At 39.4% G+C, this 144,179-nt stretch overlaps 1 protein-coding gene across 1 annotated transcript; it reads left to right on the top strand.

Moving 5' to 3' along the window:
• Positions 1-16,667: 16,667 nt before the first annotated feature.
• On the top strand, positions 16,668-112,131 carry CA8 (carbonic anhydrase 8). Its single transcript, XM_044780191.2, has 9 exons — positions 16,668-17,238; positions 18,396-18,587; positions 31,980-32,104; positions 67,254-67,349; positions 74,544-74,606; positions 77,780-77,828; positions 79,216-79,328; positions 90,740-90,909; positions 111,112-112,131. Exons 1-8 carry the CDS (start codon positions 17,139-17,141, stop codon positions 90,872-90,874), a joined length of 873 nt encoding a protein of 290 aa, XP_044636126.1. The 5' UTR covers positions 16,668-17,138; the 3' UTR covers positions 90,875-90,909; positions 111,112-112,131.
• Positions 112,132-144,179: the final 32,048 nt, after the last annotated feature.

The raw sequence follows: 144,179 nt of genomic DNA on the forward strand, positions 1-144,179 counted from the left end.
TTATGTAAATTATATTTCAATATAACTGTTAAAAAGTCATTACAATACAAAATGAAAAATGATAAATGTTATAATAGCTGCTAACCATTTTCTAAGCACTGAGGGTGTGCTGGGCAGTATGCGAAACTCTTTAAATACTTTACCTCCATTATAACATATAAGGTAAATGTTGCTATTACATTTCACAGCTTTTTACAGTTGGGGAAACTGAGGCTTAGAAAGTTCAAGTGACCTGCCAAGGTTGCACAGCTGGCAAGTGGTGGAGCTGTAATTTAGTTCTAAATATTGCCAGGCTACAATGTACAGTGAGAGGAAGGGAGAAGGACATTACAAATTCTACTGTTACTGAACTCATGCTCTGATTATTAAATAATTATGCCATTACAATTCTGTGGACTTAACAGGCCACTTCCCTTGGTATGAAACGAGGGCCTAGACTTGGAAGAGGGGGGGCTCATCTGAGTCATAAAACGTTCCAGAAGTGGGCTGAGCTGAAACACAGATTCAGGCGTGGTGAGATCACATACCTTTCATTTACCCTACAGCAATGATAACAATACCCAAGAAATCAACACACACATGCATAATGGTAAGACCATTCTCTTCCTTCAACTCCTGGGAAAACAACACAGAGGGATTCGTAGCATCACATTCTACCTCTTGCAAAGTGATCTCTCCCATGGAGAGTAAGCATTTGTGATGAAGGGATGGGACGGGATGGGACTATAGCAAGTGGAAAAGGACCATGGGAGAAGGTTTCCCCTTGTGTTACAACAAGACAGGAGACTCAACGAGCACTGAAGCACCCAGTAATTCTGGTCTCTTCTTCCACGGAGGCAAAGGGGAAATCTTTCACCCTCACTTATTCTCTCCAGCCTCCCTTTTGCAACCTGTCCTTACTTTCAGGGCCCTAGGACATTTCTTTTAATGTGTTTAAAAACGTTGAAGGTACAAACAGGTAGGACAGGGTGAGAAATCTCAGTTTGCTGGGCTCGTCACCACCCACAGTTGCATGGGAATGTGGCCTCCCAGGGAGCTAAGATGGTACTACTCGCCCCCTGAGGGCCCTGAATTGATTTCTTTGAAAATTCCTATTAGTGGTTTTTAATTACAAAAGTAAGTCATCTTGTTTTTATAAATTTAATCCTCAATTTCACCTACCTGTTGATTTCAGAGCAATTTTCCCATTGTTTTACTTTGGGAAAAATCCAAGTAAACTTTAGGCACTTGGAAATATCTACCTATGAGACATCTAAAAGGGAAAACAGAATAAGCTCAGAGTAACTTTTAAATGATTCTAAAAAACAAGCGGAAGGAATCCTGCACATATCTTTCATAAGAGATAGGGAGTCACAGAAATGAGTAACATAAAAATCGTGACATGGGCCTAAAATTAGCATGGCCGGGTACTGAAGACTTTCTTTGCCGGCAAGTTAGCTGACGTCAGAGCAGACTTATGGGGAAGCTGGGAAGCTTGGACTCAGGGTTCCTCCCCTTCATGGGGTCCCTTTCAAGGCCCTTAAAGGGGCTGTAGCAATTTTATATTGCTAATTTTATATTATTTGAGGAGAGTACTTTATTGAAGTATAACATTACACAAAGAAGAGTGGACAATTTTGCACTATTCTTCCTGAAGAGGATACCCACTCTCAAATTGTCTAAGCGTCAGGCCCTACAACGCCCGCATCAGCCTCTGCTTGACCTTGCTTCTGGAGAGAAATCCTTTCCCTCCTTCCTGTCTCCCATCCCAACTGAGGAAGCAGATCCTTCTTACCGTAAGCCTCCCTGAGTTCTGAGTGGTTTTGGAGTCCAGTTTGCACTTTGATGAAGATATAAATGACATGACATTTCGGCTGGCATAATGTGCTCAGATTCTCAACATTAAATTTAAAAGGCATAAATGTAAGAAAAAATCTAGCATTTGAGTTATAGAATAAAAGGTACAGGATTTGGAAACTTGGCGAGAGTATCATCCATGAAGAAAAGAATTTGGTGTTTTGTTTCACCATAACCTCAATGTGTCAGTAGTGCTAACGAGATTATTAGAAAGCTCTAGAATTATGAGATGTGGAGCAAAGAAGGAGGAGTCCACTGTGCTCAGATCACATTTTGTCTGTCATACTTGGTTCCGGAACTCCTAGTTCAGGAGTGTTAAAGCACCATTTTCAAAAAGGTAAAAATCACAAAAATAAAATGAACATGTCAAATATTTTATTAACTCATTAATAAAAATCCACTTAAAACGAGATTTTGACTTACAGGGATTTATATTCACTGCTAGACAGAATTCATTTGCACTGTCACCAACAGGAATCATTTGCATTGCTATGGGCATACAACATTTGCATTGTTACTCATTTTCTGTAACTTAAACTCTGTCCTGACAGATTTGTACAATAGGAAACAAAGGGTTGCCCTTATTCTGTCCTTATTCTGTGTAGTTCTGGAAGTTAGAACTAGAATAAGAAAAAAAAAAAGAAAACAAAAACAAAATAGGAAGTTACAGCAAAGCGAATCTTAATTCAATGTATGAAAGATCTGTTCAGCAGTGAAAGTACTGATTTTTGGGTTGCTTAGCAGTGAAAATAGTCAAGCAGAAGTTATAAAATTTTCTATAGGAACTTTGTGGAACAAATTTTTACATTTTTAAGATGTTTGCTTGAGAGCAGTGTTATCCTATAGAAATATAATGCAACCCTATGTAATTTAAAATTTTCTTGTAGCCAGATTTTTTTAAAAAAAGAAACAGGTTAGGGGGCCGGCCCCGTGGCTGAGTGGTTAAGTTCGCGCGCCCTGCTTCAACTGCCCAGGGTTTCGCCGGTTTGGATTCTGGGCGCAGACATGGCACCGCTCATTAGGCCACGCTGAGGCAGCATCCTACATACCACAACTAGAAGGATCCACAACTAAAATATACAACTATGTATTTGGGGGATTAGGGGAGAAAACGCAGAAAAAAAAAATAAAAGAAGATTGGCAACAGTTGTTAGCTCAGGTGCCAGTCTTTAAAAAAAAAAGAAACAGGTTAAATTGATTTTTATAAACTACCTCATTTAACCTGATACATCCAAATTATTATTATTTCAACGTGTAATCAATATAAAAATATTAATGACATCTTTTATTTATTTATTTTTCTACTAAGTTTCTGAAATCCAGTGTGTATTTTACATTGACCAGCACGTCTCAGTTTGAACTATCCACATTTCAAATGCTCAATAGCAACATGTAGCTAATAATTCTCTTACTGGACAAAACAGGTCTAGGCCACTGGTTCTCAAACTTTAGCCTGGAGAATCTGTTAAAACACAATTGCTGGATATACAATGGAATACTACTCAGCCATAAAAAAGGACAAAGTTGTCCCATTCACAACAAAATGCATAGACCTTGAGAGTATTATGTTGAGTGAAATAAGCCAGACAGAGAAAGACGAACTCTGTATGACTCCACTCATAGGTGGTAGTTAACATATGGACAAAGAGAACTGATTGGTGGTTGCCAGGGGCAAGAGGGGTGGTGGGAGGGCACTAGGGGTGAAGTGGTGTACCTACAACATGACTAATTATAATGTACAACTGTAATTTCACAAAGATGTTAACTTTTATAAGCTTAATAAAAAAAAAAAAAAACAAAAAAACACAATTGCTGGGCTCCATGCCCCAGGTTTCTGATTCAGTGAGTCTAGAGTGGGGCCCAAGAATTTGCATGTCTAATAATGTGTCAGATAAAGCAGATACTGCTTTTCCAGGGACCCCACTTTAAAAACCACTGATTTAGATGAACGAACCTAAGATCTTTTCACATAAGGTGAGAAATGCTTTTCTTGACAGTGGGTATACATTTTAGACATTTGCCTTTTATTTTTGTGAGACGATGGTCTTTTGCAGTGAAATCGAAACTTTCTGGGTTGATTCCAAATGGTTCTGCCTTTGTCAGTCTTTATTGAGAGTTTCCTCTACTACATAATTATCTTATTCTTGAGCTCCTAAAGTTTTATTTGCATTTGACTTTCAACCAAGTACTTTTACAAATTTCACTGAGAATGCACAAACATTAATGTATACGAGTAAGTTAAAGGTAGAGTCAAAATTTCTTGTATTTTCTTAAAGGGCATTTTGTGATGGGACACAATTTCCCAATGTGTTAGACCTCAGAGGCATAAATATCCCTGTTTCTCTTTTATAACGTGTCCATTGGCTTCTGATCTCATGAATTTATCTAAATCTTTCTTGAAACTATGAATTTGCCAAACTATGTGATAATTTTTTGAAGTTCATTAATTGTATAAAGTAGACTTTCTTTTTATTTTTCCTAAAATTACATCTTTCCATCTCCAAGAGGAGTTTTCTTATTCCAAAACTTGGAGAACACATATCTAATTTACTGACACTATGTCACTTCTCAACTAGAAATGTGTCTAGATCTCTCCTTAGGAAGTTTAGTTAGAGTCTTACCCATTGGTGCTCATCCATTGGCTATATCCATTTATATCTATCAGGAATTCCTTTTTTAACGTATGCTATCAAAACCCACATTTCTTGCACAAGTTTTTTGGTTTGGCCCCTTAAAAATGATCAGTTAATACCAAAGCCTTTATGAAAAGAAAAAGAAGGGAGGGGGAATTGCATTTCAGTCTACTGGAAAAGGAGACAGGCCGGGTGAGTCTTGGTAGCCAAGAAGACAAAAGTTTCTTCTCAGTAGAACAAATTAACGCAGATCTTTATTTTCATGTAACCAAGAAACAAACGTTTTTCTCCTTCTTAGGAAGTTCTGGAATACAGCAGGGGCCATTTTCTCACAGTCATCACAAATGCACAAGGTTTTCATCAACTCCAAATATAAATCGGCTTGGATGTGCTTGCTGGTCAGTGACACCAGGTTCCCATCAGGTTTCTGTTATAGGAGGGAAGCTTATTCAAGCCCGGACAAGCCCCAAGAGGACAAGAACCAATGGATTAGAAACATACAATATAGACAGTTTTGAAATGTAGATTAAAATTTTATGAAGGTTTCCATGAAAAAGAATGAATTCGGATGTATTCTGGCTCAGAGATGCCGTGCAGGCACAGGATTTGGACCATCAAAGTGTGTAGCATGTGAAACAATATATTTCAGTTATTTTTGCTTGGAAGTGTTCTGAATCATTCTCAGCAGACCCAAGGTTTCCATTTTTAGAGTCAAACTTATTGAGTTCCCAAAACATTTGTTAAAGATTATTAAGAAAAGATTAAAATCTGGTCATGTGAATTAGTCAACAAGAATTTATTTTGAGTACCTCCTCTGAGCCTAACTCTTACTAGGCCTTGGGGATTCAAAGATGAATAAAGTGTAGCCACTGACAGCTTATGCTCAAGCGCTAGAATGACATGTAAGCAATGATTACGGCGCAAATGCCTCAAAAATGAGTTTGCCTGCTTTTGCAAACTGTGGGACTTGGGGAAGGCTTCATAGGGAAAAAGAATGTGAGCAGACTTTTGCAGGCAGTAAGGGACTAAAAGGGGCTAAAGAGGGGAGAACAGGATGATGAGAGACATGCTTTTCATTTGGGTAGAAGGAACAGCATAGGCAATACGTGAGGTTGGAAATACACGGCATGCCTGGGGACCAGAAAGTATCTTGTGTTGTAGGAGTTATAGCACAGGTTGATCCAATCCAGTTGAGATAGATCCTGTGTGGAGCACATGGAAGTTTTGAGAGCAGAGGACATTCAAGCTGGAGAGAATCTAGAGGGTGGGAGAACAGCAAGTAGCCAAATGCAGAATCCTGACACTCCTCTGTGTATAACAGTGTAAACTGTGTAAGACAGATGGTGAAACTACTAAAGTCGTTGCTGAAAGTGTTTGGATTTTCATTGTGTTATAAAAATCTAGGATACTGCCAACAATTATGAGGGAACTTTTACGAAGTCCCTACTAAGAGAATCCAAGAAAGTGTGTTGTCAGAGAGAAACTTGGAAACTCAGAGAGCATCAATTAGAAAAGAGAAGCTTGCTAGAGTTCTAGGTTGAGAATTTCTAGCTGAAGAGAAATGTTGAAAGAGTATGGAGAGTGGAAAGAATATTAAGTGTCAAAAAGACACCTGAAACTTGATTCTAGTCTTAGCTTTCCATCAACTAGGGATGTAAACTTGTGAGAATCACGTAACCTCTCTGAACTTTGCCTTTAAAATTTAAGGGATCTGCAAGATCTCTTCTGTTAGGAAAAGTTGTGAAAGACATTTGAAATCAGCAAAAGAGATTTCAATGGAAATCTGGGGTTGTCCTAGGGACCCTCCCAGGATAGTCTGATTCTTTGGGGCTGTAAGTCCTTGATTGTCTTTGACCGATCTATTTTGCAACTCTGTAGAGATAGAAAGGGTGCCTTAAAGTCATTAGTTTATAAATTTATTGAGCTGCTACTATAGGTTGGGAACCTACTAGGTCCTAGCAATGCAAAGATAGATAGCTGAGATAGGTTTTCAATCAGTTTCTAGCCTAGAAGAAGAGACACATACACTCACTGATATTGAATCTTCCTTTACCTGTGCTCCTATAAGCTCCCACATCCTGAAGTCTACCCATGAGTAGGGAATGGGTCAAAGAAGGAATGTGATGCAAAAAAGACACGGTGGATATGAAAAGAATCTTGATTATTTTGTAGTTAATAAGTTTTGTGTGGTTAGAGTTTTGAGTTAATCATAGAGAGTGAATCTAATGAGGTTAAATGGTAAGATTTCTCCAGCTTTTTAAGGGCCTTGTATTCTGTACTGAAGGAAATGAATCTTATATACTGTATGTGGCAGGAAGTCAGTAGGGACATTTAATAGGAAAGTGACAAGATGTTACCTTCACCGTTGATATGGAAGATGAGCAATAGAGGAAAGAGAGTGGGGGCAGCATTGTCCAGGTGAAAGCTGACAGATTTGTGAACTATGACGGTGGCTGTGAGGATGAAAAGGAAGGTACAGGTTGAGAGACATGTTTTAAAATGGGATTAACAAGATAGAATTAGAGAGGAATGGAGTTGTGACAAGGAAAGTAGTGCAGGTTGATCCCAAGCTTTCTACATCGGATGAATGGTCATTAATGTATAAATATGAATAAAGCAAAGTCCATGAATGTGGATGTATGTGTGTGTGGGTGTGTTTGTGTGGTTTGTTTCACAGTGAAGGTACACAAGTTGTCCTTTAGTTTTTGGGCAGAGCTTTTGTAAATCAGGCTTTCCCTGTTGATGGCTCTGTAGGAAACCTAAGAAGCTCCTCATCTCTGGGATCCTTTCCAATGGCTATACCGTGATTTGTAAAGCCTGTTTCTCAAGGTCATTACTTGAGGCATTCTGAGTGTGGGTACACCATTTTCAATATTGTAAGCTCCTTGATGGCAAAGACCAGGTTTATTCATCATGGTATCCCAAGCCTTTAGGACAGTATCTACCACAGAGTGCTTAATCAATAAATGTTTCCCGGATGAATGGATGGGTGTGTGAAAGAGGACGTTCAAGAGATCAAAGCTTAGGGAGAGCAGTACAGTTGCATACCGACAGACTGCCTGAAAGAATCTTAGGACTTGGTGTTTGTATTCTCATCGTGTCCTCAAGGGTAGTTCACAAGTGACTTGGGCTTTTGAAAGTGCATAAGAAGTAGGCCAGGAAGAGTGGAGAAAGTTCGCAACTCAAACAATCTTCTTGCTTTATTCCCATGACCTCAGTTCCTCTGGTGGACTTGCTGTTTACTTCCCTCATACCCAAAATGTAAATGTCATCCCCCTATCTATATGATCGTTGTTTAAAGATGCTTATGGATAACTAGTCCAGAATACATGTGGTTGTCTAAAACCAAACTATCCTGAAGTCAGATACCTAGAGTTGCCTGTTGATTACCAGCAGGTCCTATTTTTATTTATGGTCTCAAAGGGATACAGTGACGTTACTGGGATCCGCAATACATTTGAAATGCTTAAGTGATGGACTGTGGCCACATTGTTTTAAAAACTTTGAGCAGTCTCACAAATGTGCAAATCATAAAGACAATCCTGAATATAATAATCATAATGAGAAAAACATGGACGGTATTCAAACTAATAATGATAATAAGCAAATTAACTCAAATATAAAATGATCTAAGAAAATATGCAGGTCATATACACCAAACATCAGTTTTTAATAATTACAATAATAATCACATTATTTGAGTGCTTATTACGTGCCAGATACAGTTTTGCTGCCATGTCACACATGTTCCTAAAAACCACTGTGCCATGTATGTAAAACTGGCAATAACAATTAGAGGGTTTACGGGGAAAATGGTTTTAGGGGCACAACACTCAAAACCTTCATCAGTTACATGTTAAAAAAATCTAGTGAAATGGTAGCAGTTTTTTTTACACATGCTCAAAGGTTAAGAAATACATAAATGTTGAAATAATTGTGGCATTTTAACTTGGAAAAGACCTAACGTTTGCTTGGAAGTGAGTGTTAGAAAGATTGCAGCTTGTGAGTTACTGTGATGGGGTGGAAGGAGGGGTGGCTGAAATCTGAGGGACAGCTGTAACAGCCACGAGGGGGGCTCAGCTCCTAACACACGGGGAACTGAGGTCACTGGTGGCTGTTGGAGGTGTGTGCCTGTATGCCTTCTGTGTATTCCCGACGTGACTCAGTTCAACTGGGTGCAGTTTTCTTCATTTGTCTAGCATTTCTTACAGACAAAAGTGACATGAGCAAACAGGGAAGTCTTGTTATGCTCAAACTGTTCCCTAACATATCACCTGCATCGGAACAAATTTGCATTTTCAAAACAAATATTCTAGTAGAACTGACTGTTCTAGTTTAAGTGCTTCATCTCTATTAACTCATTTAATCTTTCCAACACCCTTTGGTTTGGTACTCTTATTGTCCTCGTTTTATGGATGAGGAAATACTTGGGTAGCGAGCAGACCATAAGAAAAGTAGAGCCAATAATTATGCATAGTCCGTGGAAACCTTCAGCTAATTGAGGCAAATGATCATGATCAAAACATTAAATGACATGCCTTTCAACATATTATATTATGCTAATGATAATAATACATTTAATAATATGTTTCCATCAGGCTTTAGAAGTGCACCACTTTAAATAATTCTTAATATCTGACAGTGTCTCACCTTACTCTGCCAGGCTGTAGTTTTAGTCCATTTTTCTGTTATCTCCCCTGTCAAGGTGGGGAAGACCAAGCTATAATGTGGTATGTTACTGCCCCTTAAATAATTAAGGCCCAGCTGAAACTGGTGCAGTCAGTCTTATTTGGTGCCCAGAATGTACCCAGCACCAAGCCAGCCTTCTCTTCCATCACTGATAATTACACTAAAAGTAATATTCAGTGACGCCTAATCAATGGGGTTCCAATCCCAATGTAAACATGCTGTGCTCCATTAGTATTAAAAATGTTTATTGCTTTGTGTATTTCATTAGTGTCCCTGGTTCCTCCTCATTACACAGATTCTTTAAGGAATAGAAATATTTAATATAAAACATCTTGAATGTTTTCTGTTTTTGAGGAGTAGCATTTTAGATTGCTAAACAGGCACTTAATGCGTATCCCATAGAGAGCTGGCTGCAAATGCGAATGGATGAATAACTAACGACGTTTCGAATGGGCTTTTTGGTACAACAGGGGCTAAAACCTGACTGAGGTGAGGGGTGGGCAAGGGTTGCAGAATGAGCACTGGCTGTAGAGCTGGTTGGATCTGGTTCTAATCTCAACTCCTCCATTTGTTAGCTGTGTGATCATGAGTAAAGTACTTAACTCTCTGAGTTTCAGCGGCTTCATCTATTAAAAAAGCCAAATCACATTACACACATAATAGTAAGAAGCTATTAGTAAATTACCAGACAATGAGAGAGGACTCTGCAGTCCATCAAGACATCAACTCCAGGGCTGGCCCCGTGGCGCAGTGGTTAAGTGCACACGTTCTGCTTCGGCAGCCCGGGGTTTGCTGGTTCGGATCCCCGGCGTGGACATGGCACCATGTGGCAAGCCATGCTGTGGTGGGTGTCCCACATATAAAGTAGAGGAAGATGGGCATGGATGTTAGCTCAGGGCCAGCCTTCCTTGGAAAAAAGAGGAGGATTGGCAGATGTTAGCTTAGGGTTAATCTTCCTCGGGGGGGAGGGTGGGGGAAAGACATCAATTCCTAGGTTGTTAGTCTGAGCGGGACAAGCCAGAGGTTGAAGAAAAGCTGTGGAATGGGAGCGGCATTCCACAAGGCATCAAAGCATAGAGAATGGGCCAAACAAAAAGGGGCCAGAAGGACAGAGAGGGTGGAGGTCAGAGCTGGAGCAAGCAGAGAGGGACTAAGCCATGGCTGCAGAATAGGACTGGTTTAGCAGCAAATCTCTTCAACGTGGGATTCCAGCCACCATTCCCTTTTCTACACCTAAGCAGAGTCTTAAAGTTATACAAAGAGTGTACAACACAAAGAGTGAACCTTAAGGTAAACTTTGGACTTTAGTTAATAACGTATTATTATAGGCTCATCAATTATGATAAATGTACCACACAAATGCAAGGTGTTCATAATAGGGGAAACTGGGCTGAGGTGGGGAGTATATGGCAATTGTCTGTACTTTCTGCTCAATTTTCTGCAACAAAAAACTGCTCAAAAAAAATGAAGTCTATTAATTGAAAAAGCGTTTCAATTGTCATATGTCTCTTTTTCCAACTTGATTTCCTTTACTCTTCCCTTTTAGACCCCTCTGAGCCCAGCTGTTAAGACTGGTCCAGCATATCTCCTGGTTTGCCTGGAGGCAGGGCATAATACGGCTGGAGTGTGCATTTGAGTTGGTGTTTGGTTCCTAACAGTGTTCCCTCAACTCACGTTCTCCTGCTGGTGGAGACAGAGCACATTTGCTGAGTTCACTGACTTTGAGGGCAGTAGGTTTGGTGGTTCAGAGCACAGGTTCTGGGGAGAGACAGACTTCAGCTCACTCACCACCTATGCGGCCATGGACAAGTCTGCTCCTTCATTGTCTCATCTGAAAATGGGATGATATAATTAAGGCTCTTATGAGAATGAAGGGAAACAATCTATGGGAAACGCTTGGCATAGTGTCTGGTACATAGCAAGCGCTTGTTTCAGTTGTCTATGCTGCATAATAAACCACTCCAAAGCTTAGTGGCTCAAAACGATTTCTGATTTCTGATGATTCTGTGGGCCAGGAGTTCAGGCAGGACTCAGATGTGCATTTTTTTGCTCTGCATACCATCAGCTGGGATCACTCACTTGGCTGCATTCAGCTGGTGGCCAAGTGTGGCTGGCAGGTCTGAGAGGGCTTTGCTCACTTACCCGTTCCTCTGTGCTCCCCTGGGTGTCCCCATGTGGCTACTTGGGCTTCCTCACAGCATGGCAGGCTCAGAGTAGTAGGCTTTACACGATGACGCATTTGGGAGAACAAAAGAGGAATTGGCCAGCCTTCTTATAAGCTAAGCCTGAAACTGGCACTGGGTCACTCTACCACTGTCTATCGGACAAAACAAGTCACAAAGTCAGCACTAATTCAAGGGGAGGGGAAGTAGCCGCCCCTCTCAAAAGGAAGAGCAACATGTGCCTACAAGAGGGCAGGAATTATGGCAGCCATCTTTGGAGAAAACCACAGTGCTCAAATTATTATTTTCCTGTGACTTGGTTTGCCATTCTGCATAACAGGCATTCCTGCATCTCCTACAGCCAACAGCATGTTGTAGAGAGGAGTGAGCTGTCCCAGCTGCTGTGGGAACTGAAGTATGGGTGTGGCCAAGGGGCCATTGCATCTTCTCTTAAGGTCAGAAAGGGCCAAATATATCTTTAGTATTGTTGTCTGTCAACAGCATGTGTTCATCTAAGCATATCATCTACTTTGTATTTTATTTCATGTGATTATTTTGAATGTTTCAAAAAAAATTAAAACAAATATAGACACAATTTAAATGCGTCATTTTGTACTTTATTCATGCCACAGAGAAAGAAAATAATCTTCATCAAAAGGTGAACCTACAGGAGCTTCTAGATTTGAGTTTTTGCTCTTTGTTTTTTGTCTTTGACTGGTATGTTCTTCTCACCTCCTTTCCTCCTCCCTTCTATGGGCAAAAGGGCACTTACACATCTTTCAAGACGCGCTCACATGTCACTTCCTTTATGAAGCCCCTATTAACACACCAGCCACCAAGTAAACTTGATCATTACCTTTTTTGTGGCCCCACTGCACCTTGAAAGCTTCTATCTTAGTAATCAGAATTTTATTGCACTAATTTATCGATAAAGGCTAATCAGATCACTGTATGGCTGGTGGCACAAAGAAACCAATTCTTAAGTGTCTACCATGTGCTACACGGGGGGATACAGACAGGAATACGATGAACCCTTGCTCTTGGAGAGCTCAGTGTCTATTGAATAAGAACAAAATCCATACTTAAAGCACAATCTTCATTTCAGGGCTAGAGATCAGCACAGGGATCATGGAAGTCTTTTAACCACTTGGGGTTTCATTTGGCAGAATACTAGGAAGGTTCCCTAGAGAAGGTAGATTTCTGAGTCATCAGTATAATGATCCCAAACATCACTTTAGCTGCTGTCATTTTGGTGCCGAAGTAGATGTAGGGACCCAGGCATAACTGGCATGATCTCAGAGAAGTGAAGAGAGCTACGCCCCATGTCTACTTAGAGGAGACAGGGATTTTCTATGGATAAGGGCTTTCTCACTGAGTGCTGGGGTTGTGAGGATCCTAGTCAGGGCCAGGACTTCCAAGAAATTTGCAAGGTGTTGATAAGGGCACTGTTTTAGATGGTTTAGTTTCCCTGTAGGCCAGAGAGGCACTTTTTACTTTGAAGAAAAAGGCATGCAAAAAAGCAGTTGAGCAAATGAAAATAACCCTTGAACTCGCCTTTACCTGAGGGCAACTGTAACAGTCAGCATTTGCTAGGTTATGCTGCTGTAACAAATGATCCCCAAATCTCAGTGGCTTATAAAACAGAGGTTTATTTCCCACTGACATGACATGTCGACTTCTGGTTGGCTATGGCTCTGATGTATGGGTCTTCTCCTTCATTCCAGAATCCAGACTGAAGGAATGGTGTCTTTCTTGGATTGTGCAATTTTGGGGCAGAGGGACAAAAATGATGGTGGAACCACATGATAACTCCTAAAACTTCTATTAGGAAGTGGTGCATGCATTCCTACTCTTATTTAATTGCTCAAAGTAGTGAGGTATAATCTCACAGAGGGGTGCAGCAAATGACAGCAACAATAATACGATCTGCCATAGCTACACTGAACTCTTAGACTAAAAGCTGATGGTTCTGACGACAAAAGACCAAGAAGGGGTCAAACAAATGTAGGTTTATAAATGCAACTTTAAACAGGCAAAATAAAAGATTAATCTGTTGAAGAAAGAGATATGAATGAAAGAATCAGAATTTCTTGCCTTATAAACAAAGACTGAAACCTTCAGAAATCAAAATGTATTTATTGAGGAAAATTTTGGTGTCTTTATGGACAAAACAAAAATCAGGCTAATAAACTAAACAACTAGAGAAGTGTCTTACTTTAGACATGAGCCCATTGAAACCACATTTTTTGAGTAATCTGGATAGGTTTTGGCAGGTCACAGAAGATGCTTCGAGGAGAAAATGGATCTGCAACGAGCACTTGCATTATTCAGCATCATTGCTCCTGCCTGGAACGCTATATGCTCACTCATTGTTCACCAAAATCCTGTTCTTCTTTTTTGGTTTGCCTCAAATGACATCTTTTCCAAGAAACATTCCTTGGTCATTCCTGTGTGTATGAATTGCATCTTCCTTGGATGTAATGGTACTTCCCTCTCTATTTAACATATTGCCTTTATTATAGTTAATATGATTTACTTTTCCTCCAAGAGAACTGTAAATTCCTTGTGGGCAGAAACAGTGTTTTATTCATTTTTGGGTCTCCCCCAACGTCTAGTGCAGAGCAGTATACATGAAGGAGCACAATTCACTGTTGAAGTTCAGAAATTTACACTCTGGTTAGAAGCCAGTTGACATACATATTTAGCTGTATCCTTGGCGTTCCCAGAGCACACAAGAAGAAGGTAATAATTGCTTATGAGTATTCCAGGGCCCAAACTCACCAATCCAACAAGAAAGCTTGGTAAGATAAGCAAAGGGTGAGAAAAGATTGGGAGGAGAGAGTTGGGTAGGTTCAGGTTGCTGTGAAGCAATCTTGATATCTCTTGGCCCTTTTGACATCGAGATTAGCTTGTCCCTTCTAGGTATTTCTGTTTATATTCTTTTAGTATCAAATAGTAATTAATTATAGAGGTCTTAGTTTTAATAAACTGTCCTACTGATGTGGTTTGACCTCAGTTATGCAAACACGAAAAGTGAGTAATAAAAGGTTAATTTAAGGAATCAAATATGACATTAGGTTGAAATGCATTAAAATTATATAGAGGGATATGTGGAGTACTTATGTTTATAATATAGAGCATGAATATTTTTAGATTCTCTGATATTAGATTTAGATGTGCTTGCTCTATTTTGTAAATCAAAGAATTGGCCTATATCTTTGATCTGTGTGTTTAGGTTTTATGGCGACAGATACTTTATAACAACTAGAAATAGAAGTTCCATCTTTAGTGATAATATAGTACAGGGACTTGAGAAGAGAAGGTCTTAAGGTGCTGTTAATTAGCAGAAATCTGAAGCACACAGTCTCAAAGCAATTAAGGCCGTTAATTGAATATCTGGATGCACAGTGGAATGGCTCATATGTTGCTGGACAGGCTATGCTAGGCTTGCGGAGAAGAGTTATACTGTATACATGACGTTGAAAAATTCAGAAAGAACAAATATGCGTAAACATGGTTGTCTAGTGGTTAACTGCATTTACAAATGGTGATATATTGTTGGCTATACACAAAATTGTCTGTTAGCTGAAAAATTCAATATTAACAATTCAACCTTTCAGCCTAGCTGCTGTAAATATGACACACCATTTATTCAAGGAAAACTGAGTTTTTTGCCATGGTGATTTTGCTGTCCTCTGGTTTGGTAAACATCTCTATAATTCATGCGCTACTTTCAATGCAATCAGTGGTCACACAATGGCTATGGTATGGCATTTCTGTACATCTGGGGGCACAGGGAAATGAACATTGCTAATGAGCTTGGGGTGGCAAAATGATTTTATTGTGGCATCTTCCATGGGATCCATTAGCTACAGTATGGGATTAATGCGTGAACATACTTCTAAAAACAAAGTTTAATAAAAATTTCGATTGTGAGAAAGTTTTCAAGAAAGAAAAAAGAAATGAAATGTTCCTTTTAGAATAACTTCAGGGGAAAGTGGTTAATATTTTGGGTAGTATTTATTATTTTTAATAGCTATAGCTTTGGGGTAGCCTTCTGCTTCCGGCAAGCCCAGGCTTACTAATGTGCAGAGGAGAGAGACAATCCACCAAAAACACCCAGAAGGCAGTGCATGAAGAATGAATTTCGTCCCTCTCACACTGGGGTTCAATCTTCTGAATGGTGGACTTTCTGGTCTCTGTGTTAAGGAGAGAGAGAAATTACACAAATTACATGAAATCCACAGGTTAGCCTCAAATCTCAAGTTGACCAATAGTTTTCACTTATTTTGCTAAACGTTCCAGAAAGTGGTAGATGGATTGATTTGATTTTTTTCCCTCTTTCAGTCCTGATTCACCTTCTGGAGAAATTTCTAACAGCCTGTGAAGCGGCTTTTTTAAAAAGTGGAGGGCTGAGCCGGTAGTGAAGGCTGGGAGCACAGAATCTAAAAGTCCCGGAGCTGACCCCCATCTCCACCCTTACGTGAGCAATTAAGCATCCATAAGGACGGTATGATTTAGGAACCGGCTACTCAAACTGCCAACAGACATTTTGGTCCATGCACAGATCATATAAAAGCAAATTTTACTTAAGGTCCAAATCTGAGCTTATTATGCACACACACCTTCTAAAAATGTGGAATTAACCTGCTTAGGGGTTATTGGTTAAAGCTTTTAAAAGGCGTTGGAACAGGCGGCTGAAGTCATTAACACTGGATTGGGAAGCGTGTTTAAGAGGTAATAATACGACCGCTTTGGATCAGGAAAGTTCCTGTTTGTTATGCAATGTGTGCATTTCATTATTTACACGGATTTCAATAGTCGATTGGGAGCTGTTTACACAGCAAGCTGCGCCTGCAGGAGAACCGCAGAGTCTGAAACTAAAACCAAACACTCTTTCTTTACTGCCTTTCATAACTCCTGCCTTTGAAAGAATATTTTTTCAAGGGAAAATTTTTCCTAAACTATACTCACTTCTCTAGATTAAAACAATTTTTTTTCTTAAATGTTTTTAGGAACTACAAATTTCTTGGAAATTTCTCCGTACTCGTTTCCACTGTGCTCTAAGGACGAATTAAGCAGCAAATAGAACTGAGTCATAAAGATTAGGAGCGGGGAAACTTTTTATCTTGTTAGGGAGTCTCCCATCCCTCTCTTTTCTCCTGCCCAAGACAATCCATCTCTCTCCTCCCGAGCCCCTCTCTTTCTTTTTGGTATTTCCTCGAGTAAGGATGAAAAGAAATAAGAGTAGAAAGGCCGTGGCCTGGACCCTGCGCACAGGGGTCCTGAGGTGACCTTAGGTGACTCGCGAGGTTCCCGACGCGAGGCGCGCGCGGCCCAGCGGGGCAGCCAGGGTGGGAGGGTGAGACGGCGAGTCGCCCCATCAGGCAGAGCTGGGGGATTTCTGCTGTTTGTGTGGTTTCGGCGGGTGCCCCAGTGCCTTTTCCTGCAGCCCAAGCTCTGGCCCCCGGGCCACCGAGCGAAGGGGGCGGGTCTTGCGGTGCCAGACACGCCCCGGCCGGGTTTATAATCCGCCGGGCTCGGGTTCCCGGAGCTGCGGCTCCTCGCGCCCCGCGCCCGCCGTCCGCCTCCCGCCCGCTCGCCCTCGCACGCGCGCCCACACTCACACGCGCGCGTTCAAACTCACACTCGCGCGCTCGCAGCCCCTCGCGCTCACAAGCGCACTGTCACGCGCACCCACTCTCACTCCGACGCGCTCACCCTCGCACACGCGCGCTCACACTCCACTCCAGCCCGCTTGACCTGCAGAGGCGCAGGCACCGTCGGCCAGTCAGCCGAGGGGACCCACGGCCTTCCCATGGCTGACCTGAGCTTCATCGAAGATTCCGTCGCCTTCCCGGAGAAGGAGGAGGATGAGGAAGAAGAGGAAGAGGGTGTGGAGTGGGGCTACGAAGAAGGTAACTCGCCGCGCGAGTGTCGCGGTGTCCCGGGTCCCGGGACGGCGCGTCGGGATGCTGCGCGCTGCCTGTGTCCCGTCTGCGCCCCACTGCCCTCGCGCGCTCCGAGCACCCCCGCGTCCCCTCTTCCCCACGTGGGGCTCTGTCGCTTTGCCCGTCCCCTGGCCGGGTTCAGGGCAGAAGGCGCTGCAGGGAGAACGGGCGTGCCCGCCGCCTGCGATCGCGTTGGGGAGCCTGGCCTTCCTGCCGGGCCGCAGTTGGCACCTGCCGCCTTCCGCAGGGCCAGCCTTAGAGCTGCGGCTGCGACACTCCTGTCTTCTGAGCCGCTAAGAAGAGCAGCGTTACATTTTACTCAACACTCTAGTGAAACTGTTAGTTTCTTGCTTGCAGTGAGGACCTTGGGGGGAGAAAGTATTTCTGCTCTACTCTTTTCCTGAAGGATACTAACAAGGCTCACCTTCAAAACGTGTCCTAAATTTCAGGCTGAAGCGGGGAGCTTGGCGGGAAGAGGGTTGACTTTTTAAAAAGTTGAATTTCCTAAGTTTAACCCTGAGGAGGTAAGTCTCCTGATAGAGCTGACCACTGTTGCTGAGGTTGACAACATATATTGAAAAAAAATGTATAATTTTAATTATAAAACTATGGAGGACTATGTATGTCTGAATATATAGGTATGTGTATGTCCATATGCACACTTTGCTGTATTTGCATTTCTGATAAGAAGTGTTTATTCACTAGCATCGGATTTATGGTTTTTGCCTCTCACCAAGCATGTTGAGAGTTACAAGTATTTTCCAAGTACGGCACATAATTGAACTAAGGAGCAGAGGAAATTTTTGTGGTATTTTTTTTTTTCTAATCACTTAAAGATGACCTAAATTTCCTAGCGTCATAAATTATTACATCTATGTGGACAAATACAAATGGAATATTTTGTTAGTCTGAGATTTTGTTTGTGGTATTGAGTAATATTAGATCACTGAAAATATGAATGCAAAAATTCACACATGTTTACCATACTTCATCTGTATAGAGACAGTAGTCATAACTCCCTTAATAATGTCAAAGGTCGTAACAGTGTTTAGTTGTTACTTGTTAAATTTCATTATAACTTATTTTTTTTAACCTGTTGTAAATTTGCTTCATTTTGTCCTTAGGTGTCGAGTGGGGCTTGGTGTTTCCTGATGCTAACGGGGAATACCAGTCTCCCATTAACCTAAACTCAAGAGAAGCTAGATATGACCCCTCTCTGCTGGATGTCCGCCTCTCACCCAATTATGTGGTCTGCCGAGACTGTGAAGTCACCAATGATGGACACACCATTCAGGTTATCCTGAAGTCAAAATCAGGTATTTTAGAAGATGCTTTTGCGGGTTCTTGCAAAAGAAGTCATCTTGGAGCTAGTGAACTCTTGTTTAGCTTGTATGACCTTAAAGGTAGCAATGGCATAGCTCTATTGGCAGGATACCTTTATATATTATAAAATACATTTTTTGGAATTATTTTCTGAAACGTTTTTGAAAGGATAAAAAGATGAAACTATGAAGATGTCAGTTCGGTTGTTCTATGTTGTATGATGTATCTGGAACAATCTCAGTTGGTCAACTTACGCTTTGTGGAATTTGAGAAAAGGTATACGCAGGTGGACCAATGCGCATTTTGTCCTAAATTGTTGATGAGCTTAAATCATTTAAATAATCATAATTCTCTGTTTTACTGCATTGTAAAACTAAAGATTAGAATTTATTGAGATAATCTGGCATTCAAGATAGACTTTTCAAATTAATTTTCTCTACTCTGTTAATCTCACAAGGAGAATTTTAATATCAATCAAAACATTCTCTAAATTCAGCAAAAGACTTAAATGGTGAGCAAAACTCTTGCTTTTGTTTACTTTTAAACTCCTCTCCTCCCCTCTGAACCTATTTGAGATGGATCTCAAAGGTTTTGTGGAAAAAGTGTTGGGTAATTATCAAGGAAATTGGTTTTTGGCTTAAATGTGTGGGAGAGGAAAGCAGAATTTAAAAAATTAGCATTAATATCATGCTTTCCATAGTGAATAATAGCTGTATTTCCCTCTTGGAAAGAATTCAAAATTAGAGTATGTTGAAATATTAGGAAGTGCTTAATAATTAGAGACTGCTCAAATTAATTCTGAATTGATAAGTTTGATAATTAAAACCATAAACTCTTGAGGTATATTATTAGGCAGAGCAGGTATTGATGACCAACTATGGATTTTTTATTCATTGTGAGTGTTCTTGAGCATTGATTTAGAATCTATGAGCTAGTCCTAGATTCATGTGGTCTTCCCTGCTGTTCTAATTTAAAGTATGGGCATCACCCCAAACAGATTCTGGATTTTATATGTACTTAGTCAAAGGGTCAGCTTCAAGTATACATTTGAACTTAAATTGGAATTTTTGCGGGGGGTTATCTATGATGGGACATTATGTACTGTTTTTTAAATATGTAGTAAAATTCTTGGATGCTGACTTCTGGCATATAAGAAACGTGTGTATTGGTATGTTGACATGCTTTTGTACTTCTGGAAATAGAATATTTGTATATCTATAAAACACAAATGCGTTTCACATCAGGCACCGTGGTGAGTGAGTGTTGGTTGTATACAAATGGATAAGACGGTTCTTGAGAATTCATAGTTTCGTGAAAGCACAATCCTTTAAAGTGTTAGTGTGAATATGATATGGTAAGTGTTAAAAGTATTATGGGAGCACACAGGAAGGACTGAGTACAAATCCTGTCAGTTAAGACAGTGTGTGTCCATTCCTGCTCTAAGATCATACTTAATTGATCAAATTGAATTTAACATTTTCTTCTGGTATCTTCTCAAACGTTTGCAATTTTCCTTCACCTCCTACCTCACCCCAAAATAGAGATCGTCAAGCAATGTCTCTACTCTCTAACCACAAGGTGTCTTTCTTCCTCACATAGCTTTTTTTTTGCTCTTGGCTTCTCTTCCATCCTCCACCCCTGAGCATGGGAGATGAGCTGTCTCTCTTTCTGTTGAGGCCTAATTTGGCTACACATGGCCCAGACCCCTTGCCCCTGCCTCCTTGGAGACCTTGCTCCTTCAGACGCCCTGTCTCCTTTCTGCTACTAAATCATTTCTTCTTTGTTGTTTCTTCCCTTTTGATGTTTCTCCAAACTTAAAAATATGTAATAAAAAGTCCCGACCTGGTGGTGTAGTGGTTAAGTTTGCATGCTTCACTTTGGTGGCCCAGGGTTCGCAGGTTCGGATCCTGGGCGTGGACCTATGCACCTCTCATAAAGCCATGCTGTGTGGCAGCGTCTCACGTACACAACAGAGAAAGATTGGCACAGATGTTAGCTCAGGGACAATCTTCCTAACAAAAGAAAAGTACCATATCTGGACCAGTTTATTTTTTTTCTAGGATATTTAAGCTTCTCAAAGGAATAGTCTGCAAGCTCTGAACACCCTGTCATTCATTTATTTAATTCAAGTTTTATCTTTAGCAAAACAGAACATAAACATACTTTAATCACTTGACTAGTACTGTATTTCTCTGTGCCTCTGGTTAGCCCCCAAGCTGTCCCCACCTGGAGCTTTTTGCCCAGATAACAGTCTCTTCCAACTCTTAGCTATTTCTTCTGCTGTCACCTCCATACTTCTTAGTAACGTGTTTGTACTGTCGTGCTTTGATATTTAAGGTAGCTAGGAATTCCCTACTATGGAATATGAGGCTAGTTCTCTTATTGCCCTCTCCCATCCTGGTTTTGTTCCCTTAATGTCCCTGTGTACTTAAATTGTAATTTTTTTTTTTTGAGGAAGATTGACCCTCAGCTAACTACCGCCAGTCCTCCTGTTTTTGCTGGGTAGACTGGCCCTGAGCTAACATCCGTGCCCATCTTCCTCTACTTTATATGTGGGATGCCCACCACAGCATGATGTGCCAAGCAGTGCCATGTCCGCACCCGGGATCCAAACCAGCGAACCCTGGGCCTCCGAGAAGCGGAACGTGCGAACTTAACCACTGGGCCACCTGGCCGGCCCACTTTTTTTTTTTTAATTGTACTTTTTATTTAAATTAATACTCAGTGTTTTTATTGTTATGACAGTGTAACTGTTGTTTGTGGCTGAGATTGTATTCTATTTCCTTCACTGAATAATGTGTTTTTTTTTCCTGGAGTTAATTTTTTATTTAGTTTTTTTATTTATCTTTCATGATTTCATTTCAAAACTCGGATGGATGGCAAATCTTCTCCCAGGGCATTCAACACGTGGGTTGTCCTTCCTTCTCTCTTGGCCATCCTTGTCCTTCCCTCCCGCCCTTGGAGGCATCTCTTCGTTTCTTCTCGCCCTGGTCTCGACCACTTGTTCTCCATCCTTACTGTGTAGCCATCACCTGCAGCTCCTTGGACCTTGAGCCTAGGAAGTCCCTTTGCTTGTCTCCTGTGTCCAGTTCCCTGTTTCCTGGATGCTGTGACATCCTTTTGTGGGGTTCCCTCATTTCAGGGAGTTTTTTGGTTTATTCCCTCCTACAGTTCATCTTGCACTAACTTCTTGAGAAGAAGGGCACGTGATGGTACCTGTTTAGATACCTTGTGTGTCTGCAGGTGTCTTTAGTACTCTTCATACTTGTTTGCTGTTTGCCTGGGCAGAGCAGTCCAGGCTGGAAGTGTTCTCCCTCAGATATTTGGTGGCATCGCTACGTTACCTCCTGGCTTCCAGGGTTGTGGTTGAACGATTTAGCAAACAAATCTCATGACATCCTGCTTTTCAACCTCCTTCCCTCCCTTTTCGACATCATGTGGCTGTTTTCTTTTTCCCTCTCTGGAAACTTTTCTAATTTCCTCTTTATTCCCATCGCTTTGATGGGAATATTTTGCAACCACATGCCTTGCTGTGGGTCTTTTTGCACTCTGTGCTGGGTACTCTGTTGGCCCTTTCAATTAGGATAATTGTGTCTTTTGTTTCTTAGAAATTTTCTTATATTATTTTATAGATAAGTTTTCTGTTTTTCCTTTTTTTAAAGATTGGCACCTGAGCTAACAACTGTTTCCAATCTTTTTTTTTTTTCTGCTTTTTCTCCCCAAACTCCCCAGTATATAGTTGTATATTTTAATTGTGGGTCCCTCTAGTTGTGGCACATGGGACGCCACCTCAGCGTGGCCTGACAAGTGGTACCATGTCCGCTCCTAGAATCTGAACCAGCAAAACCCTGGGCCACCGAAGCGGAGGGCATGAACTTAACCACTCAGCTACAGGGCCGGCCCCATGGTTTTCTTTTTTTCTTTTTCCAGTGATTCTTGTTTTCTCTTTGTCTTTTTCCTCTACTTTCTGTAAATTTCCTCAACTTATATCTTTCAGACTTTCTATTGAACTTTTAACTTCTGCTGTTATATTTTTCATTTGTAAAAAATTTTGCTTATTCTATGAATTTAAAAAATTTTGTAAAATACAGCATCCACTCTTTATTTCATGAATGCACAAATGCACACTCTCTCCTTGTTCTTTTCTATACTGCTTTTTTCTCTTCCCTGCATGGCTCTGTTTATTCTGGGTTCCTCCTCCTGTTTGTTTTGGCCTCTCTCTTTTATGGTGGAGGTTCTCCTCCTATGTCGAGTGATCTTTGGCTCTTTGTTTATATTTAAGAATGGCTCTAAAAAGAGAATTAGAAGCTCTGCACATGGGCAGGGGTTGAGGTCTGGTGAACTTCACAGTCATAGGATCAGGCACCGACCTGGCCACGTAGCTGGAGGAGGCGTTGTAGGTTTTGTCAGTTTGTCTGGAGGAGGGGGCGTGGTGGCTCACACCTGGCTGTCAGCAGCTGGTTGTTGACCACCGGCAAGGGAGTATAACCAGACTGGTGCATTTGTTACAGTGGAGCAACCTGTAGTGACATGCCATTGTCACCTAAAGTCCATCGTTTACATTAGGGTTCTCTCTTGGTGTTGTACATTCTGTGAGTTTGAACGAATATATAATGACGTCTCTCCCGTCATAGTGTCACACAGAGTAGTTTCACTGCCCTAAAAATCCTCTGTGCTCGCTGTTCATCCCTTCCTGTCTGCCAATCCCTGATCTTTTTACCGTCTCCGTAGTTTTGCCTTTTCCAGAATGTTATATATTTATGGCATTTATATAATATAGTATCTTTATCAAGATTTATATAATATCTTTAAAGATTGGCTTCTTTCACTTAGTAATATGTGTTTAAGTTCCCTTGGATGCTGTCCTTTTAAATAGAAATATTCACAGAATAAGCACACTTTTGTTTAAAGCTCACTTCATACGCACCGCTCCACAGGAACCTGAGGCCTCACAGAGGCTGTCAGTGGCTTGGGCTACTTGGTTGTTTTTTCTTCTTTTTTTTGCTTTGTTTATGTTAAAAAATAATGAAGAATTTCTGAAAAGAGTTACAACAATTGTAGCATGATTCAAATGCTTGCTGTTATTAAATTAAAACTTCTAACGGAATCCTAATGATATAGTTTCTATATATATTCTCATCTCGATATATTGCCTTAATTTATTTTTTATTTTTCCTTTTCCTTCTTCCCCTCAAAGCCCCCCAGTACATAGTTGTATATTCTAGTTGTAGGTCCTTCCGGTTGTGTCATGTGGGACGCTGCCTCAGCCTGGCCTGACAAGCGGTGCCATGTCTGCGCCCAGGATGCAAACTGGTGAAACCCTGGGCCACTGAAGTGGAGCACGTGAACTTAACCACTCGGCTGTGGGGCCAGCCCAATATATTGCCTTAATTTAAATTTGAGAGATGTCATGAGCATGAGCCGTCTATCCCCCATCCCTCTGTTGAAAGTCCCCAAACCAAGGTCATTACGAGCTTCTCATCCTACAATCAAATGGGCACTTTAAAATTCTTAAAATACTTTAATTCTGCCACATTTGCAATGGAAACTCTCTGTCCTGTTGGTCTCAGTGACACATCACCTTTTGATGTTTCTTCTTAATTTCGACTGTCTTTTCTCTGCCATTCTCCGTTATCCTTAAAAAAGTGGGATTTCTCAAAGTTTCCTCCTCAACCCTCTTCTCTTGTACTACATGCACCCGGTAAGCATTGCACCCGTACAGACTACATGCTACTTTGTTCAATGTTCTGTTTTCCAGTAAGAGGAGGAGCAGATGAGTTTTCCAGTAAGCGAATGAGTTTTGGAAAGGACTGGAGTCAGAGACTCACTGAGCGGAATGGGCCCCTGGCTGGCCCCGTCCAGCCTGCTGCCTCAGACCCTCTGGCAATTGGCTGGGCAGCCTCAGCTTGAACAGCTCAGGAGAGAACGTTCATTCCTCTTTGAGGAAATCCTTTTTGCTTTTGAGTAATTCCAAAGATCAAACGTTCTGTGATCTCCCTCATTGTTTCTGTTTTGGGATTCTGGACCAAGACAGTACAAATAAAATTGTACTTTCACATGGCATCTTTTAAAATATCGACCTCCATCAACTTATCATGCAGTTGCCATTTTTCCTTTCAGACATATTTAGTTCCTTCGACTGTTCCTCATATGATAGTCCTTCATTCATCAATATTTATTGATCATTTACAATGGGAATTACAAACTCATTTGTCTCTGAGAGCCAGGTGGGTACTATAGATGTGCGCAGGCAGGAGAGCAAACTTGTAAATAGCTACTGACCCTCTGCTTTATCTGAAGTGTTGGGAGGCAATAGGGACTGGTGGGGGCTGGGAAATCAGCCAACTGCCTAGTTTGCCAGATGTTTAATGTGTCAGGAGAAGCTGGAGATTGGATGTGTGAACCAAACACACATTCACTGGTTTTATCTGGCCTGCAAGGTCAGTTGGCAGTCTTTATTTTACCTTACGCAAGGTGTTACACACTTTGGATCAGGTAAATATACATCAGACCCAAAGCCTGCCCTCAGTGATAGGTTGTGAAAGATAGGTATACAGGCAGAGGTTATTTTTGGTTGAAATTATTAGGGAAGCATTTGTGGAGGAAGTAGCCTTTGCAGTTAATGTTGAAGTGTGAATAGCATTTGGATTGGGAAGATTGGGATGTGTGGGAAGAGAGGGCAGTATGCGAAAAAGACATGGATATGGGAAAGTCTAGAGAGTGTATGAGGAAAAGAAAATCGTTCAGTATATCTGGAAGAAAAGATTGATTCATGTTAAATGAGGTTAATAGAGAATATAATGGAGAGGCCATGTTGGAGCAAATTCATGAAGGATCCTGAGCCATGTCTAAAGGGTATGACCTTTTTTTTCCTATAGGATAAAGTCATAATTAGCATGTTGCTTTAGGAAAATTAACCTGGCCATACTGAATAAGATGGGATCTGGGAGAGACTGGGAGCCAGTTTGAAGGTTATTGAAAGAGGTTCAGTTAACCAAGACTCCAGCTGTTAAGTTGACAGTGGGGGGAAAGAGAGAGACGACACAAGAGGGATTTCTGAGATGCCATCTGAGGAACTTCAGTGATCGATTATGTGGAAAAGGAGGAAGGAGGGAATCATCTGAGGGATGGGCTGGTGTGGAGCCCCTGTGACTGGATCACATTTTGGATCCTGTTACCCTTCCTTGACCTCTGCTCTGAGCATATTTCAAGGTGGCAGAGGGCAAACTAAAGAGGACTTGAGCCAAGCATCACGTTCCAGGTGTGGCCTGACCAGACTGTCGGTTCTGTTATGTCCTTGAGTATGGAGAAGTTTATTAAGGCTGCCACATAAGTCATTTCATTTCTCTGTAGGACACATGAATCACTGTACCACAGGAATCTTAACATTTTAGTTCACACAGGCAAATTAAAATCGAATATACTTACAGTGGTATAAAGAGTAACTGAAGTATGAAAATATAACTATAGATTTCTAGCCTGAATGGTTTGATACTTAAGTTGTGAAAAAATGTGAGACTGCCCAAGCTTGTGCAGTAGAATGTCATTCCATCTGGTGACAAGCAGTGTGTTACAGGTAATGACATTTTTAATGGACCATCGGTATGGGAGAAATTGCTAATCAGGATAAGTCATTTGTGCCCTTCACTGTAACTTATTATGGAAATCTTAGTTAGAAAATTTTACTCTGGGTCTTTTATAATTCTCAATATTAAATTTAGGGTAGATTATTATTATTACGATTCATACTTTGTTTTTCAAAAGCATGACAATTTTTTATAGTACTTCTTAGCAACCTTGCTGATTTAGAGATGAAATTGTCAAAATGTTTTAAAATTATTTTCACTTAAGAAGAGGCTCTATATTGTTTATTTGTATGAAATGTTACGGTAGAATTTCTGGAGTATTATAATAGTTATTATTTTTTAAAGTCAGTTAGATCTTCACTACTCAGTTAAATATGGTGGGGTTTTTTTGTTTGTTTTTCTCCCAAAAGCCCCAGTACATAGTTGTACATCCTGGATGTAGGTCTGTCTAGTTCTTCTATGTGGGATGCCACCACAGCATGGCTTGACAAGTGGCGTGGAGGTCCATGCCCAGGATGCGAACCGGCTAACCCCAGGCTGCTGAAGCCCAGTGTGCGAACTTAACCACTGCACCACTGGGCCAGCCCCCAAATTCCTGTATTATCATATTTATTATTAGCTAACTTTAGGGGAGTTGAATTACCTGGACAGTTACCTTAATGTGCTTCACTTTGGTTATACAGACCCAGTTCACTGGCCTCCTCTCCGTACTGTTGGTGTTGTCTCTGACCTTAAGAGCGGATGATATTTGTTCTTTAATATGAAATAAAGCTGTAGGTTAACAGCTAAGACAGTAAAAAATAGTGATTTTTGCTTTTAAGACTTCAAATGTTAGAAAAGAACTAATTAATACTATTTTGGGAATGTTTTATGGACACATTTGGGATTCCTTAAAAGTTAAACAGGTTATAAAATCTTTAAACCTGTTGAGAATGAACTCTTTGGGCCTTTGGAGTCTCTGGCGGGTACGCATGAGGGCCCATTGGCCTTAATCTCCTTCCACATTGGAAATGTGGCTCTAGCAGGCTCTGTCTGTCTTCTGGCCTCTCTGTCTCTGCCTGGGCTATGATAGCAGCTTTCTAACCAGTTAGGCTTGCCCTTTGCTGGTCTACCGTCCATGCATATGTGGGAATAATATTTTATTTTATTTATTTATTTATTTTTTTTAAAGATTGGCACCTGAACTAACAACTGTTGCCAATCTTCTTTTTTTTTTTTTCTGCTTTATCTTCCCAAACCCTCTGTACATAGTTGTATATCTTAGCTACAGGTCCTTCTAGCTGTGGGACGTGGGACGCTGCCTCAATGTGGCCTGACAGCGGTGCCAGTCCCTGCCCAGGATCCGAACCCTGGGCTGCTGCAGCGGAGCGCGCAAACTTAACCACTCGGCCACGGAGCCAGCCCCGGGAATGATATTTTAAAATGCAAAAGTATCAGTCCCCTACTTAAAAGCTGTGATTCCCTCCATGATAAACTCTAGCCCCTAACCATAGGGTGCAGGTCCCTCCTGATGCTTACATGTCGAAGGCTGCCATTGGTCACCTCCAGCTTTATTCTCTTGGAACACGCTCAGGCTGTTTCATATCTCTGAGCCTTTCTTAGCCTCTTCTCTTTGCTTGGAAAGTACTTTCTCTCTTCTTCTCTTAGCTTAGTCTTCAGGATTCTGCTTAGCTGTCATCTTCTCCAGAAGTCTTCCCTGACTTTCTGATGGCCTCTTTGTTTTGGCTTGACCCTAGCTGGATGCCTTCCTGGTGCCTCGTGCACTTTTCTCTTACTGCTGCTGATGCAAACTGTTAAGTTTGGTTCCTTAAGGCCTGAGAATGTCTTGCCAGCGTTGAAACAATATGTCCTTCTTTTTATATACTCAGTGTTCAGCACAGGGCTGGGCATGGAGTCCTTCTCAAAACGTGTGTGTTGAACTCAAATGAAAAGAGAGGGAATAAGCTTTGATCAACAGCCTTTGGACTATCTGGCAAATTTGTTTTCCGCAAAGGGTTATAGCAGCTTAAATAGATTTAGGCAAATGTGTATATATCACGTCTTCATGGGGTTCTCAAATTTTGCAGCAGCTTCTGCAAGGAGCTCTTTTGATGTCTCGTAAATGTAATGGCCATGCCTATTAAAGAACATTAAAGAAAACGGAGGCAGTAGCAATGGCATCAGTTTATTCTATATTCTTTCTACAAGTTTGTTTTTCTAAGGAAATGCAGCATGTCATCGGCAAGAGTTTCATTGTAATGTTATTGAACATAATGACCTCACAACTAATAAACCTGCCATACAGTGACAAAATATCACTCAGCAAAATTTGATATTCATAAATGTATGAAAAGTGTACCCCTTTTGGTATGATTGGTTTCCTTATTTAAAAAAAAGGGAGAATAGTGCCTTAAGAGGATGTTGCCATATGGGCAAAACAGAGCTACTATTTATCTTTAGTCTATAAATGCAATCATTCTTGGGGGATGAACAGGTAATGCTTTTCCCTGGCACTTCATAAAATTCTGAATTTGGCATTTTGTCATGTTTTATGGCTTTGTACAGCCGTGTGATTTTAGTGTGGTTTAACTTTGAATTGTTCATCTGCAGCAGAAATGAAAGGTACCCAGAGTCTAATTCCTGGCTGAAGGCTGCTCCTTTGTCACCTGTCCCTGGGGACCAGGCCTGGGCAAAATGCTTCCCTTCTTTGTCCTCATTTTGAGCCTAATAGGATGTAAGATACACGACGTTCTTGTTTCATTATAATTGTATTGAACATAATGATATCACAGCTAACAAACCTGCCACATAATGACCAAATATCACTCAGCAAAAATTTGGTCTTCATAAATGTATGAATTTACATTTCATCCTTAAAGAATGTGAGATCCACGAGACCAGGGAATTTTGTCTGTTTTGTCAAAATCAGTGTATCTTGAGCACATAATACAGTGCTTGGTACTATGTAGGTGATCAAAAAGCATTTGTTGAAAGGAAGAGTAAATGGACCCCTGTGGGCCTTTCAGTCAAACACAGGTCTGTGCAGTTTGAGTTTCCAGGGCATTTAAAACATAGGCTCAGTCCTCCAGTTTTAAACTAACGGCTTCATTTCTGTTATCATCTTAATTTCTGTTATCGTGCCCAAGAAATAATGGGCATAGATCAGGTGGGGGGGTGTATTTTTGAATTATGGCTCTCTTTTTGGTCCCCTGAAATCACTGTCAGTATCAGTTGCTGTATCCATTATCGTAAGAAAGTACCAGTGGACCGGTCGGTATCAGTTTCAGAAAGACTGTGTGTGTGAGTGTGTTCTGAGTGTATGTGATGAAGAGGTTTTGGGGAAAGATTTTTTAAAATCTTTTTTCCCATTTCACATGTGCTTGGTTTCGCAATGCTTCTTTCTTTTCCCTTAGCAATGTGGAGCTAAGCCTCCTCCGAGACAATTTTTTGCCTTCTTTTAAAAGTAGAGTGTTCCAGAACCTCGGGTCAGGTCATGCTGCACATGTGAGGGATGTGTTTTCTGGTTCTGATGATGCAGGCTGAGTGCGGGACGAGACTTCCAAGAAGCTTTTTCCTCTTTTTGGTTTGGGAGGTGGGTCCACAGTGGGTAGACTCAGGCTTCCTTCCTGCTTTTTCTTAAGACTGAGTTTGGACAGTGGAGGGAAAGGAGCCCGCTTGAGGTTATTCAGAAACTGTGGTACTCTGGTTGGAATAAAAACATTTCATACCTTCTGCTTTCCACAGCACGGATGGTTATTGAAGGAGATGCAATGAGCCTGCCCTGCAGCTCTGGATATCTGTAAACCTTTTTGACTGATTAAAAAAATTTTTTTTGCTTGTCTCCGGAAAGAGGATGAGATGTATACTCAAAGAGGACTGCAGTTGAGAAAGCTAGGCTTCAAGAACTCACTGCTTTTTGGTTCGTGCTCACAGATACTGGAATTTGGGTTTCCCCATCCCTGTCTCGCCCTGGGATGTGGGTCAGAAGTTTCGAGTCCAGGCTGCTGGAGCTTGCTCGCTGCATGACGAGGGCAGGTCACACGTAGCCCGTCTCAGTCACTCTTCTCCCCTGTCCCTGTGGATGATAATGCTGACCCCTCAAATTTGGTGTGAGACTTAAGCCCAAGCAGGAGGATGAACATTAAGATGGTGTGAGGTAGTATTATCCTAGGGGCCATGTGTCTCGTTCCCTTTGCCCCCTTGATGGGAGGTTTATGCGCTTGAAAAACTAAAATTGGTTTTTACTATTGGCGTTCTTTTTCTTCTTTGTTTGAGCTGGTAGAAAGCTTAGAACCAAATTTATAGGGCACTTTTAGCAAGGACTTCATGACCTTCATTTTGTGTGAGAGTCATTTCTCCATCTATTTTCTTCCTCTCTCTTTGTTTTGCCTTTGCTCTTATTTCTAATTGATGCTGACTGGCTGTATTATATGTGCCTTTTGTAAGCAGCCTTAAATTCTTTTTGGAAAAAGTTATTAGGTGGAGAACCAACCAAACAAATAAATATTGCTGCATCAGGTCCTTTTCTTCTCCTTTGAGTCCTAGAATAAGGATGAACAACAAAACTTTTCCTTAAGAGAGAGGCTTGGATGCTGTTTCTTCCTCCACAGTGGCACCCAAGTGTCTTTCAAAGAGGCCACTTCTGGGGCGTGGAGGTGAATTTTTTCAGTTCCATGACTAAAAATAACCTGTAATTCTTAGCTGATACTATTTAGAATTAGCAAATTTTTTTTTTTTTTTTTTTTTTTGGTGAGGAAGATTGGCCCTGAGTTAACGTCTGTTGCCAGACTTCCTCCTTTTGCCTGAGGAAGATGGTCCCTGAGCTAATATATGTGCCAGTCTTCCTCTATTTTTTATGTGGGATGCCACCACAGCAGGCTTGACAAGTGGTGTGTAGGTTTGCACCTGGGATCTGAACCCACAAACCCATGTTGCTGAAGTGGAGCATGCAAAGTTAACTGCTACACCACCAGGCTGGCCCCTAGAATTAACAATTTTTACAGGAAAAATGCAAACAAGCTTTGTGTTGAAGTTAGTTAATTGTAATAGACTTTATTTTAGGTTTTTACATATAATATCAGGGAGTGTTTAACTAAAGAAAGTATTTTATTGCTTCCAGACAGGTTCTCATACAGATGTACTTTTTATCATCCTTTAAAGTGCCCTTGTCTGGGACATAAAATAAAAGTTCTGGGTCATATCTAGAAATGATAAAGACAAAACCCTGTAGAACTAATGTTAATATTTCAAGGATTGTTAATATTTTATCACAGTTTTCTTTTGTTTGCATTGTATGTGACACTGAATGGTAAATTGCCTTTTAAGTGGGATTTCATTGTTGAAAAATCAGAGTGGCTTAATAATAATTCTCTTCATGGATAATTTTGTTAGCTTACACCTCTTCTTTAAATTGTAGGCCTGGTAGTTCAAATGGATGATCTGTAAACTAGGTTTAATTTACTGATAGGTCTGCAGTGAATTATTGGTCAGTCTGAGGCTCAGACCATATTCTGCATTTGTATTCCTTGTGTACTCCTATACCTGCAACACACAAGACGTTAACATGTACATATCATTACCACGTATTTCAGAGTTTTTGAACTTCTACTGTATCTGAATGGCCAGTACAAGAATTTCAGCTACACTGGAGGTAGTGTCAGTCCATGTCACAGTTGTGCTATATTTTTCATTTGGGTACATGAATTTAATTTGTAGAGCTCATGAGAGCTTTTTGGCAAAAAAACGTCCCCAGCGTTTATAATGCTGTACTGATGATTGTGTTTGAGATGTAATTAAATAGAATTTATTTTCTTTTTTCAGTTCTATTGGGAGGTCCATTGCCTCAAGGGCACGAATTTGAACTGTATGAAGTTAGATTTCACTGGGGAAGAGAAAACCAGCGTGGTTCTGAGCACACGGTTAATTTCAAAGCTTTTCCCATGGAGGTAAGAATAAGAGAGCATCTCATGAAAACTCTGGTTTTTCATATAAAGTATTCAGTGGTTTACTGAAAATGGTTTAGTTTAAAAGTAGATGCATTATCAATTTATATTAAAATAAAAAAGTGCTTAATGAAATGTGAGCTTGGGGCAGCAAATGAAGCCTCCTGTCCATGTTACTGGGCTTGGAGGAATGCACGTGGGCTATTGGCCATGAAGGTAATCTATGCTATTAAGTTTCATCCTAGTGTCATTAGTCTTGTAAATATGCTGCCTCTTCAAATTCAGTAGGTCACTTTTTTTAGATGCTATGAATAGAAGATAAACTGAAAACAAGTAACTTTTCAGAAAACCTCAACGGTAATTAAAAGTCTAGTTTAGCTCTGATTAAAATTGGTAGGCTGCTTTTATTTACCCCAAGCAGTTAGAAAGAGCGTCCTTCTTTTGTCTGATGAATTCCCTCGCCGGTTATCTTCTTAGTCAACTTCTGCTCTTTCTTCAATGTCCAGTTGAAGTGTCATTTCCTCTATGGGACTTTTTCTCCCTCTTTTGTGCTCCCAGTGTACTTGTTAGATTGCTGTCGTGCCACTGATCTCATGGATTGTAACCTTAGTGTCTAAAGTGTCTTTCTCCCTGATTGTGGGCTCCCGTTATGGACTGAAGTGTTTGTGTCCCCCCCAAATTCATATATTGAAACTCTGCCCCTCAATGTGGTGGTATCAGAAGGTGGGGCCTTTGGGAGGTAATTAAGATTAGATGAGGTCATGAGGGTGGAGCCCTCAGGAAAGGAATTAGTGGTCTTAGAAGAGTCCAGAGAGAGCTTGCTTCTCTGCTCTCTGCCATGTGAAGAGCAAGGAGAAGACAGCCATCCACAGTCAGGGAGTGGGCTCTCCCTAGACCCCAGATCTGCCGGCATCTTGGTCATGGACTTCCCAGCCTCCAGAACTGTGAGAACGAAGTGTTTGTTGTTTAAGCTCCTGTCTATGGTAATTTGTTATAGCAGCCCAAGCTAAACCACGTCCTGAAGACAGACTCCCTCTTATTCTCCTTTTCACTCACATCCTCTAGTCCGCTGCTAGGTACATCAGACAAACAATCCACGGCGGGGAGATTGAGACGTCCCTGTTGGCCTGGTCTTGTTTGTATTTCCTTCCCTGATAATCTGCAGTTCTCTGCAGGAAGTAGCCTGCAGCGGCATGTAGTGCTATATTTTTGGGGCTGCTGGAATGCCTGTCTTCTTTCCTTGCGTTCCCAATTGCACGTATAGTTAATGAAGTATGGAATTGCTCATGGTCAGATTCCACATGCAGGCCTGTCTCAGTGCCTGGAAAGCACTACTGTATAATTTATATGAATGATGTATGTACCTTAGAAAATGATGGTAGAGAAAGTATTTCTCAACATAGAATTTTTAAAAAAGTCCCTCTGGAAGTTCAGATATCCCTTTCTTTGAAAAAGACTCAAGTCTTCAAAGAGAAATATTAGATGTTTTAAGGATGGAGGGAAAAAAACCAAGTTGTGGTATGTTGAAGAGTATGGGAGGTGAGTGCTAGCGAGGACAGTGAGAGAAGACAGCTTCTTTCACGCCATGATGGGGAAGGTTGTTTTCAAACGTTTCAAATGTTTCCAGGGGCTTTTTTCTCAATGTCTACAGACTTCCTCTCACTTTTATGCCCTTAAAACAATTCTGCCCTGTCGCCACTACTGCCTTATCTTCACCCAGCCTGAGAAGGAAAAGTTCACACCAGAATGTATCAAAGAGGAGAGAGGACACAAAACAATCTCGAACAATTAAACCCAATGGGTGGTGGAGGGCAAAGTGAGGGGCAGGGGAAAGCACCCCTGGGCTGTCAGGGTCTCCGCCCTGCCCTCTTCTTTGGGTTTGAAAGGCCATTTCATCATTTCATGTCACCCAGCCCTCAAAGGCGTACTCTAATGATCAAAAATTTTAGGGAAGGGCCAGCCCTGTGGCCGAGTAGTTAAGTTCGCGTGGTCCGCTTCAGCAGCCCAGGGTTTCGCTGATTCAGATCCTGGGTGTGGACACGGCACCGCTCATCAGGCCATACTGAGGCAGCGTCCCACATGCCACAACTAGAAGAACCCACAATTAAAAATATACAACTATGTACCAGGGGGCTTTGGGGAGAAAAAAGGAAAATAAAATCTTTAAAAAAAATTTTAGGGAGAGCTGGAATAATGGGATAGGCAACAATTTCTGGATGGGAATTCAGCGGCATTGCTTGTGACACACAGAATTTATAGCCTTGGGGAAGTTTAATGAGCTTAGGTGAGCCCGTGATGTGTGTGCTCTTTGCTCTGCAGTCGAATAGAATTTCCAGACCGAATGTTCAGACTGGTCCTGCTGCCTGGTGATGTTTTAACTGCTCTGGGCCCTTAGGCACAGGTAAGGGTTTGTTCCGAGCAAAGAGCAAATTCTTGTAGTAAGGCTTTGTTTCTGCAGAAATGTTTATATTTAGGATAATGGAATTACTGACTGTAATTTTTCCAAAATAGGTGATGAATGATATTTATGTTCTTTGTTATCACAGATTATCCCTGATCCAGCCCTAGAGAAAATACTTGTGTCAGGCATCTGACATTTACTTAATACTCCATCCTAGATGGACTGTAAGTGTGTGGAATTAGAGGACCATCTCTACAAGCCAGGTTTTTAGTTTTTAGTTGTTTTTTTTTTTTTGAGGAAGATTAGCCCTGAGCTAACATCCACTGCTAGTCCTTTTTTTTTTTTCCCTCAGGAAGATTGGCCCTGAGCTAACATCCATGCCCATCTTCCTCTACTTTATATGTGGGACACCTGCCACAGTGTGGCTTGAGCAGCGGTGCATAGGTCTGCTCCCAGGATCTGAAGCAGCAAACCCCGAGCTGCCAAAATGGAGCACGTGAACTTAACCGCAGTGCCACCGGCCCAGACCCTAGTTTTTTTTAAATGGAGGCTTTGAGTAGTGAGCTGAGTTGTAAGGAGGAGAGGGCTTGTGTGGTGTGGTGAAAGAGAGGAGAGAGAGAGAGTCCATGCAGAACAGTCCAGGTGTGGGAGTGAGATGCTAATGTGGAGTTAGGTAGATAACTTGCCACTGGTCATCAGGTCCTGAGCTGCCATCAAGGGCCACCTTGAACACAAGGGCGTGACCAATAGGACAGCAGAGAGTTAGGAGACCAGGTAAACTTTTGAGTACATAATTAAAAAAATATTTTTTTAGGACACTTTCTATATTTATTTACATTTATGACTAACTTCAATTTCCAAATCACATATCTATCTATATTTCCTTTTTTGTTGATTTCGCTTAAATGGATGGTTTATTAAACAAACACCATAAAGAGCTATTTACCATGTCTGTTACATGTAATGCAGCAATGGCTTTTAATAGAAATTCATCAACCTCCCCTTTTGACTTTTTAAAGTGATAAGTGCGGATATAAAAACATTCTTGAATACATTGTTGATCTACTGGTAGCCAACACCCATATTGCTTCAAAAATTAAGACAATTTGGGACTTTAAACAATTTAAACAGCGGCCCTTTTGCTAAGCAAGATGAAAAAAGCCTGCCATTTCTGTTTTTCCTTCTTGAGATTTTTAGTTTTCAGAAACACGTTCTTCTACGCCTATCTGACATTTCTTGCCATGCTTTCAGCTTGTAAACCTGAATTCTATTATGAAAACTCCAGGTTTATGCTTAAAGGACAGTGCCTTAACAAGAGAAAAAAAATTGTGCTGCGTTTTTCTTCCTGTTACCTGGAAACATCATGGTTTGCATGTATTAACTATATTCTTACAGATGTCTGGGTCACGTCTGCCAGCTGGAATTCTTTTTTTAAAGTGTGGGCGTTTTGCATCGTGATATTTAATCAAGACAGCAACGTGAGTGGAAGGCTGTTGATTTAAGACAAACTTGAGATCCAATCAAATTAATTCCTGTATGTTTGTCCTTCTGGTGGCTGTGGAAGCTTCATCTTTTCTTTGGATGTCATTAGACGTCAACTCTTTTAGAGTCCAACTTTGATGCTATATGAATTTTGCCATTTTACTAACTCCGGTATACTCTGTGCATCCAACTAGAATTCTTTGTTCCATTCATATTAATTTTTGTTACAAATCTAACTGATGGAGGAACTTCTAGGTATTTAGGTTCACATTCAACTTTCAGGCTCTGTATTCTATTTTCATGGTTTATCTGTGGAGACCATCATCTTCTTTGCCACTTTAAGGTAGCCTAATGCTGTAGTCTGTGTAACTCTTGGTAAATTATAATTAGTCTTTACATGAATTGCTACTTTCATACTTCCATGGGAGAGTACTTCCATGGCATTTAGATTTTATGCTGTTTCAGTAAAATTAAATAACATAATTAGAGAGGGGGAGACCAACAATGTGGCCAGGTTTTACTTCTTCCAAGTAAGAGCATTGCTAGATCTCTGCAGGCCCCATCGTTTTATAAAGAGAGGATCCTTAGTAGCCAAATGGAAGGATGTGGTCTCAGAATGAAGCACAAACCTATAAATTGAATAGATTTAGCTTTTAAAGAACTCACTACATTATTTCCCTTTTTCGCGTTTCACTACAGATGAGGGATAGTCTTGTCAGGCTGGGCACTGATCCTGCCCACAGACCAGCAGGAGATCGTGTGTGGTGGGTGTGACTTTCTTGATCTTTGGGCCTGAATGTTTGTGATTTGAGAGTGAATTACTGAGAAAGAGGCACAGCCATACTGTAGGGCAGACCCTTATCTTTATTTATAGTTGTATTTAAAGAGCAGCTGTTACTATGTGTGCTTGGAAAGGGCTCGGTGATAATTACACCACATACCAGCTGTTTATGGAAAGTTGAGTACATTAGGTAAACAGAAAAAAAAAAAAGGAAGTGAGTTTCATTGTGTAGAGCAGGATTCTATGATTGTGAAGAGTCCAGGCCTTGGTTGCAAAATAGACCAATAAAACATTATGAAGGATGTATCTCATCATATACTGCCAGTCCATGAACGTTATACCCCGCTCCCCCAGTACCCCAGGTCTTCAGATATCCTACATTTTTTCTTTTCTTTTCAGACAAATGGTAATGTCTACCATTTAAGTGTTCTTTTAGTAAAAATGACCTGGCTTTTGGGCTTGCTGCCTCCTAAGTCATTGACATATTCACCTGACAGATAGACATTTATTTTTATTCATTTATTTGACTACTCTGAAGAGATACTGGGAAGAGTTCGCCTGGTTAATAGTGAAGTGATGATCTTTTCATTATTGTACTTCCAAGGACATCTCAATTAGAGCTTCATGTATGTGAATCTCTCCAAAAATAGAGACTTCCGTTGACTTTCCAAGGAAATGTAATAGGATGACTCTAGTGAGACACAACATGATGAGGATTAGACCTATAAGATATATAATTAAAGAATTTATTTTTAAAAGGAACTTTAGAGATCACTTGGTCCAAACTCCTGTTTAACATAGCAGAACTCTGAGGCTCCAAAACATTAAGGATCACAGGGCAACTTATAGGAAGCCATGATGTATGACCTGAATGAAGAAGAGTGTATTTTGGTTCAATATGCCATTTAAGAAAGAATTATCCTTGCTATTGGTCTTTGCTGTAATGGTTTAGCTTGAAAGAGACAACCCAACAGTCTTTGTCCTGGCCCCTGGCCCTGTGAGGGGCTTTTCTGTCTGCATGCAGCCCCGTTCAGAGGTGGGCATGGTTTATCCTTGCGTAGGAGGATTGTAGTGAAGTTGTGGCATTGTGCCCTGGCCTTACAGGCTATGAAGACAAAAGTCAGCGTGGCTTTGTGAAGGTATAGGAGTGTGGAACTCTTGCTGCTCCCTGAGAATGGGGGTGGATTTAATGGATCATCTAGTCCCACCTGCTTTGCTAAGGTGCTCATCAGGGTCTGGAGGGGAAGGGAACTAGCTCAGGGTCGCACACCTGGGAAACGGCAGGGCACATGCAGACCTGGGAACTGACTTCTGCTCCAAGGAGTGCTTGTTTTCGTTTTCCAAAGCCAATTCCTAGGAAAATCAACTCTAGTTTGAGATTTGTTTTAATGGTAGTTAATACTTTGGGTTGAAATCAGTTGCTTTATGGGAAAAAAAGAAAACTTGCCGTTAAGAGATGTTAAGACTGATTCTAAAGGAAACAATTTGAAATTTGAGTGTTCAGCTTCTCTGGGAAGTTTTATTATTTTGACCAGTAAAAGGAACATCTTGTCTCTAAATATAATGATTATTATGATTTGGCATCCTGGAATCTTCCACAGGGCTAGCAGATTGAGCGTCTGGATAAACAGATGAAGGAATTTGAACCTTGTGCTACGGCCTCTTCAGTGGTCATCATTGCAGAAACTCCCTTGCACGTTGGATAAAAAAAATAGTAACAAATTTTGTGTTTCCTGAATTCTAATGAACTCTTGGATTTTTACGCCATAAAAATCATAGTTCCTGCTTTGATTCAGCATGTTTATTTTTTCATTCATTAAAATGTATTTAGTGCAGAAACTTCACAGTTTACTGAATAGAAAATAAATTAGTGTTGAACAAACAGAAATGTTCTTTTAGCTGTACCACGTGGTGTGGCATGATTCCCACTTTGAAAGAGAAGCGTGTAAGGCAACCTGAGCTTTGAGTGGTCACTCTGAACCTAGTTTTGATTTTGCATCTGTAAGTATTTCTTTTAGTAGATTTTTCTTTGTCATTGCTTGAAGATGTATAAAAGGTTTTTTGGCAAACTAGAAGCATTTATAATATAGCTTCTTTTACGATGTAAGGCAAATTTGTGCAAAATGAAAAATTAGTTCCTATAAATGAATATGATACATAATTGATTTATAGGTGGTTATAGACTTGCTGTGTATAGAAAATATCTTAAATTGGGTTCTAACAGATCTAAATTCTACAGTAAAATATGTCTCCTCTTAATATACCTTCAGATAAAAAAGAGACTCTGATTTAACCATATAGTCTGTAACCAACAAAGTGTTCATCTTTAAATAACTCATTTCCACCCATTCATCTATTTGTCTGTCTGTCCGTCCATCCATCCATCTATCTATCCATCTGTCCTTCCATCCTTCCATCCATCCATCCATCCATCCATCCATCCAGTCAACAAGTATTTCTTGGGAACCGACTGTTTGGGCCCTGGGCTCGGTGCCAGGGCTGCAGCACTGAGTGCAACAGAGAACTCATGGAGTTTTTATTACGTTGGGGCAGTTCAAATGCGGGATATGATTTGTCTCCTCCCCCCTTAACTTGATGAGCGTTTAGAAGATATAATTGTTTCTGTCGCCTTGAAAGGGCCTCACCCCCTCTACCCTACCTGTGTAGTATGCAAATTCCAGCCATGAGAAGCTAATTAGAAGAAAATTTTGAAGACACTTATTAGAAAGTAAATATGTTATTTGACGTGCAAATGATTGTCAACCAAACATACAATTTATCAGCTAGTATGTGAAAGGTACTGTGCTAGGGATAACCTTGTTAAGGGTGGTTGTGGCTAGATTAACGACTACAATACTACAAAATTAGAATCAATGAGACACAGGGTAGGAAAGTTTTGCTGGTCGGGAGGAGTTAAGAAGGGTCTAGGTTCTGGAAAGCCGCTACAGAGCACAGGACCAGTGCTGCTGCCTCGATGAATAGGGCACTGTGTGGGAGGGAGTCCCATGGTTATAGTTGGTAAGAGTTTAGGATCTGAAGTCACAAAAACCAGAATTGAAATCCGAGCTCTGCAACCTTGGGCGAGCTAGTAAAACTCTTGCAGCCTCAATGTTCCTGTCTATATAAGGGCTAGAAATGAGCTCAGAAGCCGACAGAGAGTAAACCCTTCAGTATGTACTTCCTGTTATTAGGAAAAGATGGGAGGAAATCAAAGAGGTGATGTGGTTGTGATGATAAATATCTAGTGGAAATATCCTCAGGGGGAAACCAAAAGCCTTTTTGTTACTACAAATAAATGCGGAGAATATGAATGGAGAAAAATTTTGAAGTCTTTTGTTTTTCCTTAGGACTCCTGTTCCCTCTTTAGTTGAATATATTTTCATTTATAAATCTAATCAATATGACACTTTTTCTGGCTATTTTTGCTGACACATCTTTTTATGATTATTATGCATGTATATGCAGTAGAATTTATATTATCAGCTTATTTTGTAGTGAAAATCAAGTAACTGTTTCCTGGGTAAGATAGTTGGGTAAGAGTAAGACAAAACGTCTAATTGAAGAGAAGAAGGCTGTTAAAGAGATTTTTCTATTCCGTAAGATCTTAACCAGTATAAAAGCTATGTGTGTGTGTGTGTGTGTGTGTGTGTGTGTGTGTATATTTTTCTGTGTGTGTGTGTTTAAGAATGACAGCTTAAAATGGCACAGTGATGTTAGTAAGATAATTGTGCTCTGGCCACTACTTTGCTGTGCTTTAGTACATTTTTTCTTTTAGCTTCTTAGAGCTCAACTCAACAAAAACTCCTTATGGACTATTAAAACATCATACCCTGCCTATTCTGGGACACTGGGCTCTTTGATGCCCTGGCTCGCTAGGAGGCAGCCTGCTCTGCTGATGTAAACTATTAGTCGGGGAGAGGTGCACTCTGATTCAGTTCACCATGGTGTTTGCTACCGGACATCTGAGTAGTTGTCTAACATCAATTCTTTCATTGGTCCTTAAGGATAATTCAATTGTACCTACCCTCATGAAACTTAGGGAGAGGCTATGAAAATTAATGGTGTAATATTGGAGGCACCATATATGGAATATCTTGTATAGTGGTGGAAAATACTGTTAGTAAACACAATCTGGTATTCACTTAAAGTGCTTTCTAAAAGCATTTTAAGGGCATAATTAGCTGTATTGGATGAAAATGTTGTAACTTAGGACAATATAGTTGTTTTTTGTTTTTTTTGGAAGAAATGAGTAGAAAAAAAAGAAAACCAGATTTTATTTATTTGTTTATTTATTGGTGAAGAAGGTTGGCCCTGAGCTAACATCTGTTGCCAGTCTTCCTCTTTTTCGTTGAGGAAGATTGTTGCTGAGCTAACACCTGTGCCAGTCTTCCTCTATTTTGTATATGGAACGCCACCATGGCATGGCTTGATGAGTCGTGTGTAGGTCTGGCCCAGGATCTGAACCTGTGAACCCCAGGGTGCCAAAGTGGAGTGCATGAACTTTAACCACTGCACCACTGGGTCGGCCCCAGAAATCCAGATTTTAAACTGTTGAATATAAACATGAAGTATCAAAAGAAGACATTTATGCTTGTAAGACCTTATAAATTAAAGAGGGACCTTTTTTCATCAATTGATGTTTCACTTAGGGACCCAAAGACAAGCACATTCTCTAAACCCAGCTTAATGAATCACGTAGAGCTCTGGATGAGAGTTTATTTGGTGGAACCAAGTTATTTGATTTCAGAGTTAATGTACTTCCCATGAATATCCCTTGGTGACTTCTCTTCTATAAATTGGTGAGTTCTCCGAGGAGATCCCATAAGGAGATTCCCTTCTCCCTAGCCTGAGTTCTGAACAAATAAGAAATAAGACTTTATTAGAGAAGTCAGATGGAAGACAAAACATCACTTCTACTGTGGAGAGAACTAGATAGGAGGAGACATTGCTCTGTGTGAGAGAGGAAAGGGTCTGCCTACTTGGCTGTAGGCAGTGGTGGGCGAGGGGGCGGGAGGGAGTCAGGCTCTAGGTAGGATGGTTAGCCTGCTCTCTAAGGGCAGCTCAAAAAAGAGGGAGGAGTTAGTTGGAGGAATGGAAAGGAAGGCTTATCTTGTTTAGGGAAAATCCCTCTTTGTAGGAACCAGGAACCAGGGAACAGGCATTTCCTGTTAATAAGACCAACTCTTCAAAATTTTCCCACGTACCTTTAAAATTCTATGGCACAGGACACTAGCAGGAGACCAGCCACATCTGGGAATCAGTGAAGGAAGTCCCATTTCCTTTTGTTGCAAGTTTCTTCTGCATCTGTTTACCATCTGGGACCACGTCCCTTTTTGCTTGCTGCTCCACTGTCCCTAAGATCGTCACAGATTTTTCCATTTTCTACAACACATTGGGCAGTAGAGTGAACAAGGGTTTGGAAGCGTGTAGGATTTTAGTTTTTTCTTCTTTCTAATTTACTTGGATAGGTTTTTGTCCAGTTCATCCTCTCAGCTTGGGCTGATCATTGTCTAAACCAGAGATATAACTAAAGGTGACTTATGGATGTTTCAGTTTTCAAAAATTGTGACCTGGGTCCAGGGCTTAAACCATTAATCCTAGTCTGAATTTGGGTTGTATGGCAGTGGGAATATTTTGCAATAATTTAAAAAAGCAAATATCACATCCTCCTTCTTATGGAGAACAAATATAGATTTTTATCAGCAGGCATTGTTCCTAATTAACTTATCAGCCCTAACATGCCTTAACTGTGTTCCAAATCTTGCTGTTTTATAACTGATCTAAGGCTTGACTATATTAAAGAGCTTGACTATGTTCAGTCAGTGGCTTGGGTCACAGTGGAATAAAGGCTGTACCGTTAGTAATGCCTCTTACCTTTTCCTCAGCTGAGCTCCAGTGGGCTGCTTTCTTTGTAGCTCTCTTCCAGAGGCTGTTTTCCCCATGAGCAAATGAAAAGAAAAATATTACTGAATTTTGTTTCTCTTAGAGAGGCAAGATGGTGGAGTATATCCCAGTCAGTTAACAAACCTTTGTTAAGTATCTGTATTTAAAGGCGAACCCCGTGAGAAATGTGAAATATAAGAAAACAACATCTTTTTCTAATGATTCCCCAGTCAGTTTGGAAGAGGTAGAATTAAGACAAACCTGAAAAGATAATAACTGAAGAGTTAAATGACAATGTAAATAAATTCAGAACACACTTAGGAAGCAACTACTGTGTATTTGCTGCTGTGGTTGGGGCTGAACATGTGTCAATAAATGGGAAATAATCTAGATCTAGAAAAAGCTTTTAGGGGATGAAATATAAAGGGAAACACACATCACAGAATAATAGATTTCTGCTGGGCTCAGAGAAAACTGTGGAAAGGAATGGATATGGGAGCTGGGGCTTAATGACTGAGAAGGAGTTTGCTGGATGAAAATGACGTGGAAAAAAAGAGATGAATCTGAGAGCGTAGTAGAGGACAAATGGATAGGGCTTGATGAGGGATGAGAAAAGGCCAATATGATGCTGAGAGATGGAGCTTGAGTAACTTGAACAGTGATGAAACAATTAGTAGGAAAAAAAGGGAATCAGAAAGTGAGGTACCATGGTGGGGAGAAGCTGATGAATTTGGGTTAATAAATGATACTATTTTAAGAAATGTCTTACTAAGACTTGTATACTTTGAGTCTTAATTGGAGCAGTTCTAATCTTTTTGCACACAACAGAGGAGTGAATTAAACTAAGGATTAATAGATTTTAGTTTTTATTTATTGTTAATTGGAGTTGATTTGTGTTCTCAAGGGAAAACATTTTCAGCTTTGGAATTTTAATCCCCTTTTTAGTCTAATGGTCTGAATTTATTCATATTTACAGGGTAATGTGTATTTCTGCCTGGGCTTCCTAGACGACACCCGGCAGAACGTCTCCTCTTTGTGGTGTTTTCTGAGAGGATTTTTCTTTTTTTGTTTTTTGTGAGGAAAATTGGCCCTGAGCTAACCTCCATTGCCAACCTTCCTCTTTTTGCTTGAAGAGGATTGTCCCTGAGCTAACATCTGTGCCAGTCTTCCTCTATCTTGTGTGTGGGATGCCGCCATAGCATGGCTTGGTGAGTGGTGTGTAGGTCCATGTCTGGGATCTGAACCTGCGAACCTCGGGCCACCGAAGCAGGGCACCCGAACTCGACCACTATGCCACCGGGCTGGCCTTGAGGAGATTTTTCTTGATATCTCTACTCCTTGGAATTGCTACAACTTGTTGTTGTCAATTGCTGTTCCCAGAGTCTTTCTCTTCTGTCACACTCTTCCTGTGGCCCGTGTATTTTTCCACATAGGTGTCCATATCCTGTCAGTGTGCCTGATGCCTCTTACAAGCTTCTGTATGTTAAAAATTAAAGAAAGTGGCAGAAATAAAAAAAGATATTGACTGTGAACGCAACAAATGAAGATACATAAAATCACATGGGTATTTACAAATATCTAAAGTTTAGTAGAGACTTTATTTTGAATTTCGTATGAAAACCATATTTGCACAAGTAACACAGAATTTTGTTTTAGATTATTAGAATTTCTCTTATGGGCCTTACAGATCTGGGTGAGCTAAAAGGCTCTGGAGAACTAGACTTTTTGCTTCTTTTAAAGCTTTATTTTTTATTTTATTTTTCCCCCCAGAACCCCCCGGTACATAGTTGTGTATTTTAGTTGTGGGTCCTTCTAGTTATGGCATGTGGGATGCTGCCTTAGCATGGCTTGATGAGCGGTGCCATGTCCGTGCCCAGGATTCGAACCGGCGAAACCCCGGGCTCCCCAAATGGAGCATGCGATCTTAACCACTTGGCCACAGGGCTGGCCCCGACTTTTTGCTTCTTGACTCTGGTTAAATTTGAGCCCTCTCTTGGGAGTTATCCCAAGGATAATTCTTCTCCTTGATTGTTTGAGTCTAATGTCAGAAACATGTTGGTTGTATTTCTTATTGAGTAAATGCCGAATTCTGTGGGGACAAAGATTTGAGAGAATGGCAGATGATTTTGCCTTTCTCTCCTCAACCCTTTTTTTTGGGGTCTTGGAGAAAATAGTAGGTATAAATTTGGGCTGAACAACTACTATAATTTTTCTTTGGAATAATATTCACTAAGCAGGTACGTAATGCTACGCTTGTCACAAATGAACGGAGATGTTGAGTGGGAGGCTTGGGGACACTGTGTGTTGTGAAATGACATGGGGATGCCAGGAGGGAGAAGGAATTGGAGGAAAGATGTCAAGGTCAACCGTAGTCATGCTGAATTTGAGATTGGTTGAGATTTTTATGTAATTAAACTGAAAGACAAATTCTAGGATAGGAATTTTCATGTTTGAAGTTTGGTTTGGCTTCTAATAGAATTTCAGTTCCTGGCATATAGTGGGCTTTAAATAAATATAAACAAGTGGGTGGAGGAGTAGATGGAAAGTTCTAGGCGTGATGCCAGGTGCTGAGGATGTCAGTAGGACAGAGATGTCCTTCTCCGTGCTAGGGGACTTTTGCCTTACTTTCTCCTCTGTCTGGTATATTCTCCCCCTAGAATTCTCCCCACATGGCTTGCTCCTTCAGCACCTTTGCGTCTCTATTCAAATGTCGTGTAATCAGTGAGGCTAACCTTAACCTGCTTGCAGTCCATGTCCTTCTTGTCTAATTTGTTTTTCTCTGTGGCATTTCATAGCAGTTGAATACATATATATAGCTATTTATACATATATGCTGTCTATGTATAAACATATAACTATAGCTATTTTATGGTAATCTGTTCCAGCTAGAGTTAGGAAATCTGGAAATTAAGTAGCTGGAGATAGATTTAGAATGGCAGGCTGAGGACAAAGAATGCAAGCTCTTGAATGTCAGGTTTTCATCAAGAAGCTTTTCTTTTGACAGATGTATGATGAATATGTAGAATTTTGCCGAGAGAAGCGGGTATCACTGTTCTATATTTCACAGTTATGAATTTTTCACTCATTCACAAAATATTTATTGAGCATCTACTATGTACGTTCCAGGCAGTTTTAGGTACTGGGAACACACCAGTGACAAAATATGCAAAAACCGCTTCCCTTCTAAAGCATTTCTAGTGAAATGTAATCAATTTCATTGATGAGTAGAGATGATGCCCTTTAAGAAATCATTTTAAAGACCAGGCGTGATGTTCACATGACATCAGCTGGATGACGGCCTTGACAGAGGAAAGCAGGGAGTGTTAGAAACGATGTGGAGAGAGAACGTTCAGAGCTTCCTGGGGCTTTGATTGGAGATTCGAGGAAAAGAGGAGTCCATGATCCCTCTAAGATTGGAACCTCTTCCAGTCACTGGGAGAACGGTGGAGCTCTCAAGGAATGCCAGAGAGGGGGACTGTTTTGGTGGGAAATTGTGATGCATACTTCGATATGTTTTGGATTTGACAGTGGCTGTTCATAGAAATGGAAGTGCCCAGTAACGGGCTGGAAATGCAGGTCTGTAACTCAGAAGAGAGGTCCCAGACAGGATTTATTGCAGCAGCTGATGTTATTTACTTATGTATCTATTTGAATAGGGCTCTAGGTAAATGAGTTTGTATAAGAACACATAGTATGTTTTCTTCATCCAGTGTCAGGGGATAACGGTTGCAATTTTAATTTGGTATCGCATCCCCAGTGCTTATCGGTATCACAGGAATATGTAATGTTCCTGAGGAAGCCTGATCATGCAGTACTTTACCAAGGGGAAATTATGTTCCTGATCCTAGGTAATGGCTATTTTATGCCCTTAGTTTACATATTATGATTGTTGCTATAATAGTAGCATACGTTATCCTTATCTACATCAATAATTAATCCATTCCTGAAACTTATTAAGCTACTCACTTCAATAATAATAAAATCCACTGCTTATTATTAAGAAATATTAATGTGAGTGTAAGCGATTCAGTATTAGCTTTATACTCCTAAAATTGCCTTTGTTGATTGTACATTTTATGCTCATTAATAACTGGTTTAAATTCTTCATGTCTTTATTTTTCAGAGTATTATACAATGATAATACAGAAAATGCTTCAGAATATGTCTGTGAAAAGCTCTATATCAGAGCAACTCACTCTGTGAGTTAACTCACTCTTGTCTGCTCTTAGATATAACTTTATTTTCAGCAAATGTTACGTTTTGTCTATCAGAAGCCCCAGTTTGGATTGTAATAAAATTCTCTTTTATTTATTGTTATTTATGCTATGCGTACATATAAAAGATTTGATGTAGGAAGTGAAAGGACTGCTCTTGCTTAGCATCCTACATCTCTTTCCTAGGAGTGCCTCGCTTTCAGACAAGTAATGGAAGACACAACCAAGAAATAAGAAGAAGTTTTTCCTTCCAAATTACAATAAGCCCCAAAGGGCAGCTCCATGCTTGGTTAATGCAGCTGCTCAGCCATTTCCGAGGGCCAGTTTCATTGCCTTTTTCTGCTAAGTCACTTCAAGAGTTGAGCTTTTCCCCTTTGATTTGTTCACTTGTGGTCACAGGATGGCTGTATCACCTTTAAGCATCAAATCCTCACAAATTAATTTTTAAATGTTGTAAGAGGAGAGACTTTGTTCTGTTGCATTTAAAAATAGTTTACATACCATAACATTCACCCATTTAAAGTGTGCAAGTCAATGGCTTTAGTATCTTTACAGCGTTGTGCACCATCACCACAATTTAATTTTAGAACACTTTTGTCACCCCAAAAGAAGCAGTTGTTCCTCATCTGTCTCCTCTCCCTGCAGCCCTAGGCAACCACTGTCTGCTCTCTGTCTCTAAGGATTTTCTAGACATTTCATATAAATGGACTCATGCAATATGTGGTCTGTTCTGACTGCTTCTTTGACTTAGCATAAAGTTTGCAAGGTTCATTCATCTATGTTGTGACCTGTATCAGTACTTCAATTCATTTTATTGCTGGAGAGTATTCCATTGTATGGATAGACCATATTTTGTGTAACTATTCATCAGTTGATGGATGTTTGGTTTGTTTCTACTTTTGGCTATTATGAATGATGTGGCTATGAACATTTGTGTACAAGTTTTTGTGTGGATATATATTTTCATTTCTTTTGAGTGTATACCTAGATGTGGAATTGCTGTGTCATATGACAACCCTTTCTTTAACTTTTTAGGAATTGCTAATATGTTTTCTAAAGTGGCTGCACCATTTTACAATCCCACCAGCGGAGTATGAAGGTTCCAATTTTTCCACATCCTGACCAACACTTCTTATTGTCTATCTTTTTGATTATAGCCATTCTAGTGGGTTTGAAGTAGTAACTCCTTGTGGGTTTTTTTTTTTGGGTGAGGAAGATTGGCCCTGAGCTAACATCTGTTGCCAATCTTCCTCTTTTCCCTTGAGGAAGATTGTCACTGAGCTAGCATCTGTGCCAGTCTTCCTCTATTTTGTATGAGATGCTGCCACAGCATGGTTTGATGAGTGGTAGTAGGTCCATGCCTGGGATCTGAATCTGCAAACCCCTGGGCTGCCAAAGCAGAACGCACGGACTTAACTACATTGTTACTGGGCCAGCCCCAATCATTGTGGTTTTGATTTGCATTTTCCTAACAATAAATTATGTTGAGCATCTTTTCATGTAGTTATTGGCTGTTCACATATCCTTCTCTTCAAATCCTTTGCTCATTTAAAAAATTGGGTTATTCGTCTTATTATTGAATTGTGTGAATTCTTTCTTTTAGATACAAGTGCTTTATCAGACATGATTTGAAAATATTTCCTCTCATTCTGTGGGTTGTCTTTTCATCTTCTTGATGGTGTTACTTGAAGTCCAAAAGTTTTTGATTTGGATGAAGTCTAAACTGTCATTTTTTCTCTTATTGGCTGTGCTTTTGGTACCATCTCTATTTTTTAAAGTAAAATTTTTATAGATAAATACATACAGAAAAGTGCCCAAATCACAAGTGTACAATTCATTACATTTTCAGAAAGTGAGTATACCCGTGAAACCGGCATTCAGATTAATAAACAGAACATAACCAATGTCCCAGAAGCTCCCTTCGTGGCTCTTCTAGGGTTGGCCATGATCTTGACTTCTAACGTCATAGATAAGTTTTGCCTATTTTGGGATTTTATATAAATTGAATCATAGAGCACGTGTTATTTTGTGTCTAGCTTTTATTCATTCAGCATTATGTTTAGAGGCTCATCTACTTTGTGGTGTGTATTTTTTGTTTGTTTTCACGTGTAATATTTCATTATGTGAATTTTACACAGTATATTTTTTCTACTGTTGATAGGCATTTGGATTGCTTTCAGATCTGGTCTGTTGGAATAGAGCTTTTGTGAATATTCTAGCCTTTTGGTGAACATGTACACAGAAGTGTAGGCTGAGTTATAGGATAGGCATAGTTCAGCTCTTGTGGATACTGCCAAGGAGTTAACCAAAGTGGTCGCACTGATCCAGGCTGTTACAGGTTTTATGAATTAGGAAACGTTTTCCCAAAAGCCGTCGTCACCCCTACCCTCCAGCAGAATTCCCCTCATGTATCATTGGCCAGAATCTCTGTACCTGAAAGGGTCATTCCAGGGAAATGAGAAGGCTGTAATTTGTACTTTTCTTAGCTTAATCAGCAAGATTTACCCTGTTGAGCTGAGGAGGGGTCTAGCCTTCCCACAAGCACTTGGCCTCCTGATATATGTAGTTGTGCTTCTGTTCGAGTGGAGGAAAGGGAAGGGGACTGGGTGGTGGGTGGAAGTCAACTGTGTCTGCTCAAGAAAGGAACATCCAGTTAAACCAATTAAATGCTTATCTGAAAAAGTGACTTTTTATTCCAGTAATTTTCTTTTCTGGAATTATTTTGAATTTACTGGGTCTTTTAGTTTCAGGGTAGCTAAATATAGTAAATAATTGCTGAATAAATGTTTTCTATAGTGATCGTTTTTCTCATTTTAATTAAAATTATTTTTTCTGATTAAGCAGAAAATGAGTTTATTATAAGGATATTAAGTAGCTTCATTGGGAGGGATGGAGGGCCCAGCTAGGGCTCAGGTTCCAGAAACAATGTCCAAACTACACTGCAAAACTGATCTATGAGGACACCCCTGCTTGGGCCACTTTGCACTAGACTCTACAGTTGGCACCACTGCCATTTCTGAGCCCCAGACACTACATTGTAGCCACTGCCTTCTCAACATCCTCATTGACCCCCACCCTCCAGACAAAGCAAGTCTCCTCCCCTCCCTTCTTGGATCAGTACTGCCAGAGCCCCAGTCTGATAGAGGGGCATCTGATTGGCACAGCTGGGTCACATGTCTGTGCCCTAGAACCAAGGGACACTGGGAGAGGGAGGTGGACTCAAAACATGAGAAACTCCCAAGGTACAGGGAGGGTGTTCAGAAGATGCTGAGCGGCCACAAATGTGACAAACTTCCAGTACAGTGGGTATGCTGATCCCATTTAGATATGTGGTGTCCTCAAGACCTTATCAATTTATCTGGCACCTGTTTCTCATTTGTCATTTGCGTAGTATGAACCTCTTTCTATTTATTTATTTTACTGCGGTCCCATTGGTTTATAACATTATGTAAATTTCAAGGGTACATCATTATATTTTGACTTTGATATAGGCTGCATCATGTTCACCACCAAAAGTCTAGTTTGCCATCCGTCACCATACACATGTGCCTGTTTACTCCTTTCGCCCTCCCCTGACTCCCTTCCCCTCTGGTAACCACCAGTCTGGTCTTGTATCTATATATTTGTTGTTTGTTTATCTTCTACATGTGAGTGAAGTCATATGGTAATTGTCTTTCTCCATCTGAGTTAGTTCACTAATGTAATACCCTCAAGGTCCATCCATGTTGTCACAAATGGCAAGATTTCATCTTTTTTATGGCTGAGTAGTATTCCATCATATATATGTGTGTGTGTGTGTGTGTTTGTGTATATACATATATATATGTTTACATACACCACGTCATCTTTATCCATTCATCCATTGATGGGCAGTTAGGTTGCTTCCAATTCTTGGCTAATGTGAATAATGCTGCAGTGAACATTGGGTGCGTATGTCTTTTCAAATTATTATTTTCATCTTCTTTGGATAAATACCCAGAACTGGAATAGCTGAATCATATTGTATTTCTATTTTTAATTTTTTGAGGAAACTCCATACTGTTTTCCATTGTGGCTGTGCCAGTTTACACTCCCACTAGCAGTCTATGAGGGTTCCTTTTTCCCCATGTCTTCTCCAACACTGGTTATTTCTTGTCTTTTTAATAATAGCCATTCTGACTGGTGTGAGGTGATATCTCATTGTGGTTGATTTGAATTTCCCTAATAATTAGTGTTGTTGAACATCTTTTCATCTACCTATTGGCTCTCTGTATATCTTCTTTGGATAAATGTCTGTTCATATCCTCTGCCTGTTTTTTGATCAAGTTGTTAGTTTTTTTGTTGTTGTGTTTTATGAGTTCTTTATATACTTTGGATATTAACCCCTTATTGGATACATGATTTGCAAATATTTTGTTTTGGTTGGTGGGTTGTCTTTTCATTTTATTGATGATTTCCTTTGCTGTGCAGATGCTTTTTAGTTCGACGTAGTCCCATTTGTTTATTTTTTTATTTGTTTCCCTTGCCTGAAGAGACATGGTATTCAAAAAGATACTGCTAAGTCTGATGCCAAAGAGTGTACTGCCTATATTTTCTTCTAGGAGTTTTATGGTTTCAGGTCTTACATTCAAATCTTTAATCCATTTTGAGTTAATTTTTGTGTATAGTGTAAGATAATGGTGTACTTTCGTTTTTCTGCATGTGGCTATCCAGTTTTCCCAGCACCATTTATTGAAGAGACTTTCCTTTTTCCATTGTATGTTCTTGGCTCCTTTGTCAAAAACTAGCTGTCCATAGGTGTGTCGGTGTATTTCTGGGCTCTCGATTCTGTTCCATTGATCTGTGTGTCTGTTTTTGTGCCAGTACCATGCTGTCTTGATTACTATAGCTTTGTAGTATATTTTGAAATCACGAGGTGTGATACCTCCACTTTGTTCTTTTTTCTCGGGATTCCTTTGGCTATTTGGGGCCTTTTGTTGTTCATATAAATTTAAGGATTCTTTGATCTTAATTTACATTTTTATAACATTATATTTTCATTAGGCCTGCCATTATAAATTGAATCCACCTTTGTACACTACAGCTAATAGTTGTCACTTTTATTTTCATCACAGTGCCTTATTGGAAATATGCTATGAAGTGCTGACTGATAAAGTGGCTACTATTTTACCACAGAAACAATGTTTTTATTAAACTTTCATTCCTGTCAAAGGCTTAATAGAAATTAATTAAAAGTCTATAATACTGTTATATAAAAGCAAGGATAATAAAATAACTGTACACCTCTATAATAATTTTAGATACCCAAATTGTCTGCTGACTTATGTTACTGTAGAGCGAGGAAGATTCTTGCTTTTCTAAGGGTCCATCTCAGTGAGGACATATACATATTAAAATACAGTTTGCTCATTGATATATTTCATCTGTCTAAAACATATGCTATCTATCATAAAGACTTTTAGAAAACAATACTTTTGTTTGTATTAATTTATGTAGGTTTTTGGAGAATGGTTTGGTTGGCCAAGGTGATAACGATGTTGACTAGTGCAGTGTATATACTCGTTAGACAGCCAGGACTATGTAGATTAGAGGAATGAGAAGTGTTGTAAGCAGACACTAACCAGTCCTGCAGAGGCAGGCCCAGTGTGGGCAGGATCAGGCGTAAGTGAAGTCCTCATTTCCTAATAAGTGTTCCCATATCTGCCTTTTGAACATCTAAAGTGCTTTCATCATTAATGATTATACATTTTGGATTATGTATAAAATGTAAGCATCCTGTTTTAGGTATGTTTTTTCCTTTAAGCCTGTATGAGCTGTACAAAATTGAAGTGCATTGTCATATAAATGCAGTTAAGTTTCCTATCTGAATTGTTGTGCTTTTTCTGGTTCACACCCATTGATGCCTTTCCTGTTCCTAGTTGATTTTTTTTTTAACCCAAGCTATTTTGGTACAAATTCTACCTCACTCAAGGAAAGGGATACTTTACCTTGTCACAGCATTGAAAAGAAACTTGAACTCTGTTTTAGGTCAGTAGTAGGTTAAAATCCAGTTTTCTAGAATGTCCTTTAAAATAATTTGATTCATATTTGGTTCCCTATTGCCCTGCTCCAGTGTTAGCAGGAAAGTCTTACAGAAATCTCAGGGAAGCATTTGTTGTTACCTGTCCTCGACTCGGACTCCTGGGCGACCCTGTGAATGAGTGATGTCGGCAATGTCCTCTTCAGCAGACCTCCTCAGCTCCTGTAGGCTCATGCCCATGGCTTCCTTTGTGGACTCACTCCACCTCATGTTTGATCTTCCTCTTTTCCTGCTGCCTTCTGCTCTTCCCAGCATTACTGTCTTTTCCAGAGAATCCTGCTTTCTTATGACATGCCCAAATTAGGACACCTTTTGTTTTGTCCTTTTTGTCTCCAGTGATAGTTCAGGCTTAAGTTGCTCTAGGAGCCACTTGTTCTTCTTTCGGGCAGTCCAGGGTATCCATAGAGCTCTCCTCCAACACCATATTTCAGATGAATCAGTTTGTTTTTCCTGTCGGCCTTCTTCACTCTCCAGCTTGGTTCCCTTAAATTAGCAGTAGAAGTGATGTGGTTGATGGAGAGTTTGCTAAAGAAGGGTTCTTTGTGCAACTCTCTTGAGCGAGAAGTGAGTTGGATTAGTTTGTTATGATTTTAAAGTAAATTACAAAACTTAGGTAAATAAGGCAGTACTTTGAGGGAAAAATAGGTGTAGATTTTTAGGGCTTTTTGTCCTTACGATTAGGGCAGCCCTCCTCTGTTTCCATTTAGTTGTCCATGGGGGCAGATTCCTCCATTCCATGGGGAATGGTTTTGGTGAAATTCTGTTACATATGTCTATATGTTTACATTTCTTTGTTTAGCCTGTCATAGTTCACTCTTTTTACAATATTTTGAAGATGCAGAACGTTTATATTGTTGGGAAGTTTTGTGTCTTTGCATTATCTTATGGCCGTGGAGTTAATGCAAGATTCATTTTACCTCAATCCTCAGGGAATTGTGGGGACAGCATTAATGCCCATGAAGACCATCTTTGTGCCAGGCACATGCCATATCTTATTTAATCACTAAAACATCCCTTAGAGGAAGATGTTATGTCTATATTTCAGCTGAATAATCAGGTCAAGAGGTGTTGGGTAAGTTGCCCCAGGTCACACTGGTAATGACGGCGACTCAGACCAACTAACCATTCTTTCCCCTCTACAATATGTGCCTTCTCATATTTCTAATAAAATCGTTCTGATTTTTGCTCCAGATAATTGCTATTCAAAAAGTGAAAGCCTCTGAGTGTGCTGTGTTTACAAAGTCCCTTTTCAGGTACACGGAGGATTAAAATGGATTTTCTTTAACATTTTCAGATAAATGCATTTTATTGTAAATTGTAATATTTTGGATACTGTAATTGGATTTAAAAAATATTGTTCCTGAAAATTAGGTTATTAGATAATGTATTAATTGTAGAAAGTTGGAGTATGAAATTGACAATGGTATTTCACAGAGAAGTGAAATAGTGCTGAATTTTGAGTTCACTTAAAAATTGCTTTATCTGCATTCTTATTACTAAAAAGAACTTATTACTATACTTAGCACCAATTTACCTGAAACAGTTAAAACACAAACCAAATTTGCCACACTTTCAAAGATTATAGAAAGACATGTTGTTTTAGTGCATTGTGTATTAAGAAGTTTGGACTGTACTCTGCAGACGGTAAGAAGCCTCGGGTGACCTGTCCCAGGAGGGTGACATGATCAGATTTGCACTCTATAACTACGAGATGAAGAATGAATTTGAAAAGCCAACTTTGGAGGCATGATGACTAGTTAAGAGACCTGAGCCATAATTCTATCAATAGATTATGGATATCTAAACTAAGGAATTGCCCATAGGAATAAGCCAAGTGAATGGATTTGGGAGATTTTAGGGAGGTAGAAAATGGCAGGACACAGCTCTTGGTTGTTTGTAAGGGAAGAGGATGAAGGAAGAGATTTCTAGCTTGGGTTTATAAACAGAGCTAGCAGCAAAGAGGGGGACATAGGTCTGAGGGGTGGCGGAGAGACTTCAGTTATGAAATGCTAATTTCAGAATATTTCAGTAGGCAGTTTAGTAAAGGGATCTCGATTCAGTACAGAAATTTTGGTTAAAGATGTTTACTTTGGAATCACGGGCATAGAGATGACAATTGAAGACGTGGGAGTGGGTAAGCTCACCTAACAAGAATATGCTTAATGAGAATAGAGGAGATGAGAGGATAGAACCACCATTCAGGGGGTGTCAGGGGAAGGGAATCAGTAAAGGAGCACGAGATGAAATAGCTATCGAGGAGGAGGAACCCTAGAGAGTGTGATGCCATGGAATCCACAGGAAGGGGGCAGTTCGAGAAGAATGCACATGGTCTCAGATGCTGTAGAGTTGTCAAGTAAGCCAACGCCAGAAAGGTGTGATTTAGCAGAAGAAGGTTCCTGGTGAACTTGGGGAGAGCAGTTTCACTAAAGTGATGGGGACGAGAGATGGATTTCAGTGGATTGTGGAGGAAAAGGGCAGGGAGGAAGTGGTTATGGGGAGTGTAGATAAGTTTTTGAAAAAGTCTGCCAAGAGAAAGTAGTAGGAGGGTATGCGAGGTCAAGAAGGGTTTGCTTTTTTTTTAAGATGAGAAAAATCTGCACGTATTTAAATAATGATGAGAAGGAACTAATAGAGAGGGAGACATCAAGTCAAAGGCTCTGGAGAGTAAGGAACTGATGGACCAAAGACCCTCGATGGGGGGGGGGGGGCGGAGACTGGAGCAGAGCAGAGGCAGGTGTGGGCTCCTAGACAAGAAGACTGACAATTCAACCATCATGTCAGGAGGAAGGAGGAAAGGATGGCGGGATGTCCTGGCAGGAAGAAGAGACCATTCCTTGCTGATGGTTTTATTTTCTCTTCCAGGCAGGAGATCTTGGTGTTAGAATATAAACTATGTACATGGGGGTTGCAAACTGGTGGCCTTCGTGGCTGGATTTAGGGATGGATCCAGCTGGAACTGTGTTTTTTAAATTTTGGAATTTAATCACCGTTGGGTAGGGTGCCGATTTCTGGTTTTCACAGCTCTCCCTCTCCTTGCTTCATCCTATACTTTCCCTCGTTTATCAGCCTAATTCCTGGAGTCCTTTTGATTTGTGCTTCTGATGAAAGTCATCTGGCTTTTTATAAGGGAAGGCATTATTACTTATCTTTAAACCTTAAGAAAATAAGTAGGTGAGTTCAGGCAGCATGATGAGAAAATGACCAAACTGAAGGTAGATGAGCACAACTTTGTTTTCAAAGACCACACTCTTGAAATACAACCCTGCCTAACTTTCCACTGGCACCTCCTGCTTCTCTCCACTCTTGATTGGCTCCAGCCAGCGCTTACTTGATATTTACCAGGAGCTTTCCAGATAGTATCTCTTGGCCTTGTAATGGCCTTAGACATTAGATAGTGTGATCTCTCTTTTACAGCTGAGACTCTGAGAGCTCAATTTGCTTTCCCAGGAGCTCGTAGTGAGTAAGAGTGTTCATTCACACCAGGTGTGCACTCAGCACCGTGTGCTGTTGGCATCGGGCACAGCCCAACTGGATTACTGGCTATTTTGTTGGCTGCACACTCTCCATTCCTTTTCTCTGGTTTTCCTTGTCTATGGAGAACACTGTTTGTCATTTCTGCACGTATTCTGTGAATATTCACACTGAATTCCACCCTGATCAGTCTTCTTCCACCCCCCATCTTTGGAGAAGAGAGCTGGCATGCAGGTAATGGAGCCACACTGCCTGGTCCGTGTCCTGGCTTTGTTGCTTCTTAGCTGTGTGACCTTGGGCAGACTACTTCACCTTCTGTGCCTCCATTCCCTTCTTGTTAAGATGGGGTGTTGGTGACACTCACAGCCTCTGCTGTTATGAAGATGACAGTGTGGGTTGAGTGAGGTAATATTAAAATATAAAGAACAGTACCTGGCAGAGAGTGTGACATCAGTGCTCATTAAATCAATACAAATATCCAAAGCATCTGCTATCATTTTTATTGCATGCTAACCCATCTCACTCATCTTTTTTTCTGTTGAATTATCAATTTTATATTTTTAGTTATTCACATCTTGAATTCTTTTATAAAAAGATTTGAGGTCTTTGTGTTTTTAATGTTGGAAGCAGTGAACGCTAAAACCCTAGATATTATCGGTGCTCAATAAATGTTTTGATGAATGCTGCTGTCATTTCAGAACTCTTTTGTGAAATGTAGTTCTCAGTGAGGGGCAGAAGGGGAGAGAATACAGCCATTATTCACTGATTCACTGTACAGACCGAACAGATGCAATCTGTAAATGGCATGTTCTGTAATACCAAGACCCTTTGACAATCTCTTTCCCTTCTTTATTTTATAGAATAACAAATGAAATATAGAGAATTTAAGTTATGGCAATTTAATTTCAGCCATAACCCACAATTGAGATTTTCTTTTTCAGAAAATAAGACAGAAGATATTTCTTGGAAAACCAAGAAACCAGTGTCAAAGAATCAGTTTTAATTGCTTCTAATCTTACATTAAATAAAAAATATTTCAAGATGATATAGTGTTTTTCTTTGATTCACATGACTGATCCAACAAGCCTTTTCCAAACTTTAATAGTGAATTTCCTAAAGGAAGCTTCATTTTTTGGGAGAAGAGCCCTAACAGTGATCCAGCGTCCTGTTCCTAAGAGGGCAGCGATATCAGAGTAAATAACAGGAAATTAGCATTCAAAGAGGAAATCATTCTGCTTTGAAATAAATCCTTTTATAAATTTTTTGAATTGAGGATCCTGAACCCTAAGAACACTATAAATACCTTTTGGTATTAATATATTAATAGATGAAGTTGCTCTGAAATGCTCTAACACATCCTCCTATTTCTCTTTTACCTAAGAAGATACTCAATTAAGTTTAGGCAAACACAACACGGAGGTGACAGTTAGAGATAGAATTTCAGGCAATTTATTTTCCATTCCATGCTGTCCAGCGCTTTGTCACTATTATATCTGTCTACACCTTGAATGTCCTTCTCTGAGTAATAGCTGCATAATATATTGACAATGACATCTTAAAGTGCAGCAGCACCTGAAAATAGTATACACTAAATCTCAATTTGTCTGCCGATGAATGGCTGCTTCGTATGATTACGAGTGGTTCTGGAGAGAGAGGGTGCTTTCTCTGCTGTTTTTCAGTTAATGTTCTCATTTTGTTACTCAAACATTTCACTTCCAGTTTCCTTTTCTTTTTTTAAATTCTAATACTTAATATCTTCTTTCTTTCAACCCTCAGTATCGTTAGTTGAGACATTAACTTTATTTTTCCTTTTTCTCATATCATAGGTCTTTCCAAATGCTCTGAGAATGGGTATTTTGGGTGAGATCGAGCATGGGTGAGCCGAGAGACTTGGCTTCTGAAACTCAAAATCCACTTGGGGAGCTGCTCAACTCTCCATAGTTGAACTTTTTGGGGACTGAGGGAAGGAAGCGATTAAGCCAAGTCAGGATGCAGAAACCAGGGCCTGCTCTTGATGACTCCTTTTCCTCCGTGAATCTGTACCCTTTTGTGGCCTGCCTCAGAGGAAAGTTCTTGATGACTGCAGTTTGGCAGAAAAATGGTTTTCAGTTTCAGTTGCGTCTGAGTTCACAGGTGCATTGAATATGTCTGAGCTATCAAAATTTATAGCAGCCTGTGATTCTTTCAGATTTTACTTTTGCTCATTAAAAGAATAGATTAAAAAACTACTAAAAGTGAAAAATGAATTTTGCTTAAACTCAAGCATACTGATTCTCCTCATTAAAAAAAAAAAAAAAATCAGAGCCAGCCCTCATGGCCTAGTGGTTAAAGTTTGGCGCTCACCGCTTTGGCGGCCTGGGTTCATTTCCTGGTCGCAGAACCACACCAGCCGTCTGTCAGTTGCCAGGCTGTAGTGGCGGCTCACACAGAAGAATTAGAATGACTTACAGCTAGGATATACAACCATGCAGTGGGGCTTTGGGGAGAAAAAAAAGAGGAAGATTGCAACAGATGTTCCCTCAGGGCGAATCTTTCCCTGCCAAAAAACAAAAAAGAAAATCATTTAGCACTCACTTCGGCTATCTTTTGATTTCTGTTTTCTGGTTCTCACTGCCCACCTTCTCGGATGAGTGGCTTTGCCCCACTCATTTTATCCTGACACCTTTATGTTCTGCCTCTGCTCCTTTCATTGTCTTACAACCACCTTCTCAATAATCTTTAAAAAAAATAGATCCCAAATCTCTTTCTGTCCTCGTTTTCTTTTGTTTCTTTGTAGCTTTGTTGCTGATAGAGCCTTGATACTGTGCACCACACTTTCTTCTAGAAAGTTCTTTTCTCTTTTGTCCTCACAGGATTTTGGAGTTTTCTGGGTTTCCTCCTGCTTATTTGATATTCTCCTTTTTCTCATCTCACCGTTTCCCAAAGCTCCGTCCTTGCCTTCTGTCGGTCTCCTGTGACTCGATCCCCGAGTTGAACTGACTGACTCTATAAGGCCATTTCTCTAGATATCTCGGGACGTCTGCAATCTGAGCCTCTAGCTCCTTCTTCTTCAGGCAGTTCTAGTGCTGCATCTCTTACTTATGGGAGACCAGTGTGACTGTTCCGATGTCACTTTCAACTCTTATCTACAACTGCACTCATTCTACTTTTCTAAGTCATTTCGGATGGAAACCCCAGCTATCCCATTTCCTTCATGTCTGTTGGTTCAAGTTTTATCTCTGTCTCCATATCCAGTCTGTCCATCTGTCCATCAAATGCCTGTCAAGGCCTAGGAGGATAGGTAGAATTTGGATAAATGGCAGGACAGGATGGGGAACAGCATTCCAAGTGAGTGGAACATATGGGGAGGGTGTTTTCCGGGGTCAGGAGCCACACTTTATTTGAGTATTTTGGGGATAAGATGGGAAGGATAGGGTTAGAGAAATTTAAGCCTGCTATGGGTAGGAAATAAACGAAATAGACATTTTTGGACAGAGAAAATGTGGTGAAAGCTGCATGAAAGAGAGATTAGTTGGGCTTTGTGCAAACAATTGGGGGCCAGGAGAGGCCTTGGTGAGTTGGAGATAAAGGGGGGTAGGTCCGAGGTCTCAAGCCTGGGACGTTCGGGGCTCCACTGAGAGACAGTGATAGGGTGTCTGTGAAGGGAACTGATGTCAGTTCTGGAAGCATTCAGCTTGAGGTGACATGAAGCCATTTGAAAGGAAATGTCCATTAGGCATCTGAAGATAAGAGAGACTTCACAGAACTTGTGTGAGTGCACAGGGCTGGGGGAAGAAATTTGTGAGTCATAATTGCCTTTTCAGTTTTTACTGCTTTTTCCATTCCTCATGATTCATTCTTTTGTACTTTAATGCTGTCATGTTATTTATGTTAATAGTAAACCTCATTTATCTTGAAGATAGCTTTCTGTTAGGCTGCCATGAAATCTTCAAACTTATTTTTCTTGGTGACAAATAAATGATTATAAGGCTACGGCTTGTCACAGTTTCATAACTTCGGACAAATTTATCTATTACTGTGAGTTAAGTACATTAAGATTAACATTTCACAGGTACTAATGGCAAAGCGGCACAGTCAATTGCAGGAAATTTGAATTTGTGAGCCTATAGCAGAAGCTCAGTCAAAGATTTTCTCTCAAACTGTGAAAGGATGCTTTACAGTTGTCACCCTACCGTCAGATTTTTTAATAGGAAGGAATGATGGTCATGATGCTGATAGAGTAAGAATGGATCTTTGCTTTTTTATTTCTTTGTAATACATATGCTGATACACACGAGGCCACATATATTGAGGCCTTGGTGGTTGGGGAGTGCTGAGGTTAGGGGCGAGAACAGGAAGAAGGGAAGAAACACTCCACTTTAATTGTTATAGAAAACCACTTTCTTGTACTCTGACATACCCAGGTTGGGAGGAAGCCCAAACCTTTTGCCTTTTGAGGGAGAGTCACTGAAGGGAGAGCAGAGAACTGCCCGTTGTGTCAGTAGAGTTCTCGTCTCCTTGTTTTCCAACTACTGTTGTTGTCGGCCACAGTAGGTGTTTGGGTTCCAACTGCGAGAGGCAGCCCCTCTGCCACCTGCTGTACTGTGTGTTTCCAGGCACTGGGCGCCAGAAGACCTCAGGGCGCTGAGTGCTGCCTGCGGTCACCTTTAGTCCAGTGGACCTGGAAGGAGGGAGGTGAGGAAGAGTGAGACGGTCTGAGTCAAGGCAGCAGATGTAGTAATCTTACTAGGTCATCCTTATACTCCTTAGAAATGGTAAGGGCACTTAGACACTGGGGCTTTGCTATGAATTGGTAAGCTGCTCTCCATTCTCAAAATTCATCCTGCTTCCATGCCTTTGCTGGCTACATATAACTAATGCTAATGACAGCAAAATGTGGCAGGAAAATAGGAATAAAGAGAGTGCCAGGTGAGGACAGAGAAAGGTGCAAAGAAGCCAAGCTTTTAAGAAATAGCTCTCCTTGTGTTACAGAGAGGCTGATGCTCAAAGAAGTTAGTGACTTATGAAGTTCACAGAGCTAGAGAGTGGAAGAACTGAAACAAGAATCTAAGACTTGTGATCCCAGCTCAGAGATCTTTTACGAGAGCATGTTGCATCTAAGGGTTTATCAACAGAGTTGCGAAAGTGCACGCTGTTCCCACCTCTCCGTTCTGTACTCCACTGAGGACCAGTCACCCCCCACAGCCCATCTGTACCGTCAGGCTTTGAAGTCCATCTTCCGAGTCCCCTTGAGTGATAGTAACTGTCTGTGTGGACCTCTGCTAAGCCTCCCTTGGACTTGATGGGCTGCTTCGTCATTTTCTAAACCATGTCTTTAGTATCATGTGCCTTTCCATTCAAACCCAGTTGTCCCAGACAATTCTGGCACACAGATCCTTAATTTGTGCATATGTATTAATAAATTACATTCATGCACTAATATATATTTTATATCTATCTATCTATATAAAATTTATTTTATGAAAGCATAGGAAAATTGAAATAAAAAAGAGGCATTGGATAAAAATAAATGTGAGTTGAAGTTCTAATATGTTCTTTCTGATCATCACTGGATTGCTTTCTCTTTCTCCTTCTCCCACCCCCAATCCCCCACCCCCCCCCCCCCCCCCCGGCCAAAGGAAGTGTGTTTAGTCTTAGGAGAATAAATTCCAAATATTGTCACTTTAGTTGTTAGAGCCCTTTGTCATTATTCGTATTGCTACTAGTCTTGTTTGGATTTGAACCTCCTTTCCTTTCCACACTTTGTTTTTGTTTTTTTTGTATGTATGTATATATATATATATATATATATAGAGAGAGAGAGAGAGAGAGAGAGAGAGAGAATATTGCTCCCACTATCTGTTGAGAGAGAGATTGAGAGAGAAAGAAGAATTAAGATTTATTGTAAGAACTGGCAAGTCTGAAATCCATAGAGTAGGCCAAAGGCTGGAAACTCAGGTAGAATTTTTATGTTATAATTTGGAAGTAGAATTGCTTCTCCTTCAGGGGCCTCAGCTTATGCTTGTAAGGCCTTCAACTAGTTGGATGAGGCCCACCCACATTGTGGAGGGTATCTGCTTTACTCGAAGCACATCTAAAAAATACATTCACAGCAACATCTAGATGGGTGTTTGACCGGAAAACTGGGCACCATAGCCCAGCCATGGTGACACATAAAATGAGCCATCTCACAGCCCTGTCATAACTTTTCAGCTGGAACTTTTGTGGTAGGCTCCTAGCTTATCTTCCCATGTCTTCCCATGTCTGACGCATCCAGTCCATCCCCATATTGCCAAAAGGACCTTTGAAGGAAAGATGTTGATAGGGGAGTTTGATTGATTTAAAGCAGTATAAGTGATAATAATATTCACTGCAATAACATATTGCTTTAATGTTTCCCAAAATACAGTTATGGAAAAATTTAAAGCTGTGCACTTGGAACCTGACTGACTCTCCAGAGTCATCTCTCCTGCCCTGTCAGACATATATAGCCTCGAGCTGTGCGCAAAGGTTCTCTTGGTTCTTCAGATGCACTGATAATTTTCCTGTCTCTATGGCTTTGCTTTAGGGAACTGAGCCAACACTAATAGAAGGCAAAATATAAGATGATAGGAATAAAAAAGGCTACGGGGGAAACAGAAGTCGATGTGAATAGCTCTAGCTTTTGAGATCTGAAAAAAAAACTTCATTCAGGAGGAAAGAAAGGAAAAGGGTGAGATAGATGGTGTTAGGGGCAGAATTGTGTTTGCCACCGCCCTACCCCGGCCAATTCATATGTTGAAGTCTTAACCCCCCAGGACATCAGAATGTGACCATATTTGGAGACAGGATCTTTGCAGAAGTAATTAGGTGAAAATGAGGTCATTGGGGCAGGTCCTAATCCAGCATGACTGGTCCCTTATAAGAGGAACGAATTTGGACACAGACATGCACAGAGGAAAGACGATGTGAGGACACAGGGAGAAGGTGGCCGTGTACAAGCCAAGGAAAGAGGCTGCAGGAGAAACCAACCCTGCCGACACCTTGATCTCAGACTTCAAGCCCCCAGAACGGTGAGGAAGTAAATTTCTATGATTTAAGCCACTCAGTCTGTGGCACTTTGTTATGGCAGCTTTAGCAAACTAGTACAGGTGGAGCCAGGGAGGGCTCGGGAGCACAGAGTGAGCTCAAGCCGAGAGGCAATAGAAGTGTCAAGTGTGTTATGTTTGTGGGTTGTGCATCTAAGTTACTTCTACGAAGTTACAACTGATTTCCGGATTGTATTGGAAATTTGCCTGGTACTTGCATTAACCATCCTTTAGTGATGTGGAAAGGGGATCTCTAATGATGTTTTGTTTGGTCTTAAAATGAGAGAAAGCGCCTCCAGGAGAAGAGGATTTCTCTGTAAGTACCAGGGTAGAGCTTTGACTGTGAGAGAAGACTCTTTCTGCCCCTGAGACGCCGTCTCAAGTGATTAAGACCCAGATGGTAGAATGCGCACCAGGTGGTGGAACTTCTTTTGCTATTTTCATTTTGTGTTTTTGTGCGAGTCACACAAAAGTCATGGTTATCTTCTTTTATCCTTCTTAGTGTGGGTTTGTGGAAGTGCCAGCATTTTCCTTAATTTTTCTTTTCTTTTCTTTCTTTTTTTTTTAAATAGTGTGTATTTTTTAGAGCTGTTTTAGATTTACAGGAAAATTATGAGAATAGTACAGAAAGTTCCCATATAACCCACAACCAATTTTCCCTGTTGTTAACATCTTACATTAGTATGGTGCATTTGTTATAATTAGTGGACCAGTATCGATACATGAATTCTTTATTTTGTTCAATTTCTTTGGTTTTGACCTGATGCCCTTTTTCTGTTCCAAGAGCTCTTGTACCTGTGCTACCACTTTACATCAGCTCTCGTGTTTCTCTAGGCTTCTCTTTGCTGTGACATTTTCTCAGGCTTTCTTTGTTTTTGATGACCTTGACAGGTGTTTTCTTTCTTTTTTTTTTCTTGGTGAGGAAGATTGGCCCAGAGCTAACATCTGTTGCCAGTCTTCCTCATTTTGCTTGAGGAAGATTGTCACTGAGCTAACACTTGCCAATCTTCCTCTATTTTTTGTATGTGGGACACTGCCACAGCGTGACTCGATGAGCGGTGTGTAGATCCACATCTGGGATCTGAACCTGTGGACCCCAGGCCACTGAAGCAGAGTGTGTGAACTTAACCACCATGCCACCGGGCTGCCCTGCCCTTGACAGTTTTGAGGAGAACTGGTCAGGCATTTTGTAGAATGTCCCTCTATTGAGATCTGTCCTGAGAAAAACTCAGGATTAGACTGGAGTTGTGGATTATTGGGAAGAAGACCGCAGAGGTGGAATGTCATTTTCCTCACACCATGTCAAGAGTCCGGACTGTAAACACGTCTGTGACTGTTGCTGCTGACCTTGAGCACCTGGCTCAGGTGGTGTTCGTCAGGTTTCCCCGCAGTGCAGTTACTTTTCCATCCTGTCCTCCTTGAAACGAGGTCACCATGTGCAGCACACACTCAGGGAGGGGGAACCCTCAGTTTTGTAAATGCAAAAAAATGTGAAGCTGTGTTTGAGGAGTAGGTGTGTGTGATGATGCTGAATTATGAGGAGTGTCAAAAAAACACCAAACCAACCATGCTTTTTCAGTTTGTTTTGTTTCAGAAAAAATACCCCATAATGTTGCTAGGAGAAGTAAGAAAAATGTTGATTTGAACTTTGTAATCTGTTGGATAAAAATAGATTTCAACCTTGGGCCTTATTTGTTGACTTAATCGAAGCAATCAGTTCTTATCTGTACCACTGTACACTTATCTGTATCCCTGTACCCTTGTGTGTACCACTGGGATGCCTATGCTATTGTTGCAGCCAGAAAAGGAAAGATTAAAATTGGTCTGTCCTTCGTTAGTAATTGAAAGATTGTAGAACATTGTTTTCCTAAAGGCAGTGCCTTGACTGTTGCATTTGCTGGGCGGTCACAGTCTGGGTGGGTGTTTCATAGCCTGGCCTATCCTGACTTAGCCTTTGTCTTCTAGACAGAGGACTTCCTTACTCCCTCTAGTGGTCAGCCTTATAATCTTGAATTCTAGTTGCACAAATTCAGCAGTCGAAGAATCAAATTTGTGGCCATCCTCGTGATAATTTTCCTTAATATTTTAATGTGGATGCTAAAATGACATGGGGATTGAATTTTAGCTGTATCTTTTTGGGTTAGAACTAAGTTTTAACTGAGGCAGTGTTTTGAGTAATTATAACTTGATTAAAAGCTATAGTGATGAAGATAGTATGCCAGGGAGAAGGTTTACGTAGCCACTTTTATGCTAAGAACCTCAGTGGCCATTTGATTTTAACCAAGGGATTGCATTTGGCCTCTTGCTAGTGTTTTATCAGTGCCATAGGAGCAAGTGCATATTCTAGACAAACTTGAAAGCTACAAAGCTTTATGAGGCTAGGAATGAGGAGTCCTCTAGAGCATTGGTTATGATTCCTTCACAGATAAAATTTTATCTCTAGTGCAGAAAATGGCCTTCTTTTAGAGCCACGTCAGCATTCATTAATTTACCATGGCTTTAAAAAGATGCAGCATTTTGTATAGGATGCGATCTCTGGATGTTCTTAGAGAGTTGAAATAACTGACCAGAATTTGAGATTGGCTTTGTACTATTCTTAGTGGAAATACTGGTACACGATTATGCAGGAACTAATTCTTTGAATGAGTTCTAGTGTTTGTGCCCAGGTCCGGAGTTTTGTTCCACTGCGATCCAGAGGGGATGACATTTAAGGAAAGACAACTAAATCAATATGAAATCTGCAAGTCTCCTTAAATGTGCTCCTGTAGGACTAAAGCAGAATGTGAGAGGCAGCGATCCTCTAAGCATTGCTTCTGTTCAGAAATAAGAAGGAAGGCCTTATGGGCACGTGAAAAGATGTTCAAAATTGCTAATGATTAGGGAAATGCAAATTAAAACCCCAATGAGATATTACTTCATGCCTGTCAGAATGGCTATTATTAAGAAGACAAGAAATAACAAGTGTTGGAGAGAATGTAGAGAATAGGGAACCCTCATACACTGCTGGTGGGAATGTAAATTGGTTCAGCCAATATGGAAAACAGTATGGAAATTCCTCCAAAAATTAAAAATAGAACTGCCATACAATTCAGCTATTCCACTTCTGGGTATTTCTCCAAAGAACATGAAAACACATTCAAAAATATATATGTACCCCTAGGATCATTGCAGCATTATTCACAATAGCCAAGACTTGGAAACAGCCTAAGTGCCCATCAATGAATGAGTGGCTAAAGAAGATGTGGTATACATACATACATATATATATATGTATGCAATGGAATACTACGCAGCCTAAAAAAAAGATGAAATCTTGTTATTTAGGACAACACAGATAGACCTTGAGGATATTATTCTAAGTGAAATAAGTCATACAGAGAAAGACAACTACAATTTGACTTCACTCATATGTGAAAGATAAATAAACAAACACAGACATACAGAGAACAGATTGGTGGTTACCAGAGGAGAAGCAGGTGGAGGAAGGGTGAAAAGGGTAAAGGGACACATGTGTATGGTGATGGATGGTAACTAGACTTTTGGTGGTGAACACGATGTAGTCTATGCACAAGTTTAAATATAATGATGTACACCTGAAATTTACATAATGTTGTAAACCAATCTGATCCCAATAAAAAAAGAAGGAAGGCATTCCTACAGAAAACTGGTATTAAAGCAGTTATCTATTTGTGTCTTTGTGATACTCTTGTTGCATATGATAAAGTATAGATACAGTTAAGGAGAAGTTGATATGTTGTTGTTTTTCGAAACAGAAGTATATTAAGTAATGAGGTGACCTGTCTATTGCTTACCCAGCTCCATCTGATCCACTGGAACTCCACCCTGTTCAGCAGTATTGATGAGGCTGTTGGGAAGCCCCATGGGATCGCCATCATTGCTTTGTTTGTTCAGGTAAATGGTCTCCAGCTCTAATTGTTGTATTTTTTAGAGGTGCTTATTTCACATTCATTTTACAGAATGTTTTTTGTTCTCTCTCAGTTTTATTACTTACAGGTGACATTAAACACATATACAGAGAACACTGATAATTTCGAAATAGAAAACTGGATCTTTGTGGGTCATGAGAGAGCAGCAATATTCATTGGTAGAACATCATTCATTTACTCATTAGAAATTTTCTTAAGAGAGGCATTCAAGGTCTTTGGAGAAATGATTTAGAAAATGTCTCCTGGGGCCAGCCTGGTGGCACAGTGGTTAAGTTTGCATATTCTGCTTTGGCAGCCTGGAGTTTACCAGTTCAGATCCCGGGTGCGGACCTAGCACTGCTTGGCAAGCCATGCTGTGGCAGGCGTCCCACATATAAAGTAGAGGAAGATGGGCATGGATGTTAGGTCGGGGCCAGTCTTTCTCAGCAAAAAGAGGAGGATTGGTGGCAGATGTTAGCTAAGGGCTAATCTTCCTCAAAAAAATAAAAAAATAATAAAAATAATAATACAATAAAATAAAATAAGCATACAAATAACTGAGTAGTCATATATAGAAAGGAAGAGGACATGTTAGTTTCATCTTTGGAGTTGGTACTCAATAAATACTTGTGAGTGGAATTAAATGTGGTAACAACATTTTCACTTACTGATTATGAGCATATAAAAGGTGATGTGGACTGAGAGAGCACTGGATTGGAAGCCAAGACTCTTGGAATGAGCATCAGTATTTCCTGAAACCAACTCGTTATTGTAGGCAAGGGAAGCTTGAAAGCATGCATACTTGTTTTAACTTTCCATAAATTTGCTGTGGGGAAAAATTCAGGATATCTGTGTGAAAATGCCTTCCTCAGGAGAGAATAGAATTGCAGAAAGTATAAGAGCAAAAGTTCACGAAGGAAAGTAGGACTGATCAGGAGTACCAGCTGAAGCAGAGAGGAGAGGAAGTCTCCCTGGGGGTCTTGCACTTAGGCAAGAGGAGAGGGAGAATGGAGCAGAGGAAGCGGAAGGCAGTGAGGGTAGACTTCCCTTCAAGAAACTGGAGGAAAGGGAGACAGGGTAATGGCTAGTGGTGATGTGCAGCAAGGGTCTGTTTGTTTTATTTTGAGATCTGAGATCTGCCTATGTTTTTATTCTGAGCAAAAAGAACTAGTGCAGAGGTAGAGTTTAAAAATATCGGAAAGAAAGGGGATAATTGATGTAGGAAAGTCCTAGAGGAGCCAGGAGGGCAGAGGATGGAGAGGTTTTGTGGTTGGACTAACCTCGGATAGGAGGGGACACACCCTTTCTCCGAAATAGAGGGCTGGGAGAAAAGGGTGGGTACAAATGGGGCAAATTAGTAGGTGAAGAAAGACAGGAAATGGGGGGACTTCATGCTTGATGACCTTTATTATCTCTGAGACACACGAAGCAAAATTATTTATAGAGCAAGGGAAACATGGGTGTGGGATTGGGTTGTGAAATAGCCTGGGGGGAGTGATAATAGACTTTACAGTCACTGTGGGAGACTCACTTCAGATTGGACATCCCAGATGGTACAGGACAATGTATTGTGGATTGTTCTCTATCCAGGTAGAGGAGTAGAGAATTCTAGAAAATTGTTGCATTGACCCATTGAAGAACAGATGATTTAGGAGGACAAAAGGCTTAGAGAATTGAGAGTGGTTGAAGAGATGCCATTCAGTATAGGCAGGAAGGGAAAGAGACAAAGCCAAGAGACTCTTAAGAGCCTTGGCCCCTTGTGGTCAGTGAATGGGAAGAGAGAAAAGAGAGGCAGACCAGGATGGATGAGAAGTTATGGTCAGAGGGAATGGTCTTTTGGAGCTGGGAACACAAATCTAGAGTCTGTTCTCAGGATTGGTTTGCTGAGATGGAATGGGGCTGAAAGCCATAGACTGAAGGGTAAACAGGCCAGGCAGGGGACAGGTCACCCATAGGGATGTTGAAATCCTCCAGAGTGACAGCAGGAGATGATGACTACGAGGGAATGACCAATGGGTTATTTTTTTTAAAACTTTGCAACAGTTTAACTTTGCAACAAGTAGAGCATGATAGTATCAGAGTAGGCCTAATGCATGTGGGTCAGAGTACCCAACTGAAGGGAACAGCAGGGCTCTGACAACAGCTTTCAGTCTTGTCTCTGAGGGAGGATGCACAGTGTCCACTTGAAAGGCCTGGGAGAGATGTGGCCCTGGGCAAACCTGAGGGAGTTCACACAGACCAGGAGGTGATGGGAGAGCTTGTCAAAGATGGGGAGTCATCCCCATGTTCTGGAGGGCACAGTGGAAAATGAGAGGAGATTAGAGTTAGAAATGGAAAAATACAGGGCCGTGCAGGGCTGAGGTTCCAGGAGAGGAAACTACCCAGAAGGTTTGCATTTTGGGTGATGGTGAAAAAGTGGCAAATGTGAGAGATAAGAACTTAATTGGTCTGATGATTCCTAGTGGACTCTTGGCACCAGGTTGTGTTACCACCTGGATTGCTAGAGGATTTTAGGGGCTGGGATGTGCAGAGTATCATCTATACTTGCTTTTTGGTTGTTGCAACCTCTTCATGTAGAAGTTTGGCAAAGAAGGAAAGGAATGAGGGCTGACGTCAGCATCATGGCAGAGTGAACTTGCCCGGGACTCTCTCCTCTCCAACATACAACAAAAAGGGGCAACCATTCTCCAACAGAAGACATCCTAACAACACAAAAACCTCGAAGAGACATGCAGCCACACCACAGAGGGCGGAGAGGCTGGATTCCCCCCTCGGAGGAGCTGGAATGGGGTACGAGAGAACTTTACTTCCTCCTGTGAAGACTGTGGATCGCTGCTGTGGGAGGATCCATGAGAGAAGGAGTGGGGGAGGGGTTGTGTGTCCGCAGGATCACCCAGGACTCCCACCGGCTCTTGTAGCCTAGAGGGAAGCCCTCTAATGGGGTGAAAGTTTTCATGTGGGGTGACCTCATCAAGCCAAGACCCCAGGAGACTAGATAGTGAGAGCTGATCGATAAATCCTGCACTGCACATGGGAGAAAGCGCCCCTCCCCCTACTTGCCCTGCACCATCTCGGCTAAAGGTGGAGGGCTCAGAATATGTGGCTCTCGACCCCCACCCAGTGGCAATAGGCTGTACCTGCAACTGAATAATATCAGAATGAGAAAAAGCCGACCTTCCAACATCAGACACTACATCAAATCTCCTGACCAGAGAGAAAACGACAAGCACCCAGAACTCAGTCCTGAGGACACAGAAATATGTAAGCTAAATGACAGCGAATTCAAAACAGCTATCATCAAAAAACGAGGTAAAAGAAAATGTAGAGAAACAATTCAACGAGTTCAGGAGCTACTTCGCAAGACAGATTGAAACTATAAAGAAGAATCAATCAGAAATATTAGAGATGAAAGACACAATGGAAGAGATAAAACAAAATACGGATTCCCTGAATGCTCGTGTGGACATCATAGAGGAGCGAATCGGCATAATTGAAGACAGACATGTTGAGATGCTCCAGACAGAGGAGGAGAGAGAACTGAGACTAAGAAGAAATGAAGAAAGTCTCTGAGAAATATCTGACTGAATGAGGAAATGCAACAAGAATTATAGGTATTCAAGAAGGTGAAGAGAAGAATGGAGCAGAAAGCATGTTCAAAGAAATCACAGCAGAGAACTTCCCAAATCTAGGGAAAGAGAGGGAAATATGTGTGGAAGAAGGTTCCAGATCTCCTAGATTTGTCAATTTAAAAAGACCTACTGCAAGGCATATAGTAGTAAAACTGGAAAAAATGAATGACAAAGAAAGAATAATCAGGGCAGCAAGGCAGAAGAAAATAACCTGCAAAGGAACTCCTATCAGGCTTTCAGCAGATTTCTCTGCAGAAACCTTACAAGTTAGGAGAGAATGGAATGACAATTCAAAACTTTAAAAGACAAGAATCTTCAGCCCAGAATACTCTATCCAGCAAAAATATCCTTCATATTTGAGGGAGAAATTAAATCTTTCCCAGACAAACAAAAGCTAAGGGACTTCATAGCCATGAGATGCCCGCCCCCCCCCCACCCAAGAAATCCTCAAGAAGGCCCTTGTACCTGAAAAAAGAAAAAAAGGGGTCACAAAACACAGAGTAAGGAGATAAATAGGTAGACAGAATCAGAATAGGATAGCAAATATTCAACTACAGCATTAGGCCAAAGGGAAGGAAAACACCAAAAACAAAGACAGTCTTGTCACTTTAACCACAAACTCACAACACAAGTTGTAATAAGATATGAGAAAAACAACTTAGGAGGGGAAGAGGAAAGGGATTGAATCAGTTCAGACTAAGGAAATAAGAGGCCATCAGAAAATGGACTACCTTTTTTTTTTTTTTTTTTTGAGGAAGATTAGCCCTAAGCTTACTGCTGCCAATCTTCCTCTTTTTGCTGAGGAAGACTGGCCCTGAGCTAACATCCATGCCCATCTTCCTCTACTTTCTATGTGGGATGCCTACCACAGCATGGCTTGCCAAGCAGTGCCATGTCTGCACCTGGGATCCAAATTGGCAAACCCCGGGCTGCTGAAGCGGAACGTGCAAACTTAACCACTCCGCCACTGGGCTGGCCCCAGAAAATGACTATCTTATACACAAGATTCTGAATTCAAGCTTCGGGGTAGCCACTAAACAAAAAGCAGAACAGAGACAAAAAATAAATAAGGAAAAAATGGAGAAACACATCATAAAAAACTACATAATTCAATGGGTAGACCAAAACACACAGGACAAAAAACACAGGAAATGCATGCAGGTAAACCAGAAAATGGGTGATATAATGACAGCATTAAGCCCTCATATGTCAATAATCATCCTAAACATAAATGGATTGAATTCTCCAATAAAAAGACACAGAGTGGCAAGATGGCTTAAAGAACAAGATCCAACAATTTGCTGCCTCTAGGAAACACACCTCAGCTCCAATGACAAATACAGGCTCAGAGTGAAGGGGTGGAAGACAATACTCCAAGCTAATGGCAAACAAAAGAAAGCAGGTGTCTCAATACTTATATCAGACAAAGTAGACTTCAAGATAAGCAGGTAAAGAGAGACAAAGAGGGGCAGTGTGTAATGATCAAAGGGACACTCTATCAAGAAGAAATAACGCTCATAAATATCTATGCACCCAACACAGGCACACCAAAGTTCATAAGACCTATTAACAAACTTAAAAGAAGATATTAAAAATAACACAGTAATAGTAGGCGAACTCAACACCCCACTCACATCAATGGATAGATCATTCAGACAGAAAATCAGCAAGGAAACAGTGGAATTAAACAAAAAGCTAAACCAGTTGGACTTAATAGACATATATACAATACTCCATCCAAAAACAGCAGAATACACATTCTTCTCCAGTGCGCCTGGAACGTTCTCAAGGATAGACCATGTGTTGGGAAACAAGGCAAGCCTCTATAAATTTAAAAAAATTGAAATAATAACAAGCATCTTTTCTGATTATAATGCTATAAAGCTAGAAATTAATTACCAGGAAAGGAAAGAGATAGAGCAATAACTGGAGTTTCTTGCAAGATGTAAAGTTTTACACACAAAGTAAAGAATCTTTATAGATGGAAAGAGCCAATAATAGTTATTAAGTGCTACTATACGTAAAAACTGTATTTGATGCCGTATGGCATTCTGAGTAAGAATTACAATGGGTGATGTTAATTGAATTACAACACACCATGTCCGATTCTAAGTTCTTTGTTTGACTGAGTCTTATCTTCAACTGTATCATTTTTATCCTCCTCACTGTATAGATGAGGAAGCTGAAGGACATACAAGTTAAGTAAACTTGCCCAAAACTAAAAAGTCACACTCAGAACTCAAGCAGCCAATGCAAATGCCCTTGCTCCTGCACTACCACATTGTGTTCACATGTGGACTCTTCAAAGAGTTATCATCTGACAGGAGATGCACGAAATGAAAACAGACCCCAGCTGTTGGCCTAGGCATTCAAATGCTGCATCATGGTTAAACCGATAAAACCAAGAGAGGTCCATTTCCCCTGAAGATCAGGTGAGGGCTTCTGCCTAAAGGGCCAGGCTTTTGCACTCATGAGTACATTTGCCCTAGGCATTTTTTTTTAACTTTAGAGAATTCATTTTCTGTTTTCACAGCCTATCTAGGGAATTACAGCCACTTGGAAAATAGTTAAAGTCTTGATTATTTTGAACTGACTGACCAACTTAGATGACGTAAGTTTCTTGTCTCTCTTCCTTCCTCTTTGGTGCCCTTTCTCCTAGTCTGTTTCACAGTTGGTTCACCTGGAGAGAAACAGAAACAGAAACTGTGAACATGCTGACAGCTACTCTAGCTCCTTATTGGTCATTCTCCGAAAATTTATTGGAAGAGAAAAAGTGAATGATAACAATGATTGTTTGTCTGAGGTTATAAATTCTCTCTATTACTGGTCCTCCATTATCATGGACTGTCGAAACTTGATTGAAAAGTGGAAATCAGATTGTGTTAATAATTTTTAAAGTCAAGAATACTTAATATCAGACTTTTTTGAAGTCTCAAATTCTTTGGAGCATTTTATACACTAAAAATATGTAATGATATATAATGTTTTAAAATAGAAAGCTATGAACAGCTTATTGTGATTTACTTAATGAAAAGGTGATTATAGAATTGTGTCCAGTGGCAATCAAGGAATTTCCTGATTTTGGTGATGTTAACATGAAATTACATGCTCACTTTTCTGAGTTAATAAAATTTTTTCAACATTGATAAAATCTTTATAACAGTGATCTAGAAATGCCAAAGGTAAAAAGAGGAGGGTTTGGGCAGGTGATGAGTAATTTTAATTCAGAAATATCCTTGAAATGTTTACATTGCAGTATTATATCATTTGATATATATAGCACAGTGGGTGATACCTGTACACAGCAAGATGAATTTAGAATGGATTCTTGGAAATGTCCAAGAGCATATCTAATCCTTTATTTACTAGCTTCTGTTACAACTTTCATTGCATTAAGTAGATGTTGACCTGGTTATTAATAAAAAGGTCATTTAATTACTCCCCAAGAAAGGCATTCAGGTGGACTTGAACCTTGCTTCTGTTAGTTATTTTGAGTAAAAGCTAAGCATTTAACAATTTTGTGGTTATGGATCATGCTTTACATATTTCAGATAGGAAAAGAGCACGCAGGCCTGAAGGCTGTGACTGAAATCCTCCAGGATATTCAGTATAAGGTAAGTCGTTACTTAAGAGAAAATAAAATTACTGGTTGTATCAGAGCTCCCCAAGACCACCCTCAGGCTCGGTGATTCACTAAAAGTACTCACAGAAAAGCCATTCTTCTCGTGGTTGTGGTTTATTACAGTAGAAGGATACAGGTCAAAAATCAGCACAGTGAAAAGATGCATGAGGCAAAGTCCAGGAGAAACCAGGCATGAGCTTCCAGGTGTCCCGTCCAAGCAGAGTCCCATGGAGATGCACCTAATTCTCCCAGCAGCATGTCACAGCATGTGCGAGGGGTTGCCAACCAGGGAAGCTCACTTGAGCCTTGGTGTCCAGGGGTTTTATTAGGGGTCAGTTATGTAAGCATGCAGTGCCTGTGTGACTGACCTCAGCTACTCTGCTTCCAGTCCTCCCACCCTCACCCTGAGCAACACCAGGCATTCACTATCAGTCACATTGTCAGGATAAATTTTATCTGGTTGAACTTGCACAGTATGGCACAAGGCCTTAGGCATACAAACACAAGTGTTCACCATAAATCTAGTGTGGTTCAAGGACTCAGGGACTATTTACCAGGAGCCAGCCAAGGACCATTCTTGAAGACAGGCCTTATTTTGGAATGTGCAGGATTTGAGCAACCCAGGCCTGCTGAGTTAACCCTTTCCACACATTGGTTATAGGAAAATTGTGTAAATGAAACAAAAATTGTGGCAACCATACTTGACAGTATTTATGTAAAACAAAAAAAGACAGTGCACATAAGCCATAAGGTAATATATTCAAGATAAGGTGGTTTAGCTTGCTCTGACCTTGTAGTGATTTGGCCCACTATTGATGGGAAGCCAAATTCTGTTATATACAATATACACCTTTTTTTTAAATTGAGGTCATAATAGTTTATAACATTGTGAAATTTCAGTTGTACGTTATTATTTGCTCATTACTATATATATGTGCCCCTTTACCCCTTATGCTCGCCTCCCAACCCCCTTCCCTTGTGGTAACCACTAAACTATTCTCTTTGTCTGTGTGTTTCTTTATCTTCCACATATGAGTGAAATCATACGGTGTTTGTCTTTCTCTGTCTGGCTTATTTTGCTTAACATCATATCCTCAAGGTCCTCCATGTTGTTGTGAATGGGATGATTTTGTATTTTTTTAATAGCTGAGTAGTATTCCGTTGTGTGTATATATATATTTACCATGTCTTCTTTATCCAGTCATCAGTCAGTGGGCCCTTGGGTTGCTTTCCCATCTTGGCTATTGTGAATAATGCTGCAATGAACATAGCGGTGCATAAATCTCTTTGAATTATTGACTTCAAGTTCTTTGGATAAATACTCAGTAGTGGGATAACTGGGTCATATGGTATTTCTATTTTTCATTTCTTGAGAAATCGCCATACTGTTTTCCACAGTGGCTGCACCAGTTTGCATTCCCACCAGCAGTATATGAGTGCTCCCTTTTCTCCACAGCGTCTCCAACATTTGTTTTTTTTTTTTTGTCTTGGTGTTTATCGCCATTCTAATGGGTGTAAAGTGGTATCTTATCGTAGTTTTGATTTGCGTTTCCCTGATGATTAATGATGTTGAACATCTTTTCATGTGCCTGTTGGCCATCTGTCCAATGGAAAAATGTCTGTTCATATCCTCTGCCCATTTTTTGATCAGGTTATTTGTTTTTTTGTTGTTCAGTTGTATGAATTCTTTATATATTATGGAGATTAACCCCTTGTCGGATGTATGATTTGCAAATATTTTCTCCCAGTTGCTGGGTTGTCTTTTCATTTTGATCCTAGTTTCCTTGCTTTGCAGAAGCTCTTTAGTCTGATGAAGTCCCATTAGTTTATTTTGTCTTTTGTTTCCCTTGTCCTAGTAAAAATGGTATTCAAAAAGATCCTTCTAAGACCAATGTCAAAGAGTGTACTGCCTATATTTTCTTCTAGGAGTTTTATGGTTTCAGGTCTTAACAGTATAAGCCTTTTATGCTCACACTGAGTCAGTTGAATCTGAGTGGTCTTGGTGGGGGAGTAGTTTGATCTTGTATGGCTACTGGAGATGCAGCACAGGGACCCAAAGACCCAAGGCCAATTCTAAAACCAATCTGGGAAGGAAGTCTGATTAGCTCTACACTAGCACAAGCCCAGGGCACCTTGAACCAGGCAAGAATCTCTATTGGAGATGTCTTGAGCAGGCTCAGAATGAATCCAGCTACCAAGCGAAAGCACAGGCTAGTCAAAGAAGCTGGTAGAAAGGGGTCCAGCACACATTTTGACTGACATTTGTCCAATAGAAATGGGTCGAGAAATTTTTCTTTATTTCTTCAGCTAATAGGACATCAGTCATTCTGAAATGCAGGAGGAAGATTGGAGACAAGAAAGCTGGATTCTTTAGTGTGTCAAATAGTCCCTAAAAGTAAGAAAGAAACTTCGAGATTATGCATTAACTCTCTCCATTATGTCTGCGTTAGAAATCTTATAAGAGACATCCCACTGCCATGCCGGGTCTGTTTTCCTCTAAAGCCACAGTAATTTAAATGGCACTACTTAAAATAGTGATCATAAACGTGAATTGTTGAATAATGGCACAAATATTTTATTGAAATTTAAATCTAGCTTTGATAGAAGTTGATTGAAATTAAATGTTTTCATCCGAACATCCTTTCTCTCTCTCTGGAGGAGACCATCTGGAGTCAATCCCAGAGCTGAGTTACCATATCCAAGTGGGACCAAACAGAATTTTGGGAGCCTGGTGGTAATGCCAAGCAAGTTAGGAGCTGAGGTCAGTGCAACTGGAGGAAAGCCCTTTCAAAAGAATTCCGAGCCAGCGTTCAGGTGTTTTACCTCAAGGCCCAATCTCTGGGATGGAGCGCTAGGAGCAGGAAAAGTAGCTGACGTGGGACAAACAGACACTAGACGGACAGTTGTAACTTTCACACCAGGAATTACAGGGAAAATTGAACTGCAGTAGCAAAGAAAATAGCCATAGACACAGAGCAGGAGTATCTTGTTGGATCCAGACACTGTTGCTCCAGTGAGAAGACAGAATGAGATACCCACAAATCTTTGGGGTCCAGTGATGCCTTTCAGACAAGACTTCAACTTGGATTTTTAGTGCTAATAAAGCTTTTATTCTAAAATTTCTAAATTTTACGGTAACTTGGGGTAAATTTTTTTCTTTTTCAGGGGAAGTCCAAAACCATACCCTGCTTTAATCCTAACACTTTATTACCAGGTAAGTATTCATCTGATTGCATAAGGTCAATTTTAACTGGGTTGATATGACTGTGTTGTGTCCGTCAGAGTGTAGATAACTATATATTATTAGTTGATAAAGTTTCTTTACAATTTCTCTTCTCTGTAGTAGGTACCAGTTTCAAATTGCTCTAAACATGGGAGTAAACCTTTTAAAATAATAAATACTTTGCCACTAGTTCCATTAATCCATGAAGAGTTTTCTTTGGATTTTCATTTGTAAAAATTGCTACTTCTGTGTCCAGCAGTAGCATAATAACATAACCTTGATGTGCTTCTCAGATTGATCAGTGAAGTTCTTATTAATCTCTAGAGTGAGTATATCTAATTTTCTAAGGTAACTTATCTCTTTGCAATGGTACTGTTATTTAGCTATTATTCTACATATTTAAGTATGCCCCAAAAGGTAAGAATTGTGTATAAATTACTCAGAATATAGTCTGTAGTTATTTCAGGTTGTTTTGTACAGAATTTGGGTCTTCACTTTTCTCTGCCTAAATTATGTGAAATTTCTTAGTGTTTCAAACAAAAGCGAATAGGTTGATGCATTGAATCTTCTACTTTCTACATTTCATTGCTCTCCAACAAACCAGTTTTTGCCATATGATGAATATTTACGTATCGTATTCAATCATGAGTTCCTCTAGTGCAGAGCTAAAAGATTTCATAGGAATGTTTTCTTTTGTCCTATCATAATAAGATTTTAATATTTTTCTGTTGAAAAGCAAGGTAGAGGTAGCTAGAACAGAATGATTAAAAACACAGACTGTGAAGCCAGACTGCTTTGGTTCAAATCTCGGCTCTGCCTGTTATTAGCTGAGTGACCTTAGGCAAATTACGTAACCCCCTGTAATTCAATTTCCCCATCTGAAAAATGGGGCTAGTAATAGTACCTGTCTCATTGATTTGTTTTGGGAATTGAGTGAGTTAAGGTAAAATACTTAGAATAGTGCCTCATACGTAGTAAGCATTCAGTAAATATTAGGAATAATCAATCAGGTAAATCCTCCAATAAAGTAAAAAGAAAACCATAGGTACACATCTCCTAGAGTGACTAAACTTGATATACATATATATCAAGTTTAAATATCTAAAATTTATTTAGCCATATTCGGGTATGTATAATATATGTAATCCATTGATAGAAATCACTATTAATAATAGAAAAAGAATTTATCATGTTTTTCATTGGTTTTTTTCTCCATGATGATTGGTTTAAGAATACACATGTGAGGTTCTAGTTTAAAAATGACATCAGTCTAAGCAGTGTTGTTTGGACAATTTATAATTTTGAAAATTATTGTCGGATCTTCAAAATTCTTATTAACTAACTTGCCTTTCCGTGACGTGGCCACGTGGTTGCACAGACCCCCTGCTGCGTGATTATTGGGTGTACGAAGGCTCTCTTACTATTCCGCCTTGCAGTGAAGGTGTTACTTGGATATTATTCCGATACCCTTTAACTATATCCCAGCTACAGGTGAGTGCATACTTTCAATCTTTCAGAATGAAGTTCTGAGTTAAAGGTTAAATATTGTTTCTGTAAAAGGGAAGTGTCTGTTTTATGTTTCAGCTCCCTTTAGATCAGTCACGTCTTTGCAGATGAAAGGTAAATGTCTCGACCAGTGCAAGCAATTGAAAGGTCAAGGATGAACAAGACCCAGCTATCGTTTATGATCTGTATTTTAAAAGTCAGTTTTCATAGAGTAAATAGAAGTCACTGAAATAGTCAAACTTTTGATTAGTCTAGTCATTCCTTTGTGTGGATTTTCCCAGGCACGGAGAGGGGAAAAGTCGTGGAAGTAGAGTGAGAATGCTGGTTGCTTCTGTAAGTCACACCTGGGCTTTGTAATAGTTCTTCCTTGGCTTGCACAGGGAAATTCTGTATGCAGAGGGGTGAGGGAGCGAGAAAGAATGCCCTGGAAAGTTCTGGATTGTTCTCTAGTCCCACTTTTGGTCACCTGCCTCTCACCTTGGGCTCAGCTTAGATGCTTTAAGTGCTAATGCACAAAGGGTGGGGGCACCGTGGTGAATTGTCACTGGGATATTAGCCGGTGGAACATGAGGCAACATCACTGTAATATATTTAAACAATGATTTTGATATTATTATGAAAGAGGGGCTTTAAATGTCTCCTCTCCTCCAGGGACCTAAGGAATGTGTTCTGGAAGCCTGTATTTTCTCTTTGCGATCAACTCCAAAGGCTTGGGCAATACTCTAGATAAACCAAGGTTCCTTTCGTGATGTTGTACAAACTTTTATCATATCTCCTATCATTTTATAAGAAGTTCAGGTTTACTAGCTACTCAGTAAAGCCGTCTTTTGTTTTTCCTCAAATCTTTAAAATCCCTCTTTCAACCTTTAGCCATTTCTTCTTCTTTCTCTTTTTCTGAGGATTCATTTTAAAAGTTTCCCATTCAGCTTCTCCACCCTTTCATTATTTTATAAACTTTGATCACATCAGCTTTGGGCCTTCATGTTTTTAATATGACAAATCCTAATTGCTTTATTTGTTCATTAGTCTATTTGTTCTTACAAACTATTCCTGCATTCCAACTGGTCACAGAGTATACAGAGATTAAAACACTGTCTTTCACCTCAAAAAGTTCACCATAGAGTTGGCAGATGATTATACAGACAGTTACGTTAACTGTAATAAGTAAGGCACTGTGGAAACACAGAGGAAAGAAACCCAAGCCAAACTGGCAGGTCCAAGGAATCATTCTTGAAAAGCGTTAGGAGTTAGTCTGGTAAAGAAGAGGGAAGAAATTAGAAATTTGAGTCTAGTGTTAAGAATACAAGTTTGGACTAATGATATACAGATTTGGGATTTAACAGCAAAGATGGTAGCCGCTGTTACAGATAAACCTCAAAATTTCAGTGATTTGTCACAGTAGAAATTTATTTCTTATTCACATAAACTCCAACATGTGTTTCTGATTCACAGTGAGGGCTTTTCTCTGTGCAGTCATTCAGGGGACCAGGTAGAAAGACATTCTGCCATCTTCATTGCCTCCATTCCAAGGTTGTCCTAGGTGTGGACATGTAGCCAGCAAGAAGGGGAAGAGTGTGCAGGATCTCAAGGGAGAGTTTTTAAGGGCCAGTCCTAGAGATGGTGAACATCACTTATGCTTGCTTTCTGTTGGCTAGAACTCAGTCATGTGGCCACGCCTGACTGCAGGGGCGGCTGGGAACTGTATTCTAGCTTCCTGTCCAAGAAGAAGAGGCAGAAATGGATTTGATGATCAGAAAGCCCAAGCTGAGAGGAGACAAGAGAGCCCAGTTGAGTGTAGACCCTCATTGCAGGTAGAGGAGATGGCACCAGGCAGAGAACTAAGAAGATTTGCCCAAGGGGCTTGAGGAGAGCCAAGAGGGAGTGATGTCCTGGGATCCAGGACAGAAGAGAGTATTTCCAAAATGTGGAGGAGGGAACTATAGTGACAGATGCCACACAGAATTTAAGTAGGATGAGTGCTGCCCACCCAGGTGGCAAATAACTGCACCTTATAAAAATGGGCCCAGATGCCACTGCTGGGTCCACACCCTTCACTCTTGTTTTCCTTGGCCATGTGTGTCCACTGCTTGATCCTGGTATTAGTACTTCTCGTCTGTCACTGATCTTTGGCTCCCCTTCTCCAGTGCACTCCTCTATCATCCCTTCCATTATACTGCTTCTGGTTGCTCCAAGTAAACACTCTAGCCCATCCACCCAGTTTGTCTTGAGGCACCTACCATGGAGAAAGCTTTCATTTCTTTTCAGATTTGTCTCATCATTGCGAGCAACGGGCATGAACAAGGACTGTAATTGCCAATTAAGTCATTGTTAGCTGAAGTAAGAAGTTCATAGAACGTTGAGCTGAAAGGAGAATGGGACCAAGCATAAATACAGACCATAGGCTATCTTTCAAGAAATTTTATGGGAAAGGCAATGAGGGATTTAGGGACAAGAGTTAGAGAATAGCAAAGTGTTTTATTTGTTTATTTTTTAATTAAGTCTTGGGAGACAAAAGCTTTGTAGGCATGGTGGAAGGAGCTGGAGAGTAGAACACTCAGTCTCGTGATATAGTGACTGCCGTTATCATTCCTGGTTTTTAGATGAAGAGACTGAGGCTGGTAGGGATTAAGAAATCTTTGTCTAGGTCACACAGGTAGCAAGGGTAGATTAGGGATCGAGCTCAGTTCTGTGTCATTTCAGTGCTGGGTGCTTAACCACTAGCCCCTTTCAACTCCTGCCCTTTTTGGTGTTACAATTTTTTGAGACTCTGTTTCTGAATGAAACTTTGTGAGGAAAATCTCAATAGTATTAGAGAAGGTTTCTACCTTTTCATCCATATGTTTTATGTCCCCGGTTGGAGGAGTTTGATTTCTTTCAAAGAGTTAGAAGCAAAAAACAACACTGTCAGAGGCTGAGGCCCAGGCGTACAGAGTTAGGGATCATTGACATAAAAGAAGGAGCTGAATGACACAGACAGATGCCCAAGAAAAGAAATGGACCAAAAAAGTAGAGTAGAGAAGACGGAAAGAGACAGTTTTCTGGGACATTCTCCCGAGGGTAACCTTTCCTTTATAAGAAAACCCTTCTAAGCTAGTAGGATCCCGTGGGACTTAGTATCCTCCTTTTGCCATCTGGTGACTCCAAGTCACTTCTCCCACTGACACTGTATTTCTGAAGCAGGGAAGAAGTTCTGGGATCAGTGGGCAGGTATGTGAAGGCCATGCTTGCTGTTGGCTGCCTGTCCAGGTCAGACCGTGAGAGACTGCAACCTGAGCTGTCCTGAGCTGGGGTGGTACAGCTGCTATTGTTCTGTGGATGAAATATCTCTAAAAGATCAAACATCCCTCTTCATTTCTTTTCCTTTAGTGTGACTCTAGGACTGTGATAGATTCTGCCTTATTCTTGCTGCAGGTAGCATAAAATCTTACATGACTAAGTTTCAAAGCACTGAGGCTTAATATACAGTATGTTGTGATACTGGTGGTGTATTCATTGGCCTTTACGTGTCTGTGACTCTATTAATACAAGCAATTTACTGATATAATAAGGTAATATATGTCATACTCCTGTCTCCCTTTATCCTTGTTACAGAGAGATGTTAACATGTGGAATTGCTCCTTTGAGACTGATGTGGATAATTTATTCATTAATTCATGCATTTATTGATTTATTTGGTAATTATTTGACATTCTCTATGTGCCAGTCACTGTCGTAGTCACTGAAAGTAGAGGGCCAATAAGACAAGGTTCTATCCTCAAGGAATTCACCATGTGGGAGGAAAGGCAAATATGTTCACATTTAAAAAACAATAATTTCATGTGAACAGTGCCATAGTATGACATGAATATGGCCTTGTGGTTTCACATAGGAAAAGTGTCTGGATGAGATTTAGCCATCTTATAGACATTCCCTGGGCCACGTAGTGCGGTGTGGCATGGGTGTTAGGGGGTACTGCCAACAGGGGAAGAAGCAGAGGCGTGGAGGCAAGAGCACAGTGTCTTTGTGGATGCACACTGTTAGTGTAAAGGGCCAGTGGCATGAGCTGAGATTGGAGAGGGACCCACCTTCATCAAAGAGCTTTGATTTCGTATTGTGGAGAGTGGACTTTCTCCTGAAGGCAGCAAGGAACCCCTGGAACGTTGTGAGAAAGAGAGAGACATGGCCAAGTTTGAATTTGAGAAATGTCTCTGTAGCTACAGTATGAAGATGTAGATCTGAGTTAAGATTGTGAGTTGAAAAAAAGTGAGATGAAAGGGAGGGACTGATTTTAGAAATAACAGAGAAGTAGCATGAGTAGAATTTGGTGACTGATGACATAGGCAGGATTTCAGGGAGGAAGGACCCACACATTGCTCCCTGAATTTTGGCTTGGGTGACTGGTGACTTGGGTGAGTATAAGATGTGGCTCTTCACCATATAGGGAATAAAGAAGGAAGAGAAGGCTTCATGAGAATATTATGAGTTTATGGTTGTAAATATTGAGAGTTTGAAATGCCTTTGAGACATCCAGGAAAGGCTAACAATATACAGGTGGTGATTGAAGCCTTAAGTTTAGAAGAAGAGATCCTTCAGGGAGAGAAAAGAAGTGATGCAGAGAACTGGGGAGTGGCAGCTGATAATGGGCATGCATTGAAAGACTCGTCCCCGGGAAGTGATTTAAGAAGTGGGAAAAGTCAGGAGGTTGATGTGATTGCTGTCTGGAAGCCAAGGGAGGTGTGGTCTTCAAGAAAGAGGGAGTAGAGAGATGAAAAGCATCAGATTATGCACAGTCATTAAATTAAGGACTAAAAAGTATTAATTGGATTTAGCCACAAGAAGTCTCAGACTTAGAGATGAAGTAGAGGAAGCTGAGGGTCTGTAGTCTCATTTGTTCAGTTGTTCAGTACCCCGTGATCTTTGTTTAGGGGTAAATTTCTAAAAATAGATTAAACCTTTCAGTGAAAAGCAACATTTTTCTCTAACCACAAAATTTCTATTTATTGAAAGTCAGGTAGGATTAATCTTATTAAACCACAACAAGGAATATTCTCAATTCCGCTTAGAATTCCATTAAGGATTCCCTTGCTAGCATGGCATTGGGAATGTTAATGTTGAACTGTATTGTGAATGTTCTGTAAATGGAGCTATAAGGTTTTACTACCATGTTGACCGGTATGTTAAGCAAAGATCCAGGGAAAATCATTATATCTTTGGGTCTTACTGGTTTCAAAGGGAACCTTGCTTTGTACTGTCTTCCGAGTAAGGCCATGGCAAAGTTTAACCCTAACTCACTAATTCATGCTCCTTGGTAATGGAGAAATAAGCTGTATCTTCCTAATGGGAAGCCAAAGCCAAAGGAATGTGTATTAGAAGGAATAATCTCAACTGCTCTTGAACATAGATGACTTTACAATTAGCCGTAGGTTTTCAAGAAAGATGATTTAGGTGTTCTTAGAGCAAAACTCATTACAGCATTTGTTCTGAGAGCAGCAATGTTAAAATGTACACATACACACTTGCATATATATTAAAATGCAATTTAGAGTGATTCTGAAAAAAATTATAGTCTTAGAAGAGTATAAATCAATCTGTCCTTGTAAAGTTTCACTGTTACTGCTCATATAATTTCAAAGTAGAGTAAAAATTTTAAAAAGTCCAGAGAAGGCAGTAAAAATGAGAGAAAGCAAAGGGCGAGGACGTAATTCTAGAATCTAGACCAGGAAAAATCGAGAAGCCTTGTATCATTGCACTTAAAGAAGAAGAGAGAAAGTTTGGGAGGATTTACATATAAAGTAACAAAAGGAATAGTGAGTGGCAGGTGGAGTCTCTACACAGCTGATTATGTTGAGAAATATAAAACTTTGTACTGAAAAAAACGTTTCCTCATATCATAGGATTAACATATATAATTAAACTGCTGGGTATTTTTATGGAAACAATTGGGATCTTGAAATATATCATCTGCCACAGGATAATCATGTCTGCAATAGCAACATTAAAGAAAAAGCTCTAAATCATAATGCTTTCCTAGGAAATTCACATCAACTCCATTCAAGGAAGAGTCGGCTTCTGCTGAAGCATAGTTTTGATGGTTAAGCCTGTCATGGAACACTTACATCTTCCTGAGTACTAAGGATTCTAGAATATAGAACTGGAAGCCCTTCCTTAGCTGAATTTTTCGTATTATTCCTGGTTAGCATACCATATGCTAGGGGAAAAACATAGACACAATTAAATGGATTTGAATGATTGTAATTTTCTTTTTTTTAAGCATCTATAACCATTAAATTACTTTAAGATAAACAATGGTCTAAGCATTGGAAAGCTGAAGTAAAAAAACCTTTTTTCAGCTATATTGTTTTGTGTGGAATTGAGATTCCAACAGCAGAATAAAAATACCAAATTTCATCAAATCTGACAACAGAAATTGTAAGACACATTTTGATTTCACAGAGACATTAAAATATGAAAAATACTCCAAATTGATAAAATGTGGCATTTTGATATAATGGCATATGTACAAATATGTGTGCACACAACACACGCACAGAGAAATGATTAATCATTGTTTTACGCTCCTTTTCCTGCTTTTTCCTCCCTTCTTTTTCTGCCTTTTTCCCTTACGTATCTGTTTCTATTTCTTAACTTACCTACTTTCTCAAATTAGATGTGTCTATGTTTGTTTTTTCCTGTCTCTTTCAACTTCAAGTAACATCAGTGAAACAAAGGAATATGAATGTGTTTGTTTTTCCCTCTGTGGATATGTGTCTGCTGGAACTTGGAAAACCATTTTTAATTTTCTTTTCTTCTCAGTTTTGCCTCCTTTTCATCCTTCCCCATCCCATCTGTCCTCTGGATTGCAAAGCCCTGACAGCCCGAGTTAGGGCACAGTGTGTGCTCGGCCTGTGGGATCTAGGAGCAGATCCGGTCCTGGGCAGCCGAGTGGGTCTGACGACATCCAAGGACTCAGCAGCAGGCTTTTCTTGTCTACATGCTCCCTGTGGAATTCGAGGAGCTTTTAACCCTAATGAGCAGGTTGTTGCAAGGCCACAGCATGGTCATGTTTGAAAATGATCTTAAGTGATTTGGAATGTTTGTTGTAAATTTTCTTCTGTATCTGTGATTCTCAAACTTCAGTGTGCAACACAATCCCCTGGAAGGTTTGTTAAAACACAGATTGCTGGGGCCCACCCCAGAGTTGCTGACTCAGTGGGTCTGGGGCAGGAACTTCTTCCCGAAGCACACTGTTTCTTAGCTACCTGCATTTACCTCCATGTATAACTTAGGTCAGCACTCTAACACCAGAATGCTAAGTTTCTGAAGGGCAGCACTACACCAGCCCTATCCAGAGGAAACACAATGAGAGCCAAATATGTAAGATTACATTTTCTAGTAGCCACAGTAAAAAAGTCAAAATAAAAGGTGAAATTAGTTCAAGTAGTATATTTTAACACAATATATCGAAAAACAACATTTTGACAGGTAATCAACATACAACATCATTGATGAGATTTTTTACATTCTTATTTTCATACTAGGTCTGACTTTCGGTGTGTATCCTGTAATACCACACATCTCAGTTCAGACTAGCCACATTTCAAATGCTCAGTGGCCACGTGGGGCTGGTGGCTACTCTATTAGACAGTGCATCTCTAGGATCTTCTCTCTCTCCTGGAGACTCCCTCTTTCCTTTCTTAAAATGTGTCATTTTTAGGCTCTTGTGGCAAATTTTGGATGTATTTCCTCAGTGTCTTCCACGATAGCACTTTCCCTGCGGTCATGAACTCCAATCTGTAATTCTTGAGTAAGTTTCAATATGTGTGGCTCATCAGTGACCATCCTAGAGTGGTGATGGGAAGACAGTGGCCGAAACCAGGGCTGGGGATTGGAATAAGGAAGGTTTACATCAGTGTTACCGAGGAAACGATGTTCTCTTCTCTAAGCTCTTCCTCAAAAAATTAGAAAGATTAGATTAAGGAGTCAGTGACAGAATGAGAGCTGATTAATAGGTCAGTAAGAGTGAGCAATGATTTTAGGAAGAAAGTTAGATAATGAGGTAGAAGAAAATGAAACAAAACCAAGAAGACTGCATTACATGAAAGGTGGAGATAGACAGATGGATAGATATATGTAATCTCACTATATATACATATATGTGGGCTGTATAAGAACCGTTTGTTTTTGACTTTTATTTGATTGCTACTATAAGGAATTATATTACTCCAATTCATGTATTGTCGTTGCCTAATGATAAAAGAAAATAAGAACAACAATTTTTGTGTGTTTTCTCTTTTAACACGATGACTCACGAGATGTAAGTCAAAATAAGTGTTAGAGGATGTGCATAGGAACCTGGGAACTCCTAAAATTAATTGGTGCCAAACATCAAACCCCGCAAATTAGCCCTTTAAATGCACTCATAAGGAAAGCAGTTTTAAAGCTGAACTTGGAGTGAATGACCTGGTTCACGAGTCAGTGAAGGTTGGAATAAATGTCTTAAATCAATTGGAGTGCAACCTGTGTTCGGAGAACAGTGGCTCTTCAACTCTGCTACCTTCAGAAGACGAGAGTTTGTCTCTCAAGTGTTGGATCTCTGTCCTATCTCTCTCTTAAGTTGGTTAAAAACAAATACTGTGCTTAAGCAGAGTAGCATTAAAACTTGACGAAATCATACGTCCTGGTATGTGTGATACTCATAGTCTCTGTACTGCCCTGACATTTGAATTTGTTGAAGACTTTTATCCTGCAATATTATTCTGCTCATTCTCACTCTCTCTCCTTTCAGTGTGGGATAACACAGTGTGCACTTGAAACCATTTGAAGTAACTAAAGGGTTTTGAGGGGTGGTTATTGCAGAAAAATTGGCATTTCAGAAAGACGTGTGTTTTTCCCTCGATCTCTGTTGATGTTTGAAGTCTTCAAAGTGTTGCTATGATCAGAGAAAAACATTTCTTGTGAAATAGTTCTCTCCAAGAATGTGGTGATTTGAGACTGGCTGGCAGTTCATTCAGATCTCTCTTCTAGGAGAAGCTGTTTTCACAGAATGTGCTTGAGGCTGAGGCCTGAGGCTTAAAAGATTTATCTTCAGTTCAGAATATGTAAATACAAAATTAACCTAGCTTTAAAATAAGCTTCAAAGTCAGTAAAAAAATGGAATATTTCTTACAAGATGTTTAGGCAGTAAAGTTTCTAGTCCACATTGCTCATCAGTCCCCTGTCCATGATTTATAGATTCTAGTTGCAGCTTTTACAGACATGTAAAGTGAATATAAAGAGAGATGACTTTCTGTTTTCTCAGTCAATTGGTTTATTATTTCCAGTCTATTTTTTGCATATAAAATCATAGCTAAATATTTATCTCAAAATGCTAAAGGTTTGACTTCAAAAGAAGTTGTGCTAGTATTGATTGAATACTCTCCATGTGCTTGGAACTATCTTGGAGGATTTTCTTATATTCCCTTGTTTACTTCTTATACCATCCTTGTGAATGCTGTTATTTCATTTCCATGTACACATGTGGAAGCTGAGGCTAAAGAGGTGAAGTAATATGGTCATTTGGGGCTTAGCTGGCAGAGCCAGGATGAGAACTGGCCTTTTGATGCTGAGCCCACTGCCTTCACCTTCATATTCTCCTTTTTGAAAAAGCACGGGATCCTCTGACTGACCAACTTCCTTTCCACTCCAAGCTTAGGGAGAACTGAGTAAAAATACATTCCACAGATAATTACAGGGAATTCTCATGCAGCCTTGGCTCTAGAAATTTTCCGGATGTGGCAAGCAGTACATGGTACCCATATTCCCACTCTAAGACCTTAAGAAGGTCTAGTGAAAAACCATTAGGTAGATTAAACAGCTAATTGTTTATCTGACTGACGCTTCTATGTAAATACAGCCTGTAGTTATTATTAACAAAATAGGACAGTGCCAGTTGAGTCAGACTTATCACATTTAGGGAAATCAAACAGGACTTGGAGACATGGAAAAATGAAACATTAGAAGTCAGATTTCTAACCAGGGTTCTAATCTAACAGGCCGTTTGGTTTTCCCCCAACTTTTTCCTGACATGTGTGTGAGTGGATTGAATTGGAGCCTTGTGAGATCCAACTCTTTTGGAGTCAGAGAACCTCTTCTTAGGAAAATGCACATGTAAAATTTTGTGTATCATTCAGGGGTTTCATGCACCCCCCTAAAGTCTCTAGGGGTTTGTAGACTTTTGTTAGAACCCTGAATTAGTTGCCCTCTTGTATTTCCTTTCACTTTATGAATGGCAGAGCTCTGTGGCTGTGCTGTATGACGAATCTTTGTTGACATAACCATATGATACACAGATGATGAACTTTTTGGTGCATTGATGCTGCTCAGATCACATTTGCTCAACATTCTGAGACATGCAGGATCTGGGTTATACTGAGTTGACTAGAAGTTGTGAAGAGGCGGCTGTGGAGCTGGGAAAAGAGCAGGTGGACTTGGAATTGTCAGACCTAGCTAATTTAGAAATTTTCTTAACCTCTGTAGCCTCAGTTTCTCCTTTTTTGCAAGGAATGAAGAATGTCTGTGTCATGTGACTATGTGGCATTTAGATGAAATAACAGATGAGGAGCCCCGTAGGCAGATCAACTAATAGATAGGGAATGAGTCTGACGAATGTTTATCATATGTTTGCTCGTTGCTTAAATACTTCTCAGAGGGTCGTGTCTGGAAGGCTCTGGGTTCTTAGGAGATGCAGACCTGGCAAGTCAGAGAAACTGCAGTGCGGCTGTTGGGAAAGATCCCTCGGGACTATGGGAGCCTCTTCTCACATAATGGGAAGCCACCGGGCCTGGAGAGGACAGCTGAGAAAGGGAGATGAACTTGGAAATCGATATTGCTAAGAGAAGTCGGGCTTAAACTTTTGGAAAATTAGAGGTATTCTTTGGACCTGTGCCCTCCAAAGGGCTAGATGGGCAGCAAAGAGAATCTTTTGATGAAGAAAACCTCCATCTAATAAGTCTAACAGCTAGTCAGTATTATAATACAGTGATGTCAGAATTCATTAATTAAAGATATATTTGGGAAGCATTTAAGAACCCATTCATTTGTTCATTCTGTCTTTTTATGTTACAGACAGGCATAAAAGCTTTCTGAGAGCGGTGTATACCATTTTTGCGTTAACAAATCCAGCAGGTTTCTATGGGTAGTGGGGTTGTCTAGATACCTTGACTTCTCTACTTCTTCTGTCTTCCTTTCTCTTGCAGGGATCTTATCTTGTCTAATGTCTCTGGTCTGGAAGAATTAAGTCTGTTTTTCTCTTTTTGGAAATTTAATTTTAATTTTCTCTTTTAGTTGTAATTTATGCATGTTTTAAGTCATTTATGAAACTCCAGTTTTGTTAATGTCTGGTAAATGACTAATCTATTTTGTTCTGCTTTTATTTTCAGATTGAAGAATTTCGAAGGCTGAGGACACACGTTAAGGGGGCAGAACTTGTGGAAGGCTGCGATGGGATTCTTGGGGACAATTTTAGACCCACTCAGCCACTTAGTGACAGAGTCATTAGAGCTGCATTTCAGTAGCCAAAGAGAATAGGAACAAGTCCATCTTTGTCTGGGTATGTGCAGATTAAGTAAGGAAAATGGGCACATAGTTATGTAAACCTGTCATGCCAAAGTTACTTTCCTGGCGATACTGATAATTTAGCAGTATGAGTCTACTTTATTTTGATAAAATTTGTGACACATTCTCAAGCGCCATTAATTACAAGTGAGATGGTTTTCAAAAATTTCATGTAGTGATGAAAAGATCTACAATCCTTATATTTTCCTACCACAGCAGCCTTTAATTCCAAGTTTTGCTTTAATATTGGCTTTCATAAGGAAAGTCACCCTGAGGCAGAGAAACAGTGGTATGCCAGTTCCTCTTTAGTACTTTACTGTGTTGCACCCTTGAAGCTGCAGCAATCACCGCCTGATGACTGAGGAATGTAAACGACGGGGTTAGAGGAGTATGGGAGCCCCAGAGCTGACCCTCGCTGTCTCATGCAGTTTTGATGGTCTTGTTTATCGGGGTAGGTGAGGGCAGATCTGGCATGAATGAAAATGCTTGTCCTGTGGAAGTGCTTTTATTTGATAGATCAAGAAGCACTTATTAATTATCTGAATATGGTATATTTCTTTATTGATTGAAACATAACCTATACATTTCAATATATTGAATTCAGTCTATGTATTCCTTACCCTTAAGGAGCTAACCAAATAATGTGTCACAAACGTGGAGAAGATAAAATATACGTAAATGACTGTACACTTGGTTATTTCTTTACCTTGCAAATTGCTTAAGAGCGCCTACATAGGTCGGGGCACATCACTGGCCAACAAGGCTTCCCGTAGAGGAAGGCAGCTATTGGAACAGCTTCCTAGGCGAGCAGGACAGAGCTCTGACTGTTTGATGGACCCTTGTGAGTACGTGCTCACATAATGTGTGAGTGGTCCAGTGGGCTGGAGAGTCACAGATGAGCAGAAGCCTCTGGCCTCCTGCTGCTCACAGTCTCATGAGCTGGACAGTTGACATGGGAATTTTTAAAGGTGACCATTTAGTCCATGTTTCCAAATCCGTTTTTCCTGCCTCTCCATTTTACTATACTGTACATACCCAGGACTCCAGCCAAACTATCTGTTTTCTTCTGTGAACGTGCTTTGCTCACATAGCCCTTCCTGCCCTTCCTTTTGCTTCTTAAAATCCTAGCTGCCCTACAAGCCCAGCTCAAATACTGCTCTCAGCATGAGCTCTCTGCTTCTTCCTTCCATCGTACCTCTCATTTCACGTTCTTTTGTCCGTTTGCTGTTTGTGTATTTATTTTCTCCATTAATTTCAAGCTTCTTAAGAGTTCAAACATTTATTTTCTTTGACTCGATAATGACACGTAACACTGTGTGTCTTGAATGTCTTTAGACAAATTAGAAGTCTCTTAGAACTACACGTGTCCTGGATCAGCCGGCCATGTTTCTCATTCGTTCTCAGTGTCTAAGTTAGCCAGCACGGCTCATCTCCCCCTTCTTCTAACTTGACTTTGGTAGGAATGAGTGGAAGCTTCCAGTAATTCATATATGGTAACAGTGGAGAAAATCCAAGAGTGCTTCAAGCTAGGCCTTATCATGGATGAGCTAAAAAATTAAAATAATATTTAATCAAAAATTATTATTGAGTGCCTACTTTGTGATTGGTTCTGAATATACCAGAAGTGAGAACAGATGTGGTCTCTGTATTCCTAAAACTTAGAGTCTGAGGTAGGGAGCCTGATAATGGAAAAAGAAATACTTCAAAGATATACAAATTGTAATAAGTTCCATGAATGAGAAGAACAAAGAAATGTACTGAAGGAGATTTCAGATCGAGGAAATTTCTTCTTCAAAGGCCCTGCGGGGCTACTCCCTGTGGAGGAGGTAAGAATTTGATGCACTGAGGTGCCTGAAAGAAGGCCCTATGAGTCTTGGGTGTAGAAATCAAAGGGGAGAGTTAGGCAGGGCCCATATTTTAGGGGCCTTGTCAGCCATGTCAAGGCATCTGTATTTTGTTGTTGATGCATTGAGAACCTGTAAGACTTCTACTCAGGGGAGTGGCCTGATCGCATGAATGTTTTTAATAGATCACAGTGGCTGGAGAATGAATGGATAGGGTTACAGTGGGCTAGGGCAGGAGTAGAAAGATACTTTGGAAGTCTGCCAGTATGCCAAGGTGAAAGATATGGAGGCTCAGATACTAGAATAGTAGTGGAGATGGAGAGAAGTTAATGTATGTGAAATAGACATTGAAAGTGGTATCTACTGATCAAGTGGATGAGGGTGGAGGAAGATGGAAATATCAAAGATAACTTCTGGGGTTTGGGGCTTTAGAAACTGTGGATAGAGTGCCATTGAGTGACAGAAGGAAAGCTGGAGGAGGCTCTGTTTGGGATGGAAAGATAAAGAGTTGACTGGGAGCAATTTGAAAGACAGATGCCTGTCAATCACAATAGTGGACCCATCATGAAGGTAGCTGGAATTTCAGGAGTGGGGATCAGAAAAGAGGTGTGAACTGAAGATGGGAGTCATTGGCATAGAGATTTTGTGTGTGTGTGTATATATATATATTTAATATATATAATATATAAATAAAATATAATATGTGTATATACGTAATGTTCTAATGCCACATAGAGATTACCTCATTAAGTGTTCACAAGATCTTATATGAGACTTTATAGAAGAGTTAATTGAAGCACAGAGAAGTTAGGTCACTTGCCCAAAGTAGTGCAGTCGTTGAGCAGCAGAGCTGGAAATTGGACCCAGGGAGCCTGACTGGCAGAGCCCTTTTTCTTAACCACTACGTTGCAGAGATCAGAGAGTGTCCCAGCACTGTCAGCCAGGGTGGCATGACAATGAGGGATGCTTGTTAGGTTGCAGCAGGCTGAAGATGAGTGTGAAAGGAGGAGGTAGAGATACCATGTGATGGCAGGTCTTCATAGTCTGAGCTGGTAGGGGAGCAGAAATCTGCGGCAACAGAGATGGGATGGGAATGAGGGAGACTTTTTTTAAATGAAAGAAATACAAAATCTTTTCTGTATGCTGGGGGGCATGAGCCAGTACATGGGAGAGGCTGAAGATGCTGTTTCTCAGTGGGACTAATCCTAGCAATGAAATCTCTGAGAGGTTGAAAGGGGATGAAATCCTAAGCAGATGTGGAGAATGGCTTTTGTTAAGAGAATGGACACTTTCTGTGCTGTAATAGGAATGAAGATGGAGGTGGTGGTTTATAGATTTAGTGTTTCCATGAGTTACTCTTATTTATTTGAGCTTTCTCTCCTTTTATCTCTGTGAGTCTGGCTAAGGGTTTGTCAATTTTGTTTATTTGCTCAAAGAACTAGCTCTTTGTTTCATTCATCTTTCTGCTGTCTTTTTTGTCTCAATTGCATTTATTTCTGCCCTGTTTTTAATTATTTCCCCCCTTCTGTTGACTTTGAGTTTTGTTTGTTCTTTTTCTAATTCTGTTAGGTGTAATTTGAGATTGCTTATTTGGGATTTTTCTTATTTGTTAAGGTCAGCCTGTATTGTGATGAATTTCCCTCTTAGGACTGCTTTTGCTGCATCCCATGTGAGTTAGTATGGTATGTTTTCATTTTCATTTGTCTCCAGGTATTTTTTGATTTCTCCTTTAATTTCTTCAATGATCCATTAGTTGCTCAGTAATGTTATTTAGTCTCCATATCTTTGTCCCTTTCTCACCTTTTGTCTTGTAGTTAATTTCTAGTTTCATAGCATTATGGTCAGAAAAAGTGCTTGTTATTATTTCAGTCCTCTTAAATTTATTGAGGCTTGCCTTATTTCCCAGTGTATGATCTATCCATAAGAATGTTCCATGCACACTTGAGAAGAATGTGTATTCTACTGTTTTTGGATGGAGTATTCTATATGTATCTATTAAGTCCATCCGGTCTAGTTTTTCATTTAATTCCACTGTTTCCTTGTTGACTTTCTGTCTAGATGATTTATCCACTGATATGGGTGGAGTGTTGAGGTCCCCTACTATTATTGTGTTGTTGTTAATGTCTCCTTTTAGGTTTCTTAATAGTTGCTTTATATACTTTGGTGCTCCTGTGTTGGGTGCATATATATTTGTGTTATGTTTTCTTGGTGGAGTGTCCCTTTTATCATCATATATTGCTCCTCTTTGCCTCTATTTACCTGTTTTATCTTGGGGTCTACTTTGTCTTATATAAGTATGGCAACATCTGCTTTCTTTTGTTTACCATTAGCTTGGAGTATTGTCTTCCATCCCTTTACTCTGAGCCTGTGTTTGTCATTGGAGCTGAGATGTATTTCCTTGAGGGAGCATATTTTTGGGTCTTGTTTTTTAATCTATCCCATCACTCTGTGTCTTTTTATTGGAGAACTCAGTCCATTTACATTTAGAGTGATTATTGATATGTGAGGGCCATATTAATTAATTAATTTTTAAATTAATTAATGCCACCATTTTATCACTTGTTTTCAGTTCTCCTGCATTTCCTTTGTTCCTTGTCCCGTGTATTTCAGACTACCAATTTGGTTAGGTAGTTTTCTATGCTGGTTTTCTTAGTTTTCTCCTTATTTATTATTTGTGCCTCTGTTCTACTTTTTTGTTTAGTGGTTACTATGAAGTTTGTATGAAAAATCTCATAGATGAGATAGATAGTCCATTTTCTGATAACCTCCTATTTCTTTAGACTAAGCTGATCCAATCCTTTCCTTTTCCCCTCCTAAGTTGTTTTTGTCACATCTTACTCCATCTGGTGTCATGAGTTTGTGGTTAAAATGACAAGATTATGTTTACTTTTGTTTTTTTCCTTCTCTTTATCTTTAATGTTATACTTGAATATTTGCTAACCTATTCTGATGGACAGCTACAATTTTCTGATTTTGTCTACCTATTTATCTCCTTACTCAGGGCTTTTTAATCTTTTTCTTCTTTCTTTTTCAGGTATGGGGGCCTTCTTGAGGATTTCTTGTAGGGGGTCATCTTGTGGCGATGAACTCTGTTAGGTTTTGTCTATCTGGGAAAGTTTTTATTTCTCCATCGTATCTGAAGGATATTTTTGCCAGATAGAGTATCCTTGGCTGTGAGTTTTTTGTTCTTCAAAGATGTGAATATATCATTCCACTCTCTCTTAGCCTGTAAGGTTTCTGCTGAGAAATCCACTGAAAGCCTGATAGGGTTTCCTATGTAAGTTATTTTCTTCTGCCTTGTTGCCCTTAGTATTTTTCCTTTGTCATTGACTTTTGCCAGCTTCACTACTGTATGCCTTGCGGCAAGTCTTTTTACACTGATATAGTCAGGAGATCTGTTTGTCTCTTTCACCTGCATTTCCATCTCCTTCCCCAGGTTTGGGAAGTTTTCTGCTATGTATTTCTTTGAACAAGCTTTCTGCTCCATTCTCCTTCTCTTCTCCTTCTAGAATGCCTATAATCCTTATGTTGCATTTCCTAATTGAATTGGATATTTCTTGGAGAATTTATCCATTTTTTTTTTTAGTCTTAATTCTCTCTCCTCTTCCATCTGAAGCATTTCTATATTTCTGTCCTCAGTAGTACTGACTTGTTCCTCCATAATATCAGCTCTATTGTTCAGGGAATCCATGTTCTTCATCTCATCCATTGTCTTTCATCTCCAGTATTTCTGATTGGTTCTTCTTTATAGTGTCAATCTCTTTTGTGAAGTAGGTCCTGAATTCATTGAACTGTCTATCTGCATTTTCTTGTAACTCACTGACTTTTTTATGATAGCTATTTTGAATTCTCTATCATTTAGATTATAGATTTCTGTGCCTTCAGGACTGGTTTTGGGTACTCATAATTTTCGCTCTGAGCTGGAGTTTTAATATATTTTTTCATACTGCTAGATGGTGTGGCTTTGTGCTTCCACATTGTGGTAATATTTAATCGCTGCTTCTGTAATTGACCTGCTGACACTGGATGGGGGTCAAGAGGTGTGTGTTCTGAGCCTGCTATGATCCATACCACAGCTCCCAGGTGCTGCACTGGGGTGCTGGACGGTGGGGAAGGACACTTCCTTTCTCCTGTGTGATCTTGGGGCCTTCTTGCTCTGCCCTTGCTATCTGCTCTCCTGGGGTGTTAGCTTGATGAAGAAACCCCTGTGATAGCTAGTCACTTCTGTGTGGGGCTTTTCCCCTGGGCTGTGAGGGACCTCAGAGATTGATGGTGTTCCTGTAGAGGGCCAAAATCCCCTCCCCCATTTCCTCTTCAAGCCACATGCAATCCCTGGGTCGCTGTCCAGAAGCTTTCTCTTACATCATTCCACTTCCTTGGGGCAGGGAGCTCCAGCACCTCTGCTTTCTGATGTATGGCTGCGTGGGTCTCTCAGATGCCTTTTGTGTTGTGTGGGTGTCCTCTGTTTTAATATGAATGTCCTTTTCATTGTATCTTAGAGGGGAGAGTTTATGGGGAAAGCTCACTCCACCATGATGCTCCCATGACTTACTTTGATTATTTAAGGAAGATTGGGGTAGTAGCTAGGAGAGGTGAGGGCAGCAGGGAAGATGGGAGATTGGAGCAGAGTGAAGGCTGGAAGGGTAGGCTTATAGCAGTGACCCAGAAGGAGGGGCAGGCAATGAGGTGCGATGAGGTTTGGTGAACATGAATTTATGAATGTCTCCAGTCTAGGTTTAGTATACTCTCTGTGAATATCAGCAACTATAAGTGACACTTTTTATGAAACAAGATTGTTGCCTTGAATTTTTGATCCATATCTGGTCCTAGATCAGAGTTGCCTCTCTCTAAATAGCTGAATAACTGTCACTGTTTTATCCCTCTCTTTCACACACACACACAAAGACTAAAATGTTGTTTATGAGATTACATCTATTTCAGATACTTCATATTCATTAGGAGGATAATATGTAATTTTTCAAAGTTTTAAATTGATTACAATTTAGGTGTTTTAAAAAGGAGGATGGATTTGTGTCCTTATCTTGGTGGCTGAAATTACTTAAAGGGAGTCACTTTTCCAAAAATTCGTAAGAATGGTGCAGGAATTCTTTCAAAGGCAACTCCAATTCTGACTTCATCCTTTTATGAATACATTTTTGATCCTTTTATCTTGAAATGTGTAATACAAATCTAGTCATAGTTCTACATAAAATTATATTGGGAAATCAGGCTTATGGATGTGTGCTTTTTATTTGATATTTAATAATGCCCTAAGGCAGGTAATTCAAATTTTTATTAAAGTGAAATGATTTGGCTGTCTGACTTTGAATTTAATGCATGAATGTTTCATTTAAGCTCTTGGAACCGAAAAGGAGAAAATTTTTTTTCTGATAGTTCTCTAAAAAATGTTTAAAATAATTCAGGTTTATTTTAGCTATGTTTTATAAAATAACTTTAGTTTTTGGACTTAAAGTGACTTTTTTTTTTTTTTTTGCATGACATGTCTAGACATCTGGAGGGCTTTGATAACCAAGACGTATTATTCCCATGAATAATCTGTAACTTTTTATATTACCACTTAAAAGTATGAACTATGGTTTTGTACTTGTTTGAAGAATTGGCATATCACTCACCCAGGTGCTGGAAATTCTTTAGGTCAGTGGTGCTAGTTCAGATTCCCGGGAGCAAACTGACATTAAATGATCCTTTACCCATTGAATTTTCTATATGATGTTGGAGAACCAAATCTTAACAACAACAAACAAGAAATAAGACCAAGTGAAAGGTCCAGTTTACTTGTCGTTCTTGACATCATAATATTGGTACTAACCTTCTGACAACACGATTATTTGCCTATTTGTTTCATTAAGTATTAGCCTTTTTTTTTAAAGGTTATTCTGTCTGTTCAAAGACTTGCGTCTTTCCCCTGTGACTCAGATATTGTTAAACTGCACACATGTTTATAGTAACTGTAATTAATTATAATTATTTTCTGTAAAGCCAATGCCACAAGCCTCTTTAAATAGTTTCTTTTTTCCCCTTATAAGGTGAAAATATAGGTATACTCCAAATAGGTCAGAAAAAAAAAAACAGTAAAAGGGAAGAAGAAAAAGAGGGGTTATGAAGCAAGCATCTCGGAATGATCTTTTTGTCAAACTTGCGCTTGTTTTTTTTTCTGGGTTTTTGGAGTCATCCTTGACTGTGTTGAACTCTTCCCCACATATGCTTTTGTAATTAATAATATTGTCTTCTTAGCTTTAAGAAAGCTGTAGCTAACATCAATTTCATATCAGTTTTCCTTTATAACCTAAAAGAGTTCTAGGTTAGAAAATGATAAGGCATTATAGAAAGGGAGGGGGCTTTGTGGGGAAAGAGGGAATGTCAACTCTGAATGACCAAGTAGGTAAAAGCTATTATCCTTCCAGGATAAATGGAAAGCTCAAAGCCATATTTTCAGTCAATAGAACTTGGACTCTCCTCACTCTAATAATTTAACATGTTGCACAGCATTAGGGTGAGAAATGAAAGCTCGATGGATATAGCTGTTTTCTATTTACTGTAGCATATAGAATTTCCTGAAAATGGAATGGATTTCCTAAGGGATTTCAAAATGATTTCAGGAAAATGCCAAAATGCCAAGGATGCTCAACCTAGCTATTATGTTTTGATTATGTGATATAAAAATTGCTATTAACCCAAGAATGAAAAATATCAATGCTGTATAGGCCTTTTTTCCCCCAGATTATTGAACAAGGAAAATAATCCCTGGTTCCAAATCTGTCTTTAACTTTTTGTGTTTTAGAAATGTTAATAATTTATTGTGGATAAAAATTCCTGAATGATTTAGTTTCTTTCTCCTCCCATGAATTTAAACAAAATTGTGTTTGGAAGAAGAAAAGAGAACATTTTGCTGTCATGGGCCAACTTGTATTTTGAGCATTAATATTTTCTGATACCTTAAATATAGTAGTTTCATGATTTTAAACCTGAAGAATTTATTTTCCATAAAAAAATCACTGAGACCAGGTTCTCTCATCTAAACTTGTTGTATAATGCCTTTTACCTCATGGGTGCTCATTTTTGGTAATTTCCCCAAATCAATTTTTTAACTTTATTCTTCCATTTTGAGACTTATTAAGAAAACCTTATAAAGAGGCATTCATTTCAATTTCCTTCTCATTTACCTGCTATCTGTTCTCTCTGGTTTCTCTTTTCCATGATGAAGTTCATAGAGACTTAGGAAAGCAAAGTCATCATAGCCCAGGGAACTATAAAATATAAAAGCTCAGTATCCCAATGGACCTTCCAGTAGGCCCCTTCCTGGTGGGGTCCTTGGGCCTCAGCCTGGGGGCCCGCTCACTCTGTAGGTGACTCATCTATGCCCGCAACTTTTGTTACCTTCTGTTACCCTTCATTTATATTCCTGAGCCAGGTCTCTCTATTAAGTACTGGAATTGAATGACCAAGTGTCTGTATGACTTTTCTTTTGGATATGTCAAAGGCGTTTCAAACTTAATATATACGATTGAACTTACGATCTTCCTTCACAGACCTGGCTCTCTTCCAGTTTTCTTAGAAACCCAAGTCATACTTGACACCTTTCTTCTTCATCTCACCTCATCTGTCCAATTTGTCATTTAGTTCTGCAGATTTGCCTCTGAGAGCCCCCAGATCCATCTGTGTGTCTCCATTTCCATCATCACAATCCATCAAGTTAGTATCATTTCTCATCTAGACTGTTGCAAGAACATCCTCCCTCTCTTCTACATAGGATTGTTAAGGAAGATGTATAAAAATAAAAGACATGGGTGGCACAGAGAGCTCAAACTTGTGTGTCAACTCTGATTGATTGACATGAGCTGTCTTAAGAGTGTTGAGAAGGATTCTGAATCCACATCTGAGCACGGTGGGAAAGAATGACGTGACTAATTCTTACCATCTTCCATTGGGGCATGGTGGTAGTATGGTAGTTTGTTATTGCCATCCACATGGAAGTTTGTGTTTATTGGCATATGATGTAAATGTCTCAGCTATTAAGGTGCAGAGACTTTTGAAAATGAAAGTTAGAAAATTGATCTGCATTAGATCTACTGATATGTAGCTTGGTATTAACAATTACAGGGGGTACAGAAACATGGTGAAATGACTGAAGTCCCCTGATCTACCTTTTTAATATTTTTATTTCATTACATGGGAGTTACGGTCCTGATGATTATACATAGCAAATTACTTAGATGTAGAAAACTCTAGGAGGAGAAGATTATGGCATGGTAGTATGGAGGAGCTTAGCCTAGACCTCTTTATAGGAATGGAAGCCATCTCCTCAAGAAGGGAAAAGGGTAAGTTAGAGAAGAAACCATGTAAGAGAAAGGTAGGTACTGACATGACCCTCACAAGGGTGAGAAACAGTGTATTAAAAAAAAATATATATATATATATATATATTAGCTCTGAGCTAACATACATGTCCACATTCCTCTATTTTATATGTGGGATGCCTACCACAGCATGGCTTGCTAAGTGGTGCCACGTCTGCATCCAGGATCCAAACTGGCGAACTCCGGGCCGCCGAAGCAGAACCTGAACACTTAACCATTGTGCGACCGGACCAATGCTAAAATATTTTTAATAAAAATATACCATACAAAAAATTTGTTCATTTAACTATATAGGTCTTGGAGGTATTTCTGTGTTAGTACAAATAGATTTGCCATATTCTTTTGGCTACTTTAGTTTTAATTAAAGAAACATTCCAGTTAAAACTTGTTTTGATAACATACAAAGCTAAAATAATCTAGACAATGCCCAATATCTTGGACAGAATCGGAAATATTTGTTAGATAATATGGAGGTTTTCCCAATCAAGAAATTTCCCACTAAGAAACACAGTCTCACAATAAATTAATGGTTAAAATAAGAAAATCACATTGGTTTTGGATGAGTCTGTTTTCCATTACAGTACTTCTTGAAACTCTATCAAAATTTTTAAATCCTTGTTGTACTTTTAGTGGTCAGAAGCTCATAAAGGTCTTTAGGGTTTGTCTGCAGGAAATATTTTCAGAGATGTCTCAGGAGCATGGCATTGAATTGGATCTCAAAAAGTGATTTAATCTAGTCTTCTGCCTGAAGGTCTTCAACTAAATTATTCCAGATGGTTGCTCCCCATAGCTAGAAACAAACAAGCAAACAAACCTTTGTTGTCTGAGAAGACCTACTTCAGAGTGTTTTCACTCCTGCATAATGCAAAAAGGAAAAGAAAAGCCCTCATGAAATACTGTCTGTAAAATATTAACTGAATTGGAATGCCATTTTGATACTAATATTTTTATGGTTTGCCGTAAATGTTTTTGATTAATGTAACTGGTTATATTACAAATATTACAAGATTTATGTTTTTCCTCGGTTTGCAGCATGCGAGAATTCCTATAACCTTTTTGCTGCAGAGAAACTCATGTAATTTTTACAGATATGAATGTTCATTCTGGTTTTAGTGTGGGTACAACCAACGGTTCTCTAATGATATCTTTTCTTTAAAGAATGATTATATTTAGTGGGTCCCAGCAATAAAATCACTATAATGAGGAATAAAAGATTGTAAATAAGAATAACAATGTTATTCATCATCTAAATTAGTCATTTATGGCACATTCTTATACCTGAAATATTTCCATAGGAAATAATGTTAAAACCCACATTTACTTATAATTAGACATAATACAAACCTTCTCTCATTATAATAGTTGCCCAAATCCCAATTCAACTTAATTTCATTGACTTTGATTTCTGGACTAAAAGCATTAAGCTTGAACTAGTGAAAAATGTATAATATGTGCATTCAATTAAGAAGTAATTAGATACTCAATCACCCTTACAACACACCAGGGATTAGGGAAGAAGGAAGAAAAATGTGATGCACTGTAGTGTATAGAACAATTTTGTTAATTAGTTTAGTTCTAATTGAGATTGAGAAAGTGTCAAGGTATCATAACATAGGTTTACTTCTGAGTAACTTTAAAAGCTAAGTTTAATGTTATGACACTTTGATGCAGAGTGATGTAGAAATGACTAAGCTGTATGATTTATCCTGGAGTTTAGATTAAAAAATTTATACATTCACTCTAAGGTAGACATGTTAGTGAGTGGTGAGAAGGAAAAGAACAAACACTTTTTTATGTTTCAGACATTCTGCTATATTTTATTTCGTTAATCCTCACAACAATCCTGTGAGGCATATGTTTTCCTTTTTATTTTAGAGGTAAAGAAACTGAGGCTGGGAGTCGTTGAGTAACTTGCTCAAGGTCACAGCCAGTAAAGGGCAAAGCAAGGATTCAGACCCACGTAGGTTTGACTGCAAACCTTGAGCTCTTTTCAAGCCACCACATTTCAAATAACAAAAGGGAGGAAATTATGAAGTCCTCGTGTATCTTTGCCTCCTTATCTCTTTTAGATAAGTTCATGGGAGTGAGATTTCTGGGCAAAAGCACATGCATGTTTTCATTTTTGGTAAAATATTGCTAAAATACCTTCTCTAAGGGTTATACTATTTATGCTTGCACCATTGATTGAATATTTTATAGAAGGTGTTTTTGCCATTTTTTCAGTCAGTCACTCTTGTATACTTTCCACCTCTTTCTCATCTCCTTTTTACTCCTCACTTTCTTGAAATGTGTTGCTCTCCATCTCCCTTTTGAAATTGCTGTGGCAAGAGTCACCTGTGATTTCCTTCTGTTTTTGTTCTTTGTTCCCGTATCTCCAAATATAATACATGTTCATGGCAGAAAATCCAAGCAATGCAGAACAAAATGAATAAGAAGCAAACATCTCTCAAACCCTTCTCTCAGTGCTGGCCATCTCCAGCACTGGGGTCCCTGGTGAACCCGGAGGCTCTGTAGCACAGAGGGGTATGGTTCGGGTTCCAACTGACTCCGCCACTGATTAGTTCCGTGACCTTGAAAAGTTACTGAGATCTCTCAGTCTCCTTTTTCATCACTTAAAAGAAGGCCGGAATAGTATCCACTTCACAGGGGGGTTGTGAAGGTACGATGAGATATCTGGAGGGCTCTGGAGTCAGCTGGGATGTGGCTTGATGGGGACCGTGGCACCTCCACTTGCTGCTCCACAAGTTGGGCAAATAACTAATATTCTTTCAGCCTCAGTATCCTCATCTATGAAGTGGAGATAGTAAGAGTCAGGCCTCCTAGAGATGTTGTGAGGATTAAATGAAATATGGTAAAATACACAGTGGAGTGCTTAGCAGAGGGTTAGCATTCAATAAATGTGAGCTATTACTGTTATTATTGTTGTTGCTATTATCACTAACAATTTTGATTAGTGTAGTTTTCTATTATGTTGTTAATATTTTTTCATTGAAAGAATATTGCTTAAGTTTGCCCTTAGCTTTCTTACTAATCTTTCATATAGTTCCTGATAACCTTTTAGCTGATTGAGTTTTCTAAATAGACTGTTGATCGCATCTGTAAATAATGACAATTTTATCTCCTCCTTTATAATTTTAATTCTTCTTATCTCATTGCACCGTCTAGTACCTCCAGAATAATGTTAAATAATGAACAGTGATATCTGGTACTCCTTTCTTATTTCTGATACACTTGGATTTCTATTTCCAAATCCAGTAACATCATTCCCACTCTCTTCCCTTTGAATCTTCAGAGGCATTTGATGCTCTTGACCTCTTCCTTTCTCTTTCTCCTTTCTGTCCTTATTTTCCTTCCTCATGATCTGATACTGTTATTAGTGGGTATGTTGAAAAATAAGGTGGCTGTATGCCCTTGCTTGAAAAGGAAGGACATTAATTGTTAACCTTCTGTTGTTTGTATGGCAGCATTCTAGGGGCTCTGTGAAAATATGAACATAATCGGACAAAGGCTCTCCCCTGAAGGAGCTTCCAGCCTAGTGCTGGGAGTAAATCAGGTACACAGCCAACTCCAAGTCAAAGCAGCATGTGACAGCTGCCCAAGAAGGTGTTCTACAAGTGTCCAGGAGAAAGAGACCGTTCTGAAAGAGAGAGTCCTCATGTCTAGCATATTGCTAGTTCTTAAAAGACTCTCATTTTTGAGATTTTACACTGAATTAACTTACTTAGAGAGCTTTGCTTTGCTGGGTTATCAGTTAGCTGAGCCAGACTCCCTGGCACGGAGGTCAGCCCTGGGCCCTGCAGCAGCCTTTGAGAAGGGCATGTGTGCATGCATCCTTTTTTATTTTTAATAGCTTTCTGGGAAATTCTACAATAGCGATTTGATTTTCACGCATTCCCTAGGGTATCTTCAGAGAAGGTAATTTAAGATTCAGAAATAGTCACATGAAAGATAGCATCTGTTATAATTATATTGAAATAGCTGATGATTTAGAAGATTTCTTAGGATATGGCCATACTTCAAGGTCTCATTATGAACAATGATCATTGTGCAGTAGAAGATTTCCTTTTGCAGTTAAGCTTTCTTATTATTTATATATAGATAAATGGGTATTTAGAGGAAGTCCCAAAGGGGAGAAAGTCAGCCTGATTGTTGTTGTATATTCATAGTGTCATTTCTTTAGATTGTTTTACCAAATAAATTTATATTCTGATTACCAAGTAATACAGTTATTGTAGAAACTTTAGAACTTAATGTATAAAAAGGAACTTTTGTATCAAATAATGATAATCCATTGAACATAGGTGATTAATTTTGTTTCTACCACAAACTGCAGTAAAATAACAGGAAAGAGATTATTTTTAAGTACACAAACCTACAAGGATAGAGAAAACAAAAGAGGAGACAACAGCAATAATATTTTGGAAGCTGGAAGCAGATGGTTGTGTGGTAATGGATTTGGCAGATGTGAGCAACAAGCCTGCTTACGTGACAGAAATTCTCAAAGTCCCAGGAATTGGTGACAACAGCTATCTCTAGAAGTTGAAGTGAAGCGAGAGTAAAATCCTCTGTATCGGTTAAAAGCTGGTTGAGAAGCAGTTACATCTCCAAATCCCCTCCCAGCCTTTGCTGGATACCTGGAGATGCTTATCCTCCCGAGGTGATGAAGAAAATCTCTCTATTAGGGGACATGGGCACAGTTGAGGATCAAGATACCTCACTGAAAATAGGGTGAGTAAATAACATCCTCATACCTCATGTTCCCCTCCTCCCCCACTTGGCCTCCAGTATACTCGCAGAAAGGGCTCTACTCAGACCCAGGGCTGGAAGAGTCTTTCTGGAGAATCTGAAACCCAGGGGTTTTCTACTGAAATAACCCAGCTGGCTCATCCTATGGTGAGGGCACGACAGACAAGCGCTTCCTGTGTGCTTGGAGGCTCCGCTCTGGTTTTCTTGTAGTGGTGGTTCCCATTCTTAGGTATGAGCAGTTAAGAGTATTTGAAGAGAGGCTATTATGTATAAGAGCCCAAAACACAGAGGAAGGCAGGCTATAAGAATTAAATACTTAGGAAGAGAAAAACTTCAAAAAAAGTAATCATTCATATCTCCAGAGTGGTAAGGAAAGAAATTGCAACCGTGAAACAGGAATAGGATGCTATTAAGAAAGGGAATATTAAAAAAAAAAAAAGAGCTTTTGGAAATTGAAACATGATAGAAGAAATGAAAAATATTTATAGGAGAAGTAGCACAGAATTAAAGAAATCTCTCAGAAACTAGAGCAAAAAGAGGAGAGAATAAAATAATAAAACCGTAGGACCAGTCTAGGAGGCTCATTATCCAAATAATAGAAAGACTAGAGAGAGAACAGAGAAAATGGAGAGAGAAAGCAGCAACAAAATCATTAAAAAGATTTTCTCCAAACTCATGGACATAAATTTACAAATTGTAAGGACCCACTGAATTTCCAGCAGAGTAGATCAAAATGCACCCACACCAAAGCACTACCGCTGTGGGATTTCTGAACACAGAGGGAGAAGTTACAGGGAGAAAAGAAGCCAGCCAAAATCAAAGGACGTGGAATTTGAATATCAGACTTCTCCACAGCAACACTGGAGGCTAAAAGTCAGTGAAGCATGACCTTTAGAATTCTTAGGCAAAATTACAACCTGCCTGGAATTTCTTCCCCTGTCAAACGTTCAATAATGTGAAATGACTTTTCAAAGTCATTTTCAGATATCAAGGTCATTGAAAATTTATTTCCCAGGAAGCTACTAAAAGATGTGCTTCACCAAAATGGAGTAAGCTGAGAAAACAGATGTGGGATTTAGAAAATAGGAAATCTAATAAAGGAGAATGGCAATGGAGATTGCCAGAATGATAGTGAAATGAAGTTGTAGGCATAGAGGATGTCAGTCCAGATGTGAGCAGATGAGAAGGTTCCAGAAGAGCTTTCTCCAGGAAGATGAAATTGATAGATTGCAGGATATGCCTTAACTTCTTGAGAGGAGAGTCAGGCAATTGATAGGTAGTTTTTGATAGAGTACGTAGAAACCTGAAGTGGAAAAATCCCAAGGTAATTATTCGCTCTAGAGAAAAAAAATTGTGCAGGAAAAGAAAACTAATGATATACAGTCATGCATTGCTTAATGACGAGGACATGTTCTGAGAAATGTGTCATTAGGCGATTTCGTTGTGTGAACATCAGAGTGTGCTTCCACAAATCTAGATGGTACAGCCTAATACACACCTAAGCTACAGGGTACTAATCTTATGGGACCACCATCATATACGTGGTCCATTGTTGACCGAAACATTGTTAGGTGGCACATGACTGGATTAATACATGTAGTTGAGCTCTGAATAATATTTACATCATCACAGTAATAGAAATTGAATATTGATTGATCCAGCCAAAGTTACTATATAACCATATTGGAAGGATGAGTGAAGGAAAGAGCTTATGTGTGTATGGATGATGTGGGGAGGTGTGGGGGCCTGATGGGAGGCAAGAGTCACACCTTCATTTTCCATAGGGAAAGTCTACAGACAGTACTAAAATAGAAAATTGAAAAGGAGCAATACAATCACACTCCTTGTTCTATGGTTTTAATAAAATAATCGGCTAAAAGAGTTGAGGAAGAGGAAATTTGTGCCATATGGGACAGGGGACTGATAGTGTTCATAAAAAACCTTCTAGAACTGTTTAACTCTTTAAACTATGTGCATGTATAATTTTGATACAAATAAAAGTACAAATTTGGGCCAGCCCATGGCATAGTGGTTAGTTTGCATGCTCCGCTTCAGCAGCCCAGGGTTTGTGGGTTTGGATCTAGGGCATGGACTTACGCACTGGTTATCAAGCCATGCTGTGGTGGCTTCCTACATACAAAAAATAGAGGAATATTGGCATAGATCTTAGCTCAGGGCCAATCTTCCTCACCAAGAAAAAAAAAAGCAATTGCTACTGCCGTTTTGTTATACTTTTTTATGTGTGTATGTACACACACACACATACATAAATACCTGCATTTTCTTGGAGTGTTTGCTTTGGGCCAGATATTATGCTGGACCTTGGGAACACAGTGCAGATGAGATCAAGTATGATTCCATCCCATGAAAACTTTCTCTGAAATACTGAAAAGTAAATTTCAAACACATTGTGGAAAATAATAGGCCATTTAGTAGTTCAATTTTCAGCTAGTGAAATGTCTATAAAATCAACTGAAATCGTCAATTGTAGCTCAGTTATATGCCTGGGAGGCACTGTTGTCACATTATATCTGTTGTCATAGTACTTTCTCACACAAGCTCTGCAAAGGAGGTGGTGTTATCTGAGGCTCGGGAGGGGCAAGCAGATTGCCTAAAATCTTGCAGCAAGTTGGTGGCAGAGCTGAGATTTGAATTTGGGTCTCTGATTCCAAATCTGTACCCTAGATTGTGATCAGTTGAAAGATCAAGTGAAGACACTCAGGTAATCTGGTATCTGCAGTGAACAAGATCAAACATCCATCTTGGAAGGGAGTTAATATAAACATCATCCTCAGAGTGTCTTGGCATCAGAAGGTGACATTTTCTTTGTTTGAAAAATATAGAGGAGAAAAAGCTCAATAAGCATAGGCTATTACCTTTATTTTCTTCCGTGAAGGAGATTTTAGCAGAGTGAGTACTTAAATTCACCAGCAGAATCCATACTCAGGTAAGTTGGAGTTCATTCAGCATTCATTGAGAACCCTCTAAATCAAAGCCTTAGAGCTTCAAAAATGAGTGAGACACCTATGAGCACATGCACATGTGGATGTATGTTCAATGTCAAAATGCCTTGGGTCAAGACCTGACCTTGTTTGATTAGAGCAATTGTGTATTTACTTACCTGTCTTTGGCTTAATTGATGTTCTGGAGCATGGCAGCTTAATTTTGAAAATGGTTGGATATATTCTTAAAATGAAATTTCATTACTTTCATAAACTTGGAATATTTGCCTCTAGACTAGCCTTTCCCAAATGTGTTCTGCAGAGCTTTCGTCCATCAAGACATTTGTTTGTCAAATCAAGAGATGACTGTCCACATAAATTTGGAGAAGCCTGCATATAATATCCTCTCGTTGGAGATTTACAAGAACTCTGAGACAGTTTTGTATGAAAGAACCATAATTTACTATATGTAACCAGAGTTTCCAAACTTCTTTTGAATGTGGATTCATTTTTTTGATCAACTTCTTGAGTTACGTGGAACACATTTTAGGAAACGGAGGATTCTGGGTTATTTTCCTTTTGCAGAAAATTCATACATTGTGATCTTTAGGCTCCCTTTAGCTCTGAAATGCCGTGGCTTTACAATTTTAATCATCAGTCAATTTCATGTCAGTCACTTTGATTTATAATTTATTGCAAAACTCAGAGTTGGTGTGTTAAGTTGAATATGTAGATTCTTACTGCTGAATGAGGAGACACCAGCCAACCACAGGAGTTGGCTGGTAACTCTTTCCTGGCATCTGAGCTTCCACTTTGGGGAAGTGGAAACCCTGGGGCCATTTTGATTGAAGGCACGGTTTCACTACACTGACACAAAGGAGGTAAAGTCACAAGGTTTGCTAATTACAAGTCCCAGAACAGGGGCACAATTAACCTTGGGAAGGGCAGTTCTCTATCCCAGGTCATGCATGAGTCATCAGGAGATGGAGAGCAGGGTAGCAAGCACCTATTACTTATAAGGTGATTGAGGTGGCAGTCACTAGCTTTTGAGGGCTTAACTCTGAGTGGTCATTTTAAAAGGTGCCCTGGGAGAAGCAAGGTGGGAACTTGTGGCAGAAATCCTAATCTTTGGTCCTTGTCTAAATGTCTAGACTCTGGATGAGAACAGGGTTGTCATACTGTAAAATGCCTAGGCACAACTCAGAATGGCTGTTTTCTCATTACATAGGTTATAATTGTCAAATATACATGTAAACAATGTCTTATTTTAACTTTGAAATCATAGCTTTGAGACGTAATCTTGAAGACATGATCATGACTCATTATCTTCTTTGAAATGTAGTTTGGAAATATATATCCCAGCATTATAAATATTTTCTATTAAATTGTACCGGAAATTATATATATATTTATATGCACATATGCATACATACATGGACATGTATATATGTTCAGGCACATCCACATCCACACCATATATGGACCATTTTAAAGCGTATTCCATTGCATCGTAATTTATTAAGGAAGGAAGTCATTTAGTTTGTGTCCAGTTTTTTGCTGCAGTGAATATCCCTACACATAAGATCTTTGCATGATCAGATGGTTGTATCTGTATGTTAAGCTCCTAGATGCATAATTCTGGGTCCAAAAGTGTATGCATTCTAAATTTTAATAGATACTTGTTGTCCAAAAGACTGGACCAGTTTACATTTAGCAACTGTATAAGTGTCAGTTTCACCATTCCCATCTCTGGCAACACGAGTAGAAGTTATTGAACTAAAATCTTAGCTAATATCATTTTACTAAAAGGGAAATTCATTATCTCAAAAAGTACTATTGTTTCATGTATTATTCTATATTACTTACCCATTTATTTAATAGAATTGTAAAGTTATTTGAGGACTAGGAAGAGGTGGTCTTTGTGCTCAAGCGATTACCATCTGTGATATTTATTACACATGAAATTAATTACAATAACTTAAAACTTTATTAAAACATGATATAGACAATTTTGTTTAGAAAATTCAAACAGTAGTTTATTTTGGTTGAAAATATTTGTTTCTATGAAATTTTGCATTAATAGATTCTGCCATAGAAATAAAATATGGTAGACTTTCTGGAAAAATTGCAGAGATGACAGACTTGAGCATGAAGATATTTTTGGAATTGCCCCATTTTCTTAGGAAATTTTTAGTTTTTCCTGTCTCTCGTTGGACTGTAAAAAGACTTTTCAGTCTGCTGGGGAGGAATGTCAGTAACATAATTGATTCATTCTTTTTGCCTGAAGGAGGAAGACAATGGTCCTGTGGTGCCCTTGGATGAGAAATGGAAACTTTTGAGCAGCAGCTTCGGTTCATCCTCAAAGCCTGCATTGTTTGTCTTCATCTAATCCAACTTGATGGACGTGTGTGACAGCTGCCAGTACACATGCTCTAGTGAAATATTTGAAATGGCCGTACCTTCAAAAGAAACCCCATCTTGTATATCCTCATCACTGCTGCTAGTATTCATATTTTTGCACATACTGTTTATTGCTTATGTGTAGAAGAAATGAAACTAGTTTTCAGACTTGTTAGTAATATGAATATATATTGTATATTAATATTGAAACAGGAAAAATACATTTTCAGCGTTACCGGTCTTTCATTTCCTGTCTCCAACAGAAAATTCACTCATTTGGAGGACAATGTAATTCTTGATAATAAAATAAGAGTTGTGATCAAGAACAGCATACAGCTTCAAAATGGAATGTGAAGGATTGGTAAAAATCGTATCTCATGTTATTTTTCAGCCCTCATACGACGGTTAATGTCAGGCTCGTTTGTTATAGAAAACAATTGGGGAGTTAATGCAAGAACGTAATACTCATTTATATAACTTTCATAGTTAAAAGATTTAATTGAACATGTGGATCTAATTGTATTTATTTGATGTATTAGAAGCTGTGGTTTCTAGAGATTTGAGAAAGGTGTAAGAAATAGAATAAAAAGAAAGTGGGTACGACATACTGAGAATAGTTTTATTTTCCATGATAAAAACATAAATTTAATAGTATCCTATGATAATTTAGTGTGGTGTATTTTGTAAGAATTTAAAATATTTTATTCTATGGATTTCACTTCTTCATATATTGAGATGTTTCTTTCAAAGATGAGCAACAATATCCTTATTTTAATTAATTTTAAGTGCTACTGGAAAATTTCAGCATATGCTTAGATGTAGTTAGATGTGACAGAGTGAGATAATTTATGTAAGAGTGCCTGGCACAAAGCAAGTGCTTAATAAAGGTTATTTGTTGTTATTATAATTATTGTTGTAAAACTAATGACTTCAACATCATAATCCAAATTGGGAGGGATTTTTGTGATGCAAAATATCTAAGTTGGAAATAGAAATAATACAGGCGGAATAAGTATGTGTTGAGAGGTTTTGGATGTGTTAGGTAGCAGTTGTAATAATGAAAGTCTTAAATACAAGTAAGTATCACGCCAAGTACCCCTGGAAATGGAGGTGAAGAGGCTCCTGGTGGAGGCCTGGGCAGGGATAGAAAGGACTAGAGCTGCAGCAGAGTGAGGAAAGTCGAGGCTCGTGAAGGGGTGGGATCTGCCCATCACCATGGGCCACATCAGGGCAGCATCAGGCAGAGCCTTGGAGAGGCAGAGAGAGGCCCTGGATGCTTTTTTTTGGTGGTGTATACAAAAATGAAGAAATGGCCAATCACGGTTACAAAAACTGTGGCATATTTAAACACTTAGAGACAAAAAGTGGTACCACACCCTTGCCGACCATTGGCTGCAGGTGTAGCCTCATTTATAGTTAACACCAAAAGATGAGATCTGAATCCTTTTGTGACTGAGAGGCCGATCAGATGGCGTCCCGGCTTTCCTTTGGTAGACCCTGGGTTCAGGCCATGGAACGAAACAGTGCACAGGCCCCCAGCCTCTCTGCTCCTAATGGGTTGGCACTGAGCAGCCAGAGTGTTCTTGGACTTAACTTCTAACACTTCTTGTGGTCTCCAACTGTCCGTCCCTGAAAAATGCAAAAGAAGCATAACAGGAAACACTAATTCCGATGACTTTCAGGCTGTTATCTATTTGCTCATATTTCCCCCTCCAAAATGTTTTTTTTTAAATTGAAATAGTCAAATTTATTTACTGTGTATTTTCTGAGTCAAAAGACTGAAATGAACTACTTGGTTCAGCTTGTGGTGTCCATTGGGCAGGTTGTGCAGAAACTTAATATTCTTCAATATGGAAAGCCCCTTCATTCCACAATCAGGTAGCTCAGACTCAGAATATGAATACTGTTTATAGTGATGCTTTTGTAGGAATGAATTTGAAAGGGTACTTTGTCAGTTAGCAGAAGCGCAAGTAACTGATCTCAAATCTGTCCAGTTTTCATTGTGGCCTGGGAAAGAAAAGTAAAAGTATTTGATGGGCCCTGAAGTTGGGAAAGGAACCTCTCAAAGCAAAAGTGTGTGTGTGGGAGGAGTTAACTAGGGACAAATGACAAATTTCACAGATCTTGAAATTTAATTTAGGGTAGATTTTGTTTACCTAACACAGGAAAAAAAGGTGACAAACGAGTGTTCTTCCACCTAGCTTACACATATATAAGCACCTCTGGTAATTAATGTACCTGATGATGTGTAAAGTAATATTGTCTCAGAAGGTTTATCAGTTAAGATAATTTGAGTCTTCTCTTTTTTTGTGGGTCAGTCTAGCTAAAGGCTTGCCGATTTTGTTGATCCTTTCAAAGAACCAGCATTTGATTTTGTTGGTTTTCTCTACTGTGTTTGTATTCTCTGTTCATTTAGTTCTGCTCTAATCTTTATTCCTTCTGCTTTCTTTGGGTTTAATTTGTGCTTTTTCCAGTATCGTAAGGTGGAAGATTAAGTTATTGATTTGAGATCTTCTGTTTTAATAAGGGCATTTACAGTTATAAATTTTCCTCTAAGCATTGCTTTAGCTGCATCCTGTAAGTTCTGTTTGTTACGTTTTTGTTTCTAATTGGCCTTGTGTTTTCTTCTTTGACCTAATGGTTATTTAGGAGTGTGTTGCTTAATTTCCCCATATTTATGAATTCTCAGATTTCTGTTACTGATTTATAATTTCCCTCCATTGTGGTTAGAGAACATACTTTGTATGATTTCAACCCTTTTAAATTTATTGAGGTTTGTTTTATGGCCTAACATATGGTTCATCCTGGAGAATGTTCTGTGTAGACTTAAGATGAATGTGTATTCTGCTCTTGTTGGCTGGTGTGTTCTATAGATGTCTGTTAGATCTGGTTGGCTTATGGTGTTGTTCGAGTCTTCTCTTTTCTTGTTGATCTTCTTCCTATTTCTATCTGTTATTGAAAGTAGGATATTGAAGTCTCCAACTATTCTTGTTGAATTGTTTGTTTCTTGCTTCAATTCATCAGCTTTTTCTTCATGCATTTTGGGCCTCTGTTGTTTAGGTGTATATATGTTTATAATTTTCATATCCTCCTGATGGAGTCACCCTTTCATCATTATAAAATGCCTCTATCTCTAGCAATATTTTCACTTTAAAAAATACTTTGTCAGATAGTATAGCCACTCCAGCTTTCTGTTTGCATGATACATCTTTTTCCATCCTTTTACATGTACCCTATTTGTATTTTTGAATCTAAAGTACATCTTGGTAGACAGGTTAAAGTTAGTTCTTTTTTTTCGTTCAGCCTGACAATCTCTCTGCCTTTGATTGGATTGTTTAACCCATTCACATTTAATGCTGTTGTTGATATAATTGGATTTATGTCTGCCATTTTACTTTTTGTTGTCTCATGTCTTTTTTTCTTTTGGTTCCTCTATTCTTCTTCTATTGCCTTCTTTTGCATTAGGTGAATATTTTCTAGTGTACTGTTTTAGTTGCTTTAATGATTTTTATTTAACTTTTTTTCAGTTTATTTTCTTAGTAGTTGCTTGAGGGCTTACCACCTATATGTTAATTTATCAGAAGCTACTTCAGATTTGTATTAACTTCATTACAGTGAGATATTGGAAATGCTTCCCCTATATTTTTCTATTCCCTCATTCCCCTTTTTTGTGCTATTATTATTCCACATACTGCATTTATATGTGCTACAAACCTACAATATATTGTTATAATTATTACTTTATATAATTGCATGTCTATTTAAAAAGCTAAGAAAAGAAAGGAGAACAAGTATATATTTATAAAATTTCTTATATTAACCTTATTATTTACCATTTCTTATTTTTTAAATTTGAGTCTATGGATTCAAGTTACCATCTGGTGTCATTTTCTTACTCCAATATTACTTTGTTCTTACCTACCTCCTTTGTGCTGTTATGGTCAAATATGTTACATTTCTATATGTTCTAAGCCTAACAGTACAACTATATAACATTGTTTTATACAGTTATTTTTTAATTAAGAGAAAAAAGGAAAGAATATGGATTTATACTATCTTTTACAGTTACATAGTTACCTATACCAATGCTCTTTGTTTTTTGGTGTGGATTCAGATTACTGTTTGGGCTTACTTGGTTTCAGGCTGAAGATCTTTCTTTAATATTTCTTGTAGGGCAAGTCTGCTAGCAACAAATTCTTTTAGTTTTTGTTTATATGGGAATGTCTTTATTTCAGCTTTACTTGTGAAAGATAGTTTTGCTGGATATTAGGTTCTTGGTTGACAGTTTTTCTTTTAGCGCTTGGAGTATGACATCCTACTGCCTTCTGGCCTCTTCTTCCTAATGAGATGTCAACTATTAAATTTAATGGGGTTCCTTTCTGCGTGACAAGTCATTTTTCTTGCTGCTTTCTCTCCTTTCCTTCTGGTACTCCTATTATGCCTATGTTAGTGCACTTAATAGTGTTCCATATTTCTCTAGTGTCTGTTCATTTTACCCTCTTCCTCCCCTTGCTCCCTCTGGGGCTTATTTTGGTGGTTGCTTGCTTGTTTATTTGTTTAGTGGTTTGGCTGGACTGTTTTCATCATATCTACTCTTCCATGTGATGTGAAGCCTATGATGTGGCTCCTCAGAGAGCTGCAGCTCTGGGCATGTGCCCAGTCACCCTCAGATGAGAATGATTTAACCGGGTTTTCTTTGATTGTCCCTTTCCTTGGTCTGTCACTAAGCTCTTTGCCTCCATTGGTATCACACCTAGCTGTTAGGTCCACTAATTGTTAGCTGATTGCTCTGCTCTATTGTTTTTGACAATGCCTTGGGGCATAAATTACTCCATATAGAATTCAGTTAAATTTAGGCCTCTTTGGGACAGATTAGTGGTTACCAGAGAGGAAGGGGATTGGGGATTGGGCATAAGGGTTAAAGGGGCACATATGTACGGTGACAGATAAAAATTAGACTATTGGTGGTAAGCATGATGCATTCTATACAGAAAGTGATAGATAATAATGTACACCTGAAATTACACGTTATAAACCATTATGACCTCAATAAAATAATTGAAAAAAAATCCAGGCCTCTTTGCAGGAGTAGTTTGGAGGTCAGCTTCGATGTTTGTTCTGACCCCAGGATAATTCTTCTTAGCTATCTCTTTCCCTGGCTCTTGCTTATAAAATAGCTGGTGGTTGACCTAGTTACCCTCATACAGCTAACAGTCTTTAATATTTTAATTTCGTACTTTAAATTTCCTCTTCTTCTTCTTTTTTATTCTGCCAGTTATGGTTGTTTCTTTGGGGAGCAGCAGGGCTGTGGAGTTCCTCACATTGCCATTCTGGATGTAATTCTCTGTTATTTAAGGTAGTGCATTATTCAAAATGTCAGGCAATCAGTTCCCTTTTGGAATTTTTCACTTGGGTAAGCATATTTTTCAAAATTTTATGTCAAATATCATCATTGTGATTGAGGGTAGACTCATGCTGTTTGATAAAGTTTCTTAAAATGACAATGAAATTGACATAACAATATTAGTTAACTTATTGAGTTAATTGCTCTGAAATTTTATTTCTCCAATTTCTCTCTTCTAACTTATTAATTAAAAGTGATTAATTAGTATTTGCTGATTAATGATTTTCAAGTCTTAACTTTACAAACTTAACCCCAAGATGGCATGTGCATAGATAGACATTCAATAAACCTCATTTTTCTTAGAATCCATCCACTTCTATTGGAACATATTAATATAGCAAATATTGATACAATAAGCAACCTATAGTAATTTAATGCAGAATATTATCTTGGGTCTTAGTATTGAGTATTATAAAAAGACATGAAGCATTATACACTGATGATGTAAGGCAACTCCTAAGGATATGCACACAGAAACATTCTTTCCTTATTTTAAACATGTTCCCTGCCTTTGTGTAGAGTTGTTTCTTGTGCTGCTTCTGCAATAAGCTCTTAACTGGTACTTACTGAGGGAGTGAGGTGTGAGATAATGGCCCTTTGGACATTTTTAAGAAAGATAAAAACAACACAGAAGAAAGGATTTTAAACTGGAAATTTTGTGTTGTATCAGACTTAGATGACATTGTAATAAAGCGTTCTAGAAGTTTTATACTACAGGTTGTACAGGAATGCCCGTTTGGAAATGAAGCTATTGAGTTTTAAGAAACTTCAATTTCTGAGATGTAAATGAATCTGCATAAACTACTGCCTTGTAATGCTTTTACCTCCCCGCTCCCCGCCCTGGAACACCATAGCCTTAGTGAGTCAATAGAACTTAAGGAATATCTTAGAGCTGCTCCAGACCTAGATATGCTTGTTTTACTCCCTTTGGGCCTGATTCATTTCCAGGATAACTCTACTGCACAATTCCTTTGATAAACTTTAATTGCTTTCAAATTATATTGGAATTCGATCAGCCTCAGTAGGAATTTTCCTGTGAAGTTTTATTAGAATTTGGCTCAAAGGAATTTTTTTAAAAATGCAGATTAAAGTCTATACATGCATGAAAAACATTTTGTCTTTTATAACATGGAGACACTTCTTTATGGCATAAAGGAAATCTACGTTGTTATAACAGCACAAGATGGGATGAAAATCGACCCCTTGACATTTTAGTCATATTAAATAAATTTCCTTACAAGTACTTTTTTGAACAAATCTCATCTGAATTAAATAATACCAAAAAACCCTATAGTACACGTGGTTTCTTTTCCATTTTTTTCTACTTATATTTAGAAGTTATCTTCATATGAAATAGTTTCCAATTTTCAGTAAATAAATTTTGGGCCCAATTAGAAAAAATTCACATGCAAGTCTAGTGAAGTCCCTTGCGATGGTTTTGCAGAAAGAGAACTGCCTCCGCTCTTAGGCTCAGCAGTTACGACGGCCAAGCTTAACCTTCATACATAACCAGAAACCCAAAGCAATTTGGAGAAAACAGGGACCAGGTAAGAAAAGCCTGTAATTCCACAGAGTTTTATTTTGTAAGTCCACAGAAAGGCAATGTGAATACAGTTCTTGTGGGTAAGTTGGTCTTCTCAGGAACTAATACTTATAGAGCACCAAGGCCGTGATTTTCTCATTTATGGAAGTGTGAGAAAATGTCCTAAGTGGTACTCTGTTGTGAGAGACAAGTGGCAGGTGAGCAGTTAACTCTAAGAGCAGTACATCTCACCTGGGTTAGGACCATTATTACTGTTAGTCCTTGCACAAAACTATGTATTTGAAAACATTTTATGGACATTGATTACACCTGTTATTTCTCAGTGCAGTTCCGACCTTTGGGCCAGCTTGCGTGCCTCTGTTTCAGGGCCTCCCTGAGAAGACAATATGATCCATTGTCGCTAGCTTAGACATCTTCGGCAGGAGAATACTACTTTCAATACTATCCTTGGAGGCCTTTTCCTACTTTGGGATTACTGACCATTGGTCTGTAGTTTTACCATCTCATGCATTTGTATGAAGTACATTTTAATCATCATAATCACTATATTATGAGAGTTAGCTCAAAGGAGGCAGACAACGTTTAAGCCAGGAGAAACTTCTTTCTTTTTCAATCACCTTTTCAAAACCTCTGGCCAGATAGGATAACGTAACTGATCTGGAGTTTCTTAATTCTGTCTCTGATTTAGCGAAGGGAAACCTTCTTTCCTTTTTTTTGACCAGAAAGAAAAATGTGTCATGAATGTGTGTGGTCAAACTTATGCATCTGATGAAGAATTATTTTTATTTTGAATTTCCTTAGAATATTTCCAATTGATTGCACAATACTCTTAACAAAACAAACTTTCCCCAACAGCATTAGTTCCCACTATCACCTTGGGAGGCAGGGAAATAAGTCATAGGAAGCTATGGCATATCTTCTGCAGTTGAAATGTGGAAACAGTGCCACAACACAGCCCAGTGGAGGGCAAACAGTGCCTCCAAGCAGAAACTGATATATAATAAGAGAATGTACCTGGGGTAGGTGCAGAAATGAAAGAAGCCATGAAGACTTCACAAAAGGAGCAGAGAATTTCAGTGAAGCCAGACCTCCAGTGGAGTAATGACTGTAGTAGATACAGGCCAATATCTTAGGTGAATCAAAGTGGTATTCATGACACTGTTCTCTGGGCAAAGTCTTGTGACTAACTCCAGCGTATGTGTTCATATCATGTCATGTGATCAGAGCGCAGCATTATAGAGCTTCAAGGCATATCCTTGATTTGAATCCCGGATCTGACTCTTGCCAATGGTGTGTGACCTTAGGCAATATACTTAATCTCATTGGGCCTCAGTTTCTTTATCTTTAATCTCAAGACAAATCTTAAGACGTTTGTTTTTATTATTTTAGTATTCATGGGAATATCTGAATGTGTTTGCTATTATTGTGCCATCGCTTATAGGAATGACTAAAACATTGGAGAAGCCCTTTTACTATATAGTTATGTTTTAATAGTTTATAAAAGAGTGCATTCACTTATTCAATAACTGTTTATTGAGCATTCTTAAAAGTTCCAGGCACTGTGCTAGGCAATAGTGACATAGTGCTGACCGGGGCAGAAGCAATCTCTGTCCTTGTGGAATTGACAGGCATTAAGTGGGCAGGCTGCCTGGTGACCTCAGCTTGCTGACCCATTCCCCACTTTTCCTGGAGACTTTACAGTGTACATGTCTCTGTGCTCAACCTCTCAGCATACCAGAGCCACACTGAACTCCCCAGATCTCATTTCAGATCCAAGATGATTGATAGTGATGACATCCAGTTACAGGTTTTCATTCCTCAGAACACTGAGAGGTAGGTTTTCTCTAAGCTTTATTAGAGATATGACCAAATAGTAAACGTTAGAAATTCTCACAACATTGAGTAAGATATAAAGACTGAAGAACCAGAACTGTCTCGTTTTTTCATTGCCTCACCATGTTATGACGTGTGTTAACTCTGTCACGAGATTGGAATGGATCATCCTTATGGTTCTGTGCTTTCCTAGTGATGGTTGGCAGGTCCATGTGTTTGCGGAAGAAGGAGGCACTTCACACCACCAGTGGCCAAGAGCTCTGGGATGTTAGAGCAGAATTGCCCAACATAGTCACCTTGCTTCTTTTCTTTCTCATTCTCTTTTCCCTTTTTGCAAGGATAATCATTCCTGTGCCATTGGCTCCACCAGGGCCCTCTGCATGGACAGTCATGGATATCTCTCTGCAGCATATGCCTACATTAGTACATGCTCAAGTACCAAAACAGGAATATCACTCCCCAAGGCAGCCTCCTGAGGTGCTTCTCATCCTTTTTATTCTTCCCACATACTAGTAACTAAAAATAGCTATATTCCTTAGAAAGGATCAACCTCATATAGGTGACTGAATATCAAAATACTTGAAGGAAGATGATAAAATAATTCATGAAGGATGAGTGAAACCATACTCTGAAATGAGGAGTCAATATGTGTTTACTATCTGTAATTTTGTGTGCTATTGTCTGTTGATGCAGACAAATAATTTAGAACGTTGACTCTGCCCGCCTCTTCGATAGTTAGCTAGAGATAGTCACCCAAAGGTATGACTTTCTTGTGTTTCAGAGTTGCTGAGGGACCTCTCTTAAACATACAAATGTGGGCAACTAGGCACTCATTGCTGGGAGAATGGGCTCAGAGGAATGTTTTGACCTTGACAAAGGGAATCTCTCTTGGAAAACGAGAGCTCTGGGGTGGAGTTGAAGCTATTTCTGTAAGGAGCTAGAGTCTTTCTGGGAGGGAAAAACTAAGAGTCTTAAGTGAGTTTTAAAGTTAGGGAAACCTATTGGAGCTAACTGCTTGGGAAGGGTATGCCAAGGTCTGGCAAAGCAGTGCACGATGTGGGGAGGGGCAGGGCAATCTGGTGACACCTGATTGATGCTAAAGCCTAAGGATTGTGGGCCGTTACTGCTTCCAGTATTTGGGGGCTGAGGCTGGAATCTTGTCCAGATCTCTACCATTCACAGCTTTGGATAACAATGCTGAATGTGAGTGATCCTGAAGGCTGTGGGAGCAATGATCCTGGAGTGACTGCACTGGCTCCCTTTGAACAAAAATCTTGGATGCTTGGACAGCCTCGGGGAGAGAAACTCTCCCAAAAAGGTGCTTAGAATTCCTACTAATAAAGATATGTGGAGGTACAAGTGCCTCACTAAAAAAAATAAGAGTTGTGTGACCATTTTTGTTGCCCAAGCTGGTAAAGGAAGTCATATTCATTATTTACACACAACAAACTATAAAAAAGACACAGTAGATTCAGATGTAAATCTCCAGTTCCTCCTCACTAAGGAAGTGCTATTAGCCCTTAAGCGATGTGGCAAAGGGAACAAATGTGGTTCTCTCTGGATCGTTTCCTTGCGTCACAGATTGTTCTCTTCTAAGCCAACTGCTTTTTTCCTTATTATAATTTTTTCTCAGCACTGATAATTTTTAGGTTTTTGCTTATGTACTTGCTCAAAGTGCAGTCTTGAAGTCCTGAGTCTTTTTCAGTGGATTCCTTCAGGAAGCTCCCTTTCCTCCATCGTGTTCTGTGAGATGATCGCTGCTGTGTGGACTTGTTAATGGAAACAGACGCATGAGGCCATAGCTGTCTGCCTTCCCCTGTTCCATAGGCTGCATCACTGTCCCCTATGGCACTTATTTCTCTCGGGAGATATCAGCATTCTCCCTTGTGTAATGATAGATGTCACGCTTATCACCTCTCTGATTGGAAAAAGCTACTTTCTGTTTGTAACCGGACTGGAAAAGTCTCCCATGTTCCCTCATAATACACCAGACTTCCTATCTGGTAACATGAAATCTGGATAACATGGGACAATATTTTTTAATCAATTATTTCCAGTTTTGTGTGTGCTAGATAATTAGGTTAAGAATTCCTAGCTTTTCTTATCTTGAATGGAAATAGAATATTTAGTTTCCAAGAGCCACTTAGATAAGAAAGAGTTGAAAACACTGTGAAGGTAGGTGGAATTGTTGCTATCTGGAGAATTTATATTCCCTAACTGTCAGCACTCATTGCTTTGACTCTAATGGAGGGTCAGCATTTGGACTTTGTCTGTGGTCTGTACAATGCCCACATCAATGAGGCATCTCTTAGGGCCAGATGAGTGACCGAAAGGAAGCTCCTCTATTGCCTGTCTACATTGATAATCCAGACTTTTTCATAATGATAGAGCATCAAAGGCAAACAAATGCAATGGATGGACTATTTGCTCCATCTTGGTGTATGCAAAAAACTCTTAAACCTGTGCAGAGGTAGATTGTCAGCCGCCCTTTAGCCACCAAGCAATTATACAACAAGAACAGAACTTTCCAATGTTTCTGTCTGAAAACAGTCTAGCAAGAGAATCTGAAGCAGATAAAATAGGTGGTCATTTGATTAATATTAACCATAAGCTACTGAATTTGATCCAGTTCTAGTACATTAAAATTTTAATAGTTTTATTTTAACCGGATTTTAAACAAGGTTCCAAAAAACATCAACAATTACTGAATTATTGAATTGCATAGTGAGGAAATGGACAGGGCCTTTGCAGCAGCACAATGAGTACAGAGTTAAGTGACAAGGACACTTGAGGGTCACTCTGGGACTGAAGCTCTCCTTCACTTACACAATGGACAAGTCACTACTTGGACAGGATGTTGGTTTATGGGAGGAGATCCAGAATATAAGTGTGAGTTAACAGCAGTCCTGTGAATTCTATTCCCTCACATTCCTAATTAATCCCACCCTATTGAACCACTGCCTTATTTTGTTCCTTTATACATTTATTTATATCACAAAATGATGGTGTTATCATTGATAAGTTTTCTCAGTGTACACATTCTATTTATTTCCAGGCCCACTCTTTAGTCAGGAGCAGTGAAATTTAAGTAGTAACATATTGTTATATGCCTTTCAATTTCTACCCATCAGAAATACTTAACAAATATCCTTATATAATATTATGAAACTATTCCTGAAGGAAATTATTTTCATGAATGCTTCTAATTGATGCATTAGCTTTTTCTGGAGATGTAGAGATTTCTACAGAGCAGTCCCTCTGACAGGGCTCCCTAAGTGATGGGGTGGGGGGGTAAGTGTTATTGTTCACTGAGATGCCTCCTGGGATGATGGCCAGCCTCACTTTGAAGCAAAAAGTTGAATAAAATCAGGTTTATGTGTTGTTGGGGTCACAAAAGCCCATTATGATGATTTTACTAAATGCTTGTCATATAGTCTGTATTGTCTTAATACAATGCATGTCCTGATGCAGATTTTGTGTTTTGGTTAATAGACATTTGCATCCACAAATGCAGGGTCTGTTGGACAGTAGGAAGGGTATATGGAAGATGGCTGTGGATGGCATGGGAAAGGTGGGCAAAGTCAAGTGCAGTAATTAAGCTCCTCCCTCTGACTTGTTTTTCTTCTTCCTCTTCTGTTGCTGTAAATTAAACATGACTGCTCAAGTCTGACATTTCTGCCTTGGCAGTGAGGGAGACATGGTGTGAGTCTGTCATTTATTTATTCAACAGATACTTATTGGGTTCTTACTGTGTATCAATTAGTGTGCTGGTGGTGGGAAAAACTCAATTCTTGTCTGAAACATACCTAATTACAATTGAGAGAATCTTCTAAAAGCCATGTGGATGGGACAAATTATATGTTCCAAAAAGAAAAAAACCATCCTGAGGTGAATCGGGAATGCTTCACAGAGGGGTGGCATAGGACTGGAAAGTTCAAGAGGAAAGTTAGAGAGGTGGGTGAGGAGAAGGGATCCAGATATGTAGACCAGGAGGAGAAAGAGTGAGAGGAGGGTGAGACAGGGGTCCTGACACAGGGTTGATGAATGGAGCGTTTTAGCTGAATCTAAACATATACAAAAAAGTGGAGAGATGTTGAGATGAAAGACAGGGTGAAGGAATCAGCCTGGGTACTTTGAGAGCTAGATTATGAAATTTGACCTTTATCTATTGACAGGAGATAATGGATCATTATACGAGTTAATCATTGAGCACTGAAGGAGCAGGTACTGCAACAGACACTGGAGATATTGGAGGATAAATAAGACAGAGCCACTTGCTCAGACAGGCAGCAACAAGGCCCAGAAGAGTTTTGAACATGAGATTGATGTTTTCTGGAGATAAGCCCCACACATCATTCATGGCGCCTTGGAATGCATGAAAACCAGGGGCTGGCAAGCCTGTCATCCAGAGGGGTGGGCAGGCGGGGAGAGCTCAGGGGAAGCAGGTGGGGGAGGAGAGGTGCCTGCTCTGCCTCCTGGCTTGAGAGCTGGTGTCTAAGGCTGGCTCCTTCTCCTCCCCCAAGCTCTTCTCCACTTCATGAGTCGCTCATCTAACAAGTAGGTGTGTCCAGATGTAAGTAAGCTGCTGCGCCTCAGCTTACTTTTTGGGGGGAGTCATTTGAAAATTTTCTACATTGCTCCTCAGCTCCAAGAGGTATAAAATAGCGCTCTCTCTCTCTTCAAGCAATGTCTTGCTTGCAAACTGTCCTTAAAAAACTTTATTATGCCTGTGTCTGATCCTCCCAGACGGTGTTTAAGAACCTGAAAGGGAAGGACTGTGTTTTCAATCTCTCTGATAGGTTCTCACAGCATTTTGCTCCCCCATACAGCTTGATGCCTGACAGATTTCCCAAGGAGATAAAAGATTCTGAACTTATTATTAGACACAAACCTCGGTCACAACTAAATACAAATTTACTTATCTTTTGGGACATGTAAAATACAACCTCTGTGTGTGTGTGTGTGTGTGTGTGTGTGTGTGTATTTTCCCCCCATCTTTTCTCAGCAATCATTGCTGAATCCTTGATTTCATGGTAAAAATATTTGCGATCTGGAAAACACCCAGCAGCTTCTTGGCCTTTAATATTGTCCTAAAGCCGCGTCACCCTTTTTCTTTTCAACTTGCTGACAACACAGTTTTTTGGGGTCATATACTCAGGACGGGTGTGTCTTCTGGATAAAAACTAACAGATGTGTGGTCGTCCTCTCAGCTTCTGAGCTTTATCTGAAAGTGTTTCTATTTCTGTTTGTGTTTTCTACAAGTGTTCTCTAAGAGAATGCATGCTCAGCTGTGACACATCTAGTGCCCTCAGCTCTTCCTCAGCATCCTGTAACCCTATAGGTCCCTATTTCCTCCAGGCTCACATGGTTTTACCATGCAGTATAACACGAATCCAAATGGACTTGGAAGATGGCACCTACAAGGCGGAGTTGAGGAGGTGGGCACTGGGCGTTCCCCTGCCCACCCATGGAGAGCTGGGGGCAGCGGCTGGTTGAATAGGGAGGTCCACGGGCTGAGGGATAGTCAGTCTCTGGGGAATCAGAGCAAACCCAGGAGAGCTGGCAAAGCCACCTTGGTGCTCTGGCCGGGCCCATCCCTTACCTTGGTCAGCGTCCAGTCTTTAACACTCTTCTTTGTTTTTAAACAGCACTCCTCTGAATATTTGTGTTCCTTTAAAAAACTGACTTATTCTATCTGCTTTATGCCACCTGAGTGATTTTTCATTTAATGTAAGCTAGTGCACTATTTCTCATTTTGACGGAGATTTGTCTTCAGAATTAATTTCAGTCATTTCTTCTTCTCTTCATATCTTTAACAACTCACAAACATTACTTGGAAAGACTAGTTTATATGATATATTAGATCTTTAAAAAACCATTAATATCTCTTCCTATTTCATAATTATTTTACTCAAAAGATTATAAAGTTGTATTTTTTTCTTACTTAGAAGTGAGCATAAAAGAACCTGTGTCATTCTGTTTATGTGGTAAATACATGATAAAAAAATACCAGGATTAGTTTGTCACGTCCACATATTTCAATGGGTTTTCTTCAGCCTTTGTAAATACAGGGACAATACTACTATTTTTCTTTTACTTTAAACCTATCAGAGAAAAGATAGAGCCCCAAGCAGTTTTTCAATTAGCTTCATCTTTCTTTTCACAATGGTCTAACAAGAGTGTTGCCTGAAGAAAGCCTTGTCTCTTGATGCTGGAGTGAGGAGCCATGCCTGGCACATTGCATTGCTTTGCCATGACATCTTTTTCTGCACAAGCGTTCTGAAACGACTGTGGATGGATGAACCGTCTTAAAAGGACAGCCTGCTGTGATTTGCAATCCTAGCACTGCAACAGTGGGCAGAGCTGCATAAGACAAAAAGGCTTTTTCTAGCTTTGTGTGAATCACCACTCAAGCATTTAGAAACATGGAGTCTGTTCTTTCAGCGCAAAGACGCTTGTTAATGTTAATGAAAGTCACATATTCACCTCAAAGCCAAAAAGGATGCCTCAGTCTTTCCCCAGGAATCCGAGATTATAAAGGAAGAGTATCTGTCTTTTTGTAGTGGTGCGGAATGGAATAATGGAGTTTAGGCAGAATCTGGCAACATTTAAAATAAAGCCCTCCATTTGTTGACACTAGAAAAATACCTTCTTGTCAGAGCGTTAATGCAAATGTCTCCATCCGGGCTTGATACTTGTCAGATTTGTCTCTCTCTTTTTCACTTTGATGGGAAAATAAAAACCATTTTGATTTTTAAAAGATAAAACAGATTTTTTGAACATTTTACAGACACTAGCCACTCATTTTCTAACTAATTCAAATCAAGCATTCTTATGGATAGAATCAGAAAAGGAGAGTAGATGAAACACAATAGATGAAAGACACAGATAGAAATAGTAGGGGCGTAATGGTCTTGTTCCTCTTCTCTTAAGGGAGCATATTCTATCATTCTTATTGAGCTAAACTACCTCTGATGTTTTTGGGCTGTGTGCGCTGAAAATGATTCATTTTCAAAGTGTTAGCAAGATCAATTAGCAAATCCTTACAAGCAAGAGTAACAGAGAGCATTTGACAATAGGGCAGGATCATGTAGCATTGTTCTTCTAAGAAGTCCCCTTATGTTTCAATTTTCTATGTCAATCCACATGTTGAACCCTGTTCACTTTGAGAATTTGGGGGTAGTTCAATATTTTACTCAAAAAATAGGCCACTACATCTATGGGAATGGCATGGGTTTGGGGTTAGAACACAGGTTCAGGTTTGTTTAGTCAGTAAATACTTACATGCTATGGACTCAAGTGCTCAGCCTCTTCATGGCTGTGGAATTTTGTGTATGGAACTTAGTTTTTCTGCACTTTGGTACTGTTGTTACCACACAAATGGGGTTCTCCTATCCAATGTGCATAAAAAAAGGTAATTATTGCGACATCAGCATTTTGGAGAAGAAATGTAGCTTTATTTTGCAAGACTGATCTGCAAAGAGACAGGAGGCATGTGCCCTCAGATCTGTATCCCTGATCCATGGCTTAGGGCACAGTTTATGGGAGGAAGGGCAGGGCGGTCTGAAGTGTGGAGACAGATGCTTGGAGGTGAGAAGAAGTGAGGTCATTGATGATCTGCAGAAGTGTAGTCAAGTTTCATGCCTCTTCATAGGACACATGTTCACTAAATGGAGGTATTACTATGATCTGAGGGTGGAGTTTTTAGCTCCTTGATGTCAAAAAGGTCACTTGTCAAGCATTTGTGCAGGCCCAACTGAAGGGTTGGTGGTCTCAACCAGCCTGAACTGGACAAGGGGACTCAGTTCCTAAGAAAACACTCAATTACTCTGTTGATAAGATGGGGTCAGTTGAACTGATCCTGGAGGGCCTGTGGTTACACTGTGGACATCTATCACATTTAGTCTGCTCAGCAATTTTCCTTTAGGAACCACCTCTCTCCTACCTAACGAGGTTGCTGATATCTTGCCTCATTCATAATATGACTCAGGCTGGGCAATCTAAACACTCAACTCTAATGGCCACAGTGATGAGTCTAGGATGGACACAGGACCTGAAATGGGCCAATCTGAGAATTTTGCTGGAGCTTCCTGAAAAGAGGAGTAAGTGAGATATTCTCCAGGATCACAAGCTCTAAGGGTGGTATTAACTTCGTTTTCAGGTATGAGCTCTCTTGAGAAGAAATTTCAACCCACAGAGAAATCAGCAGAGCTGGAAAAAGTCCACACAAGGGAGCTCTGATAACATGTTTTGAGTCACTGCATCTAAACTTACCTGGATCCACTTTGGGACACTTCAGTTATATAGAATCAAAATTTTTTTTCTTTTATATTTTTTGTTTAGTTTTGTTTAGACTAGTTTGAGTCCTGACAAGGACATTTTGGTTCTTCATTGGTAAAATTGAAATAATAATGGGTTTTACCTTAAAGATTTGTCGTGATGACTGAATGAGATAATGCAGATGAACGTGAAATACGCTCATTACCTATGGTATGAACTGACCATGGGTGAAGGACTGGCAGCGGCCTCGCTAACCTTGAGATGAGGAAGGTGAGGGAGCAAGCATTGGGCCTAAGCTCTCATATACTGTAGGGAAGTTATCAGTTCTTAAGATGAATCTTGGTCTTCTGCTCTAAGGTATCGTTATTCCAAGTGAATTATATTTATGATTTATACTAAAAACCCCACAGCCGATAGTATCCATTCATTCAACAAATATTTATGAGTGCCTCTATGTGTCAAGCACTGTTCTGCGTTCTGGGGGTAGAGTGGTGGGGATATGCTGAATCAACTTCTGCTCCTTTGGTGCTCACATTTCAGTATAGATGCAGGACTGTACACAGAATCGTACTCCAAATGTGATTTGGGTCAGCATTTGAGTCCTGGAAATACGACTAAGAATTCCATTTTCATTGCTTAGCTGCTTGTGTCCCTGGTCTGGAACACCAGGAGGTTAAGCACCAGGTTATTTGGTTCCTTTCTTCAGTTACTAAATATTTGTACATTTGATTCAGGTCTGCCCTGATGTTCTTTTCATTAAAATTGGCAAAATGGAAAGACAGTTTTTACTGATGGTCTCAGGACCCATGAGGTGTCCACGGACTCAGAGACAGTAAGCCAGCTATGAATATTGCCCATTTGGCAGTGCCCCACCCATATTGCCAGATCACCTCATGAAATGTACCAGGTTTATTTGCTCACCTTCATACAACCAGGAAGGATCTTGCTGGGAAGAATGAAAAATAACCGTCTACCGGTATAATAAATCAGCTGATTTATCTGAAGGTTAAATCTTTGCTCTAGGGCTCATGTTGAGTTTTACTCATTCTAGCATTGTGTACAAAAACCAACGTGGTGTTTAGTGGAAGGAGTGCAAGCTTTGGAATCTGACAGATTAGTTTGAGGCCTGGGTCTGCTTCTTAGCATGTGGCAAACAGACTTACTTAATCCATTTCTAAGTCCACAGAAGACTCAACTGAATGCATGCTACAAATTTCTGTAGAGTTATTGTTTTTCCATTTATTCTAACTATCTTACACCTAAAGTCAAAAGTTTTCTGTAGATTACTGCTGCCACAATCTGATGGGAAGGGGGGAGTCTACAAAATTATTATAAGGAGTCCACAGAATCAGAGATAATTTAAATGTTGCCTGTAAGCCAAATAAATAAGGATATATATACATATATATGTATATGTATAACCATGTATGCTACTATTTTTCAAGTATGTAAAGATAATCTTGAATTAGTAACTAAATAAACCTTATTTAGAAATAGTACCAGTTCAAAATAGCTGCTTCTACAATTCTTTATTTTTTCAATCAGTGGATGATAAATGCATAAATAATATTGTATGAGACACTAGATTTTTTTTAAACTTCAAAAGATTTCTGAAAAGTTAGGAATAGTTTTTAGTCTTTTTTCCCTTTCTATTTTGTTCTGATTATTTTGACAGGCTTCCAGTTCCATACTTCCTCCTCCCTTCTTTCTCCCGCCTTTCGTTCTCTCTAAGGTTCACTAATTTCTATGTCCAAAACCACCATTGGTCAACACCATAAAAATAGCTAGGAAAAAAAAAATTGGCCATTGCTTCTTCCCTTTGGCATTTCTTTCAAAGGGCCCTGCTGAAATATGTAAATTGTATTGGCACTTCCATCCAATGCTACTGAAATATATATTTTTAATGGCTTTTTATCCCCTCAGCTGAAGTTCTCCTTGGGGGCTCACAGTGCATGTCTCAGTGTACCAATTTTGCTGCATCTGTATCTAAGTGTGTAACACCTTCACCTCCACAGACTCCAGGGGACACAACACACTGAAATCCCCCTGCCACAGCTTGAAGGAGATCACATAAAGTCACATTTACTCAGCTCTAATCTGCACAGGATCCCAATATCTTCTTTCCAACACCACTCCAAACAAAGTTCTGAAAGACATTGCTAAATTCTTGTGCTTTGATTATCTTTTTATTTTACTTTTCTTTTGAAAAATAAATTTGTAAATTTAAAATTTACAGAAAGTTAGGGCCAGCCCCGGTGGCCTAGTGGTTAGGTTCAGTGCACTCCGCTTTGGCAGCCAGGGTTTGGCTCCCAGGTACAGAACCACACCACCTGCCTGTCAGTGGCCATACTGTAGCAGTGCCTCCTATAAAAAAACAAAAGGGGAAGATTGGCAACGGATGTTAGCTCAGGGCAAGTTTTCCCCAGCAAAAAAACCCCACCAAAATTCACAGAAAGCTAGTAACAATAAAATTAGGATGATCTATTTTCCCATCACCAAGGGTTAACTATAAAAAAAAATTCTGTCGTATTTGCTTTCTCTGTTTGTTAAAGATGTGGAATATACTGTGAAGCTAACATCTCCTTTAACTATTACCAGTTCCAATCCCCTCACCATTTTGCAGAGGCAATTACTATAAATAGTGTGTAGCTTTTTAGTTTGTCTAAATGCATAGATATGTGGGTACATAATATCACTTTGCCTGTTTTTATTCATTCCTTTATTATTATGTAAGTATTATTTTATCTCGCTTTTTCACCCAACATTATGTTTTTGCTGCCTCTCCATAGTGTAGAGTATTTTATTTTATGGTGATATTTTGTTTATTTTTTCCTGACTTGGTGGTCATTTAGATTACTTCTATCCAAAGAAGTCATAAATATCCATCTTTGTATCTATATGATAATTTTTCTAGCATATAGCATTTATAAATTTTGTACTATAGGAAAGATTATAATACAGTGTTAAAGCCTTAGAATTACTTCTGTGGTAGAATCATATTGCTGCTAAAATTCTATTCGCTTTTCAGTGTTGATAGTATTGTTTTGTTTTGCCAAGTTTTCAAAATTTTTTCTTCATCTTTCCCCTCGATTACCTACACCCTTCCAGATGTCCCCTGCCCTTCCACATAGATCTACTCACAAGCCAATATCCTATTCTATTAATGCTTTATCCAGTGTGGTTGCTCAGAAGATGTACATACGTATTGCTTTCCTGTGACACTTTCCTCAGAAATAACAAAAATAAATCTGATGGAAAAAATCACAGAGAAAGATCTATTCTTTAAAATGCCAGCTATCAGGCTGATATGAATGACTCAGATTCAGGAAGTGACAAGTAATGTATTGTCATTTTTGAAGCAGAGATTGCTAATCTTTAACCCTTGACCATCCAGATCATCACAGACAAGATTCCCTTGTTACTCCCTAAATGAGGGCAGCAGGCAGACTACCTGATGCAATGCACATCCAGTCCTCCATACGCCAGACCTTGTCACTGAATATTTTATAGTGGTAGCAAGGTAATTAAGCAAATATTTGAAGCAGCAAAAGGGGATCATAGAATCAAGTGACAGGGTGAAAACCTTAGGTGCTAACAGTTTTTATTCTAGAATTTAATTGGATTAAAGACTCTCAGACACAAATAAACAAAGTAATGTATTTTTACATATGAAGAATTTTATGTTTCACTACTCTATTTATCTGTAGTTCATGAAGAGGAAACTAAGGCCTGGATGGAGGCCACACAGCTCTTACCGATGTCAAGATGGTATTTGAATGCATGTCAATTGCTCCGAGTTCAGTGCTCACTCCATTGCGTGATTATGAGGGTCATAGCTCAGTCACTGAAGCAGTTGTCTCAGAAAATAAATATTTCACTTTTCTACATATGTTATAAGTGCTAAATATCATTGCAATGAATAGGGGCGCTTAGTGTAGACAATGTTATGGTTTGGAAGGAGTTTGAACTTGTGGTCAGAATCACAATGGCCTCTCATTAGCTGTGTGACCTTGGGCAAGTGCCCGTCTATCCCTATCAGTGAGCTAGTATTATATATGCATATGAAATCCTCAGATTTCCCCATTGTCAAACATCAGTTTCCTTTCTTCTAGCTTTTTTTTCCTTCAGAAATCCAACAAGTAGCAAGTGTACTCATTGAAGTTTCAGACATAAAACTTTAGAAAGGCAGTGGTTGGGTGAATGAATGAAAAGCCTTACAGAATAGTCCAAAAAAAGTCGGATGAATTCATTGCAAAGAATACATTTACACAAATAACACAGTACCACTAGTATCTCTTTTAGAGATACTTTGGTAGATGGAAAAAATAATTCGTGATGATTATTATAATCCTGGAAATAAATACCTGCTGGTGTATGCTCTTTAAATAGATTTAAATGTAGATTGCATTTACACTATTACCTACTAAGAAACATAAAATAATAGCTGTTGCAAAACGTCCACATCTGCCCATGAAGAATTAAATGCTTTGGAAATTGTTCTCCTTCCATAAGATCTAGAAAACTGGACTGTGACTACAAGATAAGGAGAACAATGGAGAGGGTCCAACGGTTGCCCCAGGTTGCTGCTTAGAGGGGGTTTCCAGGAGAAAGCGGAGGGCAGCAGAACACAAATGGAGCCGGTGGTTTGCTGACTTGAGGTGACAGAGCCTGGAGTTTGGACCAGCCAAAGTAGTCACAGTTTGTGGGGAGAGTACCAGAGAAAGGGGGTGTTGCAGAGACAGAGAGCTTTGGAGATCTGTGGAGGGTTCCCTTTGAGTCTTTGGCTAAATACTGATCTGCATGTGTTGGGGATTAATCTTCATAAACCAAGAAAAGTGCCACCAGAAAGCAGTGGGCCAAATGATTTCCAGAGCTCACAGGGACCTGGGGAGAGTTTGTGATCTCCCCAGGCTGAGTGAAGAAATCTGGGACCACATGGGGTATTGGGCAGAAGTCTCAGCGGGGCCATACCTTCGTCCCAGGGCTAAATTAACTCTAGAGTGCTCTACTCTGGGCCCACTCTAGGAAAGCTTAACAGCAAGTCGTGAAAGTGTCAAAATGATGTGCTCATAAAAGTGTTGTATCAAAGCCAAAACTCATTAAAGGAAAACACCAAAATTCAACATGTGACATAAAATTCACAATGGCCAGTAATGATTACAAAAAATCACTCTGCTTGCATATAAACAGGAAATGTGCCCCATATCCAGGAGACAGGTCAACTAGTATAAAAGAACAGAAACCAATAGAGATAAAGGAATTAGGAGACAAGGATCTTAAGACAACGTTTATAAATCTTAAATATGCTCAAGGATGTAAAAGAAAACACAAAAAAGATGAGGAAAAATGGTAGACATGATAAAGAGCCAAATGAAACTTTGAGAGGTGAAAACTACAATATTCACAAAGAAAAATAAACTGAATGAGATGAACATCAGATTAGACGCTGCAATCAGTGAACTTGAAGACAAAGCAATGGAAATGATACAAAATGAAGCGAGAGAAAAAATCACTGAAAAAAATGAACAAAATCTCTGGAAGCTGTGGTACAATATCAAGCAATCTAACACATGTTTAAGTAGAGTCCCAGAGTAAGGGGAGAAAGAGCAGGTGGTACAGAAAAATATTTTAGGATCTGAGAAAATCAACAAACCTCAGGAAAAATAAAAATAAACAAAACCACAGTATCTCAGTCAGGGGCAAATTAGAAGAGAGAAACCATACATTAATTTGAAGGGAAAAGAAATTTGAAAGGGAAAGTTTCATGTAAAGAATTATTAATTGTGATAGGGGATTGGAGTAATGAGAGGTTGGCTAATAAGAAGTAAAGAGAATCCTAAAGAGTTTATAGGAGTAGCAGCTACAAGGAGCAGCCACTACCCCTAGGACTGAGGTAGAGCACTCAAGGAAGAGACCCTCCAGGGCTGAGATCCAGATCTCATTGCAGAGGGCACAGCTGTGGCTCACTGATGGCAGAGAAGTCACCATGGTGCCATGCTGGGGAACTTGCTGGAAATATGCCCTCTGGAACTTGCTAAAATTCCACACTCTAGGGCACTAGGGAAAGCTGTTCATGGGGAGATGTTTCGCTGAAGGTGCCCTGCTACAAAACCACCTGAGGAGGGTGCCAGGGGAAGCTACTGGCCATGGAGTGCTGCTGGCTGCATGTGCTGCAGGATCCTGCCAAATGAGCACACCAGACCCAGGATGGAAAGCCCCTTCCTCCTGCAGTGTCTCCCTGGTGCCCTTCATTGACAAAACTTACAGCTGCTGGCAAAGGCAAAAATGGGTAAAGGGTCCAGATCCATTTTTGCAGAGTAGACAATGAAATATGAATTTGGAGCAGAGAGACACTAAATTGATAATAATTGGCATCGTCCACCTAATGACTACTGAGCTTCCATATGCACTCGTCTACACATGTTTGAGCTTCCATTCATCAACAAAATAATTCTACATTGGCACCCAACAAGATATATCCATCCATCTGACAAGGAAAAGTTATTCTTTGCCCAAAATAAAAAATACACAGTCTCAATAATCATTGTATTGTTAATTCCTCCTCAAATTTAGCCACAGACCCATTAAATATTCTATTACTTAAAAAGTGAATTTAAAGTCAAATTCTAATAATTTATATATGAAATGAAAATAAGACGAAAGAAGAAGATGCTAAGGAATACAAACAAACAGACGCCCATAGCGAAGCTACTGTAGTCCTCATTTTGGTAATTGGCCACAAGGTTGTCGTTACTATCTATGTCCTCTTTCTTCAGATGCCCATCCTGTATCTCCCTTGCTGTCATTCAGAATCTCCACTGCTCTAGGTTCTTTACCTGGTACAGTGACCCAAATATTCTTTCCTGAGTGGTCTGAGTCCTCAGTCATTTTACTTGTTGTAGTTTTTAAATAACTCTTACTATTGGGCATGGAAGCACCCAGAGGCATCCCTGAGGATCCCCTGGGTTCTTGACAGTCCTCCTTGCCTCCATTGGATTGCAGCAATCCAGTTTCCCTTTGGTAATTAGGAGCAATCACTCTACTCAGTAGGCCAACATCTTTTTTACCTATTAGTTCAGTGATATAAGGAGTCCAAAATGGCCAGGTAGAAGTTTTAGAGGCATTACTGTTGTGTTCTTGATGGAAGCACTCCCCTTGAGAACCATTGCCAGAATTCTATACCCAGCAAAATATTTTCCAAAAATAAAGGCAAAAACAAGACTTTTCCAGACCAACAAAAGCTGAAAGTCATCCTTTGTTTCTTTGTTTTTTGTGTGTGTCATTTAAATAAGCCTATTCCTTTATTCTCTTCTTCTTTTAAAATTGTCTATTTGTTTTAGATTTTTTGCAGTTTCACTATGATAAGTATACATGTATATTTCTTTTACGTTTTCCTGCTTGGTATTTGTTTTGTTTCATAAATATGTGGATAGATATCCTTCATTTCTGGAAAATGTTTAGCCATTGTTTCTTCAAATGTTGCTTTTGTTTCATTCTTTCTATTCTCTCCTTCTGAGTCTCCAACTAAGCATATGATAGACATTCTTACTAAATATGCTATACTCTTTTGTGTATCCTACACTTAAAAAAATATATTCTTTTTGTTTCTCCATGTTTCGTTCAGCTAATTCATTTCTTCTAAGCTATCTTCTGGTTCACCAACTCTCTCTTCAGCTGCATATAATCTGACAAACCCTTCCATTGAGTTCTTCATTTCGGTTATTCTATTTTTCAGTTTTATAATTCCTGTTTGGTTCTTCTCCAAATCATCTGTGTCACTATTTCATAGTTTCCATTTTGCTGCTGATAATTTTAGGCTTGGCTTATAATAATAATAGTTGTTTCATAGCCTGTTGTCTGAAAAGTCCACTCTCTAGAGTTCCAGTAGATCTACTTCAGTTTTCTGTTGTTTCTGCTGATTCTCGTTCATAGGCTCTTGTTTTTTTGGATGCTTGGTTACCTCCGACCCTGTTGGATACTGACATTATAGGAATAATTTGAGGCCCTGGATGATATAATCTCCTCTTGAATATCTTTAGGGTCTCTACAAATTACAAAATTCTGTGGTATGTATCTGAGTTGATTAATGAGCTACAAATTGAGGTTCCATTGTATTGCTGAGAAATTTTCATGTAGATCTGCCTTAATCTATCTATACTTTATTAAATCCTTTAATTTGGGGAGGCTAACTTGATCAAACAGCTAACTTAGGACCAGGCATTTATATTCTTGTGTTTTGCATATTTGATTAAAACTGATTTGATTAATGTTCTAATTTCCCTTTTAAGCTCCTTGTTCTATACTGCAAATATTTAAAAAATTATTCCAGATTTAATATTCTGAGTCACATGACTTTTAGATTTTGATTGATAGATGTATTTGTATTGCCTGAGTTAAAAAATCATTTGTTTTAAAAACACATTTCTATTTGTGACCTCTATTTGTCCCTACAACTTTAGAAAGTAGTCGGGAGTGCGGCTAATGTACGGTAACACTTTTGCACAAGAGCCCCTGTAGATATTACACTGTAACTTGTCCTGATAGTGTCGGCATCTGACAGAATCTGAGAGATTTCGAGCACAGTGATATGGTTGCCTAGAGACTCTGCCCAGCTGCCACCTGCCTGGTATTACAGAAAGCTGTAGATAAAAGAAGTAAGTTCTAAAAGTTACTTTGAAATTAAATTTATGAATCATTAAGTATGGAACTCACTCTTTTCTAAGAGCTGCTGGTAATTGTGTCTCCCCAAATTCAATATCCATTCCAACAAAAAGATAAAACCAAATTGCAGCAAGTCATAAGAATTTCTCTTCCTTTCTCATTCTCGTTTCTTGCCAGACTCTCATCTTGTTTTATTTTAACTCTTTCTTCACTTTTATTACATCTAACCATAAATATCTTACAATTGTCCCTCTGATTATACCACTGTTCCTATGGGGGAAATGAGGCTTTGAATTATAGCATTTTTCCAACTGCTTCTAGGATTAGAAATACAATATTACTCAAATAAGTGGTATATTCATCTGTTAACTTCAAATTTATTTCTCTTGAAACACAAGAATAAATATTGGTCAGTTTATAACTGGATCACCAGATATATTTCTCTTTTTCCACAGGGGAAAAAGTCATACCTAGGCTTTAGATATAAGAATATGTACATATACATGAGGGAATTAAAATTACTTTGAATTTATTATCTTCCTTACTGCCCCATACTTCTTTTCTTCATCATATTACTTTCTCCTTGTAGAGACTCTACGTTTAAATAAAACGAAACAAAAATGAGATAGCAGTGGCCAAAATGAATTTTTCCTTCATTCACACACACAAAAAAGTCCTATATTTTGATCTACTTTGGGGAGAAAGTAGTTCAGCTTTTCTTTGATTGTATTTTCTTATTTGTAGAATAGAATAGTAACTTCTCCTTTCAGTGTTTTTTAGCCTTTTAATTTATTTTTAGAAGCAGAGATAGTCATATCATTTTCTCATTAGTTTTCTCAAAAATTCAAATACTTTTTCATCTTCTGTAAAGTTTGCTCTTATGATCATTTTAATACTTTTGTTTTTTACAAAACAAGGATCCATGGAAAGTTCAGAGAGGTACAAAAGGAGGGAGGGATAAAAGAACAAGGTAGCTGTCTAAACCATCCTAGACTAAGGTTCTATTTCATTAGGCTCCTGAATGACATGAGGTTCACTGAACATTTGAGATGGAGCCAGACCTGTGGCTGAGGTCAAGAGACCTGATGCCGAGTCGGGTATTTGAGCCTCAACACCATGTGAACCCAACTCCTGGGTTCATGATCTGATCCTCACAATGAATCTAACAGCCAAAAAACTTGTAACACTTTGAGTACTTTAACCACACTATGATAGTACTAAATTAGACACAAAAAATACTCTTCAAAAGGCCTCTATGATAGCTCTATCAATTAGCCGAAAATACAAAACAGTATTTTTTTTGGTGAGGATGATTGGCCCTGACCTAATGTCTGTTACCAATCTTCCTCTTTTTGCTTGAGGAAGATTGTCCCTGAGCTAAGATCTGTGCCAGTCTTCCTCCATTTTGCATGTGGGATGCCTCCACAGCATGGCTTGATGAGCAGTGTGTAGGTCCACATCCAGGATCCAAACCTGTGAACCACAGGCAATGGAAACGGAGTCCACAAACTTAACCACTATGCTACCAGGCCAGCCCCACAAAATAGTATTTTTAAAGTATCAAATTTCTTCTCTCTGTGGATGGAATACTAGTCATTTTTTCTTCTTACCTGATTAATCTCCTTGTATCCTACCTATTGTCTGTAGAAGTCAGTGTGCATTCTTCATATTGGTACTGACTGCATCTTGAAACCTTCAATTATGTTCTCCTCAGTTCTTTCATAAATACCACATTGACTTCCTATCTAGTGCTGTTAAAGGTTTTGTTGTTTAATTTTTGCCTTTGTAGAGTCCACTATTTATATCATTATAATGCCTTTAGTACTTAAATCTGGACAAAATATTCCTTCTCTCTATGTGTTAAAGAATGATTAACAGGCAGGGGATATACAGGTTCCAACACTTCATTGGCTTAAGAACTCCATTGAGTAATCCTAGTCTAAGTCACCATAGCATAGATGCAGAAGTCTACCCATGATCCATTTACTGCTGCCCTTTCCTCTTTGATAACTTGATCTGAGAACTAGCAAGTAACACTGCTGTTTGAATTTTCTGGTATAGGTGGGAACAGAAGTGCCAGCTACCTCAACCCAGCATTGTGGGAGTCAGAGCAAAATCATTGCTTCCCTTTTGACGTTTATGTATTATCCAGTGAAGTAACCAAAAAACATCAGTACCTAATAGTTCCAGAGATGATTCTGATAGCATTGGCATATTGCTATTATTGCATTCTTAGAAAGAAAAGTCTTGGCAGTTGGTAATGCCACTCTTACTCATCTAGTCAAAACCTTGTATCACACACTTCAGACCATTTTTACTGTTCCCAGAAAAACTAACACACTCATTACAAGTAGTCAGCAACCAGCACACAATCTTCTCTGTAGCCTTTCCTCCAAGACTGGAAGGAGGCAGCAAACTTGCAGACTAACAGATTGGCTGGAACGGGAGTCAGGCTGTTCCTACTGGTCATTGGCATTCTCTTCCAACACTTCTCTTCCTGACTCTGCAGTAGGCAGATTAATGGCCTTCCAAAGATGTCCATGTCCTAATCTCCAGAACTAGTGAATATGTTAAATTACAAGACAAAGGGAAGCTAAGGTGGCTGATGGAATTATGGTTGCAAAACAGCTGGTCTTGAGATGAGGAGATTGTCCTGGATCGTGCAGGTGGGCCCAGTGTCATCACAAGCATCCTGAAATGTGGAAAGGGAGGCAGGAGAGGAGGTTAGTGGTCTGCAATGTGAGAAGGGCTCTACCTGCTGTTGCTGGCTCTAAAGATGGAGGAGGGGTGCCACAAGCTAAGGAACATGGGTGGCTTCTAGAAGATAGAAATGGCAAGATAGTGTCTTCTCCCCTAGAGCTTCCAGAAAAATGCGGTTCTGCTGACACCTTGATTTTAACCCAGCAAAACCCACTTCAGACTTGCGAATCGCAGAACTGTAAGTTAAAAAATTTGTGTGGTTTTAAGCCACTAAGTTTGTAGTAATTTTTTTACAGCAGGAATAGAAAACTAATACAACATCCTTAATTACCTCACCATTCATTTAGCTGGATCATGAAACTTGATGACAAAGCACACACATCATTTGTTTACGATTATTTTGAGTTCACTCATGCTATTGTTAGAGAGACCATGTCTACCTTCCAAACAGCCTAGAGCTGCTATTGCTGACACAGAAATTTTAAACGACATCAAGAGCACTTTGTGGCATTTAGAAATTTTAATGCAATTCAGGATGTTTCTGTTCCTGGAATGTCCCTGAATAATTCAGAGAGAATTTTTTTTTTTTTTTTTTGAGTAGGACTAGCCCTGAGCTAACTACTGCCAATCCTCCTCTTTTTGCTGAGGAAGACTGGCCGTGAGCTCACATCCTTGCCCATCTTCCTCTACTTTATACGTGGGACACCTACCACAGCCTGGCTTTTGCTAAGCGGTGCCATGTCCGCGCCTGGGATCCGAACTGGCGAACCCCCGGCTGCTGAGAAGCAGAATGTGTGCGCTTAAACACTGCACCACTGGCCTGGCCTCAAGAGTATTTTTTTTTTTTAATTTAAAAAGAATTTCTAACTGTACAAGTGAAAAAAAGAGGTAGGGCTAGAGTCAGCGATGCGCTGGAACCAGCTTGTACTGGCTTGAGAGAGAACAGTTCTTAAAATATTAGGAATTTTGTGAGCCACGAAATTGTCGATAGTGGATGTATTTACTCCTCAGAAATCAGCAGACACCACAATGGGAGAGCTGGTTGCTAAACTTGTATCAGCACACTGCTGGCTAGAGTCCTCTTGGACAAGCATCCTTAATGCATCTTGCATTCCCCACTCACAAAATTTACCCACTATTGTCAACATAGTATGTACCTTCTGGATTACTTTCAGTGTATTTACATATATTTTTGTGTTCCCAGATAAAACATAATTTTGTTGGCATTTTTTCTCTTTATTTATTTATTGTTTTTGAGGAAGATTAGCCCTGAGCTAGCATCCGTGCCTATTGTCCTCTACTTTATATGCGGGACGCCTGCCATAGCACGGCTTGGTAAGATGTGCATAAGTCCACACCCAGGATCTGAAGCGGTGAACCCCGGGCTGCTGAAGTGGAACGTGCAAACTTAACCAGGCCGGCCCCTCTCTTTATTTTTTAAAGTGTCATAATAAACTTACCCTTCTCTAGCTTGCTGTTTTCCCCTCAGCAAAATCTAAGAAATTTGTCCATGTTAGCTCATATAGATCAGCTTCATTTTTAAACTATAATACATCATGTATGTAATATACATATACTATCATATTGTTTAATTTATGTAACAATTTATCTAATTATGAACATGTTCATAGTTTTACATTTTTACCCCTACAAACACTGTCGCAATGGATGTCCTTGTACCTGCTTTCTGGCCACTGTATGTCTAAGATAAATAATGACATTTGGAATTTCTGGGTTTAAGGGTATGAGCATTTATAATTTTAATATATGCTGTCAAATTGCTTTCCAAAGGGCTGTAATAATTCACAGCCTACCAGCAGTGCATGGCAAGGCACTTTCTCTAATTTGGACCCAGAGGTAGTCAATTTACATTTGCCAACATAATGGATAAAAAGGGGTCATTTTAATTTGTGTTTCCTTGATCACCGCCTAGGTTTAACATAATTTTATGTTTATTGAATGTTTGTATATGTTTTCAGGGAATTACCTGTTTGGGCACTTTGCCTACTTTTCTATTTTTGTCTTTTTTCTAATCAGTTTGGAGGCTACAATCTGGATACTAATCATTTGTCTATTATCATATTACAAATATTTTCTTCCAGACTGTCCTTTAATATTTTTATTTTCTCAACTTTAAATAATCATTTATTTTAGGATAGTGTTCAATTTTACAGAAAAGTTGCAAAGGTAGCACAGAGAATTCTTGTGTACCTTTCATTCAGTTTCCCCAGTTGTTAACATTTTACATCGCTATGCTACATTTGTCACAACTAATGACGCAATATTCGTACATTATTGTTAAAGTCCATACTTAATTCACGTTTTATTGATTTTCCCGACAGCCCCTTTTCTGCCCCAGGATTCCATTCAGGATACGACGTTATGTTTAGTCATCAAGTTTCCTTAGTCTCCTCTGGATTGTGGCATGTTCTCAGACTTCCTTTGTCTTTTAATAACCTTGACAGTTTTGAGGAGTGCTGGTCAGGTATTTTGGAGAATGTCCCTCAATTTGGGTTTGTCTGATGTTTTCTCATGCTTGACTGGGGTTGTGGTTTGGGGGAGAAGATCACAGAGGCAAAGTGGCATCTCATCATATCACTGAAGGGCGCATGCTCTGATCATGACTTCTCCCTGATAATGTCAACCTTAGTCTCCAGGAGAAGGGAGTATTTGAAGCAGGAAGTATTAGGTGAGTCTTGCAATCATAGGTCTGCTTTTCACTTTTCGTCTATAGAAATTGAAAAATGCCTTAACAAGAGCTAATTGGCACAAAAAGAGAAACCAGAATATAGATAATTGAGTTTATTGAATAATCCTGAGTAATTGCTTGTTAAATATTCATAAAGTCTGTTGTTTTTATGAGTTGTTTATGAAAGATGGATTTTGCTCATGGAATTACACTGCTTAAGCTTTCTCTGAGGCTATTTGGTAAAAAGGGATGATTTCCTATGTTTTGTTTATTAATATTAAGTAATAATAAGTAATATGACAGGACATAAACAGAATAAAGAATACTACAGCACATATTGAATTTATAATAGTATAAATTTGCAATTACATCTAATGACCAACATTAAATACAGTGTATTAAATTATTCAAATTGCTCTTCAGTATAAATTATGCCATTGATTAGATTTACGGTGGTAGCTATGAGATGTAAACTAAATATTGTGACATTCTTTAATTGAAATAAATGCTTGTACTTCAATTAATGGCAATTTTTTAGGTCATTAACTCTAGAAATTTGTTTTTATAGTCTATTCAGAATTCTACAATCAAATGGATTGAGACATAGGCAGCATGGGTTTATTAAGAACAAATCAATGTCATATAAACTTGGTAACTTTTTTTGATATAATGGTAAGGTTGCACATAAAATTTGCAATGCAAAGAAGTAAAAATGTCTGTGTCTGTCTCTTCTAAATCTTGTTATGTCAAATATGTCTACTTCTTTCCAAATAATGGTTTGTGGGCAAATGATATCTAACCTTACGGGGTAGGAATTTTGCTCTTCAATTGCTTACCTCATCTTAGAATTCTTCCTTAGCCCTGGTAAAACGCAGCCAAATTCTAACCTAAAGCAAAGAGTAGGCAAAGTTAGCATGGTTGTGCCAAAGTATGCTAGCACATTGGCGTCATCTGGAGGAAAGGGCAGTATTTTTATAAAGTACTTTTAAAATTTTACCAAACTCTTATTACTTCACATCAGCAATGTGAAAGGAGTAAAAACATTGAAGAACATTGAACAAAATATCAATGTCTAAATAATATTTCTCAAAGTATTGGCCAAGGACCTATCTCCGAATCACCCTGAGTACACATTAAAATGCGGACCCACTACATGAGATGCTCAGGAATTGAGGAGGCATCTGCATGTCTACCATCATTTTAGGTATCCTTATGCAAAGTGAAGTTCAAGGCCCACTGGTATGAAGAGTAATGTATTATTTATAATATATGAGGAAGGATAAGAATAAATACATGAAGTTCTCAATTGGAAAGATGTTTCTACCATTACAATATCTGTGACAAGATGTTTCGTGTTTCTGAGGGTATCATATTCCACATAGCTTGTCTTCTCTTTGTTCCTTTAACTTTCTGTGGTTATTGACTGTGTTGCACTCAACCTTGTAGTTATTATGTATCTCTATAGTACTAGATTGTAACTTCCTTAAGGGTAGCGTCATGTGACATTATCTCTATATCCTTACAGTACCTATTTGTTTGGGGGCACATTTATTTGATGATCTGAATCAGGAAAACACTTAGCTAATTAGACTGAGATAAAGTATAACCAATGCCAAACATTTGTATTATTATCAGGTCCAATGATAAATTATGATAAATGATATTGAAAGCAACAGCACAGTTTCTGCTCACCAGAAATTGATACCATCAGTTCTCCTAATTGTTTTCTAATACTTTCCTAGCTTATTCCAGGGCAAACCTCTTCCATCACTTTGCTTTACATTTTTACAACAGGTTCTCCTCAGCCTTGAGGGACATTTTTCTGAGGCACACGTAGTAATGTTT

Source organism: Equus asinus, chromosome 12 (genome assembly GCF_041296235.1).
Source record: "Equus asinus isolate D_3611 breed Donkey chromosome 12, EquAss-T2T_v2, whole genome shotgun sequence".
In the NCBI taxonomy this organism is placed as follows: Eukaryota; Metazoa; Chordata; class Mammalia; order Perissodactyla; family Equidae; genus Equus; species Equus asinus.

Coding starts and splice junctions, on each gene's coding strand:
- CA8 (XM_044780191.2), top strand. CDS start 17,139: ATGGCTGACCTGAGCTTCATCGAAGATTCCGTCGCCTTCCCGGAGAAG. Junction 74,607..77,779: donor TCCAGGATATTCAGTATAAG/GTAAGTCGTTAC, acceptor TTTCTTTTTCAG/GGGAAGTCCAAAACCATACC. Junction 77,829..79,215: donor TCCTAACACTTTATTACCAG/GTAAGTATTCAT, acceptor GTGGTTGCACAG/ACCCCCTGCTGCGTGATTAT.